Source organism: Vespa mandarinia, chromosome 21 (genome assembly GCF_050613455.1).
Source record: "Vespa mandarinia isolate Hongniang chromosome 21, ASM5061345v1, whole genome shotgun sequence".
In the NCBI taxonomy this organism is placed as follows: domain Eukaryota; kingdom Metazoa; phylum Arthropoda; class Insecta; order Hymenoptera; family Vespidae; genus Vespa; species Vespa mandarinia.
The window spans coordinates 3,934,839-4,074,463 of NC_140830.1; the positions used below are offsets into that span (position 1 = coordinate 3,934,839).

At 39.5% G+C, this 139,625-nt stretch overlaps 13 protein-coding genes across 40 annotated transcripts; 7 read left to right on the forward strand and 6 right to left on the reverse strand.

The window, feature by feature from the left end:
• Positions 1 to 3,660: 3,660 nt before the first annotated feature.
• tj (Maf family bZIP transcription factor traffic jam) lies at positions 3,661 to 11,749 on the forward strand. 10 transcript variants are annotated; one of them, XM_085663312.1, is made up of 6 exons: positions 3,661 to 3,953; positions 5,854 to 6,455; positions 7,088 to 7,640; positions 7,845 to 8,236; positions 8,683 to 9,241; positions 10,186 to 11,746. In XM_085663312.1, the coding sequence occupies exons 2-5, from the start codon at positions 6,372 to 6,374 to the stop codon at positions 9,172 to 9,174; spliced, it is 1,521 nt and encodes a 506-aa protein (XP_085519438.1). In that variant the 5' UTR covers positions 3,661 to 3,953; positions 5,854 to 6,371; the 3' UTR covers positions 9,175 to 9,241; positions 10,186 to 11,746. The 10 variants fall into 10 exon arrangements, with proteins under 10 accessions (XP_085519438.1, XP_035727472.2, XP_035727463.2 ...); XM_085663314.1 differs by lacking the exon at positions 3,661 to 3,953 and adding an exon at positions 3,992 to 5,672; XM_035871579.2 differs by lacking the exon at positions 5,854 to 6,455.
• Positions 11,750 to 38,017: 26,268 nt separating this feature from the next.
• LOC118443903 (sodium channel protein Nach) lies at positions 38,018 to 40,967 on the forward strand. Its single transcript, XM_035871549.2, has 10 exons — positions 38,018 to 38,393; positions 38,538 to 38,744; positions 38,862 to 39,027; positions 39,145 to 39,296; positions 39,395 to 39,506; positions 39,568 to 39,877; positions 39,969 to 40,019; positions 40,122 to 40,314; positions 40,447 to 40,553; positions 40,653 to 40,967. Exons 1-10 carry the CDS (start codon positions 38,236 to 38,238, stop codon positions 40,787 to 40,789), a joined length of 1,593 nt encoding a protein of 530 aa, XP_035727442.2. The 5' UTR covers positions 38,018 to 38,235; the 3' UTR covers positions 40,790 to 40,967.
• Positions 40,968 to 42,188: 1,221 nt separating this feature from the next.
• On the reverse strand, positions 42,189 to 44,448 carry Dredd (Caspase-8 Dredd). Its single transcript, XM_035871582.2, has 6 exons — positions 43,620 to 44,448; positions 43,245 to 43,489; positions 42,962 to 43,154; positions 42,763 to 42,888; positions 42,549 to 42,686; positions 42,189 to 42,460 (listed from the first exon to the last, which is right to left on the reverse strand). Exons 1-6 carry the CDS (start codon positions 44,203 to 44,205, stop codon positions 42,261 to 42,263), a joined length of 1,488 nt encoding a protein of 495 aa, XP_035727475.2. The 5' UTR covers positions 44,206 to 44,448; the 3' UTR covers positions 42,189 to 42,260.
• A 208-nt stretch (positions 44,449 to 44,656) lies between these two features.
• Positions 44,657 to 48,094, forward strand: 26-29-p (C1 family peptidase 26-29-p). The gene is made up of 12 exons (XM_035871548.2): positions 44,657 to 44,922; positions 45,187 to 45,247; positions 45,350 to 45,502; positions 45,574 to 45,746; positions 45,840 to 45,944; positions 46,028 to 46,187; positions 46,276 to 46,468; positions 46,555 to 46,772; positions 46,866 to 46,966; positions 47,072 to 47,203; positions 47,343 to 47,532; positions 47,606 to 48,094. The coding sequence occupies exons 2-12, from the start codon at positions 45,205 to 45,207 to the stop codon at positions 47,788 to 47,790; spliced, it is 1,653 nt and encodes a 550-aa protein (XP_035727441.2). The 5' UTR covers positions 44,657 to 44,922; positions 45,187 to 45,204; the 3' UTR covers positions 47,791 to 48,094.
• Positions 48,095 to 48,120: 26 nt separating this feature from the next.
• On the reverse strand, positions 48,121 to 58,859 carry eya (eya transcriptional coactivator and phosphatase 2). Of its 8 annotated transcripts, none has more exons than XM_085663242.1 (10): positions 57,110 to 57,617; positions 56,961 to 57,039; positions 53,588 to 53,709; positions 53,156 to 53,321; positions 52,407 to 52,590; positions 52,141 to 52,276; positions 51,892 to 51,975; positions 51,290 to 51,555; positions 50,644 to 51,100; positions 48,126 to 50,556 (listed from the first exon to the last, which is right to left on the reverse strand). In XM_085663242.1, the coding sequence occupies exons 3-10, from the start codon at positions 53,697 to 53,699 to the stop codon at positions 50,375 to 50,377; spliced, it is 1,587 nt and encodes a 528-aa protein (XP_085519368.1). In that variant the 5' UTR covers positions 53,700 to 53,709; positions 56,961 to 57,039; positions 57,110 to 57,617; the 3' UTR covers positions 48,126 to 50,374. The 8 variants fall into 8 exon arrangements, with proteins under 8 accessions (XP_085519369.1, XP_085519370.1, XP_085519368.1 ...); XM_035871553.2 differs by having other exon boundaries at positions 48,127 to 50,556; positions 56,823 to 57,039; positions 57,110 to 57,616; XM_085663243.1 differs by having other exon boundaries at positions 48,121 to 50,556; positions 52,141 to 52,273; positions 56,823 to 57,621.
• Positions 58,860 to 63,801: 4,942 nt separating this feature from the next.
• Positions 63,802 to 65,942, reverse strand: Nf-YC (nuclear factor Y-box C). Of its 2 annotated transcripts, none has more exons than XM_035871639.2 (5): positions 65,562 to 65,700; positions 65,261 to 65,393; positions 64,680 to 65,147; positions 64,386 to 64,559; positions 63,802 to 64,266 (listed from the first exon to the last, which is right to left on the reverse strand). In XM_035871639.2, exons 1-5 carry the CDS (start codon positions 65,612 to 65,614, stop codon positions 64,093 to 64,095), a joined length of 1,002 nt encoding a protein of 333 aa, XP_035727532.2. In that variant the 5' UTR covers positions 65,615 to 65,700; the 3' UTR covers positions 63,802 to 64,092. The 2 variants fall into 2 exon arrangements, with proteins under 2 accessions (XP_035727532.2, XP_035727533.1); XM_035871640.2 differs by lacking the exon at positions 65,562 to 65,700 and adding an exon at positions 65,754 to 65,942 and having other exon boundaries at positions 63,804 to 64,266.
• Positions 65,943 to 66,073: 131 nt separating this feature from the next.
• On the reverse strand, positions 66,074 to 68,110 carry IFT52 (intraflagellar transport 52). Its single transcript, XM_035871596.2, has 6 exons — positions 67,767 to 68,110; positions 67,470 to 67,687; positions 67,265 to 67,373; positions 66,905 to 67,190; positions 66,560 to 66,808; positions 66,074 to 66,463 (listed from the first exon to the last, which is right to left on the reverse strand). Exons 1-6 carry the CDS (start codon positions 67,907 to 67,909, stop codon positions 66,179 to 66,181), a joined length of 1,290 nt encoding a protein of 429 aa, XP_035727489.1. The 5' UTR covers positions 67,910 to 68,110; the 3' UTR covers positions 66,074 to 66,178.
• Positions 68,111 to 68,315: 205 nt separating this feature from the next.
• On the forward strand, positions 68,316 to 70,569 carry Trf (TATA-box binding protein-related factor). 3 transcript variants are annotated; one of them, XM_085663247.1, is made up of 6 exons: positions 68,316 to 68,647; positions 68,727 to 68,839; positions 68,921 to 69,164; positions 69,251 to 69,449; positions 69,591 to 69,684; positions 70,431 to 70,448. In XM_085663247.1, exons 1-5 carry the CDS (start codon positions 68,543 to 68,545, stop codon positions 69,665 to 69,667), a joined length of 738 nt encoding a protein of 245 aa, XP_085519373.1. In that variant the 5' UTR covers positions 68,316 to 68,542; the 3' UTR covers positions 69,668 to 69,684; positions 70,431 to 70,448. The 3 variants fall into 3 exon arrangements, with proteins under 3 accessions (XP_085519373.1, XP_085519374.1, XP_035727541.1); XM_085663248.1 differs by lacking the exon at positions 69,591 to 69,684 and having other exon boundaries at positions 70,431 to 70,569; XM_035871648.2 differs by lacking the exon at positions 70,431 to 70,448 and having other exon boundaries at positions 68,317 to 68,647; positions 69,591 to 69,731.
• Positions 70,332 to 100,113, reverse strand: 7B2 (Secretogranin_V domain-containing protein 7B2). 2 transcript variants are annotated; one of them, XM_085663249.1, is made up of 5 exons: positions 96,117 to 100,113; positions 71,404 to 71,499; positions 70,930 to 71,314; positions 70,535 to 70,719; positions 70,332 to 70,470 (listed from the first exon to the last, which is right to left on the reverse strand). In XM_085663249.1, exons 2-5 carry the CDS (start codon positions 71,476 to 71,478, stop codon positions 70,399 to 70,401), a joined length of 717 nt encoding a protein of 238 aa, XP_085519375.1. In that variant the 5' UTR covers positions 71,479 to 71,499; positions 96,117 to 100,113; the 3' UTR covers positions 70,332 to 70,398. The 2 variants fall into 2 exon arrangements, with proteins under 2 accessions (XP_085519375.1, XP_035727542.1); XM_035871649.2 differs by lacking the exon at positions 96,117 to 100,113 and adding an exon at positions 71,654 to 71,786.
• Positions 73,554 to 78,469, forward strand: LOC118443891 (uncharacterized). The gene is made up of 2 exons (XM_035871511.2): positions 73,554 to 74,575; positions 74,703 to 78,469. The coding sequence occupies exons 1-2, from the start codon at positions 74,388 to 74,390 to the stop codon at positions 77,416 to 77,418; spliced, it is 2,904 nt and encodes a 967-aa protein (XP_035727404.2). The 5' UTR covers positions 73,554 to 74,387; the 3' UTR covers positions 77,419 to 78,469.
• Positions 78,725 to 84,636, forward strand: VGlut (Vesicular glutamate transporter). 3 transcript variants are annotated; one of them, XM_085663260.1, is made up of 9 exons: positions 78,725 to 79,106; positions 80,807 to 80,988; positions 81,077 to 81,297; positions 81,444 to 81,778; positions 81,878 to 82,052; positions 82,128 to 82,420; positions 82,693 to 83,073; positions 83,196 to 83,408; positions 83,479 to 84,636. In XM_085663260.1, the coding sequence occupies exons 2-9, from the start codon at positions 80,915 to 80,917 to the stop codon at positions 83,725 to 83,727; spliced, it is 1,941 nt and encodes a 646-aa protein (XP_085519386.1). In that variant the 5' UTR covers positions 78,725 to 79,106; positions 80,807 to 80,914; the 3' UTR covers positions 83,728 to 84,636. The 3 variants fall into 3 exon arrangements, with proteins under 3 accessions (XP_085519386.1, XP_035727438.1, XP_085519387.1); XM_035871545.2 differs by having other exon boundaries at positions 81,465 to 81,778; XM_085663261.1 differs by having other exon boundaries at positions 80,854 to 80,988.
• Positions 91,644 to 96,318, forward strand: LOC118443919 (pancreatic lipase-related protein 2). 3 transcript variants are annotated; one of them, XM_035871635.2, is made up of 7 exons: positions 91,644 to 92,069; positions 92,781 to 92,892; positions 93,318 to 93,448; positions 93,652 to 93,906; positions 94,456 to 94,647; positions 94,822 to 95,003; positions 95,325 to 96,318. In XM_035871635.2, exons 1-7 carry the CDS (start codon positions 92,003 to 92,005, stop codon positions 95,475 to 95,477), a joined length of 1,092 nt encoding a protein of 363 aa, XP_035727528.1. In that variant the 5' UTR covers positions 91,644 to 92,002; the 3' UTR covers positions 95,478 to 96,318. The 3 variants fall into 3 exon arrangements, with proteins under 3 accessions (XP_035727528.1, XP_035727525.1, XP_035727529.1); XM_035871632.2 differs by having other exon boundaries at positions 91,645 to 92,069; positions 93,318 to 93,466; positions 95,325 to 96,316; XM_035871636.2 differs by having other exon boundaries at positions 91,646 to 92,069; positions 93,318 to 93,466; positions 94,835 to 95,003; positions 95,325 to 96,314.
• A 144-nt stretch (positions 100,114 to 100,257) lies between the features above and the next one.
• Positions 100,258 to 107,513, reverse strand: Syt1 (synaptotagmin 1). Of its 4 annotated transcripts, none has more exons than XM_085663245.1 (10): positions 107,224 to 107,513; positions 106,172 to 106,219; positions 102,942 to 103,089; positions 102,707 to 102,832; positions 102,288 to 102,433; positions 102,108 to 102,206; positions 101,678 to 101,872; positions 101,414 to 101,590; positions 101,020 to 101,271; positions 100,258 to 100,837 (listed from the first exon to the last, which is right to left on the reverse strand). In XM_085663245.1, exons 3-10 carry the CDS (start codon positions 103,084 to 103,086, stop codon positions 100,643 to 100,645), a joined length of 1,335 nt encoding a protein of 444 aa, XP_085519371.1. In that variant the 5' UTR covers positions 103,087 to 103,089; positions 106,172 to 106,219; positions 107,224 to 107,513; the 3' UTR covers positions 100,258 to 100,642. The 4 variants fall into 4 exon arrangements, with proteins under 4 accessions (XP_085519371.1, XP_035727480.1, XP_035727482.1 ...); XM_035871587.2 differs by lacking the exon at positions 107,224 to 107,513 and having other exon boundaries at positions 100,258 to 100,419; positions 100,617 to 100,837; positions 106,172 to 106,707; XM_035871589.2 differs by lacking the exon at positions 107,224 to 107,513 and having other exon boundaries at positions 102,108 to 102,200; positions 106,172 to 106,711.
• Positions 107,514 to 139,625: the final 32,112 nt, after the last annotated feature.

Consider the following 139,625-nt stretch of genomic DNA (forward strand, 5'->3'; position numbering starts at 1 on the left):
TTTTAAATTCGCCAAACGCGTGTCTCTTCTTTTACAAAATCGGACTCTGCAAGACGCGTCGGAGTCCGATTACACGATTTCTGCTTATGTCGCATATTGCCGGACGTGACGTCACTGGAACTCACGGCCGTGGATGCCAGGTGTGACCTGACACCAGGAGCTTCTTTATTCTCTTGTCTTCTTCCCACGTGAAATACAAACATATATCAATTTGCATAACGCGTACTTGGCCGCTCATTCCTCGGGCAATCATTAAACGTTGATTTCATCATTTTAAGATCTGATCTAGGAATTATAAACGATGCTCTTTCAATTATCAGTATAGACCAATTAAGCGAACGATCGAATTAAGAAATCTTCCAAGCTCGTTCCTTTTTACTTTCAATTTTTTCATTTTTAATCGATACGCGCGATTTTTATTAACGCACGCGAGTACGCCGGCAATTCGTATTAATTATTAATAAACTATTACTCTTTGTAAGAAGGAGACGATAAGTCGAAACCCCGTTGTAACGCGAATGCCATGTCGCGATATGCGACACTTTGATTATGCCAATCTAATACATTCGATCCTAGAACCTAGTACTACCGCGTAAATATCGCTTTAATTGCGCATAATGGATCGTTGTTACATAATGTTTGTAACTAATGTTGCAGATATACCGGCTTCGTTCTTCTATAACATCTTAATGTTAAATTTGCTCCAATTTGCTCCTTCGGTCAAAAGTAGTAAATCACTACTGGTTGACGCAACTGATTGGACGATAAAATAATATTTTAGAGATCGAATATATCATTGTATTTTCATTCGAATAATTTTTTAAGCGAAATTTATGAAAATTTCCCCATCCACGCTCTCTTTCCCTTTTCTATTCTTTTCGTTTTATTCATAGTCGGGCGAATCATTGAACACTATCGAGAATGGTCGAGCGCCGGCGAATCGTTCGTAGAGAAGTAGAGGTACGTACATAAAAAGCGGATTTCGAGGAAGACGATGAGAGAGGGAGGGAGGGGAGAGAAAGAAAAAACGGAGGCTATTAAATCGAATAGCTCGCGTGAAAGAAAGGGAAGCAACGATTCTTTCTTGAAATCCCGACCGATTCTCGTCTCTTTCCTTTTTTCTCGTCGAACTGAAATAATAAAGTGCTGCTCGTTGATAACGTTCCGGTGACAAATATGACGGTACTTCCGGGACAGAGTCGGAAATCACCAAATGCGTTTGCTTCCGTTTCGTATTATTCTATGCGTGTTCCGCATAGTGATTTACGTCCGTTCCAAGTCGCTTTCCTCGATTATTTCTTTATATTTACTCGTCATCCCCGATCTGATTCTTTTCCATCGAATTAAAAATAGTTATCTACCTCCTACGATTAGTTGGATTTGATCAATGATTTATGCCGATAAATCATCTAATCGTTGTTTTATTCCACGTACATAAAAAGGAAAGAAACCGTTCGACTAATTATACTGGAGACGAACGCGTTTAATTAAACGCTAATCCTAAGATATTTTCTAAGGAGAAATAAACGATTGAGAAAACACGAACGATATTCTCGCGCGATCTTTTAATATTCATCGTTGAGAATTTAGGGATCGTGGCGATTTGCTCCTCTAGATGACGAACGAACTCGAGAAGAGTAAGATAAACTCTTTTCGTCTCGCTCTAATCAATCGTTAGGTCCTGTCAACCAACCCCCATTTAAAATCGTAAAAGGACCAAACTGTTGTCAATGAACGTTATGTTTTTAATCGCTGCGACACAAATAGCGAGGATTCGATTGTTCGCGAAGCCGATGCAAAGCGATGATCCGAGAATAATTGAGCCACCGACGGCAAACAGATTCGTAAGAGCTAGCTAGCGAGCGAGTGAGCGAGCGAGAGAGAGAGAGAGAGAGAGAGAGAGATAAAGTAGAGCTAGGGGTTGGCGAGTCACAGGGAGAGGGTTGTTCTCGACTACCGCTCGAAGACCGTCGCACGATCTCTACTTCATTGTGTCATCCGTCATCGCGCCACGAACAAATGAACGTCTCAACGGTTGCCAGACAAATGACTCGAGGATTATCCTTCGAATGTTCTCTTTCTCTCTCTCTCTCTCTCTGTGTGTGTGTGCGCGCGCGCTCGCGTGTGTGTTTCCTTCGTCTTCCTTCCAGCATCTCTCTCTTTCTCTTTATATTTTATAGTCCTCTCCTTCTCTCTTTCTCGTCTCATCCGTTCATGAATGGAACGAGGGTGTAGCGTTTCCTTCGAAATATCGGCCGTGGCCACTCGATCACCCGCAACAGTTTGCGCATAGACCTTCGAGATCGTATCCGAGGCATTATCTCGATCCATCTTCGAGTCTCGAAGGAAGACCAAAGTGATGCACGATCGACTAACGGTATAAACGTTCGACTTCCGACAAGGAGCACAAACCTTCCAAGACAAAGCACTCTTTTATCACGAATAAATGACGAAAGATTCGGAAGCAGATTTAAATGGATATTACTGGAACTTGTCGTTAGTCCAACGACGACTACATCTAATCTCTAGCAGTCTATTTAATGAATTTTCGTAGCTGATCGATCCACGAGTTTTCTACTTGTCATCAGTAATCGCTATATTCTTCGCTCGACGGACGAAACGCTATCGACGCTATCGAAACAAAGAGAAATAATAATTTATTCATTGGATAAACATGAAATATCATTTATAGTCTCTCTCTCTCTCTTACATATAAATTATATATTATTTTACGATAGATCATATCGAACGTTCTTAAATCGAAGAATTTCTCTTATATCATATCGCTGCAATAATTTGTATCGCATCGTCGTCGATGGCGTCGTCTCTCGGAACAGAGAGAGAGAGAGAGAGAGAGAGAGAGAGAGAGAGAGAGAGAGAGGGAGAGAGAGAGAGAGAGAGAGAGAGAGAGAGAGAGAGTTGTGGGTGTTAGGTGAGTATAGGTGGGTTCATCGGTAGGTTGGCTCGCTGGCTGACTGCTTGGTATCGATGTGCAGCCTGGCAAGCCGGCTATGCTGGCTCAGCACTCTCCCTCGTTCCTCCTCTCCTACCCTCCTCATCCTCATTCCCCTCCTCCTTCTCCACCTCCTTCTCCTGCTCCTCATCCTCCGGTTTCTCTCTCGTGCAGGTTTACTCTCTTGGTCCTAGGACAGCCTCGGTCTCGACATCATCCCAAAACTCGTCCATAAACTTAACCTTCTTAGAGCCTACGAGGATGACTTAATTTTTACGACGAAAGAGCAATGATCAAGAGTGTAAAGAAAATAAAGTAAATGACGTCGTAAGAATGAAATTAAAAAGTAATCAATTATCGGGTCATTTTTTTGGGTCAACTTTTACGAATCGTTCTGACGAGAGGGAGAGAGGGAGAGAGTATCGGCTTTAATTCGATTTTTCAAGTCCATCCGAGTGAGACTCATCCCAACCCTTGATATCTAGAGGGGCTAATGTGAAATAAGCTCGTGTAATTTTCTGATCAGTCCTACGAAATCTTGAATAAACGATGAATAAACGAGACCGAGATTGGCATTGGAGTTAAGACGAAAAAAAAAAAGAACAATTCGTCGGATTTCGACGAGCGAAACTTCTTCTTTTCTTCGTCCTTCTTCTCTTTGCCTTTCGAATGCAATTGCCGTCGTAAATCTCGCGGTAAAGTTTGTTGTGCGGCAAACGGGCAGACGTTTCTCTCCCGAACGATACGATAGATCGGTCTCTTGACCTCGCGGTATAAAGATTTAATAGCATCGCGAAGTCAAGCGAACTTATTCGCCTTTTGACGAAGATCGATCTCGCCCGACGACGTAGATATCGAGCAAACGTTATTCGGCTTGCATCTTCCGATTCGATTGTCCTTTCCTCGTTCTCGTTTGTGGGCTCATTTTCTACACGGACCTAATGTCTACGCTTTGTTAGGATTACTACAAATTATTTCTATCCATCGACAGAGGTTATAGGTAGGTATATATTTATTTCTTCATCGAATAATTCATTCATATTTTAGCCGAGATCGATGCCTTAGCCGAAACGCCGTCGTTCAAATGCCGAATCTCATCGAAATTGCATCTTGCCAATTTTTTTTTTTCCTTATTACCGAATACGCATAAATCGATCGTCGATCAAATTTTTTTGACTAATCAGTATAATCGTACCCAATTCAAAATAAATAAGCATCGAGTTTATCGGTTTTAAAGTTGAATCTCGAGCTTGGTATCGTTGGTAAATTTCGCTACCGCGTCGAGAAATCGTACGCGACGGTACTCGTACGCGAGGGAAAAGAGGAGCAAGAGGACGAGGAGAAGAGGGTCGAAGGATGTCGGAGATGCAGCGTCGACAAATTCCTCGCTCAAACAAAATGGCCAATCCTATCGGCGTTGTTCCTTCTATTTCGGCCCTCGCCGACATTCGCTCCGTCTAGACCAACAAAATTCTCTCCGATCTCTCGTTACCTTCTTTTCTCGTCGGATTAAAGCCTTGGATAGGACCTTAAAGATTCGACCCTTGAAAAAATAGTAAAGCGAATAATTTTAGATGCATCTTCGATTTGATTAGACGCTCCTAAAGGATTAGAGACGAAATGGCCAAGATCTTTGGTATCGTCTCGTAAGAACGGGAGAGAGAGAGAGAGAGAGAGAGAGAGAGGAGGAGAAACGAGGCTTTGAGAGAGAGGTAGGTGCGACAGCGAATAAGGAAAATTTGATATTCATGAAGTATTTTAAAGTCGTGGCATCTCGGAAATGGGTACGAAGAAGGGCTAAAGGTTAAGATCCTTGGACGTCTGCGGAAAGCTATTTAGATACGAGGTCGCGATTTCCTCTTTTCCCTTGTCCTCGCGAATCACCGTCTCTTCATAAACGCTTCGTGATCCTCGAGCTTTTACCTCGTTCGCGCGAGAATACGCGCGCTCCAATTTTATCTTTCGTTCCTTACGTGAAATGCAAAAAAAGACAGACAAAGAGAGAGAGAGAGAGAGAGAGAGAGAGAAACTATTACGACTTTCATCGAGCGAGTCGATCGAGATAAGTAGATATATTGAAACGATGTTACGGGTAACCTACCGAGGTTACTATACATTTGTACTCACCTTACAATTTGCCTTAATTTGCAATTCCGAATTTGAAGTTTTGCATGCAAAAGTTGAAAAGTTTTCATTTGAATAATTCGCTCGAAAGTAAGCATACGGGAATAAAAGTATTCACCGTTTAAAAAATTAAAAGAACTGAAAGAGCAAGAAAGTTGAAATGATGCATCATGCAACTGAGACTTTTTGATTAAAGTTAATATTTCTAGAGACGTCGAAGTGGTTCCAGTTAGGTAGGCCACCCTGTATATAATATAGGAGTTTTTGGAAAAGAGGAACGTTCCCAAAGAAGCAAAGAAAATAAAGAAGAAACGGGAAAAGAAGAGTAAAGAAGAGAAGAAGTGGTTGGAAATGGAAGGAGTCGGAGATAAGGGGCGTGAGCAAATGGCGGCAACCGAACGAATCCCAACTCGCGTGCATCGTTTGGGGTGGTCCCAAGGAGCACGCCCACCCTACTTGGTGACGTCACCAAGTGACATGCGCGCCAATGTCATGTCACCCCCGTCAAGTTCGGCGCGTCGCGCTGCGCTCGAGCGTATCGGCCACCACTCAGATAACGGAGACACCGACGACGACGCATCTCTCTGCTCTGCCGGTGCGCATCCCTCTCTTTTTTTTTCTCTTAATGTCTATTTCTCTCTCTCTCTCCCCCTCTCTCTCTCTCTCTCTCTCATCTTCACTCAGCTCTCTTTCTCTCTCTCTCTCTCTCTCTCTCTCTCTCTCTCTCTTTGTCCATTTCTCCGTTTCGCGTTTTAATATCGAAATATTTCTCGAAGTGAAAACGACGCTCGGTTCTCTGTGTATTTCGGCGAGCAAAAGTCTTGCTTGAAAGACTGAGGAAAAGGATTATTATTTGGCGGGAAAGAGGAAACGTCGAGTGGCATCAAAGTGCGAGGAAAAGTGTCAAGTGTCGAGGACGACGACGACGACGACGACGACGACGACGACGACGACGACGACGACGACGACGACGACGACGACGACGACGACGACGACGACGACAAAAATCGTTTTGTTCGTCGATCGAAGGAACAACCTTTATAAGAATCCTTAGAAAGTGTCCGTGTCACGTGGATCTACTGCGGCTTTTTCCTTTTTTCCTTCTTGTTTTTCTTTTTTTTTGCTCGAGGACTGCAAAAGAAAAGTGATCACGACGACGTTAGAAACAGCGACGAATTGTCAAGAAGGTGCCGGAGGAGTAGCCGTTGTAACCGAGGAGACGCTCACGTATGCAGCTGCAACGGACGCGGTAGAGAAGGTGGAGGCGCAGGAGGTGGAGGTCGACGAGGTTAAGATGGAAGCCGAGGACCATTTAGCTAGGGAATACGTCCAGGAGTTTGTCCTCGATCATCTCGATCCCGCCGACGTCAAGCGAGAGGTGCTTCTCGTTTTCTCTTCTTTGATCTTTTCCTCTTCCGTTTTCCTTTTTTCCTCCCTCCCTCCCAATTGTCCTCTCCCAAAACCCTTAAAACCTCTTCCGAGGGATATTTCAAAAGGGGATGATGTGTTTGCCGCAAAATAGAAAGGAATATTTTAAAACGGACGAAAGTGGAACGAAAGTCGAGGGAATACTATGTGTATTTGCCGGCAAACGCACGTGCTCTCTTCTCGCGAAACGTTAAAGAATGAATCTTAAAGTTGATTATATAAAAGGAATTATCGATGACGTTGCAGCGTGTCGAGTATTACGTTTGCATATCCTTATCTCTCTGTGTACCATTCATAAAAGTTGAAGTTCATTAGTGAAGTTCAAGAGATAATAAGTTCGCTCGATTGCAGCGTATAAAGTCACAAAAACTTTCAACGATTTTCTTTCTTTCTTTCAACGTTATTATCGATCGTGAGATCGTGAGATTTCCCCTTGGTAGTGATTATCGTACGCGTTGTAACACAGCGTAAAGAAATTTATTTCGAGTTTTGTGATAACGCCGTACACATACTTATGTACTATTAATTTATTTAGACAAAAAGCGTTTACAGCTCGCGACGTCGTATTTATTATTGTTTCAGGTACGAATGGGTTCGCCGAACGTGATGGTGAACGGAAGCGTGGTGCAAATTCCAGGACAAGTACATGGAGGTCAGGGCCTGACTCTGGCACCATTGACACCACCTGCCCACGAATTAGAGCAGCCGCATCCGTTGTACGGGCAACCTCATCATATACAGGTGCAACACGGGGTGCTGGTAAAGGCACCACCCGGTGGTGCTCCACATTTGACGACCCTTTCGCATCCAGGCACACCACCGGACACGCCGCCGGTCTCTGCCTCTCCACCCCCGTTGCAGCTGCATCGCGCCGAGCGAGACCCTCGCGAACGCAGCGGACTCCTATTGCATCTGCAACAACCTGGATCCATATTACAAGATGACATGCAAGTTGGACCCGGTATCGGAATGGGCTGGCTCACCCAATCCCTCAGACAAGAACCGTTGGATCTTAGACCTCACTGTCCTCAGGAACAAGGCCAGGAGCCTCATCACGAAGCTTGGCCCTCGTCTACCGCGAGCCATCATCACTTTCAGGAGCATCAACACTTGCCGAGACATACCAGGCATCCCGGTAATGTCCTCCGATAACCTTCCCCTTATCTCATCTCATATATCATGATCTATGATCACTTGGATCGATAATCGTACAAACTTATAAATCCCTTTATAAATCTGATTTCATTATAAACGACATAAATATCTCTGGGTTGGGATTAATGTAATATAATATATAGAGATTCGAATCGGATAGAGATCACGGACGTTATTATATCAGGTAACGGCGATTGGATAAAAGAGTTTAACGACAAGAGAGGCTCGTTATCGCCCACAGGTGGGTACATCACAATGTCCAGTCACATCGAGTACTATGGCGGTCCAGGTTCAGGCGGCGGGATGCTTCCCGCGGGCGGGGGTGTGATGCAGAGCATGGAGGATAGCATGCAAGGGATGCCCATGCAACCGGGTAGACCGTTGAGCGTTTGCTCGGTCAGTTCTTGTGGAGCCAGTGGTCCAAGTCCTGCTCACAGAACTGCCAATGGACTTTACTCGAGCTGCGGACCGGCTAATTCGCAGGAGGAGCTCATGAACGACGAGCTCCTCATGTCGCTCTCCGTACGCGAATTGAACAAACGCCTCCATGGTTGCCCGCGGGAAGAGGTGAGTCAGGTCTCTCATTTTTTCAAACGATCACAAGATCGACTCGAATTAGCCTCGAATCTCAATCGATCCTTTTTCAAATTCTTTACAAAAAAAAAAAGAAAGTCGATCGATTCGTTTAACTTCCTAGCCGTTACATTTTCTAAGATCGATCGGGATTTAACTTGGTCGAACTTTATTGAACGATCGATTATGACTACCTTGAGAACCGGACAACAACTTTTAAATTCGTTCAAATAGCAAATCCTGTGACAAATATTGATTTGATTTAAACCAGCGAAAGGACCTGATCGTCGTGATTTTTTCGTCCCTTCCGCATAGAGTATAATGGAAAGTCAATGGTTCTCGAGGTGGTGGCTTCTCGAGTAATTATTGCGCGAGTGGCAAGGGAGAAGTTTAGATAAGCTAAAAGCGGACGAACGAAAACGTTATAAGCGATCGATCCTCTTGCGAAGGTCGTCCGTTTGAAGCAAAAACGTCGGACTTTGAAGAATCGGGGATACGCGCAAAACTGTCGCAGCAAACGACTACAGCAACGTCACGATCTCGAGACTACCAATAGTAATCTGCAAAATGAGCTTCAACGAATGAAGGTCGAATTGGCTCGGACCCAACAGGAACGGGATCTCTACAAGCAACGCTGTGAAATATTGAGGGCTCGTCAGACTCATAGTCATCACAGTCATAGTCACAATCATCATCAACAACAACAACAACAAGCCCCCCAGCCGACGCAGCAACAGCAGCCGCAGCAAGCTCAGCAACAGCATCCTCAGCAACAACAGCAGCCACCGCCACCGCAACAGCAACAACAGGCGCAGCAACATCAACAACAACAACAACAACAACAGCAGCAGCAGCAGCAGCAGCAGCAACAACAACAACAACAACAACAACAACAACAACAGCAACAACCGGCACCAGCGAGCCCGGAGGTCTATCTATGACATCGACAGCGCCGAGGAGGCGCTTGCTGGACCTGAACGATTATCTCGATATCGAATCCTTGAGCCGGTGAGTCGATCAGAAACCTTTCGTTTTCCTTTCGTTTGGGAAGAGCAAATGGTCCGATTAAAAATTAGCAATCTCGTAGATATTTCGTAGCGTAGTAAAACGTTACGCGACGTTGCGGGAAAATTCTGCGGTCAGGCGTTATCAACGGTATAAAAATTCATTAAACAGGGTATCAAGAGGCGCGCGAGATAGCATCGTCGACCGGGGACCCGTTTAAAAGCGTTTACGCGCGGCACGCGGAAAGATGTGCGACGAGATAAGAGACGCACGACGGTCGACGTTTTAACGCCTTCGTAAAAATTATTACATCGTTGTTCCGCGAGCTTTACAGGTTTATCATCGTGGCCGTTGAGGCCGCATCATCCGCTCGGAGTATGGTCAAACACTACGGTCAGGTTACTCCGTCGGAAAAGTAACGAGATCGAGGCTACCATAAACGTTGCATTCTTCCCTATTTTTCCCTAGTCTGTGGCGATCCAGATGACACCCTTTATCATCCTTCATAGGATAATTTCGGAATAATTTTCATTAAGATTTGATGCGCGTATTTCCAGGAGGGAGGGGGGATGGTGGAAAGAAAGAAAGAGAGAAAAAAGAAACGTCGCGGTTACGCGCTTTAACGATATTACGGCCGAGGTCGATTTGGGGTCAGCATTTAAATAAGATTAAGCTCGCGCCAAGCAGCTTTTCCGGATCGGATCAACATTGTAATCCCTCGTCCCGCTTCTCACGGGCCAGGATATCTTCCATTAGAAATTTACGTTTGGAGGATGTGCGATACGTCGTGTGGTGTTAACAATTTTCTTAAAAGTCGATTAAAAAATCAACCAATCCAAAAAGTTCACCGGCCGAAATTTTGGTCTCCTTTCTTTTATCCTACTTTTTTCTTCTTTTTTCCTTTCTTTTTCATCACTTGTGGTTTCTCGATAATTCTCTTTTTACAGCTTCTCGAGAACGATCGTGGATCGAGAAATGGGATCGAAGATGGAAGGAAGGAAGGAAGGAAGGAAGGAAGGAAGGAAGGAAGGAAGGAAGGAAGGAAGGTGCGAGCGATATCCTCGGAGAGATGGCGTTATCTCGACAACGCGCCTAATTCCGAAAAACGATAGATGCTAAAATGCTCTATGCGTGCGTGTATACAAATTATAAAGAAGGTTTATACGAGGATAGATGTGGCTTTCGGTTTCTTTCATTTTTCTTTATCACGACACCTCCTCGTTCCTCCGTTCGCGTTCGAACCTACACAATCTGCATAGAATTATGTTCGGTGAAAGCCAAGAGATACAAGGTATAAAGTCAAGCATGTTTTGCGTAGGAGGAATGGAGGAGGAAAGGAAGAAGAGAGGTTACTTATAATTAAGTTAAGGAAAATGTAGAATTAAGGTACACAACAGGAATTCGAATACACAGAATCTTTGTTCTTTTCTTCTTTTTAAGTTACTTTTTAAGAAACGCCGACGACTGTCGCTCGGGCTTACCTGTGTATATTATATATACTTGCAATTCATCTTACATCGTTTATGTAATATACGATCGCGTAGCTCTGAAGAATAGCCTATTTATCGTCGCGCGAGGCTCATCGGTCGACAGTATTTTTCAAGATTATCCGCGAGCGAAGAACTCGCGCTCTCTTCTAACGTCAATTTTACTACTACAATTAGGGCATTCACGGAAGTTTTCTCCTTTCCTCTATCTCATTCTATCCGTTATCCATTATCGTTTTCCTACGCGAGATTGACATTATCTCTCTCTCTCCCCCTTTTTTTACTTCTTTTTATTTCTTTTAACTCTATTTCACCTATGGTCTAGATCGATTTGTCTCTTCCGTGAGTCGAATAGGACAAAGAGAAACTTTGATCGTTAATATATATTATCGCGTAATTAGATCTCCCACGCAAAGGACCGAAAAAGAGGCATACATCGTTTCAATGTGATCATGGCACAAAAAGTAATCGGTATACGGTAATACCTGTACGGTATTTCTCCACGACTTGGCTTCTTCGACGAAGGAAGAACGGAAAAGTAAAGAAGAAGAGAAAGAGGAGGATGAACTGATTGAAGAAGGATCTTCATCTCTATCGATACTTACAAATTCGATAGAACTTAACGAAGAAGTCGAGTGATTAACATGCGTTAGACGATGGCGTAACTTTGACTTTTGAGGAGAACGACGATCCTTCTTTTACGTAGGAAGGATATAAGAAGGTAAGAGAAACCAGGGAAAAGTTTTATTCGACGAAATTAATGAGGAAAATAAGAACGAGTCGGTGCCAATGGTCCTATTGGTCTATTTAACGAGAACGTTTACCTACGCGCGCAAAGCTACGCCACCGATCCTAATTAGAAAAGAATATTATGCATATAAAAAAGTATATATATATATATATATATATATATATATATATACATAAATATATTATTGTTTTCTCGTACGGACGACGCTCGGTCCGTACCACCACGGGCCGAGACTTGTCCGATTCGATTTAAGAATGTTTTAATTCCCGTTGCATCGTCTCTCGTGTGTACATAAAAGTAATTATTATACTTCTTATTATAAATAAACGTCGACAAAAAATCCGACAGTTTCAGACAGTCGACGGAGTCGTATTATTTCGAAATATCCAAAACCATTTCCCTTGGCCGAGCTAACTCCTATCGATAGATATATTATCTGCTAATATTAAGTTAATACGATTGATTATTAGAGTTTAAAGATATACAAGAAAGAATTTGTTCTAAGGAGAGGAGAGGAGAGGAGAGGAGAGGAGAGGAAAAGTAAAAAAGAAAAGAAAAATCGAGGACTCGCTTCAGCCGAGCGATTCGCATTTCGTATGAAAATCGTGGATTCAGCGTTTCGTTTGAGTCAACGCTACCGAGAGAAGGGAAAAGCCCTCTTTGCGCTTATCGCGTGTTCTTCTGTGTAACAATATTCTTCCAGCCAACAAATTTCCTTCTCCTCCTCTTCTTTCTCCATTTGCGATGTCCCTTCGCGGTCACAATTTCGCGCATTCTACCTACTCGGATTTCAAGTAGCGAAACCAATATCTTGCTTACGTCGTGGTAATTAAATCCTACTGCTACGTGTCACGCACCGAGTTAATCTTTATTTAAAGAATTCCGGGTAGGCTCTCCTTGATTATCTTTCTTAATCGTTTATATCGAAATCTCTCTTTTTCTCGTTAAGAAACTTTTTTTTCTTTCCTTTTTTTCTTTTTTCTTTGCAATATTTTTGCCGATAAAGTCCTTTGACATTCATTCATTCTCCTTAATTTAATTTTACAATCGAGAACAAATTGTGAAATATTACAGATAGTTTCTTTTCGAGCGATATCAGAAATACGTACACGGCTATGTAATTAAATACTTATTAGTAGTGATGCGGAATCAAGGCTTATTAAGGAAAGAATAGGAAATAAACAAAGAGGAGGGGGGGGGGAGAGGAAGAAACAGAAAGAAAGAAATAGAAAATGGACAGAATGGAGTAACTTTAGCGTTCTCGCGCTTCCCTCGCTTTATTTGCAACGCCATTTCTGCTGACTGCGTCGCTTCGACGATGAATCCATCGGGATGGAACGTCGGTAAACAAAACGTTCACCTCTTCTAACCTGACCCCACCATCCACCATCCACCTCCCGAAGCCCGTAGCTCGCGATAAACTTTGATCAAGTTTGCGTTGCATCTCCGTCCCTCTTCCCATCTCATTCATATCTATATTATTATTATTATTACTTTTATTATTATTTGTGAGCGCTGATTTTAATGGAAATAAATATTTTTCTAACGCAACTTGGACGCAAGTTTGTATACTTTAAAAGTCTGTACTTTTTCCTTGCTTTTCTTTTTTACATCATTTAAATATAAAGAGAAAAGAGTTAAGAGAGTGAAAACGTAGGAGAGCGCGAAAGATCACACGAGCTTCTGCCCGTTGACAGGTTTGAAGTTTGATAAACTTCTAACGAGGATACAACCGACCCGTCTACACAGGGGGCTGCTTGACAATGGACTTGTCTTCGATTCCGGACAACCCTCCCTTAACGACAGACGTCGTTGCTTCGTTACTCGACAGGATCGACTAATCGTTACTTCCAACAGGTTCGTTCGGTGATTTACGTTTGGATGTTCTTTCCAAAATTCTTAATTATGCAAAACAAGGAAGATCTTTACGAAATATAAATAAATAATAAACTTTTCTTCAAGATTCGAATCCTTCGTCCTTTTTATATACGGTCTAGTTATTATTCAATCAAGGGATTGCCTTTCACAAATCACAATAGACATTAACGATTAACATTGATCGAACCTTATATATTTCAAAGAGAGAGTGCATCGGGAAAAAGGACGAGCTAGGTACGAACGAGCTAGGTTGAAGAGAAAAAGACAGAAAGGGGTTGCAGAGAAAGAGAGTAAAAGAGAGTGGGTGAGGGGTTGAAGGATGGAAAGGACAAGGCAGGAAACGAGTTGGAGGTGAGACGAGCTTTATTGTCAAGTCACGCCAGCACCGTGGCCTATCTCTATCTTCCAGCTTCACCCTTCTTGCAGCCAGTTCTCTCTCTCTCTCTCTCTCTCTCTCTCTCTCTCTCTCTCTCTTTCGTCGGTGACGTAGATTGCCTCACCCTACCAACATCCCTTCTCTAGCTACTCTCGGCCACCTTTCTTCCTTTTCTTTCTTTCCTGCGATAGTGCAGCGCACGTGCGCCTTCTTCCATCTTTCTCTCTTTTTTGCACTCTTAACACTCGTCCGTGTCTTTCGTATCTTCCGTTGAAAAGAAACGAATACTTTGACATAAAAAAAATACTAACTGAAAAATCGATTTAGGAGTCGGCATACGCATCTTGACCAAGTAATGCGCTGCGAATGTCAAAGGAGATCAGGGCAGCCACGCTGTTTATCGTCTTTCTCTCTTAACGTTGATAAGAAATTTGACACCGGACTTGGGCATTGTAAGCGGAGTCAATTCATTGCTACCAAGAGTCGAACGATCGTCGTGTTTACAGTCGTTAATCTCAAAAGCATTTATTTCTCTTCTCGCAACTCGATATCTCGAATCTGATGTTTTATCGTGGACCACACGTGTAACTATTACGTAATATTATATATCTTTCTCCCTCCCTCCCTCTCTCTCTCTCTCTCTCTCTCTCTCTCTCTCTCTCTCTCTCTCTACATTAGCCTTCTGGATAGTTAGGAATGGATTGGAGGATGGGAAAGAGAAAAGTATAAGAATTGGAATTATGAATTATCCGATTGTTTCGTAAAAAAAATCACTTTAAGAGAGAAATTGTTCTTTCAAAGAGGACATCGAACTTTATACGAATAAAAAAATACTTCGCAAAGTTCCGGTTCTCGCGTCTTTCGTCCATGATCGTGGAAGGTGAGAAAAACTCAAAGAAGGAATAAAAGGAAGAAAGAAAGATGACGATAGAAAGGGAAAAGATGGTCGAAGGAAGGACAAATCAATCGGTCCGACTCATTTCGTCGTCGCAGCTTTAAGCCGGTGACGTCACGTTTACTCTCGCCGCGACGGAGAATCCAGAGAAAGGGAAGATTCGGCGACGCCAGCATCTTTCACTTCTGATGACGATGTAGGTTCGCGGTGGTTGATGACGCGGCACGTACGTTATATCCGTACCTACAGACAGACATACATACAGACACACACACACACACACATGGAAGCTTCCGCATTCACCGAATGAACGAATGAACGAAACCTGCGAAGAGACGCGGAAGTAAAGAGATCACGAAGACGAGCACCTTGACCGAGTCTCGGCGACCACCAATCGTAGATCGATACCGAAAATGCCATCCTCGAACTTTCCTTTCGTTTCGTTGATGGTCTTGCTAAAAATATACCGTCGAACGATGACATCATTCCATGACCGGTCGAATTAATGAATTTGTAGGTAACGTTGAGAAAATTTCGAGGAGACAATAACTTTGATATTTTCCTTACGCCGAGCGAGAGCCATTGACGGAGGTCCGGTGTAACGACCCTGAAGAAGACCACCCTGACCCAGTCGTAGACCCAGTCGGCTCGTCAAAAAGAATCGATACTCGCTAATCAGATCGCTACCCTACCACTCCTTTCTATCGCGAATGTCCACAGATACGATCGAATGGGGACGGAGGTGCTCTCACGTCGAACTTCGAGATTTCAGACGTTTCAGACATATTCGATCAACTTAATTTATTTTCAATTATAATTTCATTACATCTTCCATTTAATATTAGTCGATTCGAATCTCTAGGGATTCTTTACCCTATCACCAATATTAAAGTAAAACGCTAAAAATATTTTTAAGCGAATACGAATTTAACTTTTTCCAATTTCAATCTCGTCGTCGTTGCTGTTCAGGAAAGACTTTTTGGGGTTCGTTCCAGCAATGGCAGACGGAGCCAGAGGACCTTCCTAGGCGTAGACCGGTAGTGATTTAGTGCGATCCGATCAGCGAGTAAAGTCCAGCATCCGATCAGCCGGACCATAAATATCAGGTGTTTTTTTACCACGCGGACGAGGGTGCTCGCGCAAGTGAGACGACGTAACGCGATAGCTTTGTCCTCCTTCCTCTTCTTCGAACAATGTGTGACCTCTGACCGAGGGAGTCAAGCTCGGTGACTACCAGCACATTCGTCTTCTCGTTACCGAGAACATCCCTTTCTCTCCTTCCTCTCCCTTCTTCCTCCTCCTTCTCTTCTTCTTCTTTCTCTTCTTAGGATCTCTTTCAATTCTTTACAAACGACCGACTCTTTTTCTACCTCCTCTCTCTCTCTCTTTCTCTTTTAGCTTTAATTCTTTTTTCTTTCATTATTAAACGGTTTCGTCAAATTCGCGTTAATTATATTCGAAATATTTTACCTCGGCCTACGAGAGAAAAGAAGAGAAGATAAACGTCATCGTTAATTTCTCAAAAGTTTCAGTCTTTAAGACGCTACCCTTGCTCGGTTATTTACCAATTATAGTTATCGTCAGGGATGCAGAGAGGGAGAGAGAGAGAAAGAGCACACATCGTGCGATTCGCTTCTCGGTCGCCTAGCTTAACTACACTTTTATAGCGCTTCCCGACTTTAAACGGATAATTTTTATCCGCTAAGCCACCACGCTGGTAGATTTCATCTCTCAGCCCTCTCCTCATCCTCCTCGTACCGAGGGCCGATTGCCACGAGATGAGAAGGAACGACGACTCCCGTTGTCGGTGCTTCTGGTGAACGGGGCTGGACGGGGGTAGAGGATGACTTCGGCACCCTCCCAGCGTCCCAGGCGACCCCTCATAAAATTAAGTCAAACAGCTACGGGGTGCCAGCACTCGTTTTTCCCTTTAAGAGTAGACTGCAGAGAAAAAGAGAGAGGAATAGCAAGGGGTGAGATTCAAATTGTTCGTGGCAACTACGACGACGCCTCGACGAAAACCATCCGCCACAATCTTTAGACCTTCTCTTTATTCTCTTTCTCTCTCTCTCTTTCTCTTTCTCACTTTTATCTTTAATGTCGTTTATTTTTAATGCAACAAAATGCGTTAGAAATAGCGCATTGTAAAGACGAAGATAGAAAGAGATAAGATGCGACAAGTTTCTGTCCATTTTGCCCAGATGGAATTACTTTCCTCGTCGTCCTCGTCGTCGTCGTCGTCGTCGTCGTCGTCGTCGTCGTAGTTGTCGTGAATTCGATTCGCGATCGTTCATGCGAGTAGCCACGAGGGACACCCACTGGTGCGAAGCAACCCCCCGCCAAAAGACAAATTTGATTGCGTTCCAACTCCTTTTCTCTCTCTCTCTCTCTCTCTCTTTTTCGCGTTTTTCTCGCTTCGTATACATCACTCATTCACCAGCTCGTCATCAACCGTGATTGACGAGTGATATCGTTAACGGTTTTAAGAGACGTAACCCTCTGGAAGACGAGTGCGATCTACCGCGATGATCTCGTTAGAGATCTTGTCAGTTCTTTTCCCTATTGCTTCTTTTCTCTCGCTACCTTTTCTTTTCTTCTTTCGTTTGTCATTACGTAAATCCAACCGTATTTTTTACCTTTTCAATCGATATACAAGTTATACATAATTCGATTCAACGTGACATCGGCCGATTGTAGTAGATCTCTTCAAAGGCATCCTTCTTATTTAAAATTCTTCGATTTAAAAATAGCTAAAGAAAATATTATTAAAAAATGAAAAGGAATGAGGAAAAGTATAAAAATGTATTATAAAGATGAAGAGGGTAAGACTAATTTTCAATTACTGAGTGAGATAGATAAAAATAGATAGATAGATAGATAGATGGATAGATAGATAGATAGAGAGAGAGAGAGAGAGAGAGAGAGAGAGAGAGAGAGAGAGAGAGGATCGTAGAGGGAGATCGTAGTCGGGGAGCAGGGTTTTCTCGCGCCGTCGCTCTTCACGAGGTGTTCCCACGAGGTACAGGGAAATACCTATCGGCTCGTAGGGTGGTTCTGGTACTCCTGGTTTGCGATCGAGGCGCCTGGCGCCAGTTCAGCCACCATTTGCTCCGCCTACTCGCGATACAACCTTCGACCATCTCTTCCCTCTACCCTCCACCCCTGTTTCCCCACTTCTCACTTACCCCGAGCACCGTCCAGTTATTATCATCATTATTCGGCGCACACTGTCTTGAGGTATCCTTATTCTCTCTCTCTCTCTCTCTCTCTCTCTCTCTCTCTCTCTCTCGATCCCACTCTTTTTGCCGTAGTAAAATTCTTTAATCCGTAGCGATATTCAAAATTGGAATCTAGGTATTATTTTTATATCAAGATTCTCGGTGTTTCTTTTTTATTTATATCTAAAGCCATACGAACGTATGTGGGAAGAGAAATACCACGATAATATTTTCCAAAGTAATATCGCTAATTAATTGTTATCAATCATTGGCTTGTTCCATAAAAGATGGAACTTTTCTTTCGGATTGAAGAAAAAAGATAGCAAATATAACGAAATAGCAATTTATGAATGGATCGTTACGACATAGGACGGAATCGGCGACGTCGTCTACGATACAAAGGTTAAATGTTTCGGCAATGATTTAGAGGAGGGTGAAACAGAGATATCGATCGATCAACGATGCGTTTATCAAGGACGCACTCGCGAATGACCATCGAGCGCTAGAAACAATTCCATTCGGTGGAGCCGATTGGCATTTGAAGTTATATCGTTATTAAAAATAAGATAATGGTTTGAAAACATTTAAAGAAATTCTCGATAGGTCTCGAGCTCAGGATTTTTCTTTATTTTCTTTTACTCGATGGAGAACATCTGTGCGGTGCACGCGCAGGGAACGATATGGGCCATCGGGTTCTTTAGCATTTTTATGCGAGCTGCCGCTGACAGTTTATTTTATTATGTCTCGAGGCATCTGACCATCGTCCATCCTACGAGAGAATTCATAAGTCAAGTCCTCGCATATGCGAGGTATGCGGTTAAGGTTAAGGAGGGGCACGAGCATGACGATTTCGATTTTTCTCCGTTAACACTCTCGGAAAATAAAGCGTTGGGATCGCCAATTCGTCCTGAATCTCCTCGTTTGGATTTACGAGTGCCGAAGGCGCGTACCTAACGTCGCTTAGCTATTCCTTTTTTCTCGGTAGCTTCGTAAAATCATCCCCATTATCTTCATCCCTTCCCTTGATCGCGCTATCGCGTATCACCGTTGACTTGCACGCGATTAGCATGACAACGCGTTCCGAGAATAGTAGATAGTTTTCTTACCATCCCTCGTGTCGATCTATGCGTTCGCACATAGACGGACCATACGAGAGTTACCCCTACGATATATTCGTATGGTAGTTTGCAAGGGGTGAAAGAGGAGTGGATAGAACGGTTCAGGGCTGTCCGGCAATATTTTTTATCTAGTCACGGTCAACTGGCTGATCGGGCCACCCGCCCATTATTAGCGCAGCACACAAACACGCGCCCGACATCGGACGTCCGATCGTCCAAAGAAATCCTTGTGTGCGTCTGGAAGCACGCAAAGCCAACGAGTCGGTGGTCGGCAGCTTATGGTTCTCCTTACTGGGCTCCAAGGCAATAGCGAGACACTGTTCGAAGGGTGGACCGAACCACCCTACATTTTTCTCCTTTCTTCCTTCCTCTCTTCTGTCTCCTACTACTTTGTCCTTCACTCGCCTTCGATACTTTTTCCTTCATCCCAGAGGTTTTATCTTTTTAGTATTATTGCGCGATCGCCGCACTGCCAGGTCATCCCTTGCTTCTGCTATAGCGGGAAGACGGAAAGAAGGGTGCGGGTCGACGGTTTCTCTCACTTTTTCAAAAGGGACAAAGAAAAGAAATACGAAATACGTCCAACTTACTCTTCTTATTAGCATAAGCATGTTTCGGCGTTCGCGGTTTATCGTTAGATAAACCCTAAGGATGTGTATTTATGGGATTGCCTCTTTTAATCGAGCTCCTTCGATACTCGTTAATCCGCTAAAAATATATTTCCATCGAGAGAGTATAACGTTTCTAGTGTCTCTAACGTCTCTCTCTCTCTCTCTCTCTCTCTCTCTCTCTCTCTCTCTCTCTCTCTCTGTCTGTTTGTCTGTCCGTCTGTCTCGTGTATATAAGTTGCTACATATATGTGCCACTGCCATAAAGATAGCGCACCGACATCAGATAGCTTTGGAACGGCCGGATAGGTTTGTAGAGGGTGGAAGAGAGAGAGAGAGGAGAGAGAAAAGAGGGTGTCTTCTCTGGCCCGAATCGCTATGGCATTCTTCCAAAAAATCAAACTCATATGGTACTTTGTGTTTCACTCTACGTTCTCCCCAAAGGATCCATCCCCGCAAACGTCGATCCCCTCTCGAGATCGCGTCTTATATTAACGTCACCACGGTATTTAATTTCTCATTCGATATGCTCGTATTATCGAGAGATCGACCAACGAAGAATTTTCTATTTTTCTTTCGCAACAGCAGGATTGATTTAGTCGCTTCGAGATTCGAAAGAGACAAAAGAAAATAGAAGAAGGAGGTTCGTCTGTCTTATTTTATGGGTGTCGATGATGTCAGAGATTCGGCCCATAAAAGGAAATTTACCGAAGGCTTCAGAGGTCTCTGGATCGAAAAGGAAAAACTCTATACCAAAGACAAAGACTTCTCCGTTTTCCTTCTTTATTATTTTCTTTCGGTTTCGTTTTCAAGCTTTTTCATTTCTTTCTTTCCAACCACTCAACGAGTTTGAGTTTCTTACTTTTTACGCTTTTGGACGCGGAGCAGGAATTCAACGGCGTTCGAATAAGGTTAAGTAGGTGCAGATTGAGTCGAGAACGGAAGCCTCACGGATGCAATGGACGAGGGGTAAGATCGTTTGCCGTTAAGGGTGGAAATGTGGTCGAAGTTACCTAATCGCCGCTGTCTCTTCTTCGTATAACGAACAAACGAACGAACGAACGAACGAACGAACGAACGGAGGAACGAGCACCGCAAATCGAAGCCCCATCGCGTGTGCGTGTGCGTGTGCGTGTGCGCGATCGTGTGTTGTCGCAAACGAACGGATAGAGTCCGGACTGTACCAAGCAAGCGGGCTACTTTGCTACCAGTATTATGTCAATAGTGTAGGGTCAGAGATAATTGGATCATACTTGACACGGAGCTCCGCGAGCCAACAGCTGATCGTTTGAAAAATCTTCGAGGAAAAATACGAAGGGCCGAAGGGGTTAAAGTATAAAAGAGAAATATCATTCTCGTCTAGTCGACTCGGAAGTGTTTGATTTATCGCCATTGAAATGGGATAAGAAGAGAATCGTTTAAAATAGTCGAGTTAAAGGGCATTTAAACGGTCCCTGGGTGCGTGCGAGTCGCGTGAAATTTTCAAGGGTGAGACAAGCGGGGAGAACTGCAAAGTGAATCGAATTTTCAAGCGTGTAAGCCCGCCGCGACGTGCTTCCGAGGGTACCCACCCTGGACGGATACGTAACGAGGCGGTCGTGCTGCGCGTTCTACCCTAAAAGCCGTTCCACTAGCCGCCCGTTCTCGTTCTCGAAATAACGTTGTTTATGGCTCGCCGTGGGACATCGACTCGACGATATAGTTCCTATAGCTCGAATAACTTTCATGTTATTTAATAGAAATATCCTCATTATCATTTTTCCAAATAAATATGAAATCGAGAGGTGGTAGAGAAAGAAATATATCTCGGAGGACAGAGAAATGTCTCGTTGGGTTACATTAACGAGGGTAATAAGCTTGTCAACGGCGGAACGGAAGGCCTCGACGCGTCACGTCTCGACGCGTTATTAATGTCGGCCGTCGCGACGCACTACGCAACTGTTGAACGTCAACGTGACCGGTTTCAACGGCGTTGCGTTATGGGAGACGCGAGAACCGCTCGTTATAATCCTGTCATGGGACGCGTGCTGTGCCATGCGACGTGGCTAATAACTCCTTACTCTACGACATATACACACACACACACACACACACACATATATATATATATATATATGTTATATGCTCCGGCAAATTACCGTTTCTTTTTTTCTTTTCTCTTTCTTTTTCTTCTTTTTCTTTTTGCCTTTCTCAAGTCATCGATTCGCCGATCGTTATCATCTTTTATCGTTTTCTCCTTTTCTCTAGGACAACGTAGGAAGAAGTAACGCACGTTGAGTCGACGCAAGTCTATGCCAATATCCGTTGAACATAAATGTTTTACATGCAATAAGGCGTTCGTCCCGCCTGGCCGAAACTGCCCACAGTCCGATTTTATTGCCCGACCGCAGAAGGGGGTGTCCGTCGATGAAAGAGAAAGAGAGACGCAGGCGTACTAACGGAGAAATTCGAGGTGCAAAAAAAGGCGCGTAAGAATTTTACGAACTCGACAGAAGGGATGGAAAAATTCGCATTTCGAGGAGGAAAAAATACGTGGATGTATAAACATATATCTCGCGAATAGTCAAGACCGCGATCGTTTCCGGCTTGTAAGTTGCGAAATTCCAATTGAAAATTTGCAAAATAATCCATTGGGATAAGTCCTAATTAATTCTCTCTCTTTCTCTCTCTCTCTCTCTGTCTCTCTCGTGGTAAACTTTCTCAACGACGTTCTTCAGGATCATTAATCTTCGTAAAAAACGTCCCATAACTTTTGTCCGCTGGCCTGGGTGTAGCATAAATCAGTGAGCTTCTGTATAAAAAAAAAAAAAAGAAAAAAGAAGAAGAAGAAAAAGAGAATCAAAGATCCAAAGTTTCGAGGAACGAAAGGAGCCGTCCAGGTTAGGCAACTTGTAGAATGCGAAAACGTCGTGGCGCCGGATGGGCGACATATGCATAAGATGCACACATGCATGCATACATACGGTATATAAAGAATCTAGTATGTAGCAAGTAGGATTTATGGGGTTGAATTTATTGAAACGGCTAGGCCGATTTCACCTTCGCCGAGCAATCCCATTCCCTTGTCGCTCGACGTTCACCCCAAAATTCGATTCGTAGTATAAGCTTCGCGTATAATGACACACGCGCGCATACAAGGTTTAAGAAAAGCCGTATACGAGTTGGACAGTGGACGCGCTAAATCTTTGATATTCTATTTAATATGAGGGCTTTGCCGGAAAATACGGACACCAACCGAGTTATAAATCAAAGGAAAGATATTGGCCGTTTTTGTCGTCGACGATGGCGATGGTGCCCCGGCAAAACTCTCTCCTCGAGACCTGCTCCATAATTGTTTTTACGGATTATAAATTTCGCTTTTTTACTTCCCTCGAAGCCGATCCTTCCTCAGCCCCTTCCACAGCCCCTTTGTCTCCACCTGAAATTTTCTTTCCTTCCTCCTCCGGTCGCGCATCGACTACCTCGGCCGACTCCTCATTCTCGTCTTCGAGAAATTCTTTTTAAATCATTCCTATACGTAAGAAGATCGATCCGTGTTTAATCCGTGAAATATTATTTTTTCCTTAACGAATTTAGATATTATCCTAGTTGAAACTCTTTTCAAACTTTTTTATCGCAAATCTCCTTTTGACTTAGTAATAATTTCCACGGAATTATTACTGAGCTAAACTCAAGGAATGATAAGAAACGAAAAAAAAAAAAAAAAGAAGAAAAGAAAAAAGGAAAGGAAAAGAGAAAAATAAAAAGATAGATAAAAAGCGACTGTCTAATCGACTATCGTTGCATACCAAACAGCCATATTTATAATATTAGCGAGAGGAGAGGTAATATTTATGGGAGATTTGTAAGAGAATCTCTGACATTCCCCCTTTTTGCGTTTCCCGGCGTGGGAGACGCGGCGTCGTTTAGAAGAGAGTTCACGGGGGTTAAGAAGCGATTTTGGGGTCGAGTTAATTAATATCGTACCACCGACAAATCCCCACCACCACCCCATCTTTCTCGCTCGTTCTCGTGCGAGCTAACTACGACTAAAGCCTCCATTAATTCACATCAACGTCTTCCTATAGTACGAGCTGGGTGACTTGCATCCTTGTTGCAGAATCGAGATAAGTCGATGGGTACTCTCGAAAGAGGATACCACCACTTACGTCACGTTCCTTCCTATAACTTTCCTAGGATAAGGTTATCGATATATAAACACGTGTACGTGTGCGTCTTAGTGTGCGTTTGTGTGTATTAAGTTTTCTTCGAACAATGATTATCTTCCAAAGAACAATATCATTTTCGAGAGTCGAATCGATCGGTATATACTCGAGTGTAGTTCGAAGAGCGAGAAAAACAGGAAAACGTATGTACGATAATCCTCGTACTAGAACTAAAAGGGAAGGAAAATCGGATTGGCACGTTACGGGGGAAGAGAGAGAGAGGATCGCGATAGAAGGATCCCTCGTGTATAAAGGACGAGTCTAACTGTCCTGAAACAAGGACAAAGTGTCCACTATCTTGAAAAGTTCGGCAAGTATAGAGAAAGAGGAGGGAGTGAAATCGTTCGACGGGACACTCGTCTTTGGAAATAAAAATAATCGTAACGGTGATCGCCGATCACATGTCACTAAGAAATTGTCTCGATATCGTTTCAAAATTCCATTCTACAATAAGTAATAATAATATATAAAAATAATAATGATGATAATAATAATAATAATAATAATAATAATAATAATAATAATAATTAATAATAAAAAATTATTTGCATAATCTATATGATCGAACGAATGGCCGCGCCTCCATTAAAACGCGTTCTTAATTTAACTCAGAGAAGAGTCACTGGAGCATGTACTATGAAATAACAAATAAATATATATAAAAGATAAACTCCGGCCAATAGTATAGTAGAATAGTAGTAGGTAGAGTATATTACGTAGAGTTTATATATAGTGCAGTGCTCGCTTCTCAGAAGACGAAAGCAAAAGAGATGGCGACAGTGCTTTTTGCGATAGCCGATGTACGCCGCACCGTTCTGCACGCTGATAACCAAGCGAGCCTCTCGTCACGCACGCGTCTCGTGTGACCCACAAGGAACCTACGAGGGAAAAGAAAAGAAAGAAGGAAAAAAAATAATCCCTCGAGCAAAAGTCGAGAAAAAATCTTGAAAATTCTATGCCAGTTTATTCGCAATGTTGCTCCCACAAATTTCGAATGACACGATCGTAGATTTCAGAAAAGATTTCACCGAAGTGGAATATATTATATGACGATGGACCGAACGAGCGTCTAAAAGGGAAGGAGGAATAAACGAATTACACGTACGTACTATGTATGATTGGTATCGCTACTAAATTCCGAAAGAGAGAATAGAAAAGGAGAGTTAAGGTAAGGTAAGGTAAGGTAAAGTAAGGTAAGGAAGGAAAGTAAAGGAAAGGAAACTATGTTGACATCGGCTATCCCGTGTCCTTTCTCGTGAAAATCCAGTACGTGCGGGTGGATCTTTCCCGTTGGTTAAGCCGATCATTGTCGCTGTAACAAGCCGGCTATTGACAGGTCTCGTTCTCTCTCCTACGACGTTCGCATACGTGTGTGGCGTACGTTGCTTCCTAGAAATCCGAGAGACGACGAGTGCTTAAGACCTTTCGTTCGTGTATGTATTGGTGCAAGGAAAAAGGGACAAACCACGGTTTGACCACCGTCTGTGGTGGTGTTACGGTGTTACTACGGGTTCCACATACTAATGGGGCATTACCTTAACACCCTCTATCCCGACTCTCGTTCAGTTAGTTACTCCTCGGGGATGTGAAAGAAAGAAAGGACCCTCCTGACACTCCTCCTCTCTCTCTCTCTCTCTCTCTCTCTCTCTCTCTCTCTCTCTCTCTCTCTCTCTCTCCACCCACCCCCACCCTTTCTCTCTATCCTCTTTCGTCCAGCTTGATACATCCAACTCTCTTGCACCCTCATTCGGTCATTCGGTTCCTTTAGCTTTTAACTCGCTCGAGCTTTTGATCGATCGTTTTTCCGACGACGCTCGCACGTTACCGACGTAAATCGTTATCGACGTTCGCTCTACTTTTCTAAACTCAAATCCTTCCATCGAAGAAGTCGACAATGTTAGTCAATTTGACGCGCACTTCTAACCCCCGAGATATCGAGTTTTTATGCCCTCCACTGAGAGAGCACCTTTTTCTCCTTCTACTTCTTTTCCATTTTAATACCTCCAGACTAGTTTTCCTTTCTTTATCTTTCTCCAACTGATTATTTCAGATGCATATACACAGACCTGTGACAGAGTTTTCGCGCTATCTCGAATCTGAGAGACAATGCAAAACGATATATCTATCTAACTTTGGGTGTGGGTGTACGTAAGTAAGTACGCGTACGTATACAAACTCGTTCGTTCTTCTCTTCCTGATAAATTTCGGCATAAATCCCGAAGAAAGTCGCTCTCAAGAATGTACGATCGTCCGATATACAATAGGAAAACTGCTCGAAGGAACGTAAATTCTATTCGATGGAAAAGGCGAGAAAAGTGTGGATCTTAGAGGAGCATCGCGAGTCGTGTATTCGAGCCGTTGTGGATTCGAGGCCGGAAACAATACTCGTGAAGCGATTTGCGGCTGCGATAGATGGGCAAGAGTAGGGCTACGTTGATGGAGGGTGCCTCGGGGGGGTGGAAGATGGTGAAGAGGTCTGCATGAATTTCAATCGACATCTTATCTGGTACACGAGCGAGCTTAGAGTGCCGCTGGATCGTGATCAAGTGGACCTCCATGGCGAGGACAATAAAACGTTGCACGCTGCCGGCAAGAACGACAATACGCTATCGGAACCGTTGAGAGAAGCGAGTATTGCTCTTTTGTCCGCGACGCTACACCTGCCGCTCACATATCTCTCTCTCTCTCTCTCTCTCTCTCTCTCTCTCTCTCTCTCTCTCTCTGTGTGTGTGTGCGTGTATATTTATGTACGTAAGATACCTTTCTTCACGCGGAAAACTTGCAACTGATTATTATAAGCGAGATGATTTTTGGCGTCATCGAAATTAAGAGATCGCATATTTTTACGAGGGATGATAAAAGAGGGAAGCTGCCGTACTAACCTAGAAAAGGGTGGAAAAATGAAAAGAGAATCCCAAATAGGAGGGGGCTAAAGTTTCTACGTTGTCTGGCCTTTATTCCAACGAGGTTCAGCCGTTTACTTTCTGGAACGTCGAAGATCGTGAGTTAGTGACTGCTCGGATACGAAAAGACCGTTGCCATATTAAATCCATACTGGGACTATCCATACTACGACTTTAAGGCCTCCCACACACGACCCTTCACCTAGAGATACGTCAACCCCTTAACAACTATCCCCCTCAAAGACAGTTATATGATTCGTGCCGGAGGTGGGATCGAAAGCGATAGGATTTACTGCCACGGACATATTTCAGTTTCACCGTTCGGATATTCGGTTAAAGTTCCTTCCACCCATTGAGATTCTTTTCTTTCGTTTCTCTTTTCCTTCTTCCTTCGGAGAGTACCATTCACGAATCTTACCATTAACGACGAGTCTAGGATTAGCTTTGACGATAGGAGATATTATGAAAAATACTTTTTTCATCGTTGAAAATTCTAACGTTTAACCTTTGTCGTTAACGATACGCGCTAAGATTTGCTCGTACGTAAACCAATTGGATTGGAACGTACTAGATATATCTAGTCACTCTTGCGGAAAATCATCGGGGAAAGCAATTAGGTAATGCACCTTTGGGAACGGGGTCTCGAGCCAAAAGGAAAACATTCCGAGACAAATGAGCTTCGATAAGAAATCTTCTCGAATGCTCCTTTAGATCGATTACCATCGGAACATTATCGTTTTTCTTCTTTTCGTTGAAATTAAGAAAGCAACGTGAACTTTACGAGAACCATCTCGATCTTTCTCTTCTTTCGAAAGCGATCTCGCTTTAACGCATTAAAGTCCCCGAACGATGGATCGTTCTTAGACGCGATCGATCATCGAAGGACGAAGAAGACGCTTGAAAGTCGACGGAAAAGAAGTGGGAGGAGGCTATAAATGGAGGAAAGTGGATCGAATCGGCAGCTAAATTGGACGACGATTGTTCGGCTCTTGGAAGGACCAACGAAGGCCACTAATCAGGAGCTCGCACTCGGCCCTCTCTTCGTCGAAACGAGTTTGGTCCTTGGAGCAGCGCTTTAGTCACATCTCTCTCCCTCGCTCGCTCGCTCGCTCGCTCGCTCACTCGCTCGCTCTCTCTTCGAGAGCTCGCACGGAGCCGTGAAAGTCAGAACTGGCGCTAACTCGAGTCCGTTAACGGGCAATCAGATCGCCTCTGTTGGGACAACACGGAGTGGTCCTACCCTTCGTTTCGATCTCTTCTTCTTCTTCTTCTTCTTCTTCCTCCTCTTGGCTTCCCCGCCTCGGAAGCCAGCGCTTGTATAGCTTATTTATCGAAGAACTTTCCGTGGGGTTAAACGGCAGTAAATCCTTTCCACCCTTCTTCTTCTTCTGCTCGTCAACTGGGAGGAGAGGACTACAACTACTTAATTGGCCAAACTCTCGATGGTATGCCCTATTGATGGGATAACGATGATTTCTTGATATCCCTGATCCAATCGATCGTTGTCATTCTAGCGTACAAATTTTTGCGTTTACAATTTTGGATGAAATTGTCCGAACGATCTCGAGTTAATTTTTCTGTGAGCCGACTCAAAGGAAATTATCGTGCATCTATAAAACTAGGCGATATAACCGGGAGAAAGGGGATGTTTCGAAAATGGTATGATACGTAGGGTCTAACTGCATCGAAATTCGCCGGGGGAAATTCCTTCTCTCTCTTTTCTTCTTTTTTTCTCTTTTTCTTTTTTTTTTTTTCTTTTTTTTTTGCTTCCTTGAGTCATTTACACCGAAAGATCTCACCGTCCGAGCCCTTTTTCATTCCAAAGCCACACGTGTCCATACGGCTCGGTCAGACCAATTCGATATAACCAACCGACACGGAGAACGAAAGACTTGTACGTTTCTTTGCCTAATATGAAAAGAGACCGTGCTACTTTTGGCATTCTTATCGGGACGACCGATCGAAAAGTTTTCTTACGAGAGCGCGATGTCAAAAGTTACGCTTGGAATGGCGCTTATCTCGTAACGATTAGTTTCTCGTACTGATCGTTTGAAAGAGTCGAAACGTAAATCAGCGTTTAGCACTTCGTTTCGACGATGTATTAACGATAACGACGAATATTCTGTAAATAAGGAGATTGAAAGGAAGGGGAGCTATATATTTCGTTATTTCCGATATCGTTGGATTACGACCCAAGTACTCGCGATATCTTTTGCGATGAAAATTAATAGAAGTAACCGAATTAAAATCCTACGATGTATTATACGCCTAAGAGCAGCGGGTAAAGAGCTTCTTTTCGTCGGAAGAAGAAAAGAAGCTGCGAATTATTAACTCGATATCTCAGGACTCGCTTCCTCTTGAGGGGAGAAAAAAGAAAGAAAAAAAAAAAAAAAAAAGAAAAAAAAAAGAAAAATATGGCCAAGAGAACACAGAGAAAAGGAAAAAAGGTCGATCAAACGAGAGTACCAAATGGGCTATGTGCGATTCTTTAGAAATCTAATTGAGCGCGGAGATAATACCGTCGATTTCTACCCGGGTAATAACCTTCCCATGGCCAGCGATTTCTTTAATGGTCGAACTAATCGCTGCTGGTACCTCGACCAGGCTCGAATCTTTTTCCAGTTTCTTCGTTTCTTCTTCGATCCTTCCTTCTTCTGTCGCTATTTTTCTCCTCGAATTCTTCTAATCCACGATCATCGTGCGCATACGCGAAAGAAACATTTCCTTCAACTCGAATATTCAACGTCCCTCGAGTACGTAATCTATATGATAGACGTGTGTAATAGATACAAAAGATGTGACTCATTGTCGGAGTAAAAAATTGACGGAGAAATCACGAGAAAAGTGGGTGCGCGATCGTCGAGGATTCGTTCAACGTCTCTTTTTTTTTTTTTTTTGTTTTTCTACATGTCCTGGGAGAGCGAGCCATGTAACGCGCTCGAGTCGACAACGTTTCGACGACGACAGCGCTTCGTCGAGCGCTTCGCAGAGCACTCACAGAGCCCCTGAGAGAGTCGTTACCAAGTCCGTCCGTCCTTCCTTCTCTTTTTACGAATCCCCTTTTTACGAATGCACGGGGTGCAACAGCAAGACGATGCAACCCATCGTTTCCCGATCCCTAAGTGACCTTACCAGTGAACCTCTTTTTCCTCGATCGTTTCGAATTCGAGCCGAGCGGTGTAACGCCTAACTTACCAACGGCAGAATTTACGATCCTGAGAGACTATAAACAATGGGCGGGGGGAAGGAGAGGGGTGAACGCCCGGTTATCATGTCGCGAGGAGAGAAAGAGGGTGGATCGGATAAGATATCTTTTCGAAAGATAGAGAAGGAGAATCGGCGCGTAGATGTCGATGGAACGAGTATTAGAAATCACTCGATTCCAGATTAATTCACGTTCTACATTATCTATAATATACAATTGCTTCGTTGTCGAAGAGAGAGAGAGAGAGAGAGAGAGAGAGAGAGAGAGAGAGAGAGAGAGAGAGAGAGAGAGAGAGAAAGAGAGCTTCTTTTATCGGCGATACGAGAAGAAAGACGGAAAGAGAGAAAGCAAAAAGAGACACGCTCGATCGCCGTTGGATATATAAGTATTCCCGAAGGCGAGGGGCAATTTGTCCCGGTCATTTGGCGAGTCCACGGGGACTCCCTGACTGTAATCCAATCACTAGCCACGCTCCTTTCTTCTCCTTCTCTATTTCTCTCTTTCTCGGTACTTTCGCCTCTATAGGCGAAAAGCGTCTATACGTCCTCTATACCGTCTGACACGGTATCCTCCCTCTCGCGTCGAGCCCCAAGAGTCGAGCTCTCCATCCGAGTTCCTCGTAGCCGTTACTCGAGTGCAATCTTCTGACCGAAAGAGAGACACGTTCTCGGCTACGCACCCACTTTTTATCTCCTTTCGCGCGAAAATACACGATCAGACGTAGGTGGTACGTAGGATATAGTTTTGTCTAGCTGCCGAGGCAGCTAGAAGAAAATCGCACGTGAATTCGAAAAGAGTATGCGTGAAATTCCAAGGAAGATCGTGCCCGGGGGCGAGAATAGCATACGTGATCTCGATCCGGAGAGGGGTCTTTGCGGATAAATTAGCCTTGTTGCCGAACGGGGGTGGCGCGGTCCCTTTTATTCTCAAGCGCGAAAGAAGAAAAGAGAAAAAAAAAGTTATATATCCGCGTCGTACGTATGTATCCAACGTACATATACATGGGTTCTTTAAACTGACCCGAGCCTCGACTCGACGGCCTTCTACGAACGTCGTGGATTCGTACGAATCGTACCTTGACGTGCCTCTAGCACAGAATTTTACCTTTTCCTTGTTAACCTAAGAGCGAGGAATCGTTTCCCTTTTATACTCTCGTGCGCGAGCGTCACGAGAGAAGGGTAGAGAAAAGAAAAAAAGAGCCGAGAGAAAATGTATTCCTTTGCTCGCTCGCTAAGGGGTGCTTTTCGCGAAATGTTTTTTCTTTCTTCCTTTCCTCTCCTTCTCCTCCTCCTCCTATTCCTTTATTTCTATCGTTTCTTTTCTTTCCTTTCCTTTCCTTTACGCGCTACCTTTACCTCCCCCTCCGCCCATCCCCCGTTCTTTAGAGTTTGCTTCCTTTCAGGCCTTTTTTTTTAATCCTCGCTAAAAAGAAAATTCCACTCGGCTTCCTTTCCTCGGTGAAACGAAATCGCGTCCCGTTCGATATACGTTCTTCGTTAAGCGTTGGTTCCGGTGCGCGGATAACGGTACAGGGCCGAGCGGTACCGCAGCAATTACCGCGACGTGATTTAGGGCCTACCCTACGTTATAGAGCGGAACGCTTTTGATTTACGCCGCGCCGCGCCGCGTCGCGTCGCACCCTGAAATTAATTTCAATTCGGTAATGTATGAATAACTCGCACGACATTGGAGTAGTACGACGTAGCCTCGAGGATTTCGATGCGCGAGAATATCTATGAAAATCTATCGATTTATCGAGTGCACTATTACCCATAGGAAAAAGGATTTGACGGGATCCAACCGTTCGAAATCTATGTACAGCTCAAAGGGACGAAACTCTTCAAAGGACGAAAGGATATCTTGTGTTCCAAAGTGGAACAGCTTCTCGAGGAAAGGGGTGGTGATATTCAAATCCCCTATATCTCCCCAAGAGATATTCGAGAAGCGGCTGCTATCTCTCTTGGTAATCTTCGTATCGAGAGATTCGAGGATGGTCATCGCAAGAGGCAGGAGTTTTCAATCGTCCAATATCCAGAAATTAATTTCAATCTTCTGGTACGCATAGGTACCCAACTGGTAAGACGCTTTCTAACACGCTTCGACGATCACGAATATGCCTCCTAAGATTGAGCCGATCCGATATCCTTGAGACAGAGCAAAGCTCCTTCCAACTTTCCGACTATCTCATACGCGTGTATAGGTTGCGTCTTCGTGCAAGGGACACTCTCCTAGAAGAGGACGAAGAAAGGATGGTCGAATCCGTAACGAGATTTTCTCCATGTCCGCGAACGCTTTAAGCTCGGATCACGTTCGATCGTTTAGCCCACCCATTTCTCTCTCTCTCTCTCTCTCTCTCTCTCTCTCTCTCTCTCTCTCTCTCATGCGAGATCGAAGATAAACGAATGGATCGCGCGTGCAACGAGAAAGAAGCGAACCGATACGCTCTCTCTCTCTCGCTTCTCTACTCGCTATGATTTATTCCGGCGCGAAGCACCCACCAGAAATATCAGATACCCCTAATGAATTTCTGCGAGCGTGTGTGCGCTCGCGCGTTCTCTCTTCGTCCACTAGGAGGAAGAGAAGAAAGAAATACTAGGGTAGCTAGATTTCTCCTCTTTTTTTCAGAAGCTTTTAGTAATTAATCTGAAAGAGGTTCGTTCGCATTTTTATCTTTCTTTGTCTTTTAAATTTGTCTCTGAAATTGTCTCTAAATTTGTAACGTATCCAAGTCGAAAGAGAAAAAACAAAAAGAAAACGAAAAGAAAGGAAAAGAAACGAAAATACGATAAGAGAATATTTCTCATAGATCCTTTAGAAATTTGGATAATATCATTCGAAATGTTCGAAAATGTTTGATCGCGAACGTGTCTTCCTCCAGTTATACGCGAGCGATTGCGGCTGTCGTTCGAAACGGATAATAAAATGGATTCGCGTGGCGAGAGAATCGCAGCGTCTACTAGATAAACGTGGATACGTTCTACGTCTAACGTCTTCTCCGCGAGATAAATGGCACGTGGCTCGCATGAGATCGAAAAGGAGAACCACGAGTGGAATATTCGACGGCGAATTTGGGCGAAATTAGGCGTGAAATGCGCCGTGTGCTTCGAATATTTTTGAACAACACTCGCGAGCGAATATTTCCATCTATAACTCGGCGTACGCGTCTGCGTGCGGCACTTACACATACCGCTACATATCCTTTGCGAATGATCCATCGAGACGATTTTCGTATTCCTCCTGTGTTACTCCTGCCAAATTCACTCTACCTACGTTCTTTCTTTGCCCATTCTCTTTTCTCGATAAAAGGATCATACATGCGTATGCACATATATACACACATTTTTTTTCTTGTCTGTTTTTTTTTCTCTTCGTGCTCGTTAACGTTTCCCAAGTTGGACAACTTAACCAACTCCTCGAGGAAAGAAAAAACGATGCGAATAGATGAGATAAAAATATGAATCCTTGTCCTTTCGTAAAAGTAACAAAAGAAGGAATGGACAGATCGAAGGAATGACATTTCTACGTCGACGACGACGACGACGTAGAACTCGAATGAGATTTAAATAATCATATATATCGAACGAAGCAATAAATCGAGTCGCGTCCAGCGGCCCTTACCCGGCATCGCCACCCCTAACTACTGCCATCTATGGCAATGGGGTGGACCAAGTGATATATGTCTTTCCTATAACGTCCAGAATCAAAACAGGCAGTTCTTTTCCCCTTAGCCGAATAGAACGTTGTTCTACGGTTCCTACGTCCTTTGGATTCTGCAGTAGACACGAGTAGCTATCTCGAAGGATGTTGCTTGCATTAATTACAGTTAACTTATAGGAACGAGGAAAAAGGGGATGGTCAAAGGACTATTCCCGATATCATAATTCTGATTCTTCGAGGCTCTCTAATGTTTCCCATGTTCCTTTCGAAATTTATCAGAGAATAAGTATTTCTACCATCTAATGTCGTAATAAATAACAAAACTACCGGTTACTTACGCTCTAGCATTGCGTACTTATTGTTAACGAGAGGAATAAAGAGAGAATGATAGTTTCCCAGTTTAGAAAGCCTAGTAGTAGCACATTATCATAATTCCAAAAGAGTCAACGTGCTGTATCTGGCCAGGAACGAGATTCTGCTGCAGAGGAGATTACACCACGCCTGGACGTTGCCCACTTGACCGGTATTATAGATGTAATATCGTAAACAACGTTTCTCTCAGCTTGCACGAGACCAAGAGAGGCACAGAGAGGGCGTTTATATCTGCACAAGTCACGAGCTCTCTCGTCTCCCTGTTTTAAAGGAAAGAGGGGTGAGGGGGTGGGGGGGGGAGAGAGAGAGAGAGAGAGAATGGGATGGAGATAGTAGAGGGAGATGAGTCGACTTTTCTCTCTCGTTCTCGCTCTCTATCCTCTATCTCCGCTTACATCTTCGTATGGAACCCTTTACAAGCGTAAGCGGTGTTTACCGTTGAATATTCATTTCTTCGATCCCGACGTGGTTCGTGAACACGCTCTCTCTCTCTCTTTCTCTCTCTCTCTCTCTCCCTCTCTCTCTCCTTCTTTCTGTGTGTCCACACATTAACCAGATTCAGGCTGACCATACGTTTGCCGTGACTACTTTCTTCTTTTTAACGTACCTCCGTACGCAAGCAAACACGAACGCCGATATTCACAAGTCGCACGATTGTTAAAGCAGAGTCTAAAGCGATAGATCGGAACACTTCATTTTTTTGTGTGCTTTCTTTTTTTCTCTTCTTCGTTCAGAGTTACATCGGAAAAACCGAAAGAAATATCGAAAAACTCCAACCCTCTCTCCATTTCTTCCTCTACCCCAATCACTATAAACACAAGCAGATCAGAATAGCGAAACTATCGTAGGGACGATAAAAGCGTGCACGGGTCCATCCTCTCAGTGGGAGTAAAGTTTCGATTCGGCTCGCGTCACTGGGCCAGCTTAAATGTTACGATTAAAAGCATCGGAGGACCGCCCAGACCGTGTTTCGAATTCAAGGTTGCAAGTTGCGAAGTTTCGAGCAAGGAAGAAAAGAAAGGAAAGAAGAAAAGACTTCATTTTGCGAAAGATATTTTCTTTCCTTCTCTTTTCCTTTGTCGTTCTGTTGTCGAATCGAAAAAAGAGGATCGAAACGATATCAGGAGGATGGGTTTACGTTTATCGTAAACAACGCCGTAGACAAGGCCCAGCGATCAGGAGGAAAACGATTTCGACGAACTCGCTTGAAGGTATTCGTACCTACTCGTGATACCTACGCTCTGATACGTTCTCGTAAATATCGCCCTAACGAGGGATTCCAAAGTTTCCTCTCTCATTCTTTCCAGCAAAGCTGCTTCATTGCTGCTTCGCTTCCTCTCTCTATTACTCGAGTTGTGTGGATGATAAGCTTCGATATTCCACTCGTTCTCTTCTTCTTATACAACAACGATGAAAAATAATCGCAACAGTAGATAATTGCAACTTTCAAGTTCGCGACGAGTGAATTTTTGTGCGAAATATTTTGTCATGTCACGGAAAGTATCGGTGCCGATCGAAGATGCTAGGAGGCAGGACACGAGGACGATCACTCAGAGCCCCTTCGATTAGGTATACCTCAACGATAAAACCTCCTTTGCGTGGATTAGTTCGCTCAATCAGGAAATATACTCGGAGCCCCCATAAAATCTCTCCCCGCTTGCAAACCCCTATATGCTCCGTATGTACTTCCCTTCTACTATGTGCTTCCCTTCTTTTACGAATCGACGTACGGCGACGTGCACATGCCAAAGGATAAGACGAGTCTTCCAAAAGGAAGAAAGAGCCTCGTGGAAGAAGAGGAGAAAAAGAAAAAGAAAAGGAAAAAAGAAAAAAAGGAGAATGACGGCTTACCAAGTAGGCCTAAAATTCCAGAAAAAGATTGTACGACCGAAACGTCGTATAAGCAACTTTGGAACCGATGATAATAGAATTCGATTCCGATTGTCAGCTTCTTAAAAGTTATCCTTTTTAAGAAAACAAAATAATAATAATAATAATAATAATAATAATAATAATAATGATAATAATAATAATAACGGATAACAATGATCTAAGGGTTGTATCAAATGAATGTCGTATGCGAAAAGGAATTTTCGCGATCGCGTTCGAACCGACGAGAGAGCTTGGATCCGTTTTTCTTTGAGAACGGGTGTATTTTAAAGTCCGTCGACTCAATGTGCCGCGAAATACGTCATCCCCATAATGCAATCTCGCCCTCCTAAATACAAATCCTATATAGACGAATACTATCCTTATAACTTTCTATTTATAATATCCATCTTTTCCTTGAGAACCCGTGAAACGTGCTAGTTTTAAACAATTCCATCGGAGGCGCGAACCCCTCGACTAGACTTTTTCCGAAAGTTTGACAAATTGCCACGCGTTCTCCCGATTCCGATGATAAGAGAGCCCGTTCGTTTCGAAATCCTGACAAGGTATAATAAATAAAAAAAACAAGGATGAATATGGAAAAAGAGGAGACGAACGCCTAGAAACGCCTGGAAAGACCGAAACGGAGAAGGTTTAACGAGCGTGCGCTCTAAACCAACCGTGCCGTAGAAGTCAATTCGATAGCAGTTAACGAATTGTTGGGGATGAATAGAAGGGGTTTGCGGTTAGCACGAGGGGCTGACAGGGTGAACGCATAATACATTGTTACCCCATCCACCAAGTCCGACCCAGCGATCAGTAATTTTCCCTATACGAGAAGGCTGGATGAACTATCTCATAATTAAAATTACCCCACTATACTTGCGTTTAAAGACCGAACTCCCTGAGACAACTCCTCGCAGTTATTCCTTCACTTTTGCGACTAGTAGTTTAAACCTAGATTTCTCTTAGATCAACGCCTAGTCCCTTAGTTCTTAAGCGATATACGATCGATATCATTTCATATTATTGGAAGCGATTTAGAGTCGATTCGAATTTCTCTCCATTAATTTCCTTCTTCTTCTTCTTCATCCTTTTCCCGCGGCTCAAAGTCGAAGCGTCGCTTCGTTCAAGTGTCTCCGAGAATCGTTAGGGTGGCTGATATCAAATACCAGTTTTCGCCCCTTTCCCATCCCCGGCCCCGATTTAAAACGTCGCACGCGGCCACCCTCTCGTCGCGTAACGAAAGTTCCTCGGCTCGTTGAATTCGTGCCGCCGCGATATCGCCCTAATATTGGATTATATCGATATCGTTTACACGGGGGCAGAGAGAGAGAGAGAGAGAGAGAGAGAGAGAGAGAGAGAGAAGGAACGCTACATTACCTGTTACTATGTCTATCTCAATCGCAGCGTATCGATCCACGCCAGCGATCGCAATCCGAGTTACGTTTATCCTCCATCCGGAAGAGAAAACGATCGTTTTAAGGTGCGATACGTGACGGTATTCTCTAGCTATGGATTCGCGAGCTGCATTAGCATCGGAGCCCTTTAATAGTCAGGGTAATGACGTGTGCTCGAGCACACGGTTCACGGTGTTTAACACTTTATCTATCTCCTCAAAGTTATTAATGACACTCGCTGAGTCAGACACGGTAGAGCGGCGAGAAGCGGCATCTTCAAAGTTTAATATCCGAACAACCGAGTCACTCGGCCGAGAGACAGTACTCGAGTGAACGATAGACAGAGAGAAAGGGAATCTACGAAACGGCTGCAGAGTATCGCGACGTTTCGACTTTCAATATCTGGGCTGTCTTCCTGGCGTCGCGGTCGGATCGAGAGAGCATTTAATTTCGAAGGATCGAAGGACCAGAACGACGAGTGGCCAAATATTCCATTTGGACGTATCCATAACTATATATATATATATATATATATATATATATATATATATACTTTCGAGTCAAGAGAGATGCGTGTGCCTTCTTTTCATCCCGATCTATTCTCCTTCGCTATGTCTTATCAGCGGGATCCCATAAAGTAATCATAATTTTCATTTCAATCGGCAAAAGCAAGAATCTTAATAGAAAGGGAATTACCGTGGTATCTAATGCCAAGGTCGCCAGAAGGAAGGCTCTCTCTAGGTTTGCGTACTACACTTTTATACGACTACACACGTACTATTTCGCCCGATCGATGCCCTTACCATTTGCATATCGAATGTAATCGGTTAGGTTGGATTTATCGCGTCGACGAGCAGAATCGATGAAAAACATTGAATGAATATTTTATCAGTCGTACGAGGTGGCCGTCGCGGACGCACGACATTCCGCTTTAAATGCCGCTCAGTTAACGTCTACGCGTTTTCCTTTAACAAGAGGAAAGGGAATAAAGTTTTTAATCGACCGAAGAGAAGACAAAAAGAAAAAAAAGAAAGGAAATTGTCTGCATCTGGAATATGAAAAGGTTGCAAAGGAAAAACGGCACAAGGGATCCTTCCGGGTCAAAGAAAATATCCTGGAACGTTTTTAAGAATCAAGCTCGAGAATTTTGTCTCGCGACAGGACTCCATGGATACAAGTACGTCGCACAATCTCAACGTTCGAAAATCGAACGGTACGACACTCTTTTTAATTAACAATTTACCAAACATTATTAATCGTCATTCCGTATTCGATCGAGCCTTTCCTTTTATTACATCTCATCGACCACATATAAATTAGTATTAGTCAGTTGTACGAACGATGGAAATTCCTTTAGAACAATTTGGGCGATCATCTTACTCGGTTCCTTGTGCTGTGCGATCGTCCTTATGAAGATCGCTTGGAATTACTATGCTTCCCATCCAACGCTCACGGTGATAGAGACGACTCATCGAGGTATATGGAATTATCCGTTTCCCGCCGTAACGATTTGCAATATCAATCGAATATCTCTCAATCTGACGAGAGGCTTGGTCGACATATTGTGAGTAGATAACAAGGATAGCTCATATTTTACGTACTTATTTAATGTATCTTGTCTCGTCGCATCTTATGCCACCGTTACCGATCATCGTGTATACCCTGTTTCTCGGCTTCCTAGGTCATATCCGTCGAATATGTCCAAGGAGTTTCTCGTACAAGAATTTCGACTACTTTTAGAATTACTCGATCCTGGTGTGTTCGAACACGATGTCACGGAAAACCTTACTCGTTTGCAAGATATTATTGACGATAATGGGCTAACGATAAGGGAGGTAATGGAAAAGGTAAAACGATAAAATTTTCAATGAAAATTGACGATGAGAGGGAGAGAGAGAGAGAGAGAGAGAGAGAGAGAGCTAAGAACAAGAAAGGAAAAAAAGAAAAATAATAAAATTTTCAAGGTTACAAAGAACTGCAGCGATCTCCTAATATCGTGCAAGTGGAACGACGATTCGTTTGAGTGCGACGAATTCTTTAATCGGATATTAACCAGGGACGGTATCTGTTGCAGCTTCAATTACGTTTCGCCGTGCAACGTCGAGAATTCGATCATGTATGAAAATGGTCGAGTCGATATCTCGAGATATAAATCTCTCGATCCAAAGAAGAACGCTTTAATCGCTTAATTTATAATATTCCTTTTTGTTCAAGCTCGAAGCCGAGAAAAATACAAGCGTGTGGATATCAAACTGGTCTAACCGTAAAGGTAAATCCTGATCCAGAGGATTATTTTGCGACCATTCTCGGATCTTATGGCGTCAAGGTAAATCACAAAACGAACTAAAACGTTCCGTTACGATCAAACGTGATTATTTATCCAAAAGGTCTTGGTACATTATCCGTACGATTATCCGGATCACAACGCGAACGACAAGCTGATCGATTTGAACAAGCAAGCGTTCCTTAGCATCTCGCCCGAAGAAACTTACGCGACGTTGGACGTTAAGGATCTCGCAATTTCAACGAGAAATTGCGTTTTTAGCGACGAAGGAGATAAGATCCTAAAGGATGAGAACGTTTACTACAGAAGATTAACGTCCGTAAGATATTCTTACATAAATTGCATGGCGGAATGCCGTGCCAATACCATTAGGAATAAGTGCGATTGCATCCCATATTATTTTCCATCAAGCGGTCAGTATATCGACGACGTTGTCTTCGATTGCAAGAAAATATCTTTTTCTTAATACTACTATTACTTAATAATACTATTTGAACGTTTCAGAGGCCAGAGTCTGTAATTTGAAGGACGTTAAATGCTTGTCGATATACAGGTGTAGGTATAATTGTAATGGCAAAAAAGAAAAATAGAATTAACTCTCTGATTTATCTCTCTGATATATTGAAAGTAAGGGTAAATGAAAAAAATCTCTGGCAGCTTGGTACGATACGTCGTGGCCCGGACAAGGCACGGAAGAAACTATACTCGAGGATAACTTGGCCGAGATATACGAGAGACCTTGCGGATGTATTCCCGATTGCACCTTGTTTCAATATCCAGTAGACGTTTCCCAAGGAATTCTCGATACTAACATTTCCTTCGATGGATTTCGTTACCTTAGGAAAACTGGGTGATTTCAACTTTCATTGCAATTCGATCGACTCGGTCGAATTTTTCATTATTTCCCTCGTACGCGTTATCCGCTTAAGAATAAGCTTGTGTTTGTTTTTTTTTTTTTTTTTTTTTTTTTTTCTTTTTCAAGGAAACACGAAGGGTCCCAAAATCAAAGCATAATCCACGTCTTCTTCAGCGATTTGATAGCCATTCAGTATCGTCGAAGAGTACGTTATAATTGGCGTAACTTGTTCGGTAAGTTTTAACTTAACAGCGAACCAATGACTGATAAAATCGAATGAATAAAAATCTACGACGAGTCAGTCTTAATCGTCTTAATCGATAATATTTCAGCGTCGTTCGGTGGACTCTTGGGTTTATTCGTTGGATTCAGTCTAATGTCTGGCTTCGAATTGATATATTTCTTTATCATTCGAATAATCACCGATAGATTCGCAAATAACGATCGGGAGAATCGTAACGAATCGTAAAAGCTTTGTCTTTGAAATACAAAGTAATTCGAAATGATCGCTTTTAATGTAAAATCATATCATAAATGATGTATTAAATCATTATCGATTGAAAAGAAAAGAGACAAGATAATAATTTCGAACGTTATTACCTCATTTCGCATCATTAAAAAGGATTCTTGCTCTCGACACGGAAGAACACAATACGTATTAGCTCTTTGTAAACGTCAATAAATAATAAAATAAACAATTAACGAAACAAATCCGAATGTTTTCTTATCGTCAATGCATCTGTATTATCGACTTGGGGTAAAACTGTTGCTACGGTAATTTTTATCTCTCTCTGTAAAAGTACAGTATATTATTATTCGTCTCTTAAAGGTCAAATTCCTTGACCTTTCCCGTCCCTATATCCTTATTTTCCTTTTGAAAGATAAAAAAGTTGATCGTCCACCTTACGTACATTGAAATCAGATCGTACGAATAATACATACATTTTGTCCCTTACACCGGGCACTTTTTAGAGAAAGCAGCCATTTACCAAATATTACATACCTCGATGGATGTCCACGGTTAGACACAGGATTAACGTCCATTTTTCTGTACTTTTTTTTGTTTTCCTTTTCAAACGTTCTCTCGTAAGTCGTTCCAATTTCTTCGAACTCATTTCCGACATAATTTCCTACTACTACCGGAGTCATGATATGCTCTATTGAAATTATAAATCAAATATTATCAAATACTCATAGATATATAAATTTTATAAATATTCGCGTTTGAGAATATTTACGAATTAGACGTACGAGATAAATCTAGAGGTGAATTCTTTCATTATCCATACGATTTATTAATTGTTCGCATACACGGAGGAAGCTACGTATAGGTAAGTCTGGCGACATAAGTGCGCCGAAGAAAAGTAGACCGTGGGCGCGTAATCTATTTTAATTGCAAAGTCAAAAAATATCGATCCACAAGACATAATATACAGGTACTAAACTGCTTAATGGATTTTTTTCCTTTCTTCTTTCTTTATATTATATGCCATTTTGTCGTAATTAGTGATAATTAAGTATGTAGAGAATTTATTGGCGCGAAGTATATCGAAGGGGGCGCTGCGCGCATACGCGTGTGACGAGCACTTTGCGACTGTTACGCCTCCTCCGGCAATAACACATAACTAAGACGCCTCGACGCCATCAAACTACACGTGGATAAACCAACGCGTATGAATTCGTTTTTTCACGAAAAACCCACGCGCGGCGTAAATTATTCAACCGTTTCTGCGTTCTACGTGATGTCACATTTGTTCCATGTATATTCCTTTTTAATATCGCCTAGTATAATATATTACCATATGGGTGACTATCATTAAAGCCTCTTTCTTTGATTCTTGCGCATTGTAACGCAAAATATATATTATATAAATATATTTATATCATATATATATATATACAAAGTATTAATTAGTCAGACGTATTTCCTCATTTTTCTCTTAAGGATTGTACTTTGGTAATTCAAAATCGGCATCTAAACGACACATAAATAATTCAGGTAACTGGGCAATCCTATCGCCATCCATAATTCCTTGCTTATTTCGAATCGTTTGGATAACTTTCGTTGTCAACTCGAAAAAGCTTATTTTTCTTTCATTTCGTTGAAGTATATTGCACAATTCTTGAATGAACCATGAACCTAGGTAGAAGAAAAGAAATGAGAAAAAAAAGAAGAAAAAAAGTGATGGAAAGATGAGTTATATTTGAAGTTTCTTGGAAAAAATAACCTCTCAGTTTATCGCGTATAGAAACAAAACCTTGCAGCGTAGACATAAAGACGCAAAAATTCGCGTGTGCCGTTATATCGATTGTCGCAGGTTCGTCTAAGCCGTCCGTTGTTAAAGGATTCAGATTTAGGACTTTTCCTAAAACAATAATAAAATTATTAAATATACCGTGCTTCTTCCGTTAAATCCTATTGAATATATTTATTTGATTCACCTATTGCCTTTCCTTGACACGCTTGAATAATAACTATCTTTATTATTTTACTAAATTCTGAACAACAGAAAGCATTATTAATACTTTTAATGGATACTTCTTTCTCGTCGACCGCAATGATACCTCCTTAAATATAAAAATTTCGTCAAGTTGCATATTTATTATTGTAACGGCATTTATTATTATGATGCATGATTACCTTCACAGCCATGACTTAATATGCATAAAAATATACAGTCATAATCGCATCCAAACTGCTTGGAAAGATCCCTGATATGTGAAAGCATTTTGTGCTTCGTCAAATTATCAATGACGCTAACGGTAAATCCAAGTCCTCGGAATGTTTTCGATAATTTATCGGCGTCTGCGCTTGTTCCAAGGCGCGTTTCATACTGCAGAGTTTTAAACGATAACGAAATTAATAACCGTAAGGTAAATTTTTATTTATACACAATGTTTCCCAACAAAATTTCTCATACTACCTGCGACCCATAGAAGTATATTTGATTTATAATAATGCACAATCCTTTTTTTATCTTACGCATGTTATTTTCAATTTCTATGACGTTAATTTGATTTTCCAAGGAACGAGGTGTATCTTTGGATGCACTCAAGCTTGATATATTCTGATCCCTGTTGCACGCTTTTAAATCTTCCATTATCAAATAATCTATATCATCGAAGCCCTTCAAATGTTTTAACAAATTTTTTAAATTTCCTTCCTTGGCTGCAAATAAATTTTAGTTTTGTACGAGATGCAGTTAGTAAGTTAGTAAAGAAAAGAAAAGAAAAGAAAAGAAAAAAAGTAATATCCATAAGTTGAGGAAATATCAGAATAGTATCCAAAGGGGATGTACCTGAAAAAATAGAGATATATCCAATATTCATCCAATACAATAGATGTAATTCCAATTGATTTATATCCTCGAGTATCGGCTCATACTTTTTATTCTCATTGATAATAGAAAGAAAGATTTTATCCCCTTTGACAAAACGCAATAACCTTTTCGTTTCTTCCACGGATAAAGATTCACATAATAAGTATAAACATTTTGCAATAGGATTTAATTTTTTTGTATATAACCTACATTTTGGCAAGTAACTTTTCTCCAAATCCTCATACCGTAGTCCCAATTTTTTTATAACTTTTCTATTCTCACTAATACAAATAGATTCTAATAATTTTTCCTCCCAATTTTCTTCATTATCCTTGACAATTTCTGCTATCACAGACGTTTTGTATTTCTTGGCTTTGCAATAAAGTTTGAAAATTTTTAAAAATACACTCTTATAATCGTTGACCATTAAAAATAGAATAGAAACTATATCGTCTATGTCAAGATCGCTTTCTATCTTTTCCAATATATTTAAATTTATCCTATTCTTTATCACATTTGGTGTTGCATCCACGCGTGGTGGTCTTGCATCGGAGACCAACGACATCGTTTATAACGCATTAATCCTTCGATATACCGAAAAAAAAGTATGTAATATTGGTAAAGCACGTTTGGCTACTAATTTCGAGGCAACAGAAAAATACGTATAACGTGATAACGTTATACAAAAAAGAAAAAAAAAAATTAACGATGCATCTAGTGATAATTGCGTTTATCTAATTCTCGTAGAAATAAAAAAGGTAGCGAAGAGAAAATGAAAGTTCCTTATATGAATACTCGCGCCAACAATCCATTGTTTCTCTTTAAATTCATGCCAGCGGCAACATTAAATGGCATTAATCTATGATCTATTGTAAATAATAAATGTTATAATAATCATATCTAATATTTTTGTCCAAAATTATCCATCTATAATTTTATCCAAATTCCCATTTGGGGATTTTCGATATCGAATAAGAAGGTTGGTAGTACTGATAGATATGGTTAACGATGTCTAATGCATGTATGCGCATATGTCAATTGAATCGAACAAGTTTGCGACAGTGAGAGAGACAGAGAGAGGGAATTAATTGTTATTCTTTCTTTCTTTTCCTCTTTATATACAAATAATCTACTGTAAATATTAAAAGTTCAAAGTCCAATTAAGAAATCGAATATAAAGAGAGCTGAAGAGGAATTATTGATAACAAGTCCGAAGGAAATAAATTACGCATTTCGAGAATAACGAAAGTTTGGGAAAAACAATTTCTTTCTTTGTTTCAAGGTAAGCTACTAATAATAATTCTAATTGAAGTAGAAAAACAAAAAAGAAAAGAAAAACGTTATCATTGTGTCAATAAATATAAATGTTACGTTTCGTTACGTTCGAACGAACGTTATTTAACTTGTTCGTTACATTGCATTAACTTCTTTCGTATTAAGATTATGAATAGAGGCGTACGCGAGTGAAACGAGTTACATAGGTAACTCTTATTATCAATCCGGTGTTAATAACCAACTCACGCGAAAACTATTATTTCTGTTATAGAACTGACGACAAGTAACGATGATTGGCATTCGCAGATGTGTTGCGATTCTAATGTTTTGCAGTAAGTTTAATTGATTTAATCCAACAGATCATATGACGCCTCCCCCCCATTATACATTTATAAATCTTTCTACTCACAAATTATGTCGTATTACTACTTCAGGTATTTCTTATGCTGCAAACTTAAAATCTCCGACGTTTAGTAGAACTTATACCGCGAAAGGTACATTGTATATCCCGTACGCCGAAATACGCGAACCTTTCTATGCATGGTACGACGGAAAAACTGGATCCAGTCGAATCGATTATTATGGAGGTAATCGATCAACTTTTACGTCGCCCTTGTCCGTTAGATTTATATAAAACTATTTCGATTCATTTCTCCAGGGGTAGTTAAGACCTTACAACTTGCCAACAAAGGATTGTACGGTTCTAGTATCAAGATTGCACCTATTACCACGGAATCTGTCTTGAATGAAGAAACGTGCCTTCAAGTAAATGGATCTAGTGATTTTAAAATTCATCCGCAAAGTATTATTCCTGATACAATCGGAATGGAGGTATACAATTATTCCTTTGTCATTAACCTTAACAATTTGTACGAATCGTTTAATATAGGATATAGTAATATAATATAAAATTAATAATCTCAGTGTATCGGAGAGGAAATTATAAATGGCTTGTCGTGTGAAAAATGGAGGCTCGTTGAAGACTTTGGTGACAAACAAAATAAATATACACTGTGGATACGTTATAAGGTATTAAAGAAGACGTAACGATAATGGGACCTACATTTTTCCCTCGTTTCTTTTTCAATGCTTTTTTTAATTCCTTTTAATAGAAATCTCCATATCTACCACAAAAGAAGGAACCCATACCGGTGAGATACGAAATGATTGGTTTCAACAGTTTGCTAGGTTCCCATTATGATCATTATTATCTGGATTATGATTGGTACTCCTTCGACGTTCCCAGTCCAGATGTCTTCACAGTTACGGAAAGTACTTGTCCTATTTCTTTTCTTCTCATAATATTAATAATCTCTGAATTTAATAGAGAAATCTCTGTATGTATAATATATAATTCCAGATTCAACATGCGTTAGTTTCCCCGGACCTGGGGATAATCATATATATACGTTCAATCCTATGCAGGAATTTGTCCATAATTACGATGAGCACGTAAATGTAGCATTTAGGAAGTTTAAGAAAACGCATAAAAAATATTACAACAACGAAACCGAACATATTAATCGCAAGGAATTATTTCGACAGAATATGAGGTTTATTTTTTTCTTTCTTTTCTTCTTTCTTCCCTTTTCCCTTTTCTTTTATTATTAAGTGAGAGATACGTGAAATTTTTCTGCAGATTCATTCATTCGATCAACCGTGCAAATTTGGGCTATCAACTGGATGTGAATCATTTGGCCGATCGTTCTACTCTTGAAATGAAAGCTTTACGTGGTAAACAGTATACAAAAGGTTACAATGGCGGTGAACCATTTCCTTATGATATTGAACAGGAGATGGCTAATGTTCCTGACAGTATAGATTGGAGATTGTATGGTGCTGTGACGCCAGTTAAAGGTGACATTACGTATAAAAGCATAGATGATAGCGTTCGTAAAAATTAGACGAAAAGCTTTGCTTTTCTATAAAGAAATCCATCCTATATTGCAGATCAATCCGTTTGCGGATCCTGTTGGAGTTTTGGCACAACCGGTGCAGTGGAAGGGGCATATTATATGAGATATGGGAAATTAGTACGCTTATCTCAACAGGTATAACAATTTGATGAAGACAAGCATTTTCCTTTATCGTTGACCGTTGTCAACAAACATTTACATTTTTTTTTTTTCTTTTTTTTCTTTTTCCACACGCACAAGGCGCTCATCGACTGTTCATGGGGCTTTGGTAATAACGGATGCGATGGCGGTGAGGATTTTCGATCTTATCAATGGATCATGAAGCATGGTGGAATACCATCTGAAGATGAATATGGCGGTTATTTAGGCCAGGTGAGAAACAACTTATTTGCCGAAGTAACTCTAATTTAGAAGTAGTTCTAAGAATCCTCGTAATAAATCTTCTTCGTCTAATTATTAATGTTAATTATCCTTCGAAAATGTAAATAAAACATTTTGCGATATCCTTTAGGACGGATATTGTCATATTAACAATGTTACTATGGCAGCTAAGATCTCGGGATACGTTAATGTCACATCAGGAAGCGTGGATGCTTTAAAGGTAGCTTTAGCGAACCATGGTCCAATTTCTGTTGGTATCGACGCATCTCACAAATCATTTTCCTTTTATTCGCATGGTGTCTATTACGAACCCGCGTGCGGTAAGTCTTCTTTGTCGTTAACTTTGAAAAGTTTTATAAGTCTTGCGTTAAGTCTTAAGTCTTTGTGATTTAGGTAATACGGTGGACAAGTTGGATCACGCTGTCCTAGCTGTTGGCTATGGTGTATTGAAGGGAAAGGCTTATTGGCTGATAAAGAATTCATGGTCAAATTATTGGGGTAACGATGGTTACATACTTATGGCGCAAAAGGATAACAATTGCGGTGTTTTGACCGCACCAACGTATGTTACGATATAACAGGGATTTATTTATTTATTTTTTTTCTTTTTCTTACTGAGATTAAATTTATCTAAATACTCTTTATGCAGTTAACTACACGTGCTGTAGATGCCCCCCCCTCTCTCTCTCTCTCTCTCTGTATGTATATACATATGCATACATATGTGTATATATATGTATATGTATCTATCTATCGTAAGAAGCCTATCATGATGTACAAACTTGTTGATAGTTTATACTTTCTTACGTAGCATGCTACTTTCTTATTGAAATGAATGGAAAAAAAGGTTTAAGAAAATTAAAAGAATATTTTTAATAACAATTACTTGATATCGCCTTCTTGTGGGATTCCTTTTTTTTTATATCTTTAATCGTATAGTCAGATATTTGAGGAGACTCGATTAATCTATGTTCATGTAATTTGAAAATTAAAATGTGCAATTTATTTCGGCAAATTATCTTACGTATCGGCATGGTAGTATGATATATGCTATAGATATTTGTGTATTAGAAGAATGGCGTAAGTACAAATAAATTGATTTGTCGCATCTTTTACTCGATCAACGCAGGCAACAGGCAATGATCGAATGGCGAATGGTGATGCAGCCATATGTAAGTCAGAAAGCACTAATGCGGAAGGGTTTTATAAAAATACGCCATTGGTATAAAAAATCGCAAAAAATCTTCTAACCATAAGAATCTAATATTATAACGAAGTAATTACGTTTGATTTCATTCAAATATTTTCTTATAGACGATTCGGCCGATAATGGCTGCATCACAAACAGCGACAAAGAGATATACATGCATTAAATAAAATTTTGGAATGTTGATACTCGATTTTTAACTTTGGACTTGTTCGAGTTATTAAAATACACTTAAATTATTTCTATTAATGATAAAAATTAGAGAGATGTAATTGTATGCCGTTTGTGCGCTCGTCTATGTAACGAGAGAAGAAAAAGGAAAGTACATACTTATTTCAAAGTATCTACATACATACATACATACATACATTTTTATGATCGTCGAACTTGCAACAATATACTTTTGTTTTCTTTTTATCTTCTTTCTTTAAATAGAAAGGAAAAACGTTGAAAAAAAGGAAAGGGAAAAACAAACTACTTGGCGAATTGAAACAGATAGCGATTCGCTCGTATACGTTACATGTACATAACAATCTCAACAGGAAGAAATATCTATTTCGTCTCTTCTTTCTCGTCTTGCTTCTCTTTTTCACATCGTTAATTCTCTCGATGATCGATAAAACATAAAATGCCGCTGTACAATATAACTTGATTATATTTCGAATTACAGTTTCCCCCTAACGAGCTTATATTTCATGAAACTTACATTAAATTACTTTCACAGTCGTTCAACGTCTTTAACTTTGCGCTAATGCGTGTCCCATCCTATGCTTTAATAAAGTTATCTAATTAATCACTCGCACTTTCTCTCTCTCTCTCTCTCTCTCTCTCTCTCTCTCTCTCTCTCTCTCTCTCTCTCTCTCTCTCTCCATTATAGTGTACATATACACACATATTTATATTTATTAATTTCTGTTTTCTTAATAATTATTAATCTCCTAATGTTTTCTAATCTCACGCTCTTTCACGTCGATCGCTTTTACAACAAAAATAAAGTTCACGTATTTGTTACTTCTTTGCAACGCATGTCGAATATCACGCTAATGTATGTAATAACAGAGGAAAAAGTTTATGTATCGTTCTTTTAATACTAGAATAACGTAACTTTAAGATCATTTGCTCGTTCTTCAAAATAAGCACAAAAATAATGGAAAAAAACAATTAAAACAGTACAATGAATGAGTGAGTATCGACAAACGAAGCAAGAAAAAAGGAAATAAATAAATAAAAAAAAAAAAGAAGAGAAGTAAGTCGGTATATACGTACCGTACTACGTTTTTTTAAGTACACAAAAAGGATGGATTGCTTGTCGTTATTAATAGGAAAAAGAAGAAGAAAGAAAACAAAATCTTTTCTCGAAAAGATCTTGGTCGATCGACTGAAAATAAGCTCGTTCGACTGTCAGCTTTACAGGGTGTCTACTGATTGTGCGCAACAAATTAGATCTATTCAAGGATCCTAGAGAATTGGAGTGAACGCTTAACGAAAAGGTTCAATTTGAATACTTTTCGGATATGTGTGTGCGTATCCATTTTTGCGAACCGTATCTTTATCATAGAAATTAATACACGAATTTATTATTTCTTTAGGATCGAAATTGATCTTACGTAGATACATCTTTTCAAAGCTTTCAGCAGCTTATTCGTGTCTTTGATCAAATAATTTAAGATTCATTATTTCTATATATATATATATATGATAGAAATTGATCGCAGATACTCAGAAAACACCCTGTCTTTACTTACACACTCTTCACCTTTTTCATCGCCCCCTTTACACCCGCTCGTCATATTTTCATTTGTTTATTATATCACTTGTGGACCCATTTTTTTCGTTTCATCCTTATCGTTAATTTTTTGCCTTCAAGTTTTTCACGATAAAAGATAACTCGCGTCTTTGAAGAGAAACGTTCTTTTTTTGTTCCTTTTGCCTTTTTATCAGGTTAAGGAAGCAGGTTAAAGGAATCCCATTTCCAAAGCATTGTAAAGCGCCTGAGTATCCGAGTGACTGTTTATTCGCCAGAAAGGAAAATTGTGCGCTCTCGCTGCTGTCTCCTCATCGGAATCATCCCCTATCACGACGTAGGTACATCTACGACCGAAACGAGCCACCACCCTTCCGAAGCAACTCTCTTTTCCTGAAACAAAGAGAAAGGAAAGAAATGATGTGTACTTTTTCACTAACTGCTTGTCCCGATAATTAAACACTCGAGAGTAGTACCGACCTATTTTAGAAGCGGAATAAATATTCTCTATAGGAAATATTCCACCTATACCGAATAGAAGGACCTTGGAGAGGGCCGGAACAAGTTGGGTGGTGGTTACGAGAATGTTGATGCAATGGCTTCTCTTGTTGATCAAACTGAGACACTTGACGGCCGACGTGAGCCAATTATCGGTGAGAACTTCGATCTCTGAACGCAGCTGGACCCATTGTTCGCGTTTCGCCGCTCCGAGCAGACCGCCAACGTTGTTCCGATAATTACAGTAGATCTCCTTTATTTTGCGATAACGGAAGGCGAGCTTTCTCATCCAATCTACGCCACCGCGTACCCCGGAGGCTAGGCATATGCCGTTGTTTGCCGAAGCACATTGAAAGCCGTCCGTTGCGAAATTGTACGAGGACAGGTCCTGTCCGTTGTCGTCGGACGATACGTCGTCTATGTGTACTTGATCGCAATCCTGATAACAACAAAATACATACATACATATGATGACGTCGTCGTCGTCGTCGTCGTCGTCGTCGTCGTCGTCGTCGGGTAAGACGCGTCTTCGGATGTACTTGAAAACGTCAAACGTATTTCAATCGAGATCGAGAAGAGAGAGAGAGAGAGAGAGAAAGAGAACGACATTCGAGACCTCTCGACTGACCTCAATGTCGTTGAAGAAAAAGTGCGTGTCGGCCAAATTAAATATCATTTCCTCCATCCTGTAGGCTACCTGTGCGAGCAAGGTAGGATCTTTTCGGTGCTTCGTAGCGAATTGACCAGTGAGAAGCGAATGAAACACGACTATGGTTTCGTCGAGATCCCAAATGAATATACGATCGGGGCCGGCTTCCGTCGTGTCCGCGGAACCGATACTGTTTCCGCTTCCGCTCTGTCGCCTACCGCGTCTGCAAGGCTTCGCTGTAGTTCCTACGGAAAAAATATCGTTCGATTTAATTGAACTTCCAATTATTCTTTAAAGGATTCAATAGTTTTACTCGATGATCACGAACGGTTAACGATATAAACGTTGTTTCTTTTAACGCGTAGATAGATGTGTGTGTGTGTGTGTGTATTGCAAGTAAACATGGAATTAGAGCGTATGTTCGTGATTCTTCGACAAAATTGATGCAATTGTAAGTATTTAAAATAAGTTTGGAGACTCGTACAATACAGGCTCGAGCTTGATCCTCCGAACCGGTGTCGACGTTTATCGAAAATACCAGCAATAAAGCGATACGATCGATCCGAAATGACTCGTATTACCTTCGACGTTTGTGGTCTCTCGTGCGGTCGGGTCACTCGCATCATGAGCGCTCGCGTCCAGCGTGAGTGCTGTCTTCGTCGAATCTTTTTTGTTTTTGCATCGAAAGGACAATTAATAAGATGAAATAAATCAATTTTAAGGATAGAATGACTTCGAAAAATGATCGTACGAATGAAACGATAAGAACAATCATTCGGACTTATTTTTTTCGAGCCATGTAACACGCGCTCGCGTGTGATTTAATTTACCAGCAAAGTTGAGATTTCCTATGTTGAAGGACGTATGAGTGGTATGGTAACCGGGCATTGGATAATATCCAGAATATTGAAGGGGTACCCTGTCGTTTCCGTACAAACTGCTACCATAAGCGGTGTAGTCCAGCTTCTGGGAAGGAAGATAAATACGTTTGTTTTTAAGAAAACAACAGATTGAAAAGAAATTTCTTCAATTCCTTTTTTTCTTTTTTTTTTTTTTTTTCCATTGGAATAGATATTTTTTTTCTTTTGCTTTTCACCTGGGAAGCCGAGGATATATTTTGCCCTACGTTAGGGAATGTCGTGGTGCCGCTATTGTAACCGGCATACGACGAATACTGCGTCATCGTGCTTGGCGTTGTGTACGAAGTCAGATAAGAGCTTTGCAAGCTAGACGTGTTCTTGGTGCCCGTCGTCGATCCGTAAGTAGGCGAATTGTATATGCTAAAATTGAATTGATAGATGCTGAACAAATTGTCCAAATTAATTGTTCGAATAAATTGAACGATAAACGTGTACGTCGTAAACGAAACATTTCAATTGTATTATATCTCTTTTATTTAATGTAATATTCGACCATCTCCAGCAGTAATACGAGATAACTGAAAAACATTTCTTCTATCGATCCCTCAAATTTAATCGAAATCAAAACTAATCTTAAAACTTTTAGCGAACTTTCAGCTCGTGGTTTTCGAATAAATTTACGAATAACATAAATTACGATAATACGAATATAACGATCATCCGCCATTGATTAAAATCAAGTTTAACCACAGAGTTCAAATTACATGACGTACATTAGGACATAACATATGTAGAAACATCCACACAAGCAAAATGAATGCCCTACGTCTGTTTCTACGTAAAATAGAAATAGGAATCATAATCCATCCATAATTATGAAACGTTCTATCGAAAAAGTCTTAGCCGTCCTGATAATCGCGATTATCAGGAAATAATGTAACTATATAGAAGCGTACTATTCGATCGGCGATAATCAATCGCATACCTGTTGTAGTATTGATTGGCGCCATAGAGAGTACCGTAGTCAGCCTTCTCCATAGAATCTGGATACTCTTGCTCCTTTTCCTCGGCATTATCGTCGATGTACAATTCGCTACCCGGCACGCTTTCGTTCTCCGGACAGTCTTGAACTTCGTTTTTAACTTCGGTTTCTGCTCGTACGAACAGGCAAATATAACATGAATCAACTCAACTCAACTCTTTCTATTATAACCGAAATTCTCATTAGAGCGTACTTTCAACCATACACGGAGAACTATTTCGTTCTCCGATTAAATTACCAATTCCATGGAATGAAATAATGAACGAGCCGACAAGCAATTGGACAATTATGCATGATCATATCGATATTCGAAATGTTATCGTGTCATTTTCTCATTGGTTTCTACGCCAATGTAGTTAGAGAAATATTGCCCACCATTGTTTGCGCTGCGAGGGTGCTGTACCGAGGCCTCCGTCGAGGAAGACACGTTGCCAGCATTGTCTAAAACGCCCGCTGGTTTCGTCGGGTCATTGTCTTCGGTTAACATATCACTCTACCTAAAACACGAACGCACACGAACCGATTGAAAATTTTCCTTTCGAAAGGCCTTTCCTTTATTCTAAGTATCGTATTTATAATCGCACAAAGAAAAGAGAAATTTTTTCTAGAAGTAGTAATCGCGGCGCGACTCTGCGCTACGATCGGTATACTAATACCGTGAATATATATTTCGCTTTCAAATTTCTTATGTATTTTGTTATGCAATATGTGGGTGGGTCCATGTAACGGATGGAAAAATCTGATAAATAAATGCATTACTTCGTTAACCCTTAAAAGCCATCATGGGTGAAATTTCAGTCCAATAATTAATCTCTATACTTTCATCCGATATTAAATAATAAAATACAAACTTTTAATCGCATTCACATTTTTCCTATTGCTATGTAAAATGTAAGATAATATCGTGGGGTGAAATTTCACCCACGGATAACGTTAACATGATTTCTTTGATGTATTAAACTTTTAAGGGTTAACAATAACAACTCGCGAACAAATCACACAATAGTCGGACTATCTTTGGATTCTATTGGAACAAAATACAGTGGCGCGGTCAATCTTTCATCAAGTTCTCGATAGTCCTCTCGATCGGGGGGGAACATAGGTGTGTATATATATATATATGCCTAAAGGGTCTCTCTCTCTCTCTCTCTCTCTCTCTCTCTCGAAGGCTTTATAGTAGAGAAGAACGTCTCATTAAGCCCTGCCGATTGCGTGTCGAAGAAGAGGAGGTGGAGTGAACGCCGGATCGGTAGGCGTGCACGAGGAACACCTTTGGAGTCGGCCAATGAAATCTCTTTTCGCGTCGTTTTGCATTACGTATTCTTTATGTTGCCAAGTCACTATCTTTCTCTTTTTCTCAACGTGCTCCGCCCTTGTGCGTGAGTCTACCTCCAAGTCCGGCTACTTCCGACCACCTCCGACCTTCACCGCCGACTTTCAATCGCTAACTCCATCGCTAGCTCCATCGCTAGCTCCATCGTCGTTAGCTCCATAGCTCCGTGGTTGAGACTCTTGCGTAAGGGCCCCCCTTTCACGGGCCACGGACGACGAGTCTCAGAACACAGCTCGTAACTCTATCAAGCCCGAGAGCTCCTCTTTGGAGGACTTTGCTTTGAGAAAAGAAATAAAACGAAAGAGAAAGAACGGAGTCAGCTTTTCTTTCTCTCGTTAAGTTAAGAATCTTCAAACGGTCGACAGAGAGGGTGGGGGCAGGAAGGACGACCGGAACTACATTTTATTTATACGTTTTCAACTATACGCATTATTATATGTCGTTTATCAGTATACGCATTGTACCATTATCCATTTTCATTACTTAAGTTAGATCTGTGCGTATATTAATATTTAATATTTTTCTCTCTAAAGTAATTTCTAATCACTTGTAATCTTTCTTCGAGAAGGAACGACAAAGAAGAATTACGCAAAAGCAAGGAGAAGAAAGAAAAAGGGAAAGAAAAGAAAAAAGAATAATAGTCGCTGATTCAGCCGAAAGATTTGCGAGTCGCGTTGCAAGTTTCACTAGAACGATAACCAAGAGAAACGAGATGAACGGAATTTCGCTTATCTAAACGGACTATCTACCGGTGTGCGTATGCATACACATAAACGGACACGTAAGGAGAGAGAGAGAGAGAGAGAGAGATAGAGAGACGTGGACGGAATGACAGACAGACATTACCAACAAAGTATCCGTCGTCGGAAGAAACTGCTTAGTTCGCACATACTATAATAACCAAAGACGCGACCATATCATTATCACACTTTGACAGTTCTATTGTTATTAGAATATATATATATATATATATATATACTTATTTAAATTTTTATTTCAGGCATACAAACTGCTTCTGTGGAGCTATTTATGCACGCATGTAACTACACCTAATCTCTACGTCGATTACTTATGAAGATCCTTTTTCTCTCAAAAAAAGACGAAAACGCGTGCGACTCGCAGCTTCCTTTTTGGTCGTGACACACGTTCCTTCCTTTCAGTTCCTTCTCCGTTTACGCGCTCGAAAGAAGGGAAAAGAAAAATAAAGAGAGAGAGAGAGAGAGAGATGGAATAGTTGCAGCCGGGCAAGACAAAAGGTTCTTGTCCGAAAGGACCCAGGGGCTTTGCTACGGGTCCTTTGGCAGACCTTACGAATGTGTAAGGGATAGAGAGAAGAAATTCGAGAGACCAACCGCTTTTAAGATGCTTGCTTTTCGATGGATTCGACTTGACGTGCCTACCAATGCGTGCTCGTCGATTTTCCAAAAACACAATATCATGAGAATTTATTTATTTAAAAAAAGAACAAAATTTACTTCTTGCTATATTCTAGGAATATCGACGATGGAAAAAAGCGGTTTACGATTATATCATTTATTTGATAAAAGAATGAATTATTTAATCGATTAAATATTCTTGAAATACTACGTTTCCCTTTCAAATTGATTCGCTAGCTCGCACTCATCCTAACAACAATTATCCAAATACGTTTGCGAAAAATCGATTTTTCATTCTTTCACAAAGCGCAAAGCTGTATGCGGCTTTCTAATAAATGGGATTAGAGGGTTATTACTTAGTGCGGAAGAACTTTTAGTAAACGTTCGCGTTCCTTGATGCTGTGAGAGCGCGTACGGCCAATTAAAATACATTACTGGTAACGAGCCGAATTAGATGCATATGTTACGCATGCTCAATTGATAATGACGGTTTTCAACAGCTGTTAGCTTGTACGCGTTAACATTTATACATGCTCGTGTACGTGTCTACTTGGTGTTCTTACTAATTGTCAATGAACAATATAAATAGCAGTGCAATCCGAAAAACCCAATTACATTTTCTTACAAAATATTATCAGTCTGTGTATTTTTACTAGGTTTCAAGTTTTTCCTATATCTCGTAAATTCGATGAAATATGAAATTTTTAGGGAAAACAAGATCCACACCCGGCTTGTTATTTTTTTCTTTTTTTTTTTCCCCGATAAAATAACATGTATATCATTAGATAAAAAAAACAAAAGGAAAGAAGAAAGGAAAAAATCTAAGCATCTTGTTTACATGGTCGATAAAAAAATTGAAACAACAAATAAGTGTCCTACCTGGCAGAAGCGCGTTACGTACTTTTACGGTATACCTTCTTCTTCTGTCTAAATCTTTCTCTCTCTCTCTCTCTCTCTTTCTCTCTCTCTCTCTCTCCCTCTCTCTCTTTCTTGCGAGAGAGATCTCCTTTGTTTCTCTCTTTGTCTCTCGTTATCTCACTTTTCTCGCACTTTCCACATCCATAGTAGCATCTCGCCAACGAAGGACTCGCGTCCAGAACGATGATCCAAGCACGTTCCTAAATGTATAAAATTTGTTATATTCTTCTTTGTTTTTCTCGGTCGTCGATCGAAGAAAGAATCAATTACAAAGAGAAAGAACGATGCACAGTTCTCGAATGAAAAAGGAATCTTTCCAAACGACCCTTCCACTTTTCTCTTTCTGCTTTTCTTTTATTTCCTTCTTCCTTTTCAAACGAAACAAATGAATATGACACACGCGCGACACACGAACGTAGGTCACCTTCTTTCTTCCTCGATAATTTATTTCGCACTACTCTCTCTCTCTCTCCTCCTCCTTCCCCTTTCTCGTATGATATTATTTTGTAGCGATTTTAACCAATTTCCCGAACGACGTTGAGCACAACTTTTCACGAGGTGTGCGATCGGCGAACTCACTCTCTTTGTCTTTTTTTCCCTATTGTTCTCCCTGTTTTCCTCTCACTCTCTCTCTCTCTCTCTCTCTTTTAATCTCGTTTTTTCTCTTTTTCCCTCTGTTTGCGTCCCTCAATGTGCGATACGCCGCAGCTTGGCGTGTTCTGAGCATGCGAAATGTCGCCTGGCCACCCCCGCCCGGTGGTCACGTGGTCGTCGGACTCCCTCCATCTCCCTACTACTCCCTCTCCTACTACCCCCATCTCTTTATCTTTCTCACTCTGTCTACGTTCATTTCTTGCTATGTTATTCGGTCCTTCTCTCTTCATCCTCCAAAGAATTTGAATGTGTTGGTGCGCGCGCGCGTGTTTATGCGATTTCTTTAAAAATGATAAATATTATCTCCAAATCTTTTCCAGCAAATTTTTTCTCCCGAAAAAGTTTATTTTTTCCACTCGAATAAGAAATTTCTTTAAAAATTATTATAAAATAATTAAATAAATTAAAGTAAATTATGATAAATTTATTCGATAAAACATATTAATTGTATAGCACAATATTTGTTATTAGTAGAAATTTTGTTATCGAATCGATTAAATCGTATTTACTTTTGTCGCTCGAAATTCCTTCGAGAACGTGAACGCAATAAACACCATCGGCATGGAATCCCAAGGGGGAGAGAGAAAATGGAAAAGCTCTTTTATCCGTCGTTCGTTTGTCTTTTCGCACGCGTCGTCGATCTGGAAAAGAGAGAATATCTTGAATCGAATGAAAGCTAGAAACCAAAGAGTGGTACGTGGCATAGCTAAAATTATTTATTTATTACGAGTATAAAGAGTAAAAAATGAAAAAATAACGTGTCTCAAGTGAACGTGTCCAATTTGTCCAAGTTCTGACAAAAAGAGGAAAATTTTCCAAGGAAAATTTTCGAACGAATTGTAGCAGACGCTATCCGTAAACGTGTCCCTGTTCGTTGACGAGAGGCAGTTGTTGGTTAGATCGTCGCATTTTCGGCTTTTAAGGACAGGTTCTCCCGAAGGTGAGCTGCAGAGGGGAATGTTAAAATGGGAATGCGGGAGAACGAAAAGAAGAAGGGAAAGGAAGGAGTAATTAAGGGAAACGATTCAGGGACGATCTTGATAAAGCCGGCGGAATGTAAATTTCGATAGTTGCTGAATTAGCGACGACCTAGGGTGATCTTTTATCTTTCCCTCTTATTTGTCATCTTTCCTTATCGCGATTTCTTCTTATTTTATTCTCGTGCGATAGATCGATTACAAATATTTTTCTGCTTCTTTTATCTTCTTACGTTTCATTTTATTCGATTCTATTGTCGACATAAATCGATCGAGAAAATTTCATTCTATATTCATTCTATAGACCATCGTTGGAAAATATTCGATGGAGAGTATGTATCCATTTAAAAAATATAAATTTGATTGTATATCGTATACCGTATGTATACCGTAAAAGTGTGTGGGAGAGAGATAGCTTGGAGCGAAAAAGAAGGCATGTAAACAAAACGAAAGACGGTCGCGCTCTTGGCCTTCAAGAGAAAGACTCCACCCGTTATTGTTTCATTCAAACGTGATACTCGATAAAGGACAAAAGTTTTCTCTTGTCCTCGTGGGGGAACCCACGTCAATTTCTTTCATTTTCCTACAATTTTTCTATCTACATATATCACGGATTCATTATTAAACGGGATTTACACAGGAGCCAACCTCCCCTCGTATCGATAAGATCCGAACAATCGATCAATACTCGCGATCAATTAATAAAATAAATTCTGCGACTTTAATTAAATTCCCAGACAATTTTTGAGATACGTTTGTTCATAGTCGTAGTTTATGTCGAGTTTACTTACGTAGATATTTCCTACGTACGCGGAAAGGAGGATGAAACAACGGAAAAACATCGTTATCGTCGAAAGTGCATGAATTTGAAAACGTTCATGCAAATGCTCATCGAAGAATTTGGAGCTCCGTCTGGACACCATTACAAAGTGTTATTTTTCTTTCACGTCTATGGAAGAGAGGTCAAAGTTCGTAAAAGGACACCGTTCCTCTTGACGGGAGGTCCGCCGTTCGCGTCTGTGCGTCATAACGTTCGATTTCTCGGAACTGCGGAGGGAAAGAGAGAAAGAAGACCGTCTTCTCTTTTCTCGTTTATTATCGATCACGGTGTACGATAAGCGAGCCTTCGGAGTCGAGATGCGTTAGCTTCCTCCGTTTGTCCTAACGTCAAAATAAACTCTCGGCTTTCTTCCCTTTCGCAATGCTATCTACGATAACGAAATATTCAGCGACAACAATATTCTTTATTTTAGCTATCTCATTAATGAAATAATCCGGTACGCTTTTTCTTTTTTTCTTTTTTTTTTGTTTTTGTTTTTTCTCCTCTTAACAACGTGTCAAATATTTCAGTAATTGGGACTTTAATCAAGACGACGATTACCAATTTGGACTATGGCATTTACTTAACGATGTAATTTTGACTACGGAATTGGACGTTTTTGTGAAAAATTCGGAAGAAAGGAGAAAAAGTCTGAGAGAGACAAGATAAGAAACTTGTACCTGCGTCTTTCGATTATGCTAATAAAGAGGAAGCGAAATAGGGGTAGAAAGTTTGTTTCAGCGCTTCCATCACTTACATCGTCCCCATCATCGTCGTGGGTTGTTGCGTTCTCCGTTAGATGGATTCTCAAATTTCCCTGAAAACTTTACATAAAGTTCCCAAGGACAACGTACTCCTAATTTGCAATGCATATAGTTCAGCACCTAACTTTCTTCTTACGCAAGTTTCCATTATACATTATCGGTTATGACATGCCCTTGTTTGCCAAGACGGTTTATTGATGACAAAGAAATATGTGCATATATATAATTGCCGGGAGGCAAAAGATTTCCGCGTAGGGTCGTTTTCTTCGTAGCATCCTTCGTGTAAAACGAAGAAAAATATTCAAGAGAAGATTCAAGAGAAAGAGATTATAGTCGGTGGATGATTCTTCCGACTACCCTCCTCGCACTTATCCGTCATTATGCGAACGTACTAATCCCCTTTGTCGTATATATTTGCAACGAAGCAACCCCCGAACGCGGCTCGCTTTCTCGTCCCTCGGATAATTCCTATTTGTCGTGCTGCAAAAGGGCAGCACGTGCTCGCTCCCTCTCTCTTTCTCCCAAAGGCGCGTCAGAAATTTTCGTATTATCGACCCGTGCCCGCGCCGTTGTTGCACGTCTAACTCGTAAGAACGCACGTGCAAATTTGTTCGTACGCGTGTGCGCGTTGGACACATCGAAAGATATGGTTTCTTATGGCTACACGATGATCGAGCTATACTGATCGATTTGTCAAGTGAAAACTCGAAAATTAACTAGGTCAAACTACGATAAGAAATTTAAGAACGACCCAAGTCGAATAACAATTGCAATAATTGTAATAATCGAATTAATACGTCCTCTTGTAATAACTCCTCGAGTGCCGTTGAATGTCTGAGCTCCGATGAAAGTTCGACTACCATCCTTTTAAGAGGAAAGAAAAATGGAATTCTGGGCACGTCTCTCGATGAATGCACGTTCCACGTCCCCCAGGAGTCCTCCGAACGTTGCAGATCAGACGTAAACTCGTAGCTCCGTCCGAGTTACTCGAAATTGATATAAGAAAGCTCACGATTCAAAAAGCTTTCATAGAGCCATCATACGTGGATTGGATTTAAATGTTCCATAATGTTCGATGCTTCTGAGAGAGTCGTTCGAACGCGCGACATGTAGCTAGAGCAGATGTAATGCACGAACTATCAATCAAGTTCTCGTTGGTACGTGCAAAAAACGTAATTAACGATTCTGCGCACAACAATTATAGCATTACGTAATATTAGGAATAGAATTCAATAATATCAAATTATTATTTGCATTATTAACGATTGACGATATCATAGATATCGTCGAGACAGAAAAAAAAAAAAGGAAAAAAAACCTCCAGAAATTATAATCTCCATAAGATTGTATACATTTTGCTTGCAAAAGTGTCGTCCACGTACGTACGAACAAGAGAGACTGCATGTATATATATATATATATACAGATGCATAGAGCTGTGGAACGAAGGTGGGCTCGTAGGGAACTAAGTAAACGACGTATCTTTCTCTCTCTCTCTCTTTCTCTCTCTCTCTTGTGTGGGAGAGCGGATTGGGGGACATACTCTCACATGAGAACACTTTGGAGAACGTCGACGAGAGTAGACGAACACGGACGCGAGCGTTCGCCACGTTATACGGGGTGTCTCGGCTTGTTAAGAAGCATACATATGTGTCCTTTTTATAACATTCGCGTTTTTACCTTCAACGACGACCAACACTCTCCATTTCGGTGTATACGTATAAGAGAGTCGACCTATTACATTCGTAATATTTTTAAGATAGATATTAATTTAACTTTTTCTTTTTATCTATTAGGAGTAAGGTAATAGATAAAAGAATAATTGCCAAAATTCATCGATCGCTATCGTAGAAATTTATTAACGCTTTTTACGCGTTTCCCCGTCGAGGGAACGGATTAAAATGATTGCGTCGGTTATCGGTTTGTTAATCGCCAAACCAGTTTTTTAACTCTTCCCTTGGTTTCGTAGAAAATATCGGTGTCTCGATTCGAATCGAATGAAATATAAGGAAGAATGAAACGATCGCGATAATATCCGAATAATAACGTATATCTGAATATTATAAAGGAGACTTTTAATGTCAAAGCTAGAAAAAGATAGAGATAGGAAGTAAGAGAAAGGAAGGAAGAGAGAATGGATCACGGAAGAAATTTCAATTCGGCGAAAGTTACGAGGCGTTATTGCAACGGGTCAATCGTGTGGCGCGAACTCGTGATTTACGAGGGCCCCCAGGGCGGCTAATTTTCGGACACCCTGTGTGCAAGCATAACGCAGGCGCAGGCAGCTGTCACCTTACACCCATGCTGGAGGAGGCATGGGGCTGCGCGGCGGCCATTCTCAACTTATCTCTAGGATCTTTGTAAACATGTCGTGAAATCCGAGTATCCAGCCAGTGGCGTAGGATTGTGGCCTGGTTGGGATATATATCTCTTGGTGCTCTAATGTAAGAGCTAAGGCGCGTATTCCAGACGCCTCCAAGATCCTCCTTGGCCCTCGTCCCCTCTCTTTCCTTCATTCTCTCTCTCTCTCTCTCCCTCGAGAGAGAGAGAGAGAGAGAGAGAGAGAGAGAGAGAGAGAGAGAGAGAGATGTTGCGTGCGCATTTCGTTGGTATCCTTGACGACCGAGGACTACTCTATGCTCGAGAAACGTCACTAAATGGAGTACATCTTTGTTCCGTAATAATAGAAGCTTCTTTTTTTTTCCCCATTTCTTTCTTCTCTTTTTCGTTAACAGAGAGGGTCAACGCCTGAAGTAGTAAAGCCACGAATTGATCCTCCTCCTCCTCCTCCTCCGTCATCTCGTCCTTTTCGAATTAAAACTGTCGTCCATGGCATCCTCTTCGAATTTTCCTTCCCTTCTCGATATCGCATTTACATATCGTACGCTTATCTATTTCTCGCGAGATCGATCTCCTTCTTTGCATTTTCCTTAACAGCAACGTCCGTTACATAGTACGCATGCAAGTTAACCGATTTTATATAAGCTTTCATATATTATTATTTTATCGCTGCGCGATATTTCGAGATCGTCGAAGGCAGCTCAAGGAGTCTCGAGATTTACCAGACAAGAACCACAGTAACGTGAAACATAATACAAGTTGCACCAGCCAGTCCTAAGCGCTCAACCATGCGAAGCAGCCAGCGGCCAAGAAACGCGACGCACGAATCAGATTACATCTTGCGTTCGCTGCTTATCTTTATTCTTCGCCTTACCTCGCTTCAACACAACAATTCACCTCATTTCACTTCAGTGACAACCCTTCGAGAGGCTTCTTATAACGTGCTCGCGATATTCGATCGTCCTTGAAATTCAAATATTCAAATATTACGATTACGAATGTGATTCGAATCGTGCGCTCTAGATCGTTTGGCCCTTTCAATCTTGATAATTTGTCCTTCCTTGATAATGCTTTTTCCCTCACGTCGCCGCGTTACACACACATATGTACGTTTTCTTTTATTTATACGCCAGGACATATACGGTAAAAGGATCTCTCTAGAATGTTTAGGAATAATTTACAAAAGATTTTATTCGTTATCATACAATCTTATATTAACCATTTAACCTGATACTTTGATTAATAATTAACTCTTTGCTAATACTTTTCCGCCTGGCTACCCTGTTGGTCGTAATGTTTTTCGTCCGTACAATGAGTGACGTACTTTCAATCGATTATCGCAAAACTTGGGAAAACTTTGGCTGAGAAACTTCTCCCCCCCCCACCCCACCCCACCCCAAAGAAATCAAAATAAATCTCCCAGATCAGAATCTTTTTTCATTTTCTTTTTCCTTATCCATAATTCATATGCAGAGCGTATAAGAGGAATTTGCGTCTAGTAGAATAATAATAATAATAATAGTAATAATAATAATAATAATAATAATAATAATAATAATAATAATAATAACAGGTAAGCTGCGTTCGGAAATAATGTTCACTTGTTAAACAATCTGAGCTTACCTGTTCATCGTTAAATATATTATATCGGGATTTCGGCGCAAAGAGTTAAATATTAGTTAAAACTATACGTTACTGTTACTCGTTATCGGCGGCGCTGGTCTGTAAGAAAACTGGCGCCTGTGTACCCTGCGCGACTTGTATGAGTTGTGGTTGAGTTTGAATGGGAGCGGTCTGGATTATGATAGGTTGATTGCTACCTCCTTGAACCTGCATACGTATCATTTGTAGTTGCTGAGGCGTCAACTGGATCTATAGAATTAAATGAATATGAATATGAATAAAAGGAAATAACGAATAATTTAATAACATTTCATCATTTAAGATCTGGCCGTAATAAGCCTTTTTATCTGCTTTTATAATATAGTTACAGGTATTTGTTGTATTTCCCCAGTGGGAGTTACAATTTGTTGTACGATTTGAATTCCTCCGGTCTGAGAAGATGGGGTTGGTTGGGCCTGTTGTAATTGGATTATTTGTTGACCCGACGTTTGTTGCGGACTCTGCACAGTAACGGTTTGAGTTGTACTCGCGCTCGATGTTTCCTAACAAAAGAAAATAATCATTTTTTTTTTCTTTTTTTTCCCCCTATATAACGAAGAATTCTTTTTATCGACGATCACTCTATTTCTAGATACGATATAACGGATAATACAGGGGATTACCTGTTCGACGGGGCTACCAATGTTGATCGTTTGTATTTGTCCCGTAGAAGGTTGAACGATTTGTATAGGTTGCGTGGCCGTACCATTATTCTGTACGTTTTGATTCGCCGTAGCTTGTTGCTGCGCTAATTGAAAGTAATAATGAACTTGATCCGAGTTCATGGACGTGCGCACTGTACTTTCCGTTTGTGCTTTGCTCTGCTTCAATTCGTCTCTAGGAACAATATCAATAAGAAAATCAAACTGATCGTATTTCGTTATTGCCATTGCTATGTCATTCCTCTGAAGTGTACGCCTTTTATTATCTTCGGTGTGAACCCATGCCCTAAGAGTAAGCTCATGAATAAAGATTTCTGCCGCTTTAGAAAATAGCATTGGGGCCTCAGCGCTTATCATTTTAACATCCCCATCCAACTTCATGATCTTTTTTATCCTAGCTAGTGGTAGAGACTGAGTTTTTTGATCTATCTACGAAGCAATATAATTGTACGTTAAAAAACTTACTTATTTCTTATCTTATTGTGTGTGTGTGTGTGTGTGTGCTTTTTTTAACAATCAAACCAAAACAAATGTTTACTTACGGTCCTAATTTTTTTAATTTCTTCCGTAACCTTTGGCCAAAATTGAATTAAGTTTTGTTGAGCTTCCGAACTGCCAGGTGATGCAATTTGTAAATCCCCGTTCGAGTCTCCTTCAACTTCGCTGTCCTGGTTACTATCATGACAAATATTACAATATATTTAATAACGATTATGATCGTACAATTAAATTTGTATAAATTCTTTATTATATAAATTTCTATTTATATAATAATACACAGATACGTTCGCTCGACAAGGTGTAATATTTACTGAAGGAAAAAGGTATAATTTCAAACATAACCTCAACACCAATTGTAACACCATCTTACATACACGCCGTGTGTATATACACATACAAGACGGACGGAGGCACGCACGCACGCACGCACGACGCACATACGACGCACGCACGCATGCACGCACGCACGTACGCACGCACGCACGCACGCACGCACGCACGCACGAATACACACACATATATACATATACTTACGCATTCACGAAGAATACCGACATTCTGTCTTCACTATGTACACGTTTGAACAAATCATTAATTTTTACATTAAACAAAGCATTTTAATCTTTGAAATTTTTCACCCAACAGTCTAAAACAGACAACAGTGTTTTTTTAACAGAGAAAATGTACAACAGATCCAATGTTTGTAATGGAAATGTTGCTGCCATCTTTTGTCAAACATTTTTTCGCATCACGCAACGAAACGTTGTCCATTGCCACACGAGATGGCGCTAATGCGCCCATCCTTCTTTTCCTTTCTTCAGAATTATATATATCGTGATATTTTTTTTCAACGTCGTACAACGTCGCATTTATTTTTCACATGGTAAAATTTTATACAATAAAAAAGACAATTATATATACAGGAAATCATAGAATCATCTTTCGTCCTCGTATTAGCCTCAGGTATATTCGTTTCTTTCTTGCATGGTCTTATAACTGGAGATCTTTTGAAAAACGTGATTCAATACTTCACTGGCTGTATGAATGTCCGAACTGCTTATCCTTAATATACTACCAAATTCTCTAATGTAATGATCCAATTCGGTGTCGTTCGATAAATTCTTACTCGACATGTATTTATTCGTCAATTGGGATAACTTCAATAAGTCAGAACTAAATGCCTCGTCCAGGTCAAATAATTCCAAGGCCGGTGGTGGTAATTCCTGGAAGCTCGGTGGAAAGACCTGAGAAATGAAAGAACAACAATGATTGGGAAGATAATTGGAAATGATTATTTTCAAATCAATTCTTATATCGATCTTTCTGTGTGGATGTTTTACCGATGCTTGGGTAGGCGGTAGAGGTGCCTCAAAATGAGCTGGTATCAAGCTCAATGGTTCGTGCTTCACTCCCAAAGTTTCATATGCCTTTATAGCAGCCGGTACCATGTTCAAGTTTATCGAATAAAAGTGATGTTTAAACAGTTTCGTATATTCTCGCGGAATCTCGATATTGTCGAGATCCTGCGTACAAACTTTTGGATTGTCCGCTTGTTGCGTTATATCGGGTACAAAGTTGTATTCCCAAAACTGAAAAAAAAGTAAGAAAAACGAAAGATCTTTTTTTTTCTTCTCAATCTCTCTCTCTCTCTCTCTCTATCTCTCTATCGTCGATGTTAGACCTACATCGACGTCGTCCGGCTGACGTAAATCTCTCTCGGTCGTATCGTTCGAATCGAAGAAATCGAAAATCATATCTTGCAAAGCACTATTCCTTTCCCTCTCGATATAGGGATCCGTAAACATCCTGGCCGAGCCCAAAACGACCAATTTACCCGATCCATTTTTACCCGAATAGTACGCACAGATAGGCCTGTTCATTGGAATAGCGATTGAGCCGCTTGACAACGCGACCACCGACGGTTGCACAACGTTCAACGTCGCACCGTACGGATAAAGGAAGTTGATGTCTCTAATCGATTAGGAAACATATAACATTAATGATAACGACTAAAGTTATACTTTTTTCTTATTGCTTGCTCTTACGAGTATTCGTTGTGATCCTTCGAAAAGATCGATTTGTTCGACAAGCCTTGAGAGACGAGACACTCCTTCGGATGTAAAGTTTGATTATAACCCATACGTACGACGCTGTCTAAAATGGATGGATTTGAAAAAGAAAAAAATTATTATTAAAAAATATTATTATTATTATTATTATTATCTAAGAAAATATTATCGTAAATTATACCATTGTTAACCATCACCCCGTATTCCTCGATCAAGAAATTAATATTCGTGTTCGATTTGTTTTCGCCACCTTCGCCTAGCATCACTAGAACGTTGCCGCCGGTGTTGACGAAATTTCTGATGGCGTTCATTTCGCCTTCGGTGAACTTATTTCTCGGTCCCGGTAATACAAAGACCTTTCCACTCGTCAATGATTCTTCGGTGATGGTATCGTTGTTTCTGAAAGAACGTTAAAAAGTGAAAAAGACGAAGCGTACGCTTCGAAATTCAATGATCTGCAAGAGATCAATTTACTTACTCGATCAATTTCCATTTTGGTTTCAACTTTCTCTGCAACACTTTGAACTCCTCGTTCAATTTTCTTTCATTCTTCGACGCATCGAAGACGACAACGTTAACATTATTGTTGTCGCTACTTCCTCCACCGAAGATCGAACTCATCCTTCCTTATTTTGCCAGAGAAGATAGGTAGAAGATCGACGAATATATTGACGAGATCAACGATTCACTCTCGTCGACATTACACGATTGTCGACGTGAAAAGAAAAAAATGATAACCGTCCTCGTTTATTTCGACAAAACGTATATCACCATCCTTTTAACCTCAACGCTACGTCGCGTTGTCAATGGCAACGAATTAGACACCAAAGCCCAGCTAATGGCGCGATAGGCTTCTATAACAGCCAATAGTATTAAGGAAAGAATTACGTATAACGTAATTGTCCATAGAATTCGTTTTTGGCTTGCATAACATTTTCAAATTATCATGATAATATCCTGTTAATGTTAATCGGTTATACAACGTACGTTGTATAAATAAATACTTTATAATAAATAGGTATAATAGTTGTCGCGCGCCTTCGTTTGAATTGGTCCATTCGAATCAAACCATTGCGCATGCGTCAGAAAATATCTTCGACTCTTCCATAATATTTACTTTGGGCCAACTTCAGGCCAATAACAATTGTCAACCGGTGTTAGGCCACGTGTCCCCGTCTGGTAGACGAGAGTTCTTTTTTTTTTTTTCTCACATCAAACAAATCTAGAAAACTTAGTTTGAAGGAAAGAAGGAGAATGGCAACTCTCGAGCAAGACAATAACGAAGAGTTGAAACAATTATTGAACGCTCCTCCTGTGAGAAATATTACCGAGGATATATGTATGGCTCCGCCGTTATCGGTAGGTTATTAATTACGAATTCATGATAACGTTTAAGAAGGTAACGTTTAAAAACTTGATTACGCGCAATTGATTGCAGACTAACGTGCCACGGCCAAGTACATCTCAAAATGTTAATCCATCTACTACCATGAATCCGATGGTACCCAATACGGTCAATAGTACAAAGGAAATTCCAGAGGCTTGCGTACAGTAAGAAAATCCTCCTAGATCTTCTCTCAGGCATCCCCCTTTCTTTTTTTTTTTTTTTTTTTTTTCTTTTTCTTTTTCCAGAAACGTCGTTTCCACCGTTAACTTAGGTACGGAATTAAGACTGATGTATATTAATACGAGAACAAGAAATTCGGAATACAATCCAGCAAGATTCACCGGTTTAATAATGAGAATACGTAACCCCACAACGACAGCTTTGATCTTTCGTTCTGGAAAATTGGTTTGTACCGGAGCCAGAAGCGAGGCGGATTCTTGCTTGGCAGCAAGAAAGTTTGCCAGGATTATACAAAAATTGGGTTTCCCGGTAAGGACGTCGCTTGGATCCTTATATTAATGAAATTAAACTTTTCATTATATCCTTCCTATAATATATTATCTCGTTCGTTGCAGGCCAAATTTTATAATTTTAAAGTACAAAATATAGTCGCTACGTGCGATCTTAAATTTCCTATTAAGTTGGAAAATTTAAATCAAATGCATGGTCAATTTTCAAGTTACGAACCAGAGCTCTATTCCGGTTTAATATATAGGATGGTTTTACCTAGGGTGGTATTACTCATATTTGTAAATGGAAAGATAGTATTAACTGGTAAGATCGAATAATGTTCAATCGATATAATATAATATAGTTTCTTTACCGTTTATGCGATTCAAGGTATTATCCTCTCAAGCCAGTCGCATCTATCGTATTTATACCGATCTGTGATATTAAGATTAGCTTATGTTGCAGGTGCAAAGAAACGATCTGAATTGCAGGACGCATTAAATAATATTTATCCGATATTGAAAAGTTTTAGAAAGCAGTAAGATAGTGTCGTCATTTTGTACGTTCGTGTTATATCTTTATAAAATAATATTTCTCTTTATTTATTAATTGATTGTTATACGGTAACTTTGCCACTGATTTTACATTTCATATATATAGAAATGTATTTGATAAGGTGCATTCCCTCGCGACCCGATATGCCAATATGTAACAAATAATATTTAATTATTGAATATCTCATTGATAGTATCTTGTAAAAAAGTGCAATGGAACGATACGTGAGATATCGTCTACGTAGTTGTGTCAAAACGTCGTTTGTTTCAAAGAACGGAATTTCGGATAAAGTTGAACGACAAATCTCATGTTAAAATACGTATAATTCGTGTGTGTGTGTGTGTGGCTGTCTGTCTGCTGTCTGTTTGCGTACATGCGTGCGTGAGTGTGTGTATATTACAATTGTTTACATCGATAAATTAAATGGTTCGTTTTAATAATAGCATTTTTTAGTGCGACGACGATCATTTTAATGTATAATATATTGAAAAAGTCTTAAATAATTTATGTAGAAGAAATTTACATGTATACGTGACTTTTCTCTCTCTCTCTCTCTCTCTCTCTCTCTCTCTCCCTCTCTCTGATCTAAGCATGTATTACAATTCTTTTATTTAACACGCATATAATATTTTTCCATCGAGCATAGTGCATAGAGTAGTTATTCAATGTGACTTGACAGTAAATACTCGATAGATAACATTTTTATATCTTTGCCTTTTTAGTAAACCACATTTATACCTTTTTTCGCAGCTATCGGTAATTTTTCCCCTCGGAAGAATGGATTCTCGTCCTAAAAAGGAAATCGTAGGAATAAAGTTGAAAAAGTTCAAGTACGAAAAAGTTCGTCGACTTACCTGAAATTCAATGATCTTTTCAAAATCAGAATTTGAAATGCGTATACCAGGAAGACCATTATTGTTAATGGAATTAGACGGACAATCTGCCATGTGTTCGGTATCGCACATACAATCCTGTAAGCTTTGATAATGACGACTAAACGCCGCCGTATTCTCAAAGTCGACAAGACAGTTGTTCTCACCTGATATCAAATAAACTTTTTTCTTCTACGACATTATACAGGCTTATATATAGAATTATTAAAAAGGTAAAGGTTAATTCTTATTATTCTCCGCTCGGGAGATAGAAAAAAGAAAAGAAAGATATTGATATGATCAGGCACTTTAACGAGGGAAACTACGAAAGAAAGAAAGAAAGAAAGAAAGAAAGAAAGGAAAAGTCTGTAACTCACTGGTGTATCCTATTGGACAAGGATTCGGCGGTGTGCAGTAAGCAGGTAATGCATTTTCAGTTTTATCATCTTTTCCACCCTTTAAACCAATGCTCTGTTGTATCCTATGTCTATCGTTACCCCTGTAATAATCATTCGCATGCTGATGACTCCATAGAGTACTATGTTGCAGGTATTCTTGATCGCGAATACTTGGATTGGGATTGAACGTATCGACGGTTTCGTAATCAGCCGGTAGATCTATCGGTATTTCCTTTGGCTTATCAAAGTCATCGGACAATCGAGAATTACCGAAATATTCGGCGTAAGAATTGACAGCGTCGATAAAATCGTTCAACGTATCGATGGTATTTTGATGATGCCTTTCCGCAAGAAGATGTTCTTCCTAAAAATCGATAGATTAGATTGACCAATTGAAATCGATTCGCTCGTTAATGATAATCGCAATAAGATTATTCGTCCGTTTAATTTTACCTGAATCGTAGATGGTAAATAGAACGATGCCTGCGTAGCTACGGCTATCAAGAGAAGTAGAATACAGTACGGCATAGCGGGAGGAGCGAATTGTAGCTGTAATCAAGATGAAAAAATGACAATTTACAAGATGACAATTTTTTCATTGACCTCTTTGCGCACGTACACGCGATCTGGGCCATCGAGCTCATCAAAGATTCGCTTATGTTTCTTACGATTATCAACGAGAGAATAACGTTTTCTTAATTACCAGGATCGGTGATTGATTTAAGTAGCAGACGAACGGAGCAAACGAACGGGTCCTTGACGAGATATTTTTTGTCCGATGGCTGCCAGTATTCACGTCAATCGGACCCTCGGAATCCTCGAGAAGAGAGCGCCGTTGGTGGTCTTGGCTAGTATCAAAGTATTGATCCTTTCGATTTTACGAGAGCTACGTAAAAAGGGAACCTTCGAACTCCCACTCGCTTTTCCACTATGTTTCTGGCAACCCACATTCGTAAAGCCGAATTACGAGCGAAGGTTGTACGTCACGATATCGGGACGACGAATGTCTTTAACGTATTTAATAATTTCATATTCTTTTTCTTTCCCACTTGAATAATTATTTGCAATTTATTGTAAAATAATTCTTTCTTATCGTATTCAACGAAAAGACTCTTAATCGAATCTAGGCCAATTTATTCGAGTTGCATCATACAAAGAATTTCTTTCTAAATGCTCCTAATTGTCTATTATTATGTATTATTGTTCATATCAAATTCAAATAATATGATAATTAGCTTCGGTAATCACGGCTGAAATTTCGAGGCGTCCTTTTATCAGATATAAATGGAGATTCGAAGGGATCATTTTTGTAAGAGATAAAAGGGGAAGAGAGATATCAAAGGACCCTTCTGTTCTCATTACGGTCGGTATATAAACGTCTATTAGTCGTTGTCCCGTGTTTACGGACTTTCGAATGCAATTCTTCAAATTTAATTCTTAGTTAATAGTATGGTTCGGTAGAAATCAGTGGCCTATGTGAAATATCGTAAAACGAAAAGGAGGAACTGTTCCTGACCTCTCTCTCTCTCTCTCTCTCTCTCTCTCTCTCTCTCTCTCTCTCTCTCTCTCTCTCTCTCTCTCTCGATTTTTCCAAGATTCCAAAAGTATGTAGGGGCAAGGTTGAAAGAGAGAGAGAGAAAGAGAGAGAGATTTCAATCTCGTCCGAGACGTTTATAGCTTCCTGTAAATTCCTCGATACATCGTTAGCGCGTAAAATACGGGTCAACAGAGAAGAGATCAAACGTGGAAAATCATCGTAGCTCGTCCGATTTCTCGCATGACCAGAAGCCCAGAGATTGCATCTCTAGAATTATCGTAGAATTCTTTCGATTGGCTCTTCTCTCTTTTTTGTCTTTTTCTCTGTTATTCATGCGAGATGGAATATGTGAAAAATCGAGAGACATAGAATATGTATAGTAAATTGCGACGATTGTATATACATATAAATATATTGTTTAATGATGTCAGCGTTGAGGGGTTGTTACGCTCTGTCTCGGCGTCACAAGTATTGATCTCCACGAAGCGACTATGCGAATGAAGTATATGCGTTTCTCCGAAAAATTTCGGAAATAGATTTTTATCTCTCTCTCTCTCTCTCTCTCTCTCTCTCTCGTTCATTCTTCCTTCCTTTCTTCAACAGGCTATTTATTATTCCACCCTCGTTTTGTTACGTTGACGTTTTTTCACGAGCTAGATCGTACGAGTTATCTAATATATGCGTACGTGCATGTGCCTGTCCATTAGAAAAATTTCTATTACGTAATCTGCAGATACATTCAAATGTTACAACCTTTTCTTTAGATTTTCACTCAAAAATCTTTCAATACGTAGAACGATTCGTTAGTTCGATCTGAGATAGATTCATATTCTCTTTTCGTTTATTTCCTCGCTTTCGTCGTTCCTTCATCGTTCCTCTCTCTCTCTCTCTCTCTCTCTCTATATATATATATATATATATATATATATATATACATATATACATATATACATATTTCTCTCCCCTATTGGAATCCCGCCGCGTCAAGGGTCTCGCACCAATGCGTTGGAGCACTTAACGTAAAACACATTAGCATATTCGGTGGACCCTGAATTTTGCTGTCGCTGCAAGTCAGTTAACAAAGTCAGGTGGTTCGACCGAAACTAGTTTATTATACTGTACGTATTCCCTTTGATATCACGCGTGTACGCGTACAGATATATATTTCATCTTCGTTCGCGCCCAGAAGATACGACCCTTGTATGTGTATTTTCTTCCAACGACGAATAAAATATCTTAAAAATAATAAAGTCGCTAATCCGTACTTGATCGATATCCGACAATGAGAATCGATTATTTAAAGTTGGACGTTTTAATTTCACAACGGTAACGGTGCAAGCTTCGGAGCACCGCATGTTGCTCGATCGGATAGAATAATGGAGAAAGATCAATCGTACGTACATAACATCTCTCCAACGACAGACAACTAATTTTGCCGATAGAAATATATTAGGCTGCAAGGAGGAGTCAAAGGATAACCTTTCCTCGCAATTATCCAATTATTGACGTCCGACAAAAGGATCTCCTCCTCCTCCATCATTGAAACAATTTAGAAAATCACGTTTCCTAATAAATGGCTTTCTCCTTTTTTGCTTTTCGATGAAAAATTGAGAAAGGAAACTCGATTTTTATGAGTACGCGTTATGACAATTGTTAAAATTTCAAGGAAAGAAAAAGATAGAGACGCTTAGACCCCTCACATTATACACTACGTAAATAAAACTCCGTGTCAGATCCGAGGATCTAACGAGCGTGGAATCATTAGTCGATAAGATAAAAAGAAATTCGATGAATTCATGGTGCTTCGATCTTCATGGGTGAAGAAACATATGTACGTGCTCGTAACCCGAAGAGATCCATTGGGAATGATTCGTGGTAGGTATCGTGGGAGGTTGACGCGATGGAGGAGATCATCAAGTACACGATCAAATGTTTACTCAATGACGGACTGCTTGGTTGCTTCGTCAATTCGATCATTTTGAATAATAGATTGATCAAGATATGCCAAGAATTGGACGCCTTGGGTTTCGATTCGAACGTCTTTAATAATTTCTATTTTTCGAGGGGACATCGTGAGAAAGATTGCGTGTGAGTGAAAACAAATTATAATGCTATTTTGTTCGATCAAAAATCATGACATTATTATTTATAATTATTATATTCTCTCCGAAGATACGTGTACCAATCTCAATAGAGTTCTTTCTTGAATTGGCAGGTTATTAGAGAAAGGAAGAAGAAGAAGAAGAAGAGACGGAGAAAAAATGAGAAAAAAAGAGGAGGAAGAAAAGAGTCGAGAAGATTTTTCTCTTGATCTTAGGGCAGAAGTTATTTTAGGAAGTAAGAAAGTATCTGCAGGATCCATCTATCCGTTGAACGGAAGTGCTTGTAAAAGAGCAGCTACTTATGATTCTCCTAGCAACGAAAAAATCGATCGTAACGAACGTATGAAATCGCAGGGCACCTTCGAATCAACCCTGGACCATTATTCCTGTCGATTGGAAAATTCTTCCAACTTGTCCGACGCGGTACGCTACGCGAATGGGAATGATAGTAACGCCGATAGGAAAGTTAAAGGGAAAAAATGTCGAAATTTATTTGTGCCGTGGGACTGTCGTTGTCGTCGTCATCGTCGTCGTAGTTGTCGTTGTTGCCGTCGTTGCTCGATGTCGTTAAAGCCACGGATGAGAAGACAACGTCGTTTATCTTTGCCCTTTAAAGCCGACGATGTGACGAGGGAGATTTTCAAGGTCGATCCAACTCTCCTCCTCTCAGACGAATCTTGTCTGATCGCGACTAAAAGAAAATTCGAAATGGGAATATTGAGCGTTTGTTCCTGCCTTAACGACGTCGTTCGAAAAATATTCAGCGAAACTTCTATCGTGGAGCTACGTTTGATTTTGGACATTCGTAAAGATTACATCACCTTCAAATTGACAGGTAGAAGAAGTCAGGAGGCGAGGTCCTGTCTCTTGTTTGCGAATCGAGTCCGAGTACCGATCCGTCAGAGCGTGCACAGGCTAGACGTCGGGATTATTACCAAAGGCGATATTGGCCCGATCGACCAAGGTATAATATTGAACATCGACGAGAATATAAAGGAAAAGGATGATTCATCGATCGAAGGAAAAGAAGAGGATGATGAGGTGAAAGGGAAAAGGAAGGTCCTAACGGAGAATATCAGTGACGATTGTACGACAAGTAAACGACTCGATGTTGATCCTACGTGTCTTTCGAACGAAGACATTTTATTCGATCGAACTGTCTTCTGTCGTCCTTCTTGCGAGACTCCGATCGTCCTGTCCCATCATCGGTCGATCGACGAAAACGCGAATATTTTGAATCCTTGTTCGTCGAATATTTCCAAGAACAAGGATGACACGTTGAATTTGACAAAGTCATCAAAGGAAGAGGAAGAGGAAGAGGAAGAGGAAGAGGAAGAGGAATTGAACGAAGACGTTTGCGCCCAAAGGCTTTGCAGTTTGGTAACCAAAGATGAGATCGTTCGTACGGTCGAGACGAGAGAAGAAAAGGAAGAAATCGTTATTAGCAGTTCGATGAGCATGGACAGTTTAACGAGGAGGAAAGAAGTATTACTTTCTAAAGAAGTAGCGAACCTCGATGATTGTGACTCGAGATGTTCCTGCCGTTCGAAAGTTTCTTCATTTTCGTACGCGGGACGAAAAAGCGAGGAAAAGCTTCAAGGTGCGTTGGGAGACAAGATCGAACGAGTAGAGAATTCATCCGTGATTGGTGAAAAGGATATTCGAAGGGAGCAAGATCACGGGGTTCAACTCTGTCCGATCGAAAAAAGAGAAAATCATAGGGAGGATCATAGGGACTTTGTATCGTTGTCGATTCAAACGTCAAGAACGAGGTATTGCGCGAACGCTAGTTCGACCGTTATAGTCGCAGCCGATGGCAACGATAGAAGGAAGGGATCAGGATCGCGAACGAAAGTAAGAGAAGGACGACTTCGCGATAAAGAGTCGTCGAGAACGACTCTTTATTTTAAAGTGCCGAGGAGGAAAAAGGAGGGTGGATTTTTAGAAAGCGATTGCAAGAAACGCTTCCTCGTGGGAAAATATAAGAATCGTTTGCCATACGTTTCTACCTGTAGGAAATGTTTCTATAATCGAAAGCGAAGGGAGCTTTCGAGTGGCGAGCCATGGATCTCGAGAATAGAAAATTACGTTGGCTTTCGAGATTCGAACTTGTTTTCAAAGAGTTTTTACGGCGGGAGGAGATCCATTGGCCGGCTTAGAAACATGCTCCGCGCGAATTTACGAAGATTAATGAAGAGGGGTAAAGCCGAGGTAAACGTCGAGGGGACTGCCGATCGCTCCGGAGGACCGTCGAGGAAGGAACTTTATCGAAGGGGAGAAAACGGAAGAGATAGGAAAGGAACGAAAGATGGATCTCCGTTCTCAAACGGTCAAATTCCGAACTATTTCGATCGTATTACGATTTACGATTTACGATCGTCCTTCGACGATCGTTCCTCAAAAGTTCGCCGATCGACGATCCATTCCCTATCGAAATTCAAAGAAGGATCGCCAACTCGCCGGGATTATTTATATATACCGATTGGTCCACGACGATCGAACAAAGGAAGTATTAAACTCGTCGACGGATTTACGTCTCGTTCTCGTAATCGCGATCTCGTTGGCACGACGAAATTCCTTTCCGAGATGAAAAGAAATTTCACGGACGTTGAAAGTGGAAGAAAATCTAAGGAGATACGAAAGACGTCATGCGAAAATAGAAAGGAACTTTTTTCGTACGAACGATCCGTCGACGATTACGAGAAACCTATCAGCGATCTTGGTTTAGATTTTCGATACAAGTTGGAACAATATGTCGCCCTATGTAAGAACATTAGATATTCTTTTTTGGATAATGGGAAAGGGGAGGATGTTAGAACCAAACAATAAATTCTTATTTGGCCTCGCACGAACGAGGTTGATAACTTGCTCGTTATTCGAGGATGAAAGGGAAAATTGTTAATGATACAATCGAGTACGTACGACGGGGAATATTAGTTTTAGTTTTTCTTTTTTTCCCTCGACTCTTCAATCCTACCGATTTAGAAGCAACTGAATTGATAGTACGTACGAACCGAGGTAGAATTGGAAATACAAATATTCGCGATATTATTCGCCCGAGGAGGACGAGAAGATGATAGTGAAATTCGAGTTATTCGGGTCGTAGGACTGTCGGTGGTGCGAGGATAAAGAATGACAGAGCTACCATTCAGAGAACAGCAGGCAGCCTCTGGAGCAGATCGATATTTCCTGGCAACCGTGGAGAGGGTGCCCACGCCGCGACCGCTTTACCCTCTGTTTGTAACAATGCGAGTCGGCTTCTAACGTCTAGCGATGGATTTGAGCCAACGCACCGATAGACAAGACTGATCTTAATTTCGTCGATCACCGAACATATCTTTACTTACTCCCTATCTATTCATTTTCTCACCTTCGACCTATTATATTGTATTATATTATCGAGCGATTAAGTAAAATGTCCTTGCTCCTTCGTCTTATTTATTTTTTTAATTTTAAGAACGAGATAATAAAGAGAAATTAGAGAGGAGAAATAAATCCGTTCGGATGAAATTTTTTCGTTCCGGGAGAGAGAAAGAGAAGAAGACCAACGCGTATATTTTCATTAAAATACGACGATCCTCCTTTTGAGAGACCTACGGTATTTGCATAAAGAAACGTTGAAATTAATTGGCAAGGGCTTTCATTTGCCAATGACAACGAGAGCTTCGTTCGATCTCGTCTCAACTCTTAGTTAATATCCATTTGCGAAATCACTTCGATCTCAACCGATTATTCAACAAAATAAAATAGTAACTTTAAGATAGCAAAAGGTAGAAATATATTTATAACAATATCGTATGTCCGATAGAAAGCCTCGAGCTTGACCTTGTTATATTTGACAAATATCATAGAGAAAGCTAATCACCGATGGATAAGGATTAAATATCGAAAAATTCATGAGTCACGATTGAAATCGATCAAATTCGTTATTAGATCGAATAATAAGCGAAGGAAGACGATCGGAGCTCGATCCAAGGTACGATCGTTGAACGTAGTTAATACCATTACTATGGTTGTTTGCGCGTGCCGTTTTGTTGTTGCAAACGGTTTTCCCATGGCAATGTGGGTGGTCGAAGGGCAGGTGGGGTAGAAGAAGCTCCGCCTGGGGTGGCTACGAGTGGGGTCGATGGATAAACTCTATTGGCCAGTGATATCGATGCGTCGAACTCGTCAGCCAATGGGATCGGACGACCTCGTCGTGATGCGCCGACGACGTCTTTCCAAGTCGACTCTTCGAGGATGCCGAGGACGACCACCGCGACGACCGCGACGACCACGACGACGACGACGACGGTGACGGCGACGACGACGACGACGACGACGACGACGGCGACGGCGACGACGACGACGACGACGGCGACGACGACGACCACGACGAACACGACAAGGACGAGGACGACGTCGACGAAGACGTCGACGGCGGCGGTGGTGGCAGCTACGACTTAAGCGACGTTCTCCGTCGCGTACCCCGCATCATCCTATTCTCTGTTCGTAATCATATCTGGATTTCATTATCGGTGAGTCTTTCCCTTTACTTTTTTTCTCTCGAATCAAATTTTTACTCCCTTCCTAATTTCCATTTAATTTTTTTACCACATTCTCTTGCTTTTTATTTTCCATTATCTCGTGGAGTATAACACGTTTCGTCCGTCAGGGACCAGAAATCTTGTTTCTTCTCAAATTACGTCTTTCTTCGTTGCAAGTTATATGTGAGTGGTGATGCGTTTCTGGTGATGTGATTCTCTTGAGTGATTTTTTCGAAAGATTTTAAGATCAACCAAAGTCGTTCCCTGGAAAAACTATTGATCGATACGTCTATCCGTTCTTCTACGATTTTTCTTCGATCAAGAATAATCGTAAGTGAAGGTTTCGAAAGATTGTAACTTTTCTCTCTCTCTCTCTCTCTCTTTCTCTCTCTCCCCCCCTTTCTATCTGCGGAGATAGAAATTCTATATACCATGGGGGGTTATATTGGGGTTTGCGGGACTGAAGGTTACGATAGATTCTATGATTTACGCGAAAAATTCGCTGAGAAAAAGAAAAAAAAAAAAAAAAAAGAAGTTGACTGTGTATTAAAAATTAAAAAAGACGATTAAAGGCGAGCTTTAGGCACCGGCGATCGAATCGTTCGCCCTTTCGAAAGAGGTCGATAAAATTTATCAAAGCGAGAAGAAAAAAAAAGACTTTGGGGAGTAATTATCGACATGGAGGATGCTCAGTGTCCATTTAAGAGTTGAGTCAGCGTTTCCCATCGACGTCGTTCCACCCTAATTCGTTAACACGTGCTGTGCATTTTGTGCCTTTTGTTCGTCACGTGCCGTTTTAATATCCGACTGTCATTTCTTCGTGTTCGATGCCCTTTATAACTTTCTTTATCTCCTCTCATCTTGGCGCACCCTTCTAATCTTTACACCTCCATTTCGAAGATCGTTCCTCGATCATCGCGTCACGTGACTCCTCTCGTTCCACGTTCTTTTTTCTTTAGCTCTTATCAAAAGCAGGACGACTAGCAGTCTCAATTTACAAAACGTATTCATCGATTTGGTACGCGCGCGAGCAAACCATTACGTAATTTCTCACGTGGCAATCGATACTTTATTTCGCTTACGCATCATTTACCGCTTACCGCTTCGAGGAATCATATAATATTTCAAAATTCACATTCTACGGATAGAATGGAAGTAGGAATTGTTCAAAGCATGGCGATGGAATGAAAATAGGGCGGACAAAACTCTGAGAGTTTAAGTGAAAAATACGACCGTAAGACAGGGCTGAGTTTTATTTCTCTCTCTTTCTTCACGATCCTTCTCCCTTCGAGATAGATTCCCCGGAGAGTTCGGAGATTAGGGATGGAGAGACTGCCACTCCAAATAAACACCCCTACACTCTCGTACTTTTCCGCCCTTATATATGTATATATATATATATATATATATATGTACATGTGCATATGTGTATATATATATATATATATATATATATATATAAGGACGTGGCTCGATAGGGTAGAAGTAGCTATTAAACAGGATATAATCCTCCAAAGTCCTCTTCCTGATCTGTTTTCTCCAAGTAATTATAAAACTGTCGATCGTCTTATTTTTCTCTATTCGATAGATGCATGTGTCTAGGCGATGTAGATTAAGAAATCTTCGGTTATGAGAAAAAAGAGGACAATTTTTCAGTCCGCGTGTGATAGAATTGTTGCAAATCCTTTCAGGGGATTTCGTATCGTAAGGAAAAATCATGTGACTTGGTCTACTCCAGGGATTGCCGAATAAAACAACGCAACGACGAAAAGGCCCGAAGCAAGGCCAATAATTGTAAAATGTCTGGATTCGCGTCAGCGAGTCTTGTGGCCTTCAATTCCTTCAAGTCTAAAGCATCGGAAAAACTTTCTGGGTAATGGATCGTTTGTAGATTTTAAATGAAACGCGTTGCGTTCGACGTCGTCGCTAAATAACGTTTCCTTCTAATACAATTGATACAGATTCAGAAGGAGTAATGCCGGCTACGAGGAATTTGAAATGCCTCCAGAGGCAAGCAAAGACAACAGAGGGTTCGAGGATGAGCGGGGATACAGTGGACAAGCGTCTTTCGATTCGCTTCCAGAACCAGAAAGACCACCATTACGACATATCGATACTTACTGCAAACCGGAATTACCCTGTTTGTCTAAGAGATACACCGTCGCCGTATTGGCTTGTTTAGGTGAGCCTTCCATTACTTTTCTCTCTCTCTCTCTCTCTCTCTCTCTCTCTCTCCCCCCTCCACCAGGATGGGCAAGGGGTGTGGGATGGGGAGGGGGAGGGACGGGCGGGAGAAATAGTATTCACGTCGAAAAGTATCGTCGACAGAGGGAAACGATCGGATTGCAGGATTCGTCATCTCGTTTGGCATGAGGTGTAACATGGGAATGGCAAAACTGGTGATGAAGAACACGACCGAAGAGGGCGAGCAATTAAAGTTCAATTGGACGGTCGGCACGGAAAGTGCCATGGACTCGTCCTTCTTTTGGGGTTATCTTATAACTCAAGTCCCGGGTGGATTTCTAGCCTCCCTTTATCCCGCAAATAGAATATTTGGTGCGGCTATAGCGATATCTTCATTTCTGAATCTCCTCGTGCCTGGTGCTCTCAAGGTCGATCCGATCGTTGATATGATCGTCCAAGCATTGAAAGGTTTTGTCGAGGTACGATATTCATTCCGAGTTCATATGCTTACATATATAGAGACATTTAGATAATTAATCAAGGTATTAAGATTCAAACTATCTTAATCTTTTCTTTAGGGCGTTACATATCCAGCCTGTCATGGTATTTGGAAATTTTGGGCGCCACCACTCGAAAGATCACGACTGGCCACCTTGGCATTTTGCGGATCGTACGCCGCGATGGTAATAGGAATGCCGCTTTCCGGTTTATTGAGCAATTGGTTCGGTTGGACGGCGTCCTTTTACTTTTACGGTAAATGTTTCGATAATAAATTTCCTATTGCCAAATAATCCCGTCAACGTAACTTAAGCGAAATAATAATTTTAGGCATCGCCGGTTTAATTTGGTACTGTTTCTGGCTTTGGCTGGCTTTTGAGAAACCATCGAAGCATCCTTCGATTTCTGCGAAGGAGCTTCGATATATTGAGGATTCGTTGGGTCAAGGGCAAGTTCAGGCACCGATACCTACGTTCTCCACGACCCCATGGAAGAAATTTTTTACGTCGATGCCGGTCCACGCGATCATCGTCGCCAACTTTTGCAGATCCTGGAACTTTTACCTCTTGGTCCTTTTTCAAGCTCGCTTCATACACGAGGCCTTCAATATATCTCTCGTCGAAGTACCTACGAGTTATTATTAACGCTTTTCTCTATTTTCAAACTTATACGTGGCGCAATATCCATAAATTCGTTTAATTAAAGATCCTAAAGAAAGAGTTAACGTAAATATTTTAATTGGAACAAGTAGGATCGCAAAGCTTCTTTTATTTTTTCGTCGTCGTCGTCGTCGTCGTCGTACATTGATTTTCTTCAATTTTTTTCCTTTTTCTCGTTATTCGATAACGAACAAACATATCGGCCAATCGAAGATATTTTGTTCTTCTTTTATCAGACTGGCATGGTCGGTTCGATCCCACACTTGATGATGACATTTATCGTCCCGTGTGGGGGTTTGTTGGCCGATTATCTTCGTAGACGTGGGATCATGTCGACGACAAACGTTAGGAAGCTCTTCAATTGCGGCGGCTTCGGCATGGAGGCTATCTTTTTCTTGGTAGTCGCGAACGCAACCATGCACAAGGACGCTACGGCGGCGAATTTTGCTCTCATTTTTGGCGTTGCCTGCAGTGGCTTCGCCATTTCCGGCTTCAACGTTAATCATTTGGACATCGCACCGAAATACGCGAGCATCCTGATGGGCATGTCAAACGGCATAGGTACGATAGCCGGCCTTCTGGTACCGTTTTTCGTCGATTACATCACGAAAAATAAGGCGAGTAAAGCACGATCGATCGGCTATATTCAAAGATATAGTCGCATCTGCGATGCGAGGAGTGTAAAATTTACGGAAACGAAAGAAAGATCTAGAATCTATATTATAAACGAATGTTTTAGGCTGCCGAAGAGTGGAGAAACGTATTCATCATTGCCGCCTGCGTTCATTTCTTCGGTGTCATATTTTACGGGATATTTTGTTCCGGCGAATTGCAACCCTGGGCCGATTCCACGATCGAAGAACAAAAGAGTTGGAATCCTATGGACGAGCTTAGTCAGGCGAAACCACCTGCTGTACCACCGCCCCCGGCGACGATGCAGTCCGAATTTATTGTGAGCTTTAACGCCATTGACGTTTACATCATTTCTCAACGTTCTATTTAAGTTATTACGTATATTTCAGAAACAACCGTCCCTCGGCGATGCCGCCGACGATTGGAACAATTATTCTCAACCGTCGATGATCGCCGATCATACGTACGGCCAACAACAAGATAAAACACCCGTTATAAATTACGGATCGACGGAGACAAACAGTAACAATCCATTTCACTCGACGAATCCGTTTGCGACGGATCTAAACGCGACTTTGGTCCAACCGCCTGCCAGAGACGATTATACGCACGACGTTACGCAGAATCAATGGAATTGAAATTGATTTCTTCGCGCTATTCGCATACTGAAAGTACGAGTAAAGAAAAAGAAATGGGAGGATGGAGCTGAGCGAGGAAAGTATTCTTCCGTTTCCGAATGTTTATTTTTTGTTTCATTTGTTAATCCCCGCTTGAATGTCTTCATCTTGCGCATTCGCCCGTCGGCGCAAAAACGCGACGTAATGAGAGGCCGACACGTATTTGTTTCCAGAGAAAAAGGAAAAAAACAAAAAAAAAAACAAAAACAAAAAAACAAAAAAGAAAAAAAAAACAAAAAAAACCAAAACAAAACAAAAAAGAAAAAGCGACGTTTAAGCGATGCTCTCCGAGAAAAAAAAAAAGAAAATAGAGATGGAGAATCGATTCGAATTCTCCCATCTAAGAAAAAAAACTTCTTCCAGAAAGTCGTTCGCTATTGCGAATGCAACGAGAAATAATTAATGAAAGTAAACGAGACAATATTAGAAACTTTTGTTAGCTTAGAAAAATTTTACGAAGAGTTTAATCTCGAACCATTGATATGACGAAGATATGAAGAAGTCGTTAATGATAAAGAATATTAAGAAAAAGAGAAACGATCTCTTTTTAGTTAGTTATTGAAAATCGAAAAAAACGAGTGTGTATAAGCACTTGCGTAACTTATGTACAGGCAAAAGCGAAGACAATAAGAATCTTTTTGCCGACAATAAGCATCATTTTACGACAATAATTGAATAGAGAACATACCCATAGGTATGCGCTAGTGTTTACGCGAATATGAAAAAATGCCTAGATGCACCTAATTTGGCGAAATTTCAAGAAAAATGAAAGGAAGAAAGTCGGAATTTCTTGCAAATGCGGCAACAAATCTTTCCCTATGTTATTCATTTAGTTTTCTTTCTCTCCTCCCGCCCCCCTCTCTCTCTCTCTCTCTCTCTCTCTATATATATATATATATATATATATTTTTTTTTTTTCTCTGTCTATCTATCTATCTATCTATTTCTCTTTAAAAGACGAAACAAGGTCGTCTCGTGATTGTAGAAATATAGCAATAAATTAGAAAAGGATTTATTCAATCGATACGGATATTAGGAGAATTTTCTCGTCGAAAATTACGTGAATCGTGACATTCGAATGAAAGTATCCGCAAGAAAGTGATAATATTATTGAAAGTAATAGCGTCGTAAGATAAAACTCGATGAAAGTACTATTGATTAACGAAAGACAGACAAGATAGAAGAGAAAACAAAGTGAAACGACGAAAGTAAATTGAAAGTAAATCGATAAAGTTTTAATCGTGAAATTAAGAAAAAATATATATTACACTATACATGGTTTAGATGTATTTCTATTATCTATTGATATTATAGGTATATGGATATATACATGCTCCTCTTCTACCTATTATACATATACACGAGATCATGTACTGTAATAACATGTATATATGCAGGGTTGTTTACCAAGTACCTGTAATGTGAATTTCTGGCGTTACATTATCGTGTTAATTCGTTAGATAAAAAAGAAACTTGCTTCGATAGTCACTCGATGAAACTGACGATACCGATGAACTTTTCTCTTTCTTTCTTTCTTTCTTTTCTCTTTTTTCCCCCCCACTCTTGAAATGATGTCACGTTCTGAATTTACTGCAGTGTACTTACTTACATAACGTATGCACATATACATTAGCATTATTATGATCGTTTTTGACCACAAGTTATGAAAAGAAACGAGAGAAAATATGAGATTATGTGGAAAAATGAATGGATCGATCATCTATTTCCATAGTTTCACTAGGGGCAAATCGTAATAATACACATCGTGTATCGATGATAAGGAAATAAGTGTGAAACCAATTATCGAGCGGCACCTTTTTTGTTGCCCGATGAATTAGTCAATTTATGCGAGACCTTTTTAAGACGACAGATACATATATAGATATCGATATACGTGTAAATCTAATGAAATGAAAAATTCTTATTATATACGCATACCACACGAACACATGATAGGTATATACACCCATTGTTATCATTATTGTTATTATTATTACTGTTCGTACATTCGTATTTAAAGAAAAGAGAGAAAGTGCGTAAGCGAACGAGTTTATAGAAGAATACGCATCGTTTCGTAATAATTATTGTGAGTAACGGCTATAATAATTATATTAAATTGGGGACAATATGGGGACAATACGGGCGAGCAAAGCTAATAATCGTGTTAGGAACGTTAATTAAAGTTGACGAGAGCTTTATGAGAAACGTTGCATACCCATTAATATAGCCTATGTGTAAGCATTTAATAAGATAAATGTCGTTTGATTTCTACATTTTAGAATTGTGACTATTTTCCGGCACGTATCTATTTGCAAACGTATCCATCGTAAATTAAGAACATTTCGAAAGGTTTTATTCGATCGTGCGTTTGGTTAAAGGATAAAAACAAAACAAGGTACATGTGGGATAGATATTTATATCGAGAAGAATCTCTGTCTCTTGAAAGAAAAAGACAAAAAACAAAAAAAACAAAAAAAAAAAAACAAAAAAAGAAAAAAAAGAAAAAAAAGAATCAAAAGGAAGAAAACAAAAAAAAAGAACAAAAAGCAGAAAAAAATAGAAAAAAAATACAAATGTAGTATTACGATTGAGACATTGTTGATGTATTAATTGATTTCCTTATGCGATGTGTCGACAATAATGACAAATTCACTTGTAATCGTTTACACGATACTTATTGATGAATACGTGAGCAACACTCGGAGACTAGATTAGGATTTGTTGTGCGATATTCGTTATTTCTACTTACGACAATAAGTCGGCATCGAGAGAGTAGTAAGGGTCACACAATCGAGAGATCAGCGCTCGTTATCGGTTCTTTGGGCAATTTGTTCTCTTTTTACGAGAAGAAAAAAGCGCGAAGGCGGTTATGACTACTCGAATCGTTATTATTAAAAGCCGTTCGTTTCTTGCATCATTATCAATGAATTATATAAAGTCGTTAAATCGATTTTAATGAAATATTTATATTCAACTGTTACACGTTTAACTCGCCTATTTCGCGTCTTTTGATTATTAGAACAAATTATTATAGATATGTAATATCGTTCGCGCGTCAACTATATACACCTGTACAGGTATATATGCATATATGTATATATATATATATATATATATATATATATATATATTATATATATACACACACATATATATCTCGCTTCGATCTAAAAACTTTTTCGACAATAGAGACTGTGCTGATAATAATTGGAGCCACGATTACATCGTTTTCTTTCTGACAATAATATTCAATAACGTTCAACAATATATCACAATAAAATGCTACATTTGTAGTTTTCGAGTAAAATTCGAGTTGAAAGAAATCGTCGTATATTAATTATCAATGCGAACCGTTCTCGTACATACCAATTCGCGATTTTATTCGCAAATGCTCGACGTCAGCAAAGTTATTTTATAATTGTAAATAGATCGTAATTGTGGCTCGTCCTAACGTGGCAAGAAAAAGTAAAATTAATATTATTTCGTTAAGAGTGTACTATATGTAATATTCACCATTATACATTGGAGTAGTGACCGGCCTAAAGTTAACACGCGGTTTCATTGCTGATGGAATATGGGGGGATGTGGATGAGTATTGGAAACGAAGATATAATGAGATCGTACTATAAGATGACGTTGATTGTAAGAATTATTACACGAAATATCTAGGATAAGTTCTAATGCTGTTCGAACAATAATACTGATACATTTATATACATATATACATATATATATATATATATATATATATACATATATATACATACACACACACACACACATATATATATATATATATATATATATACATATACATATACGTACATACGTAATACGAATATAGCTTGAAAAATGATAATAAAAATTCATTCTTTATCAAAAGATGATAATAATATAACGAGACAATATGTATGTATAAACAATACGGAGTGTACCGACGTAGACGTGCTGCGAATGATCGCCTTGCGAATATATTATATCGTTTGCTCGACGAATAGAAAAAGATTTAGAATAGATTAGATAAATGTGTATTCGAGAGGACAATATTTTCAGAGACAATATGCTACACAATATGTTCCATTATGTTTCACTATAAACATAGATATGAATAATATATGTATACGTCGATGTTAATTCATTAATCTCCATTTTTGTGTTCTACTATAATCGGTACACTCGGTAGAGAATGCTCTAATAATAGTTATATATACTAATATACCTAAAGTACATACGCCTAAGTACCTACGCATAATACTTGTATGCATGTATAATGCTATACGTTATTTTGAAATCACCGGCAAACATAATAAGAAAAGAAAAGAAATGGTAAAGGACATTGATCGAAAAGAAAAAAGATATCGAACAGAAAAATGGCAAAGTTCGCCAAGACGCTTCTCCCCGAGAAACCAATAATATTAACGATACTAATAAAAATAATAATGATAATGATAATGTTAATAATAATAGTAATAATAATAATAATAATAATAATAATAATAATAATAATAATAATAATGATAATGATAATAATGATGATAATAATAATAATAACAATAATAATAATAATAAGAATAATAATTATAATAATGATGATGATGATGATGATGATGATGATGATGATGATGATAGTAATAAAATTAGTAATAAACAATGATAATAATTAATATAATCGTGTGCCATCGTCGAACAAACAAGTTATAAGCGTTTATCTACTTGTAATTGAACTTTTCTTTCATATGCGACACACCCATAAATATGTACTTGAGTGTGCGTGCTCATTCGAGAATTTATAATGGATTGATATTATTATTATTATTATTGTTATTATTACTATTATTATTATTAATATTACTATTATTATTATTAATATTACTATTATAATAGACAATAACGGACAAAGTTTACGTGCAAACGAAAGTAATACGTTATAATGACAATAAGGTGACAAATCGAAAAGAATTGATTCTCTTTCGTACTGCGATCGTCTTATCGCAGATATAGAAAGATATTTTCTTTCTCGATATATTATATGTTTCTAATACAATCGATGGTTTTTAAAGTGGCATTGTCGAGTTTTACTGGTCATTCTCGTAGCACTCTTTCTCTCATTCTCTTTCGTTTGAACGAAAAGTTTTTTCCGCAGTAAAGTCATTTGGCGTTAATTTCACGATAACCAATGACAATATCGACGATCGCACTGACGAGGATTAGTCGTAATGAAATTATTACAATTTTAAGCTTTCGATGGTTCGCCGTTAGTTTATATGTATATTAAATCTCGAAAGAAGAAATATATAAATAAATGAAAGCATACATACACGTACGCACACGAACACGCACACGCACAAGCACACGAACACAAACACGCATAGATAAAGATAGACATTCACAATCTCTTATTGTTATATCGTATTTGTATTTCTGTTTTTTCGTGAAAGTTTAAAATTATAAGCCTCCGCGTTACAAGCGACAAGCCTCGTCAGAAAAGAGAGAGAGCGTTTTGCGTCACGCGAACCGTTTTGTCATTTCGTCTGCTTCCTGCACCGAGGAGTATTAGCTAGGCCGTTTCCTGTGCGATTCGTTCGGTATGAACGTTCCAACCGGCTCGATGATAATATATCAGCTTGTCAGTTTGTAGCTTCCATCAGATTTTTCGATAGAATTATACCGACGGAGTGAATTCGATAATAACAACGGAATAAGGAATTTTCATTTTTTATTGACAATTCTACGTATAAGATTTTCATTAAAATTAAAAAACGAAGGAAGCTTCCTGATGAGTCGTATTACTAATTATCTATTATTAAATTGATGAATTAAATCTAAAGAGAATATTTGAGTGTGTAGATCGATCGTAGGATTCATCTTAATATTCAAAAGATATATCCACGTCTAACGAGAGATGGTTAAATATTTTGCGAACAATAAATACGCATAAATTATCCTCTAATAATACGTTCCACGTTTATAAAGTAGAAAGATGCGCGCGCCGTGGGCCAAAATGAATCTTTTGCTCTTACGTGCTGTGGCGAAAACAATATCTCACATTTTACGCGTTTTTCCATTCCGAATATCGAAAGATGGTTATTCTTGTATGCCGTAGAAGTGAATCCTTAGATACAATAGTGTTCGATTTACGATTAGATAGAAATTTGTTATTATTCTATATTTATTATTCTTCCTTCTCGATGGAAAAAAGATCGATTATATCCCGCAATTGAGATTTATTATTTCTTCGATGTTTTTACTCTTTCCTTTCATCCCTCTCTCCCTCTCTTTCATATATGTATAAACTTTTCAAGAATGTGTGTGCGTGTGTGCATGTGTGTGTAATTCACGTGACAAAAGATAAAATATAAAAGGTCAAGGAAGCAACGTACGTTCGATCGATATACCTGTTATATCTCTAACAAGGAAAACAAAGAAAATGAGAAAAAGAAGATAAAAAAGTTAAAAAGTCGCGTTCTGTAATCGTAGCTGCAAAATGTAGAATCTATCAAATTCTTGTTATACGCCGGTATCGTCTGGTTTGTTAATAATTAATATCTCGACAATTATGTAAAATATGTATGTATATTGTATTGTGATTGTATTGTGTAATTAAACCGAGAAACACTGCTACTGACGGCTATTGACAATAAAGTGGAAGCCGATCTTTTCAAGACTCATTAAGCCTTGAGCTTGTTAATATTTAAACGATATATTGTATTCAGATTTTTTAATTTTCTCTTTTTTCTTTCTCTTTTTTCTTTCTCTTTTTCGCTTTCTTTCTTCTTTTTCTAAATAGTCGGTCGACAATCGACTCTCACTTTCTACGAGCTAATATCTTTAATTTTTGTTCATTTTGGAAATTCGTTGCAACGTGTCGTCATGCGAAATCGTCGACGGATGTACTTAGAATACATAGATACGTGATACGTGGTTTTACGCACACGAGGGAGGATAATTAGCCCTTGGTATGTATATATGATACTTACGTGCATACGATCCAACATTTTAATTAGAAAGAAAAAAGAAAAGATCGTCGGAACGTTCGAGCAATCACCGAGCTCGATAATGGTAAAGATCATTTTCGCTTTTGAATATCTCGTGTGACGTTTAAGGAGATCGCTCGTTTTCGACGTAGCTTCCTCTTCCTGTTCCTCTTTCCTTTTCAGCTGCCACTCGAAACGTGGTAGTACATTTCCTTGATTAAATACCGACGTGTATCTGTCGTAGTTGTAGTATACGAATTATTAGCCGAATTTTCATTCGAATAACGAATAATATAAATGACGATAATAATATAAAAACGATATATTTAATTTTTCCACAATTATATCATAATTATCTAATATTTCATTCGAAAATATGATACCGTCGGGATCTAGGAGATTCGTCTCACGATGGATATGATGACATCAGAGCGCCGTTATATTCCATCATTTACGTAAGTAACGACGCAAAGGAAAATGAGAGAGTTGGAAAATCGGAGAAAGGAGACGAATTAGAAATTTGTTTTCCTCGGGCCATTATACATATATACATGCATACATACGTACATGTGTCTGTGTATGTGTGTGTGTGTGTGTGTGTGTGTGTGTGTGTGTGTGTGTATAGAAGAAAAACGAAAAAATAGATTTATCGTAGACAAATCTAAAGGAAAACAATCACTTCCGATCGTTCCACTTAATCTTTAATTTTTGTTTAATACTTCAAATATTTCCAAATACAAAATAAGAGTGATTATTATTATTTTTCAATTGGTCGAAATAAAACGATGATCATTTGCATAAAATCGGAGCGACATGGTGGATCTCTGACGAAAATCGTTGAGGAGAGAAGAAAGGTAGCGAACAGAGCGGTAGGGGAAAGTGGGTCCTCCACGTGTTCGCCGATACGCGAGTACATTCGAGTTCTATCGTTTGTAGGCGCAACCGCGCTGCGCTCATAGCTGCGCTCATAGCTACGCTCATAGCTGTGCTCTCGGCCACTCGGAGGCCCGGCACGCATCCTTCTTACACTTTGCTCATTGCGCGTTTCGTCTCGCAGATAACGTTTTGTCAATTAATTTCTAACATTTTTCCCCTACCTCCCGCCCCCGTTCCTTCCTCATACTTCGAGGAAAGAAGACGCCAACTTTCTTGATACTTTGTTTTTTTTCTCCTTTGACAAAACAAGTTCAAGTAAAGTAATTTTTCATTCTCAATCATCTACGTGCCTGAATGTTATATCACGAACCAAAGAAGTGCGGGAGATGGCGGTCAATCTCGAGAGATACCTTTTTCTTCTAGTCTTCTTCTCCTCGATCTTCGTCCGTCAACGTGAGTAAAATCAATATGTATTCATTTTTTAATTCGATCAAATCTTTCTATCTTGGATCGCTGCCAGAAACGTTTTCACCGGCCAAACGGATTACCATTCGTCTCAAGTTGAACGTACCAGTTGTATTTAAAAAGCGTGAAAGCGAAGACAAAGTTCCGAATAGATAATCTTTTATATGTCTTCCTCCAAGTGCCCGTTTCTTATCTATCAATGGGTCTTTTTTATTAAAGAGAACGAACCCAACTAGTCGTGTTCCTCCTAGCTTTGCATTTCTACGACATACCATTTTACAAGGACGCATATTAAAAGAAATATATCTAATAAGAGGGAGAGAGAGAGAGAGAGAGACAACTTCTTTCTAATCCATATTGTAATTGGTTTTTTCTTTTCTTTTCTTTTCTTCTTTCGAGCAAGGATATCGATCGGCAACATCTCGGGGAAGAAAAAGGTATAAAAATGTTGCGAAGAAAGTAAAAAATGAAAGGTCAATCGAGCTTGACCACGACTACTCGACCTTCACCCACTTGCCTCGTTTTTCTTCTTTTTCTTCTTTTCATCGAAGCAACGATCCGAGAAACGAGCGATATAAGTTGCGCGATTCATTGGATAAATAAATTACACGTATTGGTCTATTATAAAGCATGGTTAATAAGTCCATTACTTAATCCTCTGTCACTTCCATTCCATCGCATTATCCATTTTGTTCGCAGACAACGTAGGTGCAGAAAACAAAACTCTGAAGGATCTTTTCAACAGCACGTCCTGCGCTAAGCCACCTTTCGAGTGTCCACATCCTCAAATTGAATTTTATTTGTACACCAGGTAAACGTCCTTCTTCATAAACACGCGTATCCTCTTCCTTAAACTCTTGCGAACAAACGGTCACGTTTCTATTGGACAATTGTTATTAAAATTATGAAGGAGCTTTATGTATTCTCGTATCGAAAGACTCGCTAAAGTAACCTTTAGTCTCTTTTAGCTAAAGAGACTCTCGTTTTCAAGATCACGACCATTTCTCATCTCCCGTAACGAAAGTGTCCTCCTTTCGTAGCTCACCTTTCTCCGATATCTACGTTCGTGTAGACACGAACGCTTCTTAGCTCCGTACGAACAACAACATTTACCGCATTAATACTTAGCATTGACCCTGCTTACGTCACAATCACCTTGACTATGGTGAAACGCATGAGAAAATATACATTTATTTGCAATATAAATTAAACGTAGACGATTTTTTTCCTTTTCAGGAACACGCAAAAGGATCCTTTACTATTGGACGTTCGAAGCTTCGAGTCGCTCTACTATTCCAGATTCAACAAATCCCATACGACCAAAATCATTATTCATGGTTTTGGTGGTGGTAGAAACTTGGCACCTAGTACGGATCTTAGACGTGGTAAAACAAAACAAAACAAAACAAAACAAAACAAAAAAAGAAAACTCATGTCACCTCTCTAGAAATGCAAGTCAAGCAAAGATCGAGTTTCGATTTGATTAATCTTTGATTTGTTGTTTGACTAATGATTAAGATCAATGATAAGCGGGGAGAATCTTCGTTACAAAACTTCTCGTACGTTTTAGCGTACTTCACTCGAGGCGATTACAATATCATTATTGTCGATTACGGCACGCTGGTACGCGAGCCCTGTCTCTCACAAATACAATGGGGACCAGATTTCTGTTCGCGATGTATCGCGCAATTGGTGAGATACTTGAGGGACCATCCTCGAGGTACAAGGGCGGAGAATATTCATGTCCTTGGTTATAGCGTGGGCGCCCATATCGCCGGACTGATTGCCAATTATTTGCCCTACGATAAGCTCGGCAGGATAACGGGTAAATTTTTCCAATATTTCTATATATCGTCATTATTTTTCTCTATACATAGATAGTAATATTTATTCTTATACACCAATATTACATATTCTCTTTTCCGTTTTTTACAGTCGTTTACTTCAAATTCCCTTCGAGATTATTTCTTCATTTTGCATTTGTCATTTCTAATCAACAATTTTTCCCACGCGATAAATAAATATCTGCCTCAAATGTACTCGTTTCACTTTCGATGCCGTTGTCCGGCACGCTTTCGAAGAAGACAAAAGGAGAGATTCGCTCGAGCTTTCTGATCTCTTCGTGCATAAGTTCGCATCAGCATTTACTTTCACTGGATTCATTCACGTTCCCCTTTATACAATATTAATCCCGTTATCAGACTCATTTATTTGGGAAAGTATTTTTTACCAAATGAAAATTTTCACGCTTAAGAGAAAGCTTGTTTCGAAATCTATTGAAAACGATATATTAAATCCGATTGACAAAGTAGCAAAGTATCTCGGTTCGAATGAATCGAATCACGTTGAAGTGTCTATGTTCTTTGTGGGATAGGCCTCGATCCGACGATATTTTTCTACATGAATGGGAATCGTTCGATGGATTTAGACGAGACGGACGCCCATTTCGTCGACGTCATACACACCGGTGCCGGTATTTTAGGCCAATGGGGACCGAACGGACACGCGGATTTCTACGTGAACGGCGGATCGAGCCAACCCGGATGCGCGACCTCCTCTCTGCTCCGTGAGTACGATCGCCACCTTCTTTCCACCATTCGAAATCGTCATTTCGTTTATTAGAAAAGATCGATCTATTACAAGGATAATTTTAAAAGGATAAACTCCATCTCGCGATATATTTATTATTCCTCATTACTTCCTCGTATTATAACTATCGGTATTACGAGCCGAATAAAAGTTTCACCTCTTAGAAACGCTCTCCTGCGACCACACCAAAGTGACACCGTATTACATCGAGTCGATCACAACGAAGAAAGGATTTTGGGCAGCACCCTGCGGCAATCTTTTCTCTTACCTGATCGGCTGGTGCAATCCGCCGTTGGAGAAGTACATTCTCATGGGAGAGGACACGCCACATACGTTAGTTTTCTCATAATTATACTCCTCCCGTCATATTGTCGGACATTTTCTCTTTTTTTGGGGCGGGGGGGGGGTGGGGAAGGGGACCGGGAGCGGAGGGGGAGGAGGGAAAGGAAAAAAAAACAAAAAAAAAGGAGAAAAAAGTCCTCCTGTTATTATTGTGAGAAATCATTGGATAGATTTCGAGTATATTTGAAAAAAGAAAAAAACCATTCGAGTCAAGCTGATCCCCATTTAAATTTATTCGAACGTTCCATTTATTAGATTATATTTCCTGTCTAATCGTCTCTTTCGTTTGTTTCATTGATTACATTTGAATAGAGCACGAGGCATCTTCTATCTGTCAACAAACGCACACAGACCGTACGCCCGAGGACTTCCCGCAAAAAAGCAGCGACAGACAAGTCGGAAGCAATCGTCCTACCGCCAGTATTAAGCTTGCTTAAGCAGCTTATCAATATAATTATAGAATAGCGAATCTGTGTACCTACTTATTGATTAATTCATTAATATCGTTAGTCGCCTAACGTTAGCGTTCGTCGTCGTGATGAACGACGCTCTGTTATTACGCTTGTTGTCCTATGTTTCTCTTGTCTCTTCAAAACTTTTTACGTTCGTCAAATCAGTTGGACGATAATAAAGACGTAACATCTTTTTATCGTGTTTCACAACCGACTCAATTTACCCTTTGACCAAATAACGGCACCGTTAAGTTTATTTTCGGCTGGCTAAAATAAAAGAAAAATAACCAAGCTCTTACTTTTTCAATTTCAATTTCTTTTTTTTTCTTTTTCTTTTCTTTCAAAGAGACAATACGAGAGATGATTAATACTATGTAATCTCTTTTTCTTTTAATCTCATCTTTTTTCTATGAAATCATCTTGATGAGTTATTCATTGATTATTTTTAAACATCGCGTCGTGCGGCTGCTTCATTATAATATTAATTCGATAAAGAATGATATCGCGCAAGTTCGATTGCTCAGATTTAACGTCTTTCATACTTTTTCAAGGAATACGATCAAGGAATACGCACAGATACGATATTTACGTATCTCTCTGTGCGATGTGCGCTGTATGCGTTTATTAGATTTCTTATATAAAACTCACTTACCTTATTTCACATCGTTCCTCGTTCCCATAGAACACGCTCGTATGATTTTATGTTAACAACAATATTTATTACATAATAATTAAGGACATAATAATAACTTCTATGGATTTACAGTACATTGTCGCACTAAACCTTAATATGTATAATATGCAATGGAATGATTACAAGTTCCCGATACAATCCTCGTTTCAAGCTGACTGCATTTATGAATTTCTTTCTCTTTGCCTTTCTTCTCCTCTCCTCTCCTCTCCTCTCCTCTCCTCTCCTCTCCTCTCCTCTCCTCTCCACTCCACTCCACTCCACTCCACTCCACTCCCTTCTTCCATCTCTATCTTTCATTTTTTTTTTTTATAGATTTCATTTGGATGAGACAATCAAATATACGAGTTTCAGCTGCTTCCCTCTCGCTCCTTTCCATTCTTTCTCATTTCCTTTCTCTCCTAAAAGTCCACGTTACTTCGAAGAAGATATATATGCGTCTGGGGATATATATCTATATTTATATATTATTTTTCTTTTCAGATGGGACGCTTCAGAAAGATGCTTGTCGTCAGGATCACCATTTCCTTTTCCTTCTTCTTCCTTCTAAGACGTACTTCTTTATCTTTCTTCTCTTTCTTCCTTTCTGTTTCTCTCACTTGTTCTGTTTCTTAAATGGAGATCTAAAGTCTGCGAGTGTCTACGTCGAAAAAGAGAAGTAGATCCTGCGGACGAAATCAAGCATCGGCCCCTTAAAACGCAGGAAAGTTGCTTTTTTTGTTGTTTTTGTAGATTTTTTTTTTATATATTATACAACAAGAAACAAGCATCCTCCTATCTTATATGTAAAGAACGCACAGGATCTACTGTAAAAAATGGACAGTTTTCCTCCCTCGCGAAAACTAGCCACAAAACCAACAAACTTCACGCGTGCTCTTTTTCTCATTTTTTTATTCTCATCGCCCTAATTTTATCTCATCGCTCTAATATTCAATTAAATATTTGAATTAGCGTCGCAAAAAGACGTGGCCGATGACATTGATGAACCATTACCAGCATCATTATCGGTTGCGATAACGTGGCGAACACGCAACGCGAATGCGCGGAAATCATTTCGAAAGGAACGAAAGGCGGCCGTTTATTGCATAGCTAATGTGTCTACGCCACCATCGTGAATTATAGGGGTAACCGGTGCGTACGCTTTTATTTAAAATCGCTTTCTCTCCCTCTCTCTCTCTCTCTCTCTCTCTCTCTCTCTCTCTCTCTCCCCCTTCATTAAATATTTCTGTCGCAAGAAAGATGTTACGTCACGTATTACTAAAAAGCACGCACGCGGAAAAACCGCAATTGTGAAATTTCGTCGAGACAGAAATTTTCGAAATGAGGAGAAAACGCTGTAATGAAGTTAATAATAAACTGTCGTCGTGTGAGTCACAATTTCTGACTTATGTATACCGCACACTGTGCCTCCTATCATGATTTCGAATATTACCAAAATCTAACTTTTAAAGATGCAACGAGTACGTACATATGTTCCTTCATGTCTCAACAAAATATCGAACGCTTATATTGTTATAGTACCGTACCGAAGTGTCGTTCTATTCTCGCTTGAATGAAAGAGAAAGAAAAATATAGAAGGAAGCGAATGAACGAGAATTAATGGACGAGGAGTTCGTTCGTTCCACCTTCCGATTCGATATTTTTCTTACTTCTCGTCTTTGTTTCATCGATGTCATCGTCCAACCCACGACACTTTTTAACAGTTAAACTTACGAACTCGCCTTAAAGATTCTTTTTCTTCTTTTTCATTTAAGTACAATGCTGCATAATAATAGTAACTTCATCTGGAACGCGCTAGCGAGATAATTGGTCCTGAATGGAAAACGATAGAACCAAACGACGGTTTTGTCTTAATTTTCTTTATGGAGAGTCGAGAAGTTGCGACATTCCGATGACATATGTCGGACACTTTCTTGTTTTCTTCCTATTTCATTTTCCTCACTCCCTTTTCATTCCTTCTCTTCCGTAAGATTTTATTACGATCATTTAAGACGGCGATACGATTCTACCTTCGTAAAATATTTCTCTCCACCGCCGCGTTTCTTCTTTTTATTATCCGTTTTTTCTCCACGGTCACTGATCTTTCTTTAAATGCTCGATTATTTCTTTATTATCTTCGCCATTTTATCTTCCTCGTTGATTTCAAGTCCGCGTTCAATCGAGATAATTTATTGGCCGAAATGTGTCTAACAAGCACGTACATACAATAGGATAGGCCCGTTCATAGTTTCTTGTCTTTTGTAAAATAATTATAACAATATCTGCGGATGTAACTTGTGGTATTTATACCTCTCTCTCTCTCTCTCTCTGTGTGTGTGTGTGTGTATGTGTGTGTATGTGTGTGCGCGCGTGCGTGTATTTGTGTGCGTGTATACACGTAATATACACTCGTATGTACGTATACGTATGCGCGCTCACGTTCGCGTTGCACGTGTATACGACATAGAAATGACTTAGGCTATTTTCTTTTTCTGTAATTATTTCTCATTCGTTTCATACGCGTAAAATACAGATAAAAGAAAATCGTAAGTCTTATCACATATGTGTATGCGTATGTGCGAGCGAACGAGCGAGCGCGTGTGCTACTTATACGTATATCTATGTAGGTATGTGTATATATACATATGCATATATGTATATGTGTATGTATATGTATATATATGTATATATATATATATATATATATATATATATATATATATATATATGCGTCGTCGAGTTCTCTTTACGAAGTCTGGAAGACATTCATCAAAGCAGACTTTTCTTCAATGGAGGAAACCTTTTCACGAGCCCTTCGCGTGAACAACTCTTATGTGATTTTGGCCAGCTAGAAAAAATGTCATCTCCAGGTCTCTTTAAAGTCATGTTTTCCTTTTCTTTCTCTCTTTTTTTTTGTCCATAGCTCTTTCGCTTCCGGTCTGCTTTGATAACGCGTCTTCTTCGTAACGGATATAGCCATCCTTTTATTTTTTTTGTTTTCCTTTTGTCTGATTCATTGTGTTTTAACATTTTTTTCCGAGAATCTTTGCCACAACCGGAAGCCGTCATTTCATCTCTTCCTTTCTTACCCTTTTTACGTATTCCTTCTCTTTTCTCTCTGCACATAGGCGTACGTGGCGAATTAAATGCGTCGAAAGATCGACGGAAGCTTCGTTGTAATCCTTTTAAATTTAATTTTTTTATATTTTGTTTATTCATCTCTCTCTCGCTCTCTTTCTCTCTCTCTCTTTCGCTCGTTTGCTCGTTCGCTCGTCGCACGTTCGCACTTTCGCTCTCTCTCTCTCTCTCTCTCTCTCTCTCTCTCTCTCTCTCTCTCTCTCTCTCTCTCTCTCTCTCTCTCTCTCTCGTTATTTTGTACACGAAAAACACAACTATCTTGTGGTTACTTACTTAATTACTTTACTTACTTACGCACGAAGCTCGCTATGTCTCTTTTTTTCTTTTTGTTCTTTTTATTATATTTTACGATTTATTTATATTCTCCCGAGAAATGTTCACACATTGGTTACGCAACGTGCACGCCATTCGTGACACGTACATATGCGTGTATATAATGTTTGTTGTTTTATGTGTCTTCTTATCTCAGTCCAACGTATTTAACATGAACAATATCGATTACTTTACAAAGAGTCTTATTAAATCTGCGCTGAAACGTCAAAGGGACCGTAAGAGCTCTTAGAGTAGTTTTTTTCTTATCATCTTTCTTATTTTAGCTTTATAAAGAACTCTATTCGAAGTAACTTGATAAATATATATGTGTATATATGTGTGCGTGCCTATATATAGAGCCATGCACAAATTTATACACATATGTGTTTGTTTTTGTGTCTTTTCCTTTTCTTTTTCAAAATGCTTCTCGTAGATATGAAGAGAACGCATGTTCATTCGGGAAATTATTATTCAAATGTGTTTTACATCTACGGAGAGAAGTAATAGTAGATATATGTATGTATGTATGTATGCATGTATATATACAAGACACTACATTCCATGAGAACATATTGTTAATTCTAAATTCTTGGTGGTATTTATCGTTATTTAATTTAATCATAGATCGTTTAATATCTGCTAAGTATTTTTTTTCTTACTTCCTATCTCTCTCTCTCTCTCTCTCTCTCTCTCTCTCTCTCTCTCTCTCTCTCTCTCTCCTTATCACGTTCATTTTTCTCCGCATAATTTCTCTCTCTCTCTCTCTCTCTCTCTCTCTCCTCACTTTCACACATTTTTGTTTCCTTTTATTATTTCTCTCTCGTGAGATATATTCCTGCAAAGAAACGATTAGTTATTGCCAACGAATTCTCTCGACACTCAGAGTTCTCGCTTCTCTCGACGCTTTCTTGAATCTCGTCTCGAAAGAAATTATAATGTGGATGTGGTATGCATATAGGCGCCGTCTATATCTCTTGAATCCATCTTATAGAAAGTATTTTTTGGTTAGGTGTAGCAGAGGAGGGACGTTACCTCGATTGAATATTCATTTAACCAATTTAATCCTTCTTATCTCCGTCCTCGGGATCCTTGAGTGTGTGCCATTGAGCAATTGGACGCCTCGGAGATGCCAACATATCCGACCAATGTCTCAATTCCGTTCCACTCGCATTGTATCCCAATACGACTTTGCCGATCGGTTCCGAAGTACCAATGCGATCATAATCCACCACTGTTACGACCAATTGCACTTTCTGTAAAATACAACGTTATATCAATCTCTTATCAACGATATATTCTCTCTTTTTCTCTCTCTCTCTCTCTCTCTCTCTCTCTCAATCTCTTTCATTCTTTCAATCTCTTTCTAGACGTATTAAAAGTATACGATATTGCAAGAAATGCAAAACTCAATCGGCAAACGTTATATATTCCTTACTTGGATCTGCTCGAAGGGAACTTCAAAGGTGAACGATTCGTTGTAATAGGGATTAAGAGTGCACTTCTTTATGGATGTCTTTTTCTTCTTGAGCCTCTTGCCATTTTGCATGAGTGCGATCTTGACGTAAGGATCTGAGAGACCACCAACGTCCATTTTCTTTAGATTCTTAGCTTCGAGAATGACCACCGTGAGTTTACCAGCCGTTGGTACATATCTCAGGGAGAAACAAATATCACCCAATTTGTTGTCCTGCAATGAACAATTTTTTTCTTTATACGATCGAATTCGCTTTCCAATGGAAAAATATGAAAGAAGAGATATGAAGAAGTTATCTTTCTTAGATCTTCTGTCCGACAATCTTATCGCAATCAATTATCTCTGTTAAGCCTACCTGTCCTCCCTCTCCTTCGACGCTCTGCAATTCTCGCCATTCCTCGATGGTCTGTGCGAGATCGACCTGACACAACGGTACTTTGACCTCACCGATTTGATCGTGCTTCGAGAATCTATCAAAGTCGAAGATCGCGAATACCAGTGTCTTGTTCATGGCCTCCGCGTAAGGTACATTCTGTAACGATAAAAATATGAGAAATGAAAGATGGTCAATGACGGATTTATGAGAAATGAAAGGGAATCTAATGAAAATTAAACGGACCTTAAAAACAAACGTCTCCTCGAATACAGGGCTCAGCGTCTTTCTGTGGACCTTCGTTTCGAATTTCTTTTTCTTATCGGGCAACAAGTATACCTTTACGTAAGGATCCGAAGTGCCACCCATGTCTAAAGCTGGCAATTCTTCGGCCTGTATCACCGTCACTGCCAAACTGTTTGAATTGAAGTCATACTCGAGCTGAAAATTCAATACATTGAAGTCGATCGAGCCGACGCAACTGAGATATAAGGAATTTAATAGAATTATTGAGCAATTTTAACGAGACGCATTTCCATTATCCTAAAAGCACGTATATACGCGATACGTATGATATCGAGTACCGTTGTTATTTATTTATTTATTTATTTTTCTTTCTTTCTTTCTTTCTTTCTTTCTTTCTTTCTTTCTTTCTTTCTTTCTTTCTTTCTTCTACCTTGTATTGAAGCTTTCCTAGTTTGACTTCGCTCTGTTTGCTTTCAGCCTCGTCGGGCTCTTCTGCATTATCCGTGAGTCCTTCCATATCCGGCTGTACCTAAGGACATCGAAGTGGATTCCACGAGGGTAGAATGCATTTCTAATATCTACAGATAAACACGGCACACCGAGTACGTACCTTATCCTTATACGTACTTCCAAGTAACTGAACCGATTTTAGATCCACCGCTCCTTTTAGGCCCTTTTTGCCATCCTTGGAACGTCTCTTGCGACAGCATCTTCTTATACAGCAGAAACAAATTCCAAGGACGACCACGCCGACGGCTACGTACGATATGATAAAGATATTATATTCGATGTTCATCGCGTCGATCATACACAAGTACAATAAATGCCTACATACAATGACTACATACATATAATAAGCCTATACAGAGCCTAGGCTTCTTTTTCTTTTTTTCTAAATTTTCAAAGCTTATGCTTTTTCGCGTAAACGTACGAAATTAGTTCTTCGAAATAATTTCATCAAGAAAGGTTTCATAATCTGGCAAAAAACGTTTAATGCAATCCGTTTAACTCCACAAATTTGTCCCATACCTATTAAAATTGCGACTAAGCCCCACGTTGGTATACCCATTTCTTCGGCCAAATCTTTCGATAATGTTCCTAGTTGATCCTTCAAATTTTTCATCGTACTTTCCGTCGTGACTTCCGATTCTGTCTCTGAATAAAAGTAATGAAAAGTAATGGAATCGTTTAATAAATAAATGTTAGGCGGATGATAACGAATTCGTATGGAAAAAATGGAAATGGAATGGCTTTGAAAACTTACCGCTTCTTACTGCCTCCTCGGTACTCGTCATCGCCTTCAACGTCAATTGCGGAAGGTTCGACGTTTCCTCTTGCGTTTCCACATTTTCCGATGTAGCTGCTGCTGGCGCCGGTTCTGACGGTGCTTCCCTCTTAATAGGTGGCATTTTCTGAACGATTCAAAACTAACCATTAGATGGGATTCTACGCATTTTTTTTTTTTTTTTTTTTTTCGCTTTTATCACGTACCGAGCTACGTCTACGTCAGTACGTAGGAGGAAAGTTCGGAGAAGATCAATGAAATGAATCAAAGACGATGCTAGCGAGTAGCTTCCAATGCCTCACTCAATGAAAAATAATATCTCGACTCGTAATAATCTCCCGTGCTTGTGTGCAAACGCGTTCATTCTCCCTAATCTCTGTTGTCCACTTCCGCGGTAGGCACGGCATTCGAAACTCGCATGCGTATCGCTCGCGCAGGACTCGCTTGCGAGCCATGATAAATAAATTTTTTCTTTTATCGTGTTTAAAACGCGTTTCGAGGTTAAACTCGCGCTGATTTAATTTTTCTTTTAAAAATGGAACAATTCCATTTGAGTATAAGCATCGTATATTTCGTAAGCAAAGTTACAAACAAAAATGTCAAATGATGGTGGACGAAGGAATAGATGACTGAATGAATAGTACGTAGAAGCGATGAGGTAAAAGAGATAATCAAAGTCCAGCACGCGCGGCAATACGGTTTATCGATCAATGCGTGGGAGTCGGTGTATACACCATCCGTGAGGAAGTATCGAATAAACTGGAGAAAGGAGCAAAGAAACAAAATGGAAGGATCGAGGAATAAAGGAAAGGCAGAAATTATCCATTGCGGGAAAGAAAAGTAAGAAAATCAATTATTAGGGTAAGATACCAAGATTTGCACGCTTTTTTCCCTTCATTTTTATTTTTTATATTCTTCTTTAGTTGGAACGATAAGGGTAAAGTACAAAAGTAGAAAAGGACAAATTGGAGAGTAACCATTCTTCCTAAGGAATCTGCCGAGGACCTTTGAAATTTTTGATTTCTATTTCTTTTCCAAGTATATATATACATATATATATATATATATATATATATATATACATATATATACATATATACATACGTATAGATTGTATGTATGTGCATAGCACTTTGGGTAAAAAGCTGAGAGGTAGCGAAAGTGTAACGATTCGACAGCACGACGGGGAGCACTCATCGCGATGATATGAGCGACAGGTTGACGTTGATAAGCTTTCCCATTTCGTTAGAATAGGTCGAACTATTTCTTCTCTTTTCGAACTATTTCCCCTCATCGGGCAGAACATTATCCGTCACATTTAATACACAGGTAATATCTCTCTAACAATTGGAAAAGATTAAATCAAAGCGAACGTAGACATATTTTTCTCTTGACTCTTCTTTTTTTGTTTTTTTTTTTCTTTTCTCGTGAAAATTCCAAAAGTAGCAGTAGCACAGCATCTTACTTGTGTGGCACGTAATGTATGTAAAATCGATACGGATGTCTTTCAATAGGATTATTTCACCGCTCGGTGAGCTAATGTTGATACTGTTCTGACCGCTGACGCTACGACCAAAGGTTATCCTATATCTAAAGATTCGTGCTTATTTTCTGCGGTCCATAAAATGTTAAGGATCGAATTTATATATAAAATGTAATATTTCTTTAAGCCTCATGGAACGCCCATAAGCCGGTGTATGAATTTTCAAAAATATCTTATATATGTGAAAAGAAGATTTGTAATTTTTATTTCAATATATATTTTATCCAAATGTAAATGTTCTAGTTCAAAATAAGAATGTAACGATCGTTGGACGAACGTACGATGATATCGGGATTGGATTCGCGCGAACTAACCAGAGTCCATCCCCGGTATTATGTACGCTTACGTTAGTATGTATGTACCCGTCCATGAGTATACTTGGGAGGTAAATCGATACCAAGCGGATAGTTATAGACTCTGCCGGTCCAATAATATTACCAACGACACTTCCGTCTACACGCGTTTTCAAAGGCTCCTCGAGCGGCGAGCTTAACTAATCCCTAAGAAATCAAAGTGATTAAGATAGGTAATGATATCGGCTAATAAGTTTAAGGTCAAAAAGTAACAAAATAATCAAATAAAATTTCAACGATAAGAAAAAGGATTTATGACGACGTCCATTGGTTATTAGACCAGCCAAAAGATATCATCGCGTGCATCGTATTAAATATGCTTAGATTAGAAGCTGCCTTTTAAATTGTATTGCCTGTCGATACGAAAGATTATGATGATCGGTTGAAAAAGGAAAAGAAAAGGAAAGGAAAGATTTAATTCAATTCCAACAACATTCGGTCTTTCTTCTCGTTGATACTTTTCCCAACTCCTCCCCCCCTCCTTCTCCTTCCTCTTTAAGATAATGGTCATTCGTTAACAGTATCGACTGTCCCACATCCTTTTCTCAAGGACGTCCTCGTCATGATCGTCACGCAGGAGGCATCCAACGCCCTTCCAGCATGAATGAATGACCCACCCCCTCCATCTTTTTACAAAGAAGCGTTCAGAAAAGATGATCTCTCTTTGATAAAATCACGTGTCGCGCAACTATATCGCACAAAAAAACACCTTAATATTAAGTGCTCTCTTTAATATTAAGTTCATTGTATATATCGCGTGAAAGAATCGAACGACGAGAGGGGATGATGTCCATGGAAGTCTCCATAGAAATTTAAGGCGACGAGACAAATGGAGAAAAATAGACGACGAGAAAGAGAAAGATAGGAGAAATGTGTGTCTCATTCTCTAAATAAGGAGAGGCTGGTTTCTAAGTCGTTTCTACGAAGACTCTCGGAACGTTGCCATCTCTGCTCGTACAAGAAAGAAACGCACGACCGTAGTGAAAATTACGAATTAGACGAATATTGGTGCTTCAAATAGGTAGAGAGAGAGAGAGAGAGAGAGAGAGTTGATCGAACTTTATTCTATATATATAAAATGGATAGAGATCGGATCTCGAATTTGGGTCGAAAAATCACAGAGAGCTGGAGAGGAAGAGGTAGGGAAAGAGAGAAATCGATTCTAGGGAGCGTGGCGTGTCACCATTTCGATAGCCGCTTATACGGATAACCGATATACAGAAAGATAGATTAATAAAAGATTCGTTTAAAGAATTTAATACTTAAATAAAGAAATAGAGAGAAAAGAGAGATATTGAAATAAATATACTCACGTAAGTTAATATTCCTTATCGAAGATGATTTTTTATTCAGTCCGTTATCTTCACCAATCCAAGGATCCACCCCGTCGTTGTGCCGTCGTCCGATCAAAGAACAAACGACGTTAAAAAGAAGAGAACGTTAATGTTGGATACTTTGTCGTTGTATTCTCTCTCGACGTAGCGAACCGATATAGGTGGATAGAGAAATAGATAGACGGACAGAGTAAGAAGGAAAAAACTATAAACGATGGTATTGGAGGAGATTAGTAACTCGCACGAATATTATTTTTCGTTTAGAGACGCATCCTTCTCATCCACCTCGTCTTCGCCTTTGACGTCGAACGCCCTTGCGACATCCACGACGGTGCTAGAACGGTGGAAAATCTATCCGTGGCACGGCTCTTCTACAGAGGAGGTAGGTAGGACGCGAGTGCGCCTGACCGATGGCAAACGCGAACATGGCCGACCCACGTACGACGAAATCGATAAAACACGTTACGTTTTCCGGCATTTTGCGCCGAGAGAGAGAGAGAGAGAGACAGAGAGAGAGAGAGAGAGAGAGAGAGAGAGAGAGAAAATGATGGAGATAGACGGCGTAAAGGACATCAAGAAGAGAAAGAAAGATAGAGAGAGAGAGAGACAGAGAGAGAGAGAGAGAGAGAGAGAGAGAGAGAGAGAGAGAGAGAGAGAAAGAGAAATAGAATGGAGAAGCGCCGAGAGAGGGATGATAACGCGGTAACCCCTTGCGCTTACGGAGGAGCCGGTTCGCGTCGACGTAGTTGCCGGAGGAGAACCGATAGCAACCCCTATGAAAAGAACGACGAGGGTGTCTCTACGTAAGCTGCGGATTCTCTCCTTGAACTATAAGTTCACTTCATTCTCGCTTCATTCCTGACGAATTTCTTACACGTCTTTTATATAAAATATGTGTATCGTTCTTTTAGTAAAATTTCCTCTATATATGTATATATATATATATATATATATATATATATATATGTAGGTATGTATGTATGTATGTATGCATGTATGCAGGTATGTATGTACAATGTATATATACTTACTCTAATTGATTTTTATAGCTCCTCTTGTTGCGCGACATTCGTAAAATTGTCGTAAATCTACGGTCATTCGCGAAAATAATTTCTTTTCCTCTCGGATATTCTTTGCGAATGAAGAGGAAAACTTTTTAGGCTAATCTCTTCATTATATAATAACTTGATGTTTCAAAATAGGGATAAATTGGAAATATACGAGATAATAGATTCGAGATTTTGATTATCTCTTTTGATCTAACATCACACTTTCGACAAGATGACAAAGACTCGTGATTATTGTATCATTAATAAATTACTAATCCAAATAGTTTTAATATTTACCAACTATCGATTTTTGCTCAGGAATAATCATTTTAATAATTGGACATCACATGGTATTTTTATACGGTGTACTTTACAGATTAATTTTATATGTATGTGAATTCTAATAGCGTTAGCTATTCTATAATATTATCGATCGACAAAGGAAACGAATAAGTCAAGATAATTACTGCATTGGATTCGTATATATTTTCCTTACACATGTTAAACTCACTTATTCGAGCCGATATCGAGCGTTAATTATTAATTAAACACAAGTTAAATGGTTTCTTAATCGCATGACTAATTTTGTGTTTTAACTGTTCACTCAACATCACTCAAGATGTATAGCTTGTGATTTCACTAGGAGATACGGAAGAAGAATGAATTATTAACGTATAACTATAACGTATGATAATAATTGTAAATTTATCAAGCACTAAGAAAAATGATAAGAATTCTTCGTTTTTTTCTGTAGTAGGATGATAAAAACTGAATGAATTATACTTTGACACTTTTCTGTATTAAAATAAACGAAGGAAGAGCAGTTCTGAACACGTCTAGAGAGCTGCTTGTAAGAACGAAAACTGTGTGACGCGTTAGTAGGGACGATTGGGAAAAGTCGTGCCAAGGGCGAAATCTCGATCATTCTTCGATTGTTTACATGTGCTTTTGCCGATACTCTCTAAATTCATCGAATAATATACGACGTATTTATACACAGATATATATGTATATGTGTATATATATATATATATATATATATATATATATATATATGTGTCAGTAATAACATTTTATCACGCACGACTGGTTCTTTTGTTCCTTGCCGGAGAGGATTGGAAGCCTTTAAGCTGTTATCTATATCCTAATGCTATCTTTCTTTCTCTATTAAGAGACTCGTTGTATGTACTTAGAATGAATTACGTGTGCGTGTTAAGAAACGAGACTTTGATATAAGTTTAATTATTTTATGACAATTTATATGACATAAGCTTAAGTTTTATTTTTCTGCGTAAACTATCGTCGACCATTTTTTGACATGATTTTTGGAAAGAAAATAAAGCTTTTTCGAAAGTTCAAAAAAGTCGCTTTGTCCTCTCTTGAATCTTCATTTTGCTACGTATGTGTCTAATGAATATGCGTATTGAAGTCTAATATAATATGAAATAAGATTAATAATCCATAAATGATTAAATCAAACGTAATGAAAGATTCTATATAAAATAAATGTGCAGCTAAACGAAATATAATTAACGATACGAGAACAGATCTGAAGACGTCCGGAACACTGACTGTGCAAACGGGAACTGAGTAATAACGACCTTGTAAGAAGGAACTGGTACGAACGAAGATCGTGACTAGGTTCTCGATCGACCTTTGATTGTTTACATCTGCTTATATATTTACTTTATATTATTATTTTTAAAATTATTTAAACGATTTCTACTGTACGCGAACTAGAATAGGGTAATATTTAAATAATAGTACATTTATTTAAACATTAAAAAGTCTGAATCGCGCGCGGGACTTAAAATAATTTTAATATAAATTTCTATTACTTTAGAATTTTAATTTCGGAGTAGTTGGCTCGTGTAATATAAACATAAACGCACTTTTCCTCGACTTTGACTGTTCATGACTTAGTTTCCTCTTGCTCTCCGACCTGTGCACATCGCGACTCACTTTTCTAAACGCTAAAGCTTCTAAATTAATATTATCGATAATTTAATAATTATTTAAATGATTTTTATTGCACGCGGGATAGAATAGAGTAATATTTAAACAACAATACATTTATTTAAATATTAAAAAGTCTGAATCGCACACGGGACTAAAAATAATTTTAATATAAACTTCTATTACTTTAAAATTTTAATTTCGGAGTAGTTACTTCTTGTAATATAAACATAAATGCACTTTTTCACGACTTTGACTGTTCGCGACTTAGTTTCCTCTTGCTCTCCGACCTGTGCACATCGCGACTCACTTTTCTAAACGCTAAAGCTTCTAAATTAATATTATCGATAATTTAATAATTATTTAAATGATTTTTATTGCACGCGGGATAGAATAGAGTAATATTTAAACAACAATACATTTATTTAAATATTAAAAAGTCTGAATCGCACACGGGACTAAAAATAATTTTAATATAAACTTCTATTACTTTAAAATTTTAATTTCGGAGTAGTTACTTCTTGTAATATAAACATAAATGCACTTTTTCACGACTTTGACAGTTCGCGGGTTAGTTTTCTCTTGCTCTCCGACCTGTGCACATCGCGATTCACTTTTCTAGACGCTAAAGCTTCTAAATTAATATTATCGATAATTTAATAATTATTTAAATGATTTTTATTGCACGCGGGATAGAATAGAGTAATATTTAAACAACAATACATTTATTTAAATATTAAAAAGTCTGAATCGCACACGGGACTAAAAATAATTTTAATATAAACTTCTATTACTTTAAAATTTTAATTTCGGAGTAGTTACTTCTTGTAATATAAACATAAATGCACTTTTTCACGACTTTGACAGTTCGCGGGTTAGTTTTCTCTTGCTCTCCGACCTGTGCACATCGCGATTCACTTTTCTAGACGCTAAAGCTTCTAAATTAATATTATCGATAATTTAATAATTATTTAAATGATTTTTATTGCACGCGGGATAGAATAGAGTAATATTTAAATAACAATACATTTATTTAAACATTAAAAAGTCTGAATCGCACACGGGACTAAAAATAATTTTAATATAAACTTCTATTACTTTAAAATTTTAATTTCGGAGTAGTTACTTCTTGTAATATAAACATAAATGCACTTTTTCACGACTTTGACAGTTCGCGGGTTAGTTTTCTCTTGCTCTCCGACCTGTGCACATCGCGATTCACTTTTCTAGACGCTAAAGCTTCTAAATTAATATTATCGATAATTTAATAATTATTTAAATGATTTTTATTGCACGCGGGATAGAATAGAGTAATATTTAAACAACAATACATTTATTTAAATATTAAAAAGTCTGAATCGCACACGGGACTAAAAATAATTTTAATATAAACTTCTATTACTTTAAAATTTTAATTTCGGAGTAGTTACTTCTTGTAATATAAACATAAATGCACTTTTTCACGACTTTGACTGTTCGCGACTTAGTTTCCTCTTGCTCTCCGACCTGTGCACATCGCGATTCACTTTTCTAGACGCTAAAGCTTCTAAATTAATATTATCGATAATGTAATAATTATTTAAATGATTTTTTTTGCACGTGGGATAGAAAAAATAATATTTAAACAACAATACATTTATTTAAACATTAAAAAATCTGAATCGCGCGCGGGACTTAAAATAATTTTAATATAAACTTCTACTACTTTAAAATTTTAATTTCGGAGTAGTTACCTCGTGTAATATAAACATAAATGCACTTTTTCACGACTTTGACTGTTCGCGGGTTAGTTTCCTCTTGCTCTCCGACCTGTGCACATCGCGATTCACTTTTCTAAACGCTAAAGCTTCTAAATTAATATTATCGATAATTTTATAATTATTTAAACGATTTTTATTGATCGTGGAATAGAGTGGAATAATATTTAAACAATAGTACAATAAATTAAATATTAAAAAGTCTGAATCGCGCACGGGACCTAAAATAATTTTAATATAAACTTCTATTACTTTAGAATTTTAATTTCGGAGTAGTTGGCTCGTGTAATATAAACATAAACGCACTTTTTCACGACTTTGACTGTTCGCGACTTAGTTTCCTCTTGCTCTCCGACCTGTGCACATCGCGACTCACTTTTCTAAACGCTAAAGCTTCTAAATTAATATTATCGATAATTTAATAATTATTTAAATGATTTTTATTGCACGCGGGATAGAATAGAGTAATATTTAAACAATAATGCATTTATTTAAACATTAAAAAGTCTGAATCGCACACGGGACTAAAAATAATTTTAATATAAACTTCTATTACTTTAAAATTTTAATTTCGGAGTAGTTACCTCGTGTAATATAAACATAAATGCATTTTTTCACGACTTTGACAGTTCGCGAGTTAGTTTTCTCTTACTCTTCGACCTGTGCACATCGTGATTCTAATTTCTAAACGCTAAAGCTTATAAATTAATATTATCGATAACTTTATAATTATTTAAACGATTTTTATTGATCGTGGAATAGAGTGGAATAATATTTAAACAATAGTACAATAAATTGAACATTAAAAAGTCTGAATCGCGCGCGGGACTTAAAATAATTTTAATATAAACTTCTATTACTTAATTTCGGAGTAGTTGCCTCGTGTAATATAAACATAAACTCACTTTTTCACGATTTTGACAGTTCGCGAGTTAGTTTTCTCTTGCTCTACAACCTGTGCACATTGCGATACAATTTTCTAAAAGCTAAAGCTTATAAATTAATATTATTGATAATTTTATAATTATTTAAACGATTTTTATTGATCGTGGAATAGAATGGAATAATATTTAAACAATAGCACAATAAATTAAATATTAAAAAGTCTGAATCGCGCGCGGGACCTAAAATAATTTTAATATAAACTTCTATTACTTTAAAATTTTCATTTCGGAGTAGTTGCCTCGTGTAATATAAACATATACTCACTTTTTCACGACTTTGACAGTTCGCGACTTAGTTTGCTCTTACTCTCCGACCTGTGCACATCGCGATGCAATTTTCTAAACACTAAAGCTTATAAATTAATATTATCGATAATTTTATAATTATTTAAACGATTTTTGTTGTACGCGGGATAGAATGAAGTAATATTTAAAGAATAGTTCATTTATTTAAACATTAAAAATTCTAAATCGCGATTACCGATTCATTTCTCTTTTTTGTTTTGACGATTAGACATCTCAAGTGTCTCAGGATGTCTTCGCTGTAAGTATCTACGAATATTGAGGTAAATATATTTTTATATTTTACGTTTCTTCAATAATTTATACAGTTTCTTGTTTTAACGGTGATATTAATAATTTTGTTTTTATTTTGTTGTTTCAGAAAGTCATTGCGATTGCTCGGGAACCAATGTTGTAATCGAATATTTGTATCTCTTAAATATGAATATCGCGAAGTAGAAGCAGTGTTCGTTCGTTCGCGTTTCGCGATTTAAAAAGCAAAAGTTTTTGCAACGTCTGCGTGCAATGCAGTCGTTAGAGTCAGTGTTTGTTCGCAAGCTTTATTAATTTTTTAACAGTCGCATAGGCTGTATTTATAAAAGACCGTAGAGTTTCGCGAAGTAAATTCAGTGACCGTTCGTTAAAAAATAACTATCGCGATATAGAGTCAGTGCATCATTGAAGAAATTCTTGATCAACTTCGATGTCGACCTACCTAATTTTCAACCACATACGAATCGTCCGCTCTCAATTTCGATCTGAACGAGTGTTTTGGAGACATCGCAGAACTTCTTAAGTAGTAAGTGAATTTTTAAGTCCCTCCAATCACTCAATCATGTTGAGGACGAAAGGTCCGAATCAGCACGGGTGATTGGTTGTAATTAATTAGTAGAAGAGCATTGAGTGACGACGAGTAAATTTCTTCGGAGATTTACTCGTGAATGGTTTCTTATTTTTTCATTTATTTATTAGATCAGGATAGAGTCTTCTTGCTCAAACGCGTTTATAATTATTTGAGATTTTGAATATTTTAATACATTTTTAAATATTTTACTCGCGCGGAAATAAGTAAAGAATCGATATTTATAAGTTCTAATAAGGAACGAGTAAGAAGACATTCGCGATGGATAGTCTCTGGATTACAAACGAAACTGTGTATGATTTTATTACAATAATTAAAATATTCGTTTGTAAGAAGGAACGTCCAAGGGTTTGCTTTATATTTTTAAATAATTATTAATTAAATATTTAATCAATTTAAATTGATACAAAAAAAGTCTCGATAGAGACTCATTGGTTTTGAAAGTGAAAAATCGAGTAGAATGTTTGCTAAAAGACAAAGAGACGTAGTACGTAAGCCTAGATGATAAATTAATTATTTTTTAGCTCAGGATTTTCAGCAATTAATATACTATTATCTAATTTCTAATTTTTTTATAATTAATATCTAATTTCTCCCACGCAGCGAAAAAGTATCTTTCGAAAGAATAATAATAAGTTTTCAGATTCGTTAAGGTTGTATTAGGGTTTTCTTTCATATCTTAGAATTTGGAATCAAATTTTGTCGTTACAGTTTTAGAGTGATAATCGATTAGGTTGAGGCACGAAGCAAAGAAGAAGCTATATGCCGAAGACAACATGTGGCTCAAGAGGACAACTATTAGGGTATTGAGTTATTTTCGAAGGTTCACTAGGAACTTTCGAGAATGGCTCTTAGTTTTACTATATTAGTATTTTAATTTTACCATGTTGTCACTCAAAATGCTCTTATGGTGATGGGTGTAGGGGTGTAAATTTAAAAAACTGAGAAGGAGTAACTTTCCGTAAATAATATTCCCACATTGCCACGCGTACGCGAATAGGATTATTTCATATTTTATGCCTTTTTAATATTAAACTTTTTTTTAAAACTTAATTGAATTTATGATTCTAGTTTAATAAAATCAAATTTTACGTTAAAGTCGATTGATAAATTTAGCACATTTTTTCTTTTCTAAAGATCAATTCAATTCATAATTTTATTTTAATAAAATCGAGTTCTATATTAAAATCGCATATCTATGAAATGTAAAAGTAATATAATATATCTTTAGATAAGTATTCATAATTTTTCATTCTTTTTTAATAAATATTTTTTTTTCTTAGCTTTTAAGTTTAATTAAATTAAATTCCGAATTTTATCGTTCGTATAATTAATATACATATATACATATTCTTTCTTTTTCCTTATTTCTTTTCAGCTAGGTCTAAGTCATGAGATCGCGAACACGAGAAGGAATAATTAATAAATAGGATTATCTTAACATTTAAACAATGTACGATATATGTAAAGTGTAATTAATTAATATTTAAACAATAAGATATTCTTTACAACGTTATAAAAATCATATACATGTATTGTCATATATCGATTAATAGATATAATAATATTTCTTTCAGAGAGAATAATATTTAATTATATTAATCGTTTATTCTTCATAAGTTTAATCAAAATAAATTTAGCATCTTATCGTTCGTATAATTAATATACATATATACTAATTCTTTTTTCTTTTCTTAGTTCTTTTCAGCTAGGTCCGGGTCGTGCGATCGCGAACACATGAGGGAATAATTAATTAATATTTAAACAATAGGATATTCTTAGCAACGTTATAGACAACATGTATATATATTATCGTATATTATCGATTAATAAATATAATATTTATTTCAGAGAGAATAATATTTATTTATATCTGTGTTCAGAATATTTCATTTCTTTTTAATTAATCTTTTATTTTTTTTAAGTTTAATCAAATTAAATTCAGCATTTTATCGTTCGTATAATTACTGTCATTTCTATTTTTTCTTATTTACTGTCATTAATTATCCTCTATATATATCTCGGGTGGGACCCATGGGATGGAGACATGGGTGTGGGCCTCTGTGCGGGTTGCTTTCTCAGCATCTTATAGAGCTGCTTCTCTTTTCTTCTCTTTTTGGGACACTCTTTTCTATTTCACATTTTTCATTGATATTTGCTCCTATTAATTATGATTTATAAGTCTCGGGTGGGACCCATGGGATGGGGACATGGGTGTGGGCCTCTGTGCGGGTTGTTCTCTTAGCATCGTGTAGGGCTGCTTCTATTTTCTTATCTTTCTGCAGCTTCCTTTTCTATCTAATAATTTTCTTATTTAATTATGTTTTTAATTATGTTATTAATATGTTATTTCTTTTCATTATGTCTTTTCAGATTATTATTATGTTATTTCTTTTCATTATGTCTTTTCAGATTTTTATTATGTTATTTCTTTTTAATTATGTTTTTAATATATTCTTATTAATTATGATTTACAGGTTTTAGGTAGGCCCCATGAAATAGAGAGGATTGTTCTTTCAGCATCGTGCAGAGCTGCTTCTATTTTCTTATCTTTCAGCAGCTCTCTTTTATTACTCATATTTTTCTTCTTTAATTATGTTTTTAATTATGTTTTTAATTATGTTATTAATATTTTATTTCTTTTTATTATGTCTTTTCAGAATTTAATTATGTTATTTTCTTTTAATTATGTTTTTTTAATATTTATTTATGTTATTTCTTTTTAATTATGTTTTTATGTTTTTAGGTTTGTTATTAATATGTTCTAATTAATTTTAATTTTTAAGCATTTGGTAGGACCCATCAGATGAAGCGGATTGTTGTTTCAGCAGCGTGCAGAGCTACTTATATTTTCTTATCTTTCTTTTATTCATCTACTTTTTTTCTTTTTCAGGGATGATCGAGCAATCATGCAGGGATATTCAATATGTCTTTTCCTTTCTTTTTCTTATTTTTTCCTTATCTTCTTTTTTTTTCAGGATAGATCATCAAGGCATAGGTTCACCTCTGGTCGAATGCGTCATCGCCTGGCACGATTCATCATCGATTTTTACGCGCGGTTACGGGTAGGATAGGAGAACACTGGCGTGCGTGTCGGCGTGCACAAGCGTTGGTGTTCTCGGGCGCGATTAAACATCGTTTGACTGCTCGTATCGAAAACGCGCATTTAGAGTAGATTCATCGTTTTTCTAACACTCACGTGAATGAACGCGGGCGCGACTTAAAAGTCCTACCGGGGACTTCGTTTAAATTTTTGCTCGAATATTCGATTAGATTACCTCGCGAACGCGTTTTTTTAGAGTAGAGTCACCGTTTTCCGAGCACTTGCGTGGGTGTCCGGGCGCGATTAAAAGTCCTACCATGGACTTCGTTTAGTGTTGAAATTCGGGGTGCGCGAACGGTTTACCTTGTAGTGCTGTACATAGCTGGCTGATGTTATGACAATCCTAATGTTTGGTAGCGGGGCGGAAATCCCGACAAATATCATGGAAAGTCTAAATACCGGTTAGCATATGTCACTTTGGATTTCAACTTAGAGTCATCGTTATTCTAACACCCGCGTGGGTGTTCGCGTGCGCGATTAAAAGTCCTACCGGGGACTTCGTTTTGTTTGCTCGAATATTCGATTAGTTTATTTAGAGTAGAGTCACCGATTTTCGAACACTTGCGTGGGTGTCCGGGCGCGATTAAAAGTCCTATCATGGACTTCGTTTTAGTGTTGAAATTCGGCGTACGCTTCGGATTTCAACTTAGAGTCACCGTTATTCTAACACTCACGTAAGAGTTCGCTTACGCGATTGAAAGTCCTACCGGGGACTTCGTTTTATTTCTTCGACATATCGATTAGATTACTTCGCGAATTTGGATAGAACTGTAGAATCTACGTAATAATAACACACGTGAGTGTCGCGAACGCGATTAATGCGCTTTGATTGTTCGAAATTCGGATGCACGAATTAGGATGTGCTTAATAATCCGTTATGCCTGAGGCGGAGGGTGTCGAACGGTTAAGCTTTCTGTAAGTGGAGTCCCTGTAGCTAAGGCTAGATACTTCCTGTTAGCTTTGTCCCATGCCCAAGATATCCGAAGCGGAAGGCATGAGGGATCGGTATCGCGGTACGCGGATTTTAAAGTAAAGTAGAGTCACCGTTAGCTCGTGGGTCTCCACATGCAGCAACTTCCACGTAGTGAGACCTGGGTCGTTAATACTTGCAAAGTTTAATTGTAAACTTTTAAATGCAAGTATTACCGAGCGAATGGCTGCATATTGTATTATTTTTCCAATATCTTTTCAAACTAATTCCAACTAAACATTAATATATTTCCATCTTATATAGCTAATAATTCTTCGAAAGAAGAAATATAACAGAATTTATTGTACAATAATTTCATAGACCAACGAAAAGGAACTTTTTCTATCACACTTTTTTGTTCGCTGTTACTTCTATTCTTTTTTATTTATTATAATTAATTATTCTTTATAAGTCTCGGGTGGGACTCACAGGAGGGGCCTGTGGGCGAGGGCTTCTGTGCGGGCTGCTGTCTCAGCATCATATAGAACTGTTTCTTTTGTCTTATCTTTTTGGCGCTCTCTATTCCTCTCTTTCTGGGGCTCTCTTTTCTTTCTTCGGCTCTCGTTTCTATCTCAAATTTTTCTTTTTCAATTATGTTTTCAATTGTGTTATTAGTATGTTATTTCCTTTTAATTTTGTTTTTAATTATGTGTTTAATTGTGTTTTTAATTATATCTTTAATTATATTTTTGATTATGTTCTTAATTATGTTTTTAATATATTCTATTAATTATGATTTAGTTGCTTTAAGTACGATCCATAGGATGATGCATGCTGCTTCTCTTTTCGTTTCTTTTTCTAGTTCTCTTATCGATTTATATATATTTATTTTCTATTTGTATTTTATATATGTATATATATATATATATTATTTCCACTTTATCTTTTTCTTTTACAGGATAGGTCATCGAGGGATAGGTTCATCTGTGGACGGATGCATCGTCGCCTGGCTGGATTCATTCTCGATTTTTACGCGTGAATACGGGAAGGATAGGAAGAACACTGGCGCGCGTGTCGGCGGGCACAGGCGTTGGTGTTCTCGGGCGCGATTAAACTTCGTTTGATTGTTCGAATCGAAAACGCGAATTGTAGAGTAGAGTCATCGTTTTTCTAACACTCGCGTGGGTGTTCGGGCGTGATTAAAGGTCCTACCGTGGACTTCGTTTGATTTTTTCCAAATTCCGATGGGGGTACTTCGCGAATTTCGGCCTAACAGTAGAATCTACGTAATTACAACACACACGTGAGTGTCGCGACGCGATTAGTATTTCTAAGGAGTGCGCTTTGTTTGTTCGAAATTCGGAAAGCACAATTTCAGATGTGCTTAATTATCCGTTATATCTGAAGTGGACGGTGCAAACGGTGGAGCTATCTGTAAGAGGTGTGCAGTAGCTAAAGCTACGCATACCCTGTTAGTTAAGAAGCCAGTGCATTGAAGCGGAAAGGTATAGCGGATCGGTATCGCGGAACGCGAATTTTAGAGTAGAGTCACCGACAGTCCGTGGGTCTCCACATGCAGCAACTTCCACGTAGTGAGACCTGGGTCGGTATTACTTGCATACTCTAATTCTAAATTCTTTAACGCAAGTACTACCGAGCGAATGGCTGCATATTTTATTACTTTTCCAATATCTTTTCGAACTAATTCCAACTAAACATTAATATATTTCCATCTTATATAGCTAATAATTCTTCGAAAGAAGAAATATAACAGAATTTATTGTACAATAATTTCATAGACCAACGAAAAGGAACTTTTTCTATCACACCTTTTTGTCCACTGTTATTTCTATTTATTCTTATTTACTTTCATTAATTATCCTTTGTATATTTCGGGTGGGACCCACAGGAGGGGCCTGTGGGCGAGGGCTTCTGTGCGGGCTGCTGTCTCAGCATCATATAGAACTGTTTCTCTTGTCTTATCTTTTTGGGGCTCTCTATTCCTCTCTTTCTGGGGCTCTCTTTTCTTTCTTCGGCTCTCGTTTCTATCTCAAATTTTTCTTTTTATATTATGTTTTCAATTATGTTATTATTATGTTATTTCCTTTTTAATATGTCTTCTTAATATTTATTTATGTTGTTTCTTTCTAATCCTCTATTTAATTATGTGTTTAATTATGTGTTTATGTTTTTAATTATGTTTATTTTCTGTTTATATTATATATATATGGTTTTCTGTTTTATATATTCTTTTGTTCTTTTATTTCCTCTTTATCTTTTTCTTTTACAGGATAGGTCATCGAGGGATAGGTTCATCTGCGGACGGATGCATCGTCGCCTGGCTGGATTCATTCTCGATTTTTACGCGTGAATACGGGAAGGATAGGAAGAACACTGGCGCGCGTGTCGGCGGGCACAGGCGTTGGTGTTCTCGGGCGCGATTAAACTTCGTTTGATTGTTCGAATCGAAAACGCGAATTGTAGAGTAGAGTCATCGTTTTTCTAACACTCGCGTGGGTGTTCGGGCGTGATTAAAGGTCCTACCGTGGACTTCGTTTGATTTTTTCCAAATTCCGATGGGGGTACTTCGCGAATTTCGGCCTAACAGTAGAATCTACGTAATTACAACACACACGTGAGTGTCGCGACGCGATTAGTATTTCTAAGGAGTGCGCTTTGTTTGTTCGAAATTCGGAAAGCACAATTTCAGATGTGCTTAATTATCCGTTATATCTGAAGTGGACGGTGCAAACGGTGGAGCTATCTGTAAGAGGTGTGCAGTAGCTAAAGCTACGCATACCCTGTTAGTTAAGAAGCCAGTGCATTGAAGCGGAAAGGTATAGCGGATCGGTATCGCGGAACGCGAATTTTAGAGTAGAGTCACCGACAGTCCGTGGGTCTCCACATGCAGCAACTTCCACGTAGTGAGACCTGGGTCGGTATTACTTGCATACTCTAATTCTAAATTCTTTAACGCAAGTACTACCGAGCGAATGGCTGCATATTTTATTACTTTTCCAATATATTTTTAATCTCATTCTAAATGAACAATAATATTTTTCCACTTTATATCGCTAATAATACTTCAAACGAGGAATATGGCAGAATTCTATTCTACAATAATTTCATAGACCAACGAAAAGGAACTTTTTCTATCACACCTTTTTGTCCACTGTTATTTCTATTTATTCTTATTTACTTTCATTAATTATCCTTTGTGTATTTCGGGTGGGACCCATGGGATGGGGACATGGGTGTGGGCCTCTGTGCGGGTTGCTTTCTCAGCATCTTATAGAGCTGCTTCTCTTTTCTTCTCTTTTTGGGGCTCTCTTTTCTATTACATATTTTTCATTCTTATTTACTATTGTTAATTATGAATTATTAGTCTCGGGTGGGACCCATGGGATGGGGACATGGGTGTGGGCCTCTGTGCGGGTTGCTGTCTTAGCATCGTGTGGAGCTGCTTCTATTTTCTTATCTTTCTGCAGCTTTCTTTTCTATCTAATATTTTTCTTATTTAATTATGTTTTTAATTATGTTAATAATATGTTATTTCTTTTCATTATGTTTTTTCAGATTTTTATTATGTTATTTCTTTTTAATTATGTCTTTTCAGAATATAATTATGTTATTTCTTATTAATTATGTTTTTTTAATATTTATTTATGTTATTTCTTTTTAATTATGATTTTATGTTTTTAGTTATGTTAATATGTTTTTATTAATTGTAATTTTTAAGCATAAGGTCGGAACCATGTGATGAAGAGGACTGTTGTTTCAGCATCGTGCAGAGCTACTACTATTTTCTTATTTTTCAGAAGCTCTCTTTTATTATTCATATTTTTCTCCTTTAATTATGTTTTTTATTATATTATTTCTTTTTAATTATGTCTTTTCAGAATTCATTTATGTTATTTATTTTTAATTATGTTTTTTTAATATTTATTTATGCTATTACTTTTTAATTATGTTTTTATGTTTTTAGGTTTGTTATTAATATATTCTAATTAATTTTAATTTTTAAGCATTAGGTAGGACCCAGGGGATGAAACGGACTGTTGTTTCAGCAGCGCGCAGAGCTGCTTCTATTTTCTCATCTTTCTACAGGTTTCTTACCTATTTATATATATTTATTTTCTATTATATTTCTGTTCTATTTATAATCTATATATATTATGTTTTATTTTATATATTCTTTTCCTTTCTTATTTTCTCCTTAACTTCTTTTTTTTCAGGATAGATCATCAAGGCATAGGTTCACCTCTGGACGAATGCGTCATCGCCTGGCACGACCCATCATCGATTTTTACGCGCAGTTACGGGTAGGATAGGAGAACACTGGCGTGCGTGTCGGCGTGCACAAGCGTTGGTGTTCTCGGGCGCGATTAAACATCGTTTGACTGCTCGTATCGAAAACGCGCATTTAGAGTAGATTCATCGTTTTTCTAACACTCACGTGAATGAACGCGGGCGCGACTTAAAAGTCCTACCGGGGACTTCGTTTAAATTTTTGCTCGAATATTCGATTAGATTACCTCGCGAACGCGTTTTTTTAGAGTAGAGTCACCGTTTTCCGAGCACTTGCGTGGGTGTCCGGGCGCGATTAAAAGTCCTACCATGGACTTCGTTTAGTGTTGAAATTCGGGGTGCGCGAACGGTTTACCTTGTAGTGCTGTACATAGCTGGCTGATGTTATGACAATCCTAATGTTTGGTAGCGGGGCGGAAATCCCGACAAATATCATGGAAAGTCTAAATACCGGTTAGCATATGTCACTTTGGATTTCAACTTAGAGTTATCGTTATTCTAACACCCGCGTGGGTGTTCGCGTGCGCGATTAAAAGTCCTACCGGGGACTTCGTTTTGTTTGCTCGAATATTCGATTAGTTTATTTAGAGTAGAGTCACCGATTTTCGAACACTTGCGTGGGTGTCCGGGCGCGATTAAAAGTCCTATCATGGACTTCGTTTTAGTGTTGAAATTCGGCGTACGCTTCGGATTTCAACTTAGAGTCACCGTTATTCTAACACTCACGTAAGAGTTCGCTTACGCGATTGAAAGTCCTACCGGGGACTTCGTTTTATTTCTTCGACATATCGATTAGATTACTTCGCGAATTTGGATAGAACTGTAGAATCTACGTAATAATAACACACGTGAGTGTCGCGAACGCGATTAATGCGCTTTGATTGTTCGAAATTCGGATGCACGAATTAGGATGTGCTTAATAATCCGTTATGCCTGAGGCGGAGGGTGTCGAACGGTTAAGCTTTCTGTAAGTGGAGTCCCTGTAGCTAAGGCTAGATACTTCCTGTTAGCTTTGTCCCATGCCCAAGATATCCGAAGCGGAAGGCATGAGGGATCGGTATCGCGGTACGCGGATTTTAAAGTAAAGTAGAGTCACCGTTAGCTCGTGGGTCTCCACATGCAGCAACTTCCACGTAGTGAGACCTGGGTCGTTAATACTTGCAAAGTTTAATTGTAAACTTTTAAATGCAAGTATTACCGAGCGAATGGCTGCATATTGTATTATTTTTCCAATATCTTTTCAAACTAATTCCAACTAAACATTAATATATTTCCATCTTATATAGCTAATAATTCTTCGAAAGAAGAAATATAACAGAATTTATTGTACAATAATTTCATAGACCAACGAAAAGGAACTTTTTCTATCACACTTTTTTGTTCGCTGTTACTTCTATTCTTTTTTATTTATTATAATTAATTATTCTTTATAAGTCTCGGGTGGGACTCACAGGAGGGGCCTGTGGGCGAGGGCTTCTGTGCGGGCTGCTGTCTCAGCATCATATAGAACTGTTTCTTTTGTCTTATCTTTTTGGCGCTCTCTATTCCTCTCTTTCTGGGGCTCTCTTTTCTTTCTTCGGCTCTCGTTTCTATCTCAAATTTTTCTTTTTCAATTATGTTTTCAATTGTGTTATTAGTATGTTATTTCCTTTTTAATATGTCTTCTTAATATTTATTTATGTTGTTTCTTTCTAATTCTCTATTTAATTATGTGTTTAATTATGTGTTTATGTTTTTAATTATGTTTATTTTCTGTTTATATTATATATATATGGTTTTCTGTTTTATATATTCTTTTGTTCTTTTATTTCCTCTTTATCTTTTTCTTTTACAGGATAGGTCATCGAGGGATAGGTTCATCTGCGGACGGATGCATCGTCGCCTGGCTGGATTCATTCTCGATTTTTACGCGTGAATACGGGAAGGATAGGAAGAACACTGGCGCGCGTGTCGGCGGGCACAGGCGTTGGTGTTCTCGGGCGCGATTAAACTTCGTTTGATTGTTCGAATCGAAAACGCGAATTGTAGAGTAGAGTCATCGTTTTTCTAACACTTGCGTGGGTGTTCGGGCGTGATTAAAGGTCCTACCGTGGACTTCGTTTGATTTTTTCCAAATTCCGATGGGGGTACTTCGCGAATTTCGGCCTAACAGTAGAATCTACGTAATTACAACACACACGTGAGTGTCGCGACGCGATTGGTATTTCTAAGGAGTGCGCTTTGTTTGTTCGAAATTCGGAAAGCACAATTTCAGATGTGCTTAATTATCCGTTATATCTGAAGTGGACGGTGCAAATGGTGGAGCTATCTGTAAGAGGTGTGCAGTAGCTAAAGCTACGCATACCCTGTTAGTTAAGAAGCCAGTGCATTGAAGCGGAAAGGTATAGCGGATCGGTATCGCGGAACGCGAATTTTAGAGTAGAGTCACCGACAGTCCGTGGGTCTCCACATGCAGCAACTGCCACGTAGTGAGACCTGGGTCGGTATTACTTGCAAAGTCTAATTCTAAATCATATTACGCAAGTACTACCGAGCGAATGGCTGCATATCTTTATCCGATTAAAAATTTTTTCTTTTCATATCTTACTAAACGTTAATGTACTTTTATTTTACTTAGCTAATTATGTTAGAATACATAAAGATAAGAGTAGACGTTCAAGAATTCTTAAATAATTTCTTAGAAAAATATATTGAAAAGTTTTTAATTGTTTTAGTAATTAAATTAAACAATATTTTTATTTCGTAAAGCGTTTCATAGCTCTTAAAACGCGTTAGATAAAGTTGCTGTCTTTCGCTCTTTGTTGATCGATACTTCTAAGAAGAATGAACACTGGAAGTACGGTATAAGATATTACGTCAGCCTCCTTTCGTATTCCTCCATTCATATGTGTAAACGTCGAAATGAAATTTTTCCGTAACATTACATTCTCTCATCTTATAGATACGATTGTTTTATAATTATTTAAACAAAATATATTGCTCTCGGAATACGGTGCGACGATGAGTAATTAAATAATTATAAAATGACTGTGTCTATATAACGAGTAGCTGTACGGAAAGATTTCATTTCGACGTTTATACCTCGGAGTACGAAAGAAGACTGACGTGGTATCTCTTATCGTCCTTCCAATGAACCTTTCTTGTTGGCATGATCGATCGACGAAGGTCGAATGAAAACTATTTATCTATCACGTCTTACAAGTTATCCAACGCTAACGCAAAACTATATTGGGTTATTACTGTTTCATCGTACTCCGAGTGCATTGTACATTGTTTAAATAATTATAAAATAATCGTATCTATAAGAGGATAGAATTTAACGGTACGGAAGAGTTTCATTTCGACGTTTACACCTCGGGATACGAAAGGAGACTGACTTAGTATCTCGTATTGCCCTTCCAGTGTTCCTTTTACTTGAAATTATCGATCGAAGATCGTTGAATGAAAACAACTTTTTTTAACGCGTCTTTAGAGCTATACAACGCTTTACGAAATGTAATATTAATTAAACAACGTACAATACACTCGGAGTACAATGAGAGAGTAAATAAATAGTATTACATTTCGTAAAGCGTTGTATAGCTATTAAGACGCGTTACATAAAATAGTTTTCTTTCGCTCTTTCTTGTTCGATAATTTCAAGAAGAAGGAAGAACACTGGAAGGGCGATACGAGATACTACGTCAGCTTCCTTTCGTACTCCGAGATGTAAACGTAGAAATGGAATATTTCCTTACCGCTAAATTCTATCGTCTTATTGATACGATTACTTTATAATTATTTAAACAATGTACAATGCACTAGGAGTATAATGAGACAGTAATTAAACAATATAGGCATTCGTAAAGCGTTGAATAGCTCGTAAGACGTTATATAAAATAGTTCTCATTCACTTTTTGTCGATCGATAATGCCAACAAAGAAGGAGCATTGGAAGGACGATACGAGATACCACCTCCTTTCGTACTCCGGAGAGTAAATGTCGAAATGAAATTTGTTCGTACCTCTATATTCTTTCGTCTTATAGATACGTATGTTTTATAATTTCATAAACCCGTGGGTTTCCATGTGCAGCAATTTCCACTTAGTGAGTCCTGTATCGATATTACTTGCGAAGTCTAATTCTAAATCACGTTACGTTCGCAGTTGAGACTGGTTTCGTTCGTAGTTGCGACTGTTTACGTCCGTAGTTGAGACTGGCTACATTCGCAGTTGCGACTGCTTACGTTCGTTGTTGAGACTGGTTAGATTCGCAGTACCGACTGGTTACATTCGCAGTTGAGACTGGTTTCGTTTGTAGTTTCGACTGGATACATTCGCAGTTGCGACTGGTTACTTTTGTAGTTGCGATTGGTTTCGTTCGTAGTTGAGACGGGTTACATTCACAGTTGCAACTGGATACATTCGCACTTGTGACTGGTTACTTTTGTAGTTGCGACTGGTTACATACGCAGTTGCCACCGATTACATTCGCAGTTGCGACTGCTTACGTTCGTAGTTGAGACTGGTTACATTTGCAGTACCGACTAGTTACATTCGCAGTTGAGACTGGATACGTTTGTAGATTCGACTGGATACATTCGCAGTTGCGACTGGTTACTTTTGTAGTTGCGACTGGTTTCGTTTGTAGTTGAGACTAGTGATTTTCGCAGTTGCGACTGGATACATTCGCAGTTGCGACTGCTTACGTTCGTAGATGAGACTGGTTACATTAGCAGTTCCGACTGGTTACTTTTGTAGTTGCGACTGGTTTCGTTCGTAGTTGAGACTAGTTAAATTCGCAGTTGCGACTGTTTACGTTCGTAGTTGAGACTGGCTACATTCGCAGTTGCGACTGCTTACGTTCGTTGATGAGACTGGTTAGATTCGCAGTACCGACTGGTTACATTCGCAGTTGAGACTGGTTTCGTTTGTAGTTTCGACTGGATACATTCGCAGTTGCGACTGGTTACTTTTGTAGTTGCGATTGGTTTCGTTCGTAGTTGAGACGGGTTACATTCGCAGTTGCGACTGGTTACTTTTGTAGTTGCGACTGGTTTCGTTCGTAGTTGAGACTAGTTATTTTCGCAGTTGCGACTGGATACATCCGCAGTTGCGACTGCATACGTTCGTAGTTGAGACTGGTTACATTCGCAGTTCCGGCTGGTTACATTCGCAGTTGAGACTGGTTACGTTTGTAGTTTCGACTGGATACATTCGCAGTTGCGACTGGTTACTTTTGTAGTTGCGATTGGTTTCGTTCGTAGTTGAGACTGGTTACATTCACAGTTGCGACTGGATACATTCGTAGTTGAAACTAGTTATTTTCGCAGTTGCGGCTGGATACATCCGCAGTTGCGACTGCTTACGTTCGTAGTTGAGACTGGTTTCCTCCGCAGTACCGACTGGTTACATTCGCAGTTGAGTCTGGTTACGTTTGTAGTTTCGACTGGATATATTCGCAGTTGCGACTGGTTACTTTTGTAGTTGCGACTGGTTTCGTTCGTAGTTGAGACTAGTTATTTTCGCAGTTGCGACTGGATACATTCGCAGTTGCGACTGCTTACGTTCGTAGTTGAGACTGGTTACATTAGCAGTTCCGACTGGTTACTTTTGTAGTTGCGACTGGTTTCGTTCGTAGTTGAGACTAGTTATATTCGCAGTTGCGACTGGATACATTCGCAGTTGCGACTGGTTACATTCGCAGTTGCCACCGATTACATTCGCAGTTGCGACTGCTTACGTTCGTAGTTGAGACTGGTTACATTTGCAGTAACGACTGGTTACATTCGCAGTTGAGACTGGTTACGTTTGTAGTTTTGACTGGATACATTCGCAGTTGCGACTGGTTACTTTTGTAGTTGCGACTGGTTTCTTTCGTAGTTGAGACTAGTTATTTTCGCAGTTGCGACTGGATACATCCGCAGTTACGACTGCTTACGCTCGTAGTTGAGACTGGTTACATACGCAGTACCGACTGGTTACATTCGCAGTTGAGACTGGTTACGTTTGTAGTTTCGACTGGATACATTCGCAGTTGCGACTGGTTACTTTTGTAGTTGCGACTGGTTTCGTTTGTAGTTGAGACTAGTGATTTTCGCAGTTGCGACTGGATACATTCGCAGTTGCGACTGCTTACGTTCGTAGATGAGACTGGTTACATTAGCAGTTCCGACTGGTTACTTTTGTAGTTGCGACTGGTTACATTCACAGTTGCGACTGGATACATTCGTAGTTGAAACTAGTTATTTTCGCAGTTGCGGCTGGATACATCCGCAGTTGCGACTGCTTACGTTCGTAGTTGAGACTGGTTTCCTCCGCAGTACCGACTGGTTACATTCGCAGTTGAGTCTGGTTACGTTTGTAGTTTCGACTGGATATATTCGCAGTTGCGACTGGTTACTTTTGTAGTTGCGACTGGTTTCGTTCGTAGTTGAGACTAGTTATTTTCGCAGTTGCGACTGGATACATTCGCAGTTGCGACTGCTTACGTTCGTAGTTGAGACTGGTTACATTAGCAGTTCCGACTGGTTACTTTTGTAGTTGCGACTGGTTTCGTTCGTAGTTGAGACTAGTTATATTCGCAGTTGCGACTGGATACATTCGCAGTTGCGACTGGTTACATTCGCAGTTGCCACCGATTACATTCGCAGTTGCGACTGCTTACGTTCGTAGTTGAGACTGGTTACATTTGCAGTAACGACTGGTTACATTCGCAGTTGAGACTGGTTACGTTTGTAGTTTTGACTGGATACATTCGCAGTTGCGACTGGTTACTTTTGTAGTTGCGACTGGTTTCTTTCGTAGTTGAGACTAGTTATTTTCGCAGTTGCGACTGGATACATCCGCAGTTACGACTGCTTACGCTCGTAGTTGAGACTGGTTACATACGCAGTACCGACTGGTTACATTCGCAGTTGAGACTGGTTACGTTTGTAGTTTCGACTGGATACATTCGCAGTTGCGACTGGTTACTTTTGTAGTTGCGACTGGTTTCGTTTGTAGTTGAGACTAGTGATTTTCGCAGTTGCGACTGGATACATTCGCAGTTGCGACTGCTTACGTTCGTAGATGAGACTGGTTACATTAGCAGTTCCGACTGGTTACTTTTGTAGTTGCGACTGGTTTCGTTCGTAGTTGAGACTAGTTAAATTCGCAGTTGCGACTGTTTACGTTCGTAGTTGAGACTGGCTACATTCGCAGTTGCGACTGCTTACGTTCGTTGATGAGACTGGTTAGATTCGCAGTACCGACTGGTTACATTCGCAGTTGAGACTGGTTTCGTTTGTAGTTTCGACTGGATACATTCGCAGTTGCGACTGGTTACTTTTGTAGTTGCGACTGGTTTCGTTCGTAGTTGAGACTAGTTATTTTCGCAGTTGCGACTGGATACATCCGCAGTTGCGACTGCATACGTTCGTAGTTGAGACTGGTTACATTCGCAGTTCCGGCTGGTTACATTCGCAGTTGAGACTGGTTACGTTTGTAGTTTCGACTGGATACATTCGCAGTTGCGACTGGTTACTTTTGTAGTTGCGATTGGTTTCGTTCGTAGTTGAGACTGGTTACATTCACAGTTGCGACTGGATACATTCGTAGTTGAAACTAGTTATTTTCGCAGTTGCGGCTGGATACATCCGCAGTTGCGACTGCTTACGTTCGTAGTTGAGACTGGTTTCCTCCGCAGTACCGACTGGTTACATTCGCAGTTGAGTCTGGTTACGTTTGTAGTTTCGACTGGATATATTCGCAGTTGCGACTGGTTACTTTTGTAGTTGCGACTGGTTTCGTTCGTAGTTGAGACTAGTTATTTTCGCAGTTGCGACTGGATACATTCGCAGTTGCGACTGCTTACGTTCGTAGTTGAGACTGGTTACATTAGCAGTTCCGACTGGTTACTTTTGTAGTTGCGACTGGTTTCGTTCGTAGTTGAGACTAGTTATATTCGCAGTTGCGACTGGATACATTCGCAGTTGCGACTGGTTACATTCGCAGTTGCCACCGATTATATTCGCAGTTGCGACTGCTTACGTTCGTAGTTGAGACTGGTTACATTTGCAGTACCGACTGGTTACATTCGCAGTTGAGACTGGTTACGTTTGTAGTTTTGACTGGATACATTCGCAGTTGCGACTGGTTACTTTTGTAGTTGCGACTGGTTTCTTTCGTAGTTGAGACTAGTTATTTTCGCAGTTGCGACTGGATACATCCGCAGTTACGACTGCTTACGTTCGTAGTTGAGACTGGTTACATACGCAGTACCGACTGGTTACATTCGCAGTTGAGACTGGTTACGTTTGTAGTTTCGACTGGATACATTCGCAGTTGCGACTGGTTACTTTTGTAGTTGCGACTGGTTTCGTTTGTAGTTGAGACTAGTGATTTTCGCAGTTGCGACTGGATACATTCGCAGTTGCGACTGCTTACGTTCGTAGATGAGACTGGTTACATTAGCAGTTCCGACTGGTTACTTTTGTAGTTGCGACTGGTTTCGTTCGTAGTTGAGACTAGTTAAATTCGCAGTTGCGACTGTTTACGTTCGTAGTTGAGACTGGCTACATTCGCAGTTGCGACTGCTTACGTTCGTAGATGAGACTGGTTACATTAGCAGTTCCGACTGGTTACTTTTGTAGTTACGACTGCTTACGTTCGTAGTTGAGACTGGTTACATACGCAGTACCGACTGGTTACATTCGCAGTTGAGATTGGTTACGTTTGTAGTTTCGACTGGATACATTCGCAGTTGCGACTGCTTACTTTTGTAGTTGCGACTGGTTTCGTTCGTAGTTGAGACTAGTTATTTTCGCAGTTGCGACTGGATACATCCGCAGTTGCGACTGCATACGTTCGTAGTTGAGACTGGTTACATTCGCAGTTCCGGCTGGTTACATTCGCAGTTGAGACTGGTTACGTTTGTAGTTTCGACTGGATACATTCGCAGTTGCGACTGGTTACTTTTGTAGTTGCGATTGGTTTCGTTCGTAGTTGAGACTGGTTACATTCACAGTTGCGACTGGATACATTCGTAGTTGAAACTAGTTATTTTCGCAGTTGCGGCTGGATACATCCGCAGTTGCGACTGCTTACGTTCGTAGTTGAGACTGGTTTCCTCCGCAGTACCGACTGGTTACATTCGCAGTTGAGTCTGGTTACGTTTGTAGTTTCGACTGGATATATTCGCAGTTGCGACTGGTTACTTTTGTAGTTGCGACTGGTTTCGTTCGTAGTTGAGACTAGTTATTTTCGCAGTTGCGACTGGATACATTCGCAGTTGCGACTGCTTACGTTCGTAGTTGAGACTGGTTACATTAGCAGTTCCGACTGGTTACTTTTGTAGTTGCGACTGGTTTCGTTCGTAGTTGAGACTAGTTATATTCGCAGTTGCGACTGGATACATTCGCAGTTGCGACTGGTTACATTCGCAGTTGCCACCGATTACATTCGCAGTTGCGACTGCTTACGTTCGTAGTTGAGACTGGTTACATTTGCAGTAACGACTGGTTACATTCGCAGTTGAGACTGGTTACGTTTGTAGTTTTGACTGGATACATTCGCAGTTGCGACTGGTTACTTTTGTAGTTGCGACTGGTTTCTTTCGTAGTTGAGACTAGTTATTTTCGCAGTTGCGACTGGATACATCCGCAGTTACGACTGCTTACGCTCGTAGTTGAGACTGGTTACATACGCAGTACCGACTGGTTACATTCGCAGTTGAGACTGGTTACGTTTGTAGTTTCGACTGGATACATTCGCAGTTGCGACTGGTTACTTTTGTAGTTGCGACTGGTTTCGTTTGTAGTTGAGACTAGTGATTTTCGCAGTTGCGACTGGATACATTCGCAGTTGCGACTGCTTACGTTCGTAGATGAGACTGGTTACATTAGCAGTTCCGACTGGTTACTTTTGTAGTTGCGACTGGTTTCGTTCGTAGTTGAGACTAGTTAAATTCGCAGTTGCGACTGTTTACGTTCGTAGTTGAGACTGGCTACATTCGCAGTTGCGACTGCTTACGTTCGTTGATGAGACTGGTTAGATTCGCAGTACCGACTGGTTACATTCGCAGTTGAGACTGGTTTCGTTTGTAGTTTCGACTGGATACATTCGCAGTTGCGACTGGTTACTTTTGTAGTTGCGACTGGTTTCGTTCGTAGTTGAGACTAGTTATTTTCGCAGTTGCGACTGGATACATCCGCAGTTGCGACTGCATACGTTCGTAGTTGAGACTGGTTACATTCGCAGTTCCGGCTGGTTACATTCGCAGTTGAGACTGGTTACGTTTGTAGTTTCGACTGGATACATTCGCAGTTGCGACTGGTTACTTTTGTAGTTGCGATTGGTTTCGTTCGTAGTTGAGACTGGTTACATTCACAGTTGCGACTGGATACATTCGTAGTTGAAACTAGTTATTTTCGCAGTTGCGGCTGGATACATCCGCAGTTGCGACTGCTTACGTTCGTAGTTGAGACTGGTTTCCTCCGCAGTACCGACTGGTTACATTCGCAGTTGAGTCTGGTTACGTTTGTAGTTTCGACTGGATATATTCGCAGTTGCGACTGGTTACTTTTGTAGTTGCGACTGGTTTCGTTCGTAGTTGAGACTAGTTATTTTCGCAGTTGCGACTGGATACATTCGCAGTTGCGACTGCTTACGTTCGTAGTTGAGACTGGTTACATTAGCAGTTCCGACTGGTTACTTTTGTAGTTGCGACTGGTTTCGTTCGTAGTTGAGACTAGTTATATTCGCAGTTGCGACTGGATACATTCGCAGTTGCGACTGGTTACATTCGCAGTTGCCACCGATTATATTCGCAGTTGCGACTGCTTACGTTCGTAGTTGAGACTGGTTACATTTGCAGTACCGACTGGTTACATTCGCAGTTGAGACTGGTTACGTTTGTAGTTTTGACTGGATACATTCGCAGTTGCGACTGGTTACTTTTGTAGTTGCGACTGGTTTCTTTCGTAGTTGAGACTAGTTATTTTCGCAGTTGCGACTGGATACATCCGCAGTTACGACTGCTTACGTTCGTAGTTGAGACTGGTTACATACGCAGTACCGACTGGTTACATTCGCAGTTGAGACTGGTTACGTTTGTAGTTTCGACTGGATACATTCGCAGTTGCGACTGGTTACTTTTGTAGTTGCGACTGGTTTCGTTTGTAGTTGAGACTAGTGATTTTCGCAGTTGCGACTGGATACATTCGCAGTTGCGACTGCTTACGTTCGTAGATGAGACTGGTTACATTAGCAGTTCCGACTGGTTACTTTTGTAGTTGCGACTGGTTTCGTTCGTAGTTGAGACTAGTTAAATTCGCAGTTGCGACTGTTTACGTTCGTAGTTGAGACTGGCTACATTCGCAGTTGCGACTGCTTACGTTCGTAGATGAGACTGGTTACATTAGCAGTTCCGACTGGTTACTTTTGTAGTTACGACTGCTTACGTTCGTAGTTGAGACTGGTTACATACGCAGTACCGACTGGTTACATTCGCAGTTGAGATTGGTTACGTTTGTAGTTTCGACTGGATACATTCGCAGTTGCGACTGCTTACTTTTGTAGTTGCGACTGGTTTCGTTCGTAGTTGAGACTAGTTATTTACGCAGTTGCGACTGGATACATCCGCAGTTGCGACTGCTTACGTTCGTAGTTGAAACTGGTTACATTCGCAGTACCAACTGGTTACATTCGCAGTTGCGACTGGTTACTTTTGTAGTTGCGATTGGTTTCGTTCGTAGTTGAGACTGGTTACATTCACAGTTGCGACTGGATACATTCGCACTTGTGACTGGTTACTTTTGTAGTTGCGACTGGTTACATTCGCAGTTGCCACCGATTACATTCGCAGTTGCGACTGCTTACGTTCGTAGTTGAGACTGGTTACATTTGCAGTACCGACTGGTTACATTCGCAGTTGAGACTGGTTACGTTTGTAGTTTCGACTGGATACATTCGCAGTTGCGACGGGTTACTTTTGTAGTTGCGATTGGTTTCGTTCGTAGTTGAGACAGGTTACATTCACAGTTGCGACTGGATACATTCGTAGTTGAAACTGGTTACATTCGCAGTTGCGACTGGATACATTCGCAGCTGCAACTGCTTACGTTCGTAGTTGAGACTGGTTTCCTCCGCAGTACCGACTGGTTATATTCGCAGTTGAGACTGGTTACGTTTGTAGTTTCGACTGGATACATTCGCAGTTGCGACTGGTTACTTTTGTAGTTGCGACTGGTTTCGTTCGTAGTTGAGACTGGTTATATTCGCAGTTGCGACTGGATACATTCTCAGTTGTGACTTCTTACTTTCGTAGTTGAGACTGGTTACTTTTGTAGCTGCGACTAGTTTCGTTCGTAGTTGAGACTGGTTACACTCGCAGTTGCGACTGGATATTTTCGCTGTTGCGACTGTTTACGTTTGTAGTTGAGACTGGTTACATTCGTAGTTGCGACTGGATACATTCGTAGTTGCGACTTGTTATGTTTGTAGTTTCTACTGGTTAAGTTCGTAGTTCCGACTTCTTACGTCCGTAGTAGCGACTGATTACTTTTGTAGTTGCGGCTGTTTATGTGAGTAGTTGCTACTGGTTAAGTTTGTTGTCGATAATGGTTACATTCGCAGTTCCGACTGGTTACATTCGCAGTTGCGACTGGTTGCATTCGCAGTTGCGATTGCTTACTTTCGTAGTTAAGGCTGGTAACGTTTGTAGTTGCGACTGGTTTCATTCGCTGTTGGGACTAGTAATATTCGCAGTTGCGACTGGATACATTCGCTGTTGCGACTGGATACATTCGCAGGTGCGACTGCTTACGTTTGTAGTTGAGACTGGTTACATTCGCAGTTCCGACTGGGTACATTCACAGTTCCGACTGGTTTCGTACGCAGTTGCGACTGGTTACATTCGCAGTTACGCCTGGTTACATTCGCATTTACGACTGGTTACATTCGCAGTTGCGACTGCTTACGTTCGTAGTTGAGCATGGTTACATTCGCAGTTGAGACTGGATACATTCGCAGTTGCGACTGGGAACATTCGCAGTTGCGACTGCTTACGTTCCTAGTTGAGACTGCTTAGGTTTGTAGTTGAGACTGGTTACATTCGCAGTTCCGACTGGTTACATTAGCAGTTGCGACTGGTTACATTCGCAGTTCCGTCTGGTTACATATGCAGTTGCGACTGGATACATTCGTAGTAGCGACTTATTATGTTTGTAGTTGCTACTGGTTAAGTTCGTAGTTCCGACTTCTTACGTCCGTAGTAGCGACTGATTACGCTTTAGTTGCAACTGGTTATGTTTGTAGTTGCTACTGATTAAGTTTGCTGTCGAGACTGGTTACATTCGCAGTTCCGACTGGTTACATTCGCAGTTGCGACTGGTTACATTCGCAGTTGCGACTTGATACATTCGCAGTTCCGACTGGTTTCGTTCGCAGTTGAGACTGGTTACGTCTGTATTTTCTACCTGTTACGTTTTTAGTTGCGATTGATTACGTTTGTTGGTACGACCGTTTCCGTTCGCAGTTGCGACTGCTTACGTACGTAGTTGAGATTGCTTACGTTCGTAGTAGCGACTTATTACTTTCGCAGTTCCGACTGGTTACATTCGCAGTTGAGGCTGGATACGTATGTAGTTTCGACTTTTTACATTCGTAGTTGAGCCTGGTTACGTTTGTAATTTCGACTGGTTACGTTCGTAGTTGATACTGTTTACATTCGCAGTTGCGACTGATTACGTTCGTAGTTGAGACTGGTTACATTCGCAGTTCCGACTGGTTACTTTTGTAGTTGAGACAGGTTTCGTTCGTAGTTTAGACTGGTTACATTCGCAGTTGCGACTGGATACATTCGCATTTGTGACGGCTTACGATCGTACTTGAGACTGGTTCCGTTTGCAGTTACGACTGGTTATGTTTGTAAGTGCTACTGGTTTAGTTTGTAGTTGCGACTTGTTACGTTCGTAGTTCCGACTTCTTACATCCGTAGTAGCGACTGATTACGTTTGTAGTCGTGACTGGTTATGTTTGTAGTTGCTAATGGTTTAGATTGTAGTTGAAACTGATTACGTCCGTAGTTGCGACTGCTTCCGTTAATAGTTGCGACTGGTTATGTTTGTAGTTGCTACTGGTATAGTTTGTAGTTGTGACTGGTTACGTTCCTAGTTGAGACTGGTTCCGTTTGTAGTTGCGACTGGTTATGTTTGTAGTTGCTACTGGTATAGTTTGTAGTTGAGACTGGTTACGTTCGTAGTAGAGATTGGTTCAGTTTGCAGTTGAGACTGGTTATGTTTGTAGTTGCGACTGGTAAAGTTTATAGTTGAGACTGGTTACGTTCGTAGTTGAGACTGATTATGCTTGTAGTTGCGACTGGTTCCCTTTGTAGTTGCGGCTTCTTACATCCGTAGTAGCGACTGGTTGCGTTTGTAGTTGTGACTGGTTATGTTTGTAGTTGCTACTGGTTTAGTTTCTAGTTTTAACTGGTTACGTCCGTAGTTGCTACTGCTTCCGTTAGTAGTTGCGACTGGTTATGTTTGTAGTTGCTACTGGTTTAGTTTGTATTTGAGACTGGTTACGTTCGTAGTTGAGTCTGAGTATGTCTGTGGTTATTACTGGTTTAGTTCGTAGTTGTGAATGGTTTTGTTTGTAGTTGAGACTGGTTACGTACGTAGCTGCGACTGGTTATGTTTGTAGTTGAGACTGGCTATGTTTGTAGTTGCGACAGGTTATGTTTGTAGTTGCGACTGGTTATGTTTGTAGTTTCTACTGGTTTAGTTTGTAGTTGAGACTGGTTACGTTCGTAGCAGAGTCTGCTTATGTCTGTGGTTATTACTGGTTTAGTTCGTAGTTTTGAATGGTTTTGTTTGTAGTTGAGACTGGTTACGTCCGTAGTTGCAACTGGTTATATTTGTAGTTGCGACTGGTTCCCTTTGTAGTTGCGATTTCATACATCCATAGTAGCGACTGTTTACGGTTGTAGTTGTGACTCGTTATATTTGTGTTTGCTACAGGATTAGTATGTACTTGTTACTGGTTACGTTCGTAGTTGAGACTGATTATGATTGTAGTAGCGACTAGTTCCCTTTGTAGCTGCGACTTCTTACATCCGTAGTAGCGACCGGTTACGTTTGTAGTTGCGACTGGTTAGGTTTGTAGTTGCTACTGTTTAAGATTGTAGTTGAGACTGGTTACGTTCGTAGTTGCGACTGGATACATTCGCAGTTGCTACTGCTTACGTTCGTAGTTGTGACTGGTTACGTTCGTAGTTGAGACTGATTATGCTTGTAGTTGCGACTGGTTCCCTTTGTAGTTGCAGCTTTTTACATCCGTAGTAGCGACTGGTTACGTTTGTAGTTGTGCCTGGTTAAGTTTGTAGTTGCTACTGGTTTAGTTTGTAGTTGAGACTGGTTACGTTCGTAGTAGAGATTGGTTCAGTTTGCAGTTGAGACTGGTTATGTTTGCAGATGCTACTGGTACAGTTTGTCGTTGTGACTGGTTACGTTCGTAGTAGAGACTGATTATGTTTGTAGTTGCGACTGGTTCCCTTTGTAGTTGCGACTTCTTACATCCGTAGTAGCGACTGGTTACATTTGTAGTTGCGTCTGATTATGTTGTAGTTGCTACTGGATAAGTTTTTAGTTGAGACTGGTTACGATCGTAGTTGCGACTGGATACATTCGCAGTTGCGACTGCTTACGTTCGTAGTTGTGACTGGTAACGTTCGTAGTTGAGACTGATTATGTTTGTAGTAGCGACTGGTTCCCTTTGTAGTTGCGGCTTTTTACATCCGTAGTAGCGACTGGTTACGTTTGTAGTTGTGCCTGGTTAAGTTTGTAGTTGCTACTGGTTTAGTTTGTAGTTGAGACTGGTTACGTTCGTAGTAGAGATTGGTTCAGTTTGCAGTTGAGACTGGTTATGTTTGCAGATGCTACTGGTACAGTTTGTCGTTGTGACTGGTTACGTTCGTAGTAGAGACTGATTATGTTTGTAGTTGCGACTGGTTCCCTTTGTAGTTGCGACTTCTTACATCCGTAGTAGCGACTGGTTACATTTGTAGTTGCGTGTGATTATGTTGTAGTTGCTACTGGTTAAGTTTTTAGTTGAGACTGGTTACGATCGTAGTTGCGACTGGATACATTCGCAGTTGCGACTGCTTACGTTCGTAGTTGTGACTGGTAACGTTCGTAGTTGAGACTGATTATGTTTGTAGTAGCGACTGGTTCCCTTTGTAGTTGCGACTTCTTACATCCGTAGTAGCGATTGGTTACGTTTGTAGTTGCGACTGGTTAGGTTTGTAGTTGCTACTGGTTAAGATTGTAGTTGAGACTGGTTACGTTCGCAGTTACGACTGATTATGTTTGTGTTTATTACTGGCTTAGTTGGTAGTTGTGAATGGTTTTGTTTGTAGTTGAGGGTGGTTACGTCCGTAGTAGTGACTGGTTATGTATGTAGTTGAGACTGGTTATGTATGTAGTTGCGACTGGTAATGTTTGTAGTTGCGACTGTTTATGTTTGTAGTTTCTACTGGTTTAGTTTGTAGTTGAGACTGGTTACGTTCGTAGTTGAGTCTGCTTATGTTTGTGGTTATTACTGGTTTAGTTCGTAGTTGTGGATGGTTTTGTTTGTAGTTGAGACTGGTTACGTCCGTAGTTGCGACTGGTTATATTTGTAGTTGCGACTGGTTCCCTTTGTAGTTGCGACTGCTTACATCTATATTAGCGACTGGTTACGGTTGTAGTTGTGACTCGATATGCTTGTGTTTGCTACAGGATTAGTTTGTAGTTGAAGCTGGTTACGTCCGTAGTTGAGTCTGTTTATGTTTGTGGTTATTACTGGTTTAGTTCGTAGTTTTGAATGGTTTTGTTTGTAGTTGAGACTGGTTACGTTCGAAGTTGCGACTGGTTGAGTTTGTAGTTGAGACTGGTTATGTTTGTAGTTGCGACTGGTTATGTTTGTAATTGCGACTGGTTATGTTTGTACTGTCTACTGGTTTAGTTTGTAGTTGAGACTGGTTACGTTCGTAGTTGTGTCTGCTTATGTTTGTGGTTATTACTGGTTTAGTTCGTAGTTGTGATTGGTTTAGTTTGTAGTTGAGACTGGTTACGTTCGTAGTTGCGACTGGTTATGTTTGTAGTTGAGACTGGTTATGTTTGTAGTTGCGACTGGTTATGTTTGTAGTTGCGACTGGTTATGTTTGTAGTTTCTACTTGTTTAGTTTGTAGTTGAGACTGGTTACGTCCGTAGTTGAGACTGGTTACGATTGTAGTTGCGACTGATTACGTTCGTAGTTGCGACTGGTTATGTTTGTAGTTGAGACTGGTTATGTTTGCAGTTGCTACTGGTACAGTTTGTCGTTGTGACTTGTTACGTTCGTTGTAGAGACTGATTATGTTTGTAGTTGCGACTGGTTCCCTTTGTAGTTGCGACTTCTTACATCCTTAGTAGCGACTGGTTACGTTTGTAGTTGCGTCTGATTATGTTGTAGTTGCTACTGGTTAAGTTTTTAGTTGAGACTGGTTATTTTTGTAGTTGCGACTGGTTATGTTTGTAGTTGAGACTGGTTATGTTTGTAGTTGCGATTGGTTATGTTTGTAGTTGCGACTGGTTATGTTTGTAGTTGCGGCTGGTTAAGTTTGTAGTTTCTACTGGTTTAGTTTGTAGTTGAGACTGGTTACGTTCGTAGTTGAGTCTGCTTATGTTTGTGGTTATTACTGGTTTAGTTCGTAGTTGCGACTGGTTATGTTTGTAGTTGCGACTGGTTATGTTTGTAGTTGCTACTGGTTTAGTTTGTAGTTGAGACTGGTTACGATTGTAGTTGCGACTGATTACGTTCGTAGTTGCGACTGGTTATGTTTGTAGTTGAGACTGGTTATGTTTGTAGTTGCGACTGGTTATGTTTGTAGTTTCTACTGGTTTAGTTTCTAGTTGAGACTGCTTACGTTCGTAGTTGAGTCTGCTTATGTTTGTTGTTATTACTGGTTTAGTTCGTAGTTGTGAATGGTTTTGTTTGTAGTTGAGACTGGTTACGTTCGTAGTTGCGACTGGTTATGTTTGTAGTTGAGACTGATTACGTTCGAAGTTGCGACTGGTTATGTTTGTAGTTGAGACTGGTTATGTTTGTAGTTGCGACTGGTTATGTTTGTAGTTTCTACTGGTTTAGTTTGTAGTTGAGACTGCTTACGTTCGTAGTTGAGTCTGCTTATGTTTGTGGTTATTACTGGTTTAGTTCGTAGTTGTGAATGGTTTTGTTTGTAGTTGAGACTGGTTACGTTCGTAGTTGCGACTGGTTATGTTTG

Coding starts and splice junctions, on each gene's coding strand:
- tj (XM_035871570.2), top strand. CDS start 5,565: ATGTCATGTCACCCCCGTCAAGTTCGGCGCGTCGCGCTGCGCTCGAGC. Junction 5,673..7,087: donor CGCATCTCTCTGCTCTGCCG/GTGCGCATCCCT, acceptor TTATTGTTTCAG/GTACGAATGGGTTCGCCGAA. Junction 8,237..8,682: donor CGCGGGAAGAGGTGAGTCAG/GTCTCTCATTTT, acceptor CCTCTTGCGAAG/GTCGTCCGTTTGAAGCAAAA.
- LOC118443903 (XM_035871549.2), top strand. CDS start 38,236: ATGAAAAGGTTGCAAAGGAAAAACGGCACAAGGGATCCTTCCGGGTCA. Junction 39,297..39,394: donor AACGTCGAGAATTCGATCAT/GTATGAAAATGG, acceptor TTTTTGTTCAAG/CTCGAAGCCGAGAAAAATAC. Junction 40,020..40,121: donor ATGCTTGTCGATATACAGGT/GTAGGTATAATT, acceptor AATCTCTGGCAG/CTTGGTACGATACGTCGTGG.
- Dredd (XM_035871582.2), bottom strand. CDS start 44,205: ATGTCGTTGGTCTCCGATGCAAGACCACCACGCGTGGATGCAACACCA. Junction 42,889..42,961: donor ATTAAGTCATGGCTGTGAAG/GTAATCATGCAT, acceptor TTTATATTTAAG/GAGGTATCATTGCGGTCGAC. Junction 42,687..42,762: donor GTGTCAAGGAAAGGCAATAG/GTGAATCAAATA, acceptor TTATTGTTTTAG/GAAAAGTCCTAAATCTGAAT.
- 26-29-p (XM_035871548.2), top strand. CDS start 45,205: ATGATTGGCATTCGCAGATGTGTTGCGATTCTAATGTTTTGCA. Junction 46,188..46,275: donor TGTCTTCACAGTTACGGAAA/GTACTTGTCCTA, acceptor ATATAATTCCAG/ATTCAACATGCGTTAGTTTC. Junction 46,967..47,071: donor TAGTACGCTTATCTCAACAG/GTATAACAATTT, acceptor CACACGCACAAG/GCGCTCATCGACTGTTCATG.
- eya (XM_035871565.2), bottom strand. CDS start 53,699: ATGTTAACCGAAGACAATGACCCGACGAAACCAGCGGGCGTTTTAGAC. Junction 52,277..52,406: donor ATATATCCTCGGCTTCCCAG/GTGAAAAGCAAA, acceptor CTTCCTTCCCAG/AAGCTGGACTACACCGCTTA. Junction 51,976..52,140: donor AGGAAATCTCAACTTTGCTG/GTAAATTAAATC, acceptor AAAACAAAAAAG/ATTCGACGAAGACAGCACTC.
- Nf-YC (XM_035871639.2), bottom strand. CDS start 65,614: ATGTGTATATACACACGGCGTGTATGTAAGATGGTGTTACAATTGGTG. Junction 65,148..65,260: donor AAATTAAAAAAATTAGGACC/GTAAGTAAACAT, acceptor ATTGCTTCGTAG/ATAGATCAAAAAACTCAGTC. Junction 64,560..64,679: donor TTGGTAGCCCCGTCGAACAG/GTAATCCCCTGT, acceptor TTCTTTTGTTAG/GAAACATCGAGCGCGAGTAC.
- IFT52 (XM_035871596.2), bottom strand. CDS start 67,909: ATGAGTTCGATCTTCGGTGGAGGAAGTAGCGACAACAATAATGTTAAC. Junction 67,688..67,766: donor CCAAAATGGAAATTGATCGA/GTAAGTAAATTG, acceptor ACGTTCTTTCAG/AAACAACGATACCATCACCG. Junction 67,191..67,264: donor AAGGATCACAACGAATACTC/GTAAGAGCAAGC, acceptor CTAATCGATTAG/AGACATCAACTTCCTTTATC.
- Trf (XM_085663247.1), top strand. CDS start 68,543: ATGGCAACTCTCGAGCAAGACAATAACGAAGAGTTGAAACAATTATTG. Junction 68,648..68,726: donor GTATGGCTCCGCCGTTATCG/GTAGGTTATTAA, acceptor AATTGATTGCAG/ACTAACGTGCCACGGCCAAG. Junction 68,840..68,920: donor ATTCCAGAGGCTTGCGTACA/GTAAGAAAATCC, acceptor TTCTTTTTCCAG/AAACGTCGTTTCCACCGTTA.
- 7B2 (XM_085663249.1), bottom strand. CDS start 71,478: ATGCCGTACTGTATTCTACTTCTCTTGATAGCCGTAGCTACGCAGGCA. Junction 71,315..71,403: donor ATTTACCATCTACGATTCAG/GTAAAATTAAAC, acceptor ATCGATTTTTAG/GAAGAACATCTTCTTGCGGA. Junction 70,471..70,534: donor AAAAGATCATTGAATTTCAG/GTAAGTCGACGA, acceptor TTTCCTTTTTAG/GACGAGAATCCATTCTTCCG.
- LOC118443891 (XM_035871511.2), top strand. CDS start 74,388: ATGGAGGAGATCATCAAGTACACGATCAAATGTTTACTCAATGACGGA. Junction 74,576..74,702: donor CATCGTGAGAAAGATTGCGT/GTGAGTGAAAAC, acceptor TTGAATTGGCAG/GTTATTAGAGAAAGGAAGAA.
- VGlut (XM_085663260.1), top strand. CDS start 80,915: ATGTCTGGATTCGCGTCAGCGAGTCTTGTGGCCTTCAATTCCTTCAAG. Junction 81,779..81,877: donor CATTGAAAGGTTTTGTCGAG/GTACGATATTCA, acceptor TCTTTTCTTTAG/GGCGTTACATATCCAGCCTG. Junction 82,053..82,127: donor GGCGTCCTTTTACTTTTACG/GTAAATGTTTCG, acceptor TAATAATTTTAG/GCATCGCCGGTTTAATTTGG.
- LOC118443919 (XM_035871632.2), top strand. CDS start 92,003: ATGGCGGTCAATCTCGAGAGATACCTTTTTCTTCTAGTCTTCTTCTCC. Junction 92,893..93,317: donor GAATTTTATTTGTACACCAG/GTAAACGTCCTT, acceptor TTTCCTTTTCAG/GAACACGCAAAAGGATCCTT. Junction 93,907..94,455: donor TAAGCTCGGCAGGATAACGG/GTAAATTTTTCC, acceptor TTTGTGGGATAG/GCCTCGATCCGACGATATTT.
- Syt1 (XM_085663245.1), bottom strand. CDS start 103,086: ATGCCACCTATTAAGAGGGAAGCACCGTCAGAACCGGCGCCAGCAGCA. Junction 102,434..102,706: donor CTTAGTCGCAATTTTAATAG/GTATGGGACAAA, acceptor TATCGTACGTAG/CCGTCGGCGTGGTCGTCCTT. Junction 100,838..101,019: donor TTCCCTTCGAGCAGATCCAA/GTAAGGAATATA, acceptor TGTATTTTACAG/AAAGTGCAATTGGTCGTAAC.